The 144,179-nt window shown below is 38.5% G+C and overlaps 3 protein-coding genes across 4 annotated transcripts; 2 read left to right on the top strand and 1 right to left on the bottom strand.

Annotated features, from left to right (window-relative positions):
- Window positions 1–70,104: 70,104 nt before the first annotated feature.
- Window positions 70,105–93,869, bottom strand: LOC114461934 (kynurenine--oxoglutarate transaminase 3-like). 2 transcript variants are annotated; one of them, XM_028444438.1, is made up of 14 exons: window positions 93,814–93,869; window positions 89,860–89,953; window positions 89,641–89,702; window positions 87,135–87,279; window positions 83,534–83,683; window positions 83,374–83,460; window positions 82,293–82,415; window positions 82,088–82,208; window positions 81,179–81,255; window positions 80,891–80,980; window positions 73,096–73,282; window positions 72,887–72,972; window positions 72,434–72,520; window positions 70,105–70,328 (listed from the first exon to the last, which is right to left on the bottom strand). In XM_028444438.1, the coding sequence occupies exons 2-14, from the start codon at window positions 89,950–89,952 to the stop codon at window positions 70,257–70,259; spliced, it is 1,380 nt and encodes a 459-aa protein (XP_028300239.1). In that variant the 5' UTR covers window position 89,953; window positions 93,814–93,869; the 3' UTR covers window positions 70,105–70,256. The 2 variants fall into 2 exon arrangements, with proteins under 2 accessions (XP_028300239.1, XP_028300240.1); XM_028444439.1 differs by having other exon boundaries at window positions 93,732–93,820.
- Window positions 93,870–98,127: 4,258 nt separating this feature from the next.
- On the top strand, window positions 98,128–114,337 carry lrrc8c (leucine rich repeat containing 8 VRAC subunit C). The gene is made up of 3 exons (XM_028443767.1): window positions 98,128–98,263; window positions 104,115–104,257; window positions 111,872–114,337. The coding sequence occupies exons 2-3, from the start codon at window positions 104,120–104,122 to the stop codon at window positions 114,119–114,121; spliced, it is 2,388 nt and encodes a 795-aa protein (XP_028299568.1). The 5' UTR covers window positions 98,128–98,263; window positions 104,115–104,119; the 3' UTR covers window positions 114,122–114,337.
- A 5,809-nt stretch (window positions 114,338–120,146) lies between these two features.
- On the top strand, window positions 120,147–132,639 carry LOC114461571 (volume-regulated anion channel subunit LRRC8D-like). The gene is given in 10 exon segments (XM_028443766.1): window positions 120,147–120,417; window positions 120,455–120,563; window positions 129,952–129,975; window positions 129,978–130,276; window positions 130,279–130,654; window positions 130,657–130,695; window positions 130,698–131,333; window positions 131,336–131,878; window positions 131,881–132,332; window positions 132,334–132,639. Coding segments are annotated over 8 exon segments (2,538 nt in total). The 5' UTR covers window positions 120,147–120,417; window positions 120,455–120,563; window positions 129,952–129,953; the 3' UTR covers window positions 132,505–132,639.
- The last annotated feature ends 11,540 nt before the right edge of the window (window positions 132,640–144,179 follow it).

Genomic DNA, 144,179 nt, shown 5'->3' with positions numbered 1-144,179 from the left:
GACATAAAACACATTTCTGATTAGACTAAAGAAAAGAGAAGTAATCTCATTTTGTCTGACACCTCCATATAATGAATTTTCAGGGAAGTGGAGGATAATCCTTATTGGACAGATATGATCCGATCCCATGTCTGCAAGGCTGCTAAAAGCACAAAGATCTAAGCTGATTTTTTCGACGCACTCTCCACTTACTGCAGTTATTCATGTTTGGGGTGGTGGGGGGGGTGAGTGAAGAGGTAACGTAAAGGTAGAAGACACTAACAAGATCATGAAATATTAATGAGGAGATGAGATGTAGGACAAGCGAGGAAAATTGGCCCAAGATCAGTCTGGAAATAATACTATATACCAAAATTATAGCGTCATAAATGTTCGGGTTTAGTAGTGAGAATATCTGAATATCTCCAGTGTCCAAACTGGGAACCAGTCTCTACTGGTGTGAGTAAACTGGGTCAGGTTCTATTGGAGATAAGGAGGTAGAGAAATACACAGATGTATTGATTGATGGCCATGTACATGGTCACACACACACACACACACACACACACACACACACACACACACACACACACACACACACACACACACACACTTGGAACAATTGATATCTTATTATTGGTAAAGACTAGGGGTTTAACGAAATAGTTAACTTATGATGATATGACATATGATGTAGGGCTCACAATACAAAATACTCACGATACCATATTTTTTTTAAAAATGATAAAAAAATTCAAATGTGACAAATGTGTAACAAATATTTGACTGCAAAAGTGTGAGTCAGTGTGTGGGAGTGTTTCACTTCACAAATAAGGACTGAAAACGAATGTACCAATCTAACTGTTTTTATCTATACTAGTGCAGTGCCTGTAGGAAATACTGTATGTGTTGCTATAGAAAAGTGGGAGGTTAAGTAGCTTTTTAATGGATGGTTTACATGGGAGCTTTAATTCCTCTTTAATTCAGAATAAAAGTGAAATAATCTTTAGACTGACCTTGTAAACACTCAATTCCTAATGCAAATTTTATTCTGAATTAAACACACACACGCAATTATTTATTATTATTACTTATCTTAGTTACAAACGTTGCTCAGTGAGGACACCTGCTGGTCAATATTTACGGGGTGTTTTAAGATATTAGACACACTTTAGTCGTTTTTAAGTTATCATGACGACCTGTCAACATTGAGCTGTTCTGCAAAACTGTAGACCTTACTGTAGAGCTAGGACAGATGACATCATCACTGAGTCCATCTACTCAGGAGGTGGGGCATGGGGATGGGGCGTCCAAACAATTCCAACACTGCACACCCTTGAACCAAGCAGCAGCCATGTTGAAAGTCTCAGGTCAATCTGAGACTGATTCGCAGAGATATTTGAGCCACAGACACACAGAGATTTCTGGCTTCATAGACAGATTATTTCTCATTTCTGTAACATAAGTTTTTATAGTTGTATTATGGACCTGCCAAAAATGCAGTTTGAAACATTTGAACACAAACCCCTTTAGTCCTAACGTACTACTCATGCTAACGTACTACTCATGCTAACGTACTACTCATGCTAACGTATGACTCATGCTAACGTACTACTCATGCTAACGTATGACTCATCCTATCGTACTACTCATCCTAACGTACTACTCAGGCTAACGTACTACTCAGGCTAACGTACTACTCACGCTAACGTACTACTCACACTAACGTACTACTCACACTAACGTACTATTCACACTAACGTACGACTCATCCTAACGTACAACTCAAACTAACATACTATTCATACTAACGTACTACTCATCTTAACATACTACTCACACTAACGTACTGCTCACACTAACGTACTATTCACTCTAACGTACTACTCACTCTAACGTACTACTCACTCTAACGTACTACTCACTCGAACATACTACTCACGCTAACGTACTACTCAGGCTAACGTACTACTCAGGCTAACGTACTACTCAGGCTAACATACTACTCACATTAACGTACTATTCACACTAACGTACGACTCATCCTAACGTACAACTCAAACTAACATACTATTCATACTAACGTACTACTCATCTTAACATACTACTCACACTAACGTACTGCTCACACTAACGTACTATTCACTCTAACGTACTACTCACTCTAACGTACTACTCACTCGAACATACTACTCACGCTAACGTACTACTCACGCTAACGTACTACTCACGCTAACGTACTACTCAGGCTAACATACTACTCACATTAACGTACTACTCACACTAACGTACTACTCACACTAACGTACTACTCATACTAACGTACCACTCACTCTAACGTACCACTCACACTAACGTACTACTCATACTAACATACTATTCATACTAACGTACGACTCATCCTAACGTACTACTCACACTAACGTACTACTCATACTAACATACTATTCATACTAACGTACGACTCATCCTAACGTACTACTCACACTAACGTACTACTCATACTAACATACTATTCATACTAACGTACGACTCTTCCTAACGTACTACTCACACTAACGTACTACTCATACTAACATACTATTCATACTAACGTACCACTCATCCTAACGTACTACTCACACTAACGTACTACTCATACTAACATACTATTCATACTAACGAACGACTCATCCTAACGTACTACTCACACTAACGTACTACTGACACTAACGTTGTTAGAAAGGCTCCAGATGTTTTTAGTTATTAGGCTAAGTCATTGTTTCTTATTATTTGCATTTAATGTGTCCACCTTAAGAGCTGACGTTAATTCACCCGTTCTACCTTAACAGCATGAACACTGATCATTAGCAGCTGCAGTGGGGAGTAAACTCCGGTTAAGTTTAGTTTCTTCCTCTTTAAAGTCTATTGTGCAGTGTTCAAGTGTTGGTGTGCATCATTGTTGGATAACCACACACATACACCTGTTCAGAGCTGAAACAATGTGAGGAGCTGTACCCATGTTTCAAAGTAGTTGATCCCTGTGTTACTTCTGTGTGTTCTGCGACTTTTGAGCATTTTGAACCTGTGTCCCTTAGCGACCTGTCCGTTGTTGTGCATAAATTAAGAGCTTCTAACTGTCCGCTTGATTGTCTCCCTCCTAAACTGCTCAAAGATGTTTTGGGCACGATTGGGCCTCGTATGCTGGCGATTATAAATTCCTCGCTGACATCAGGCTGCGTTCCAAGTTCCTTTAAACATGCTGTTGTTCAGCCTCTGCTTAAGAAGCAAAACCTGGACTTTGAAGTCCTGGCAAACTACAGGCCAATTTCTAAATTGCCTTTTTTTTAATCAAAAATCTTGGAAAAACTGGTTTTTGCTCAAATACAAACTTATCTGGATGTAAATGGTATTTTAGGAAAATTTCAATCTGGCTTTAAGTTACGTCACATCACTGAGACTGCACTCTTAAGAGTTTTTAATTACCTTATTTTAACTGTTGATTCAGGCTGCTCTACTGTTTTGGTACTTTTAGATTTAACGGCAGCATTTGACACTGTCAACCATGAAATATTGCTTTCACGCCTCAAAAATCATATTGGAATTAAAGGTACTGCCTTAAGTTGGTTTAGATCGTACCTTGAAAATCGATCTTTTGCCGTCCACCTTGGTTCTTACGTTTCTGGAGTTGCCCCACTCAGCTGTGGCGTGCCGCAGGGCTCCATTTTGGGCCCCTTATTGTTTTCAATGTATATGTTGCCCATTGGGTCAATTTTCAGAAAATATAAAATTGACTTTCATTGTTTTGCAGACGACCTGCAAATTTATCTGCCTTTGAAGCCAGGCACAGACAATGCTCAAGTTTTGCTTGATTGTTTACAGGAAGTAAAGGACTGGATGGCTCAAAATTGCCTAAAGCTTAATGACCCCAAAACTGAAATTGTTGTATTTGGTAACTCGTGTGATGTCACTGCTCTGGGCCCTTTGAGTATCTATTTCCACGACTCTGCTAGTAATCTTGGGGTAGTTTTGGACAGTTCATTTAAGTTTGACAGACAAATAAGTTCAGTCGTCAAAAAAAGCTTTTTTCGGCTGCGTTTGCTCAGCAAAATCAAATCCTATTTGCCTCACGCCGACCTGGAGCGTGTCATTCATGCTTTTATTACGTGTCGCTTAGATTATTGTAACTCTCTGTACTGTGGGCTCGATCAAACTTCCATCCGGCGTCTGCAGTTGGTTCAAAACGCAGCGGCACGTTTGCTCACGGGAACTCCTGTGTTGTCCTCTCTGCACTGGCTTCCAGTCAGTTTTAGGATTCAGTTCAAGATACTGTTGATGGTTTTTAAATGTCTGAATGGGATGGCTCCATCCTACCTTTCGGAGCTTTTATTGATCCGTGATCCAGGTCGAACACTGAGATCCTCCAATCAAATGACTCTGGTGGTGCCAATAGCTAAGCGCAAAACCAGAGGGGACCGGGCTTTTGTCGTAGCGGCTCCGAGTCTCTGGAACAGCCTTCCTCTGAATGTCAAAATGGCCCAGTTCATTCATGTTTTTAAGTCATTGTTGAAACCCCATCTTTTTGCTTTAGCTTTCAACACAAGTTGAGCAGTTCCCATGGATTTTATTATTATTGTTTTATGCTGTATATTTTGTGACTGTTTTTACATTGTATTTTATAATGTTTGCTGTACAGCACTTTGGGCAGTTGTAGCTGTTTTGAAATGTGCTATATAAATAAACCTGACATTGACATTAAAGTTCGAAGAGGCAAAGTTGATAGCAGACTGCTACCTCAACTCCCTCACCCCATATAGAGACACAATCCTAGCCCTCAATGAGAAATTTGGTCAGCCACATCAAATAGCCCTAAAGAAAATAGCCAGTGTTCTAGATTCACCTGATGTTCGCCGTGGCGACACTGCAGCTTTCGAGCGGTTTGCCCTCCATGTACAGTCACTGGTTGGCCTCCTAAAGACTTTGGGCACTGAAGGGGAAGTGGAACTTTGCTGTGGGTCTCATGTAGTGAGACTGCTAAGTAAGCTACCCCCCGAGCAAAGAGCAGACTTTCGTCGATGCACTTTTAAGGAACGAGGTGCTGTTCCATCCCTGATCGATCTCCCCCAGTGGTTACAGTATGAATCCTGGTGTCAGGACTTTGATATGCAGACACCATCCAGAGGGCCGAAAGACCATCAGAGACAAAGGTCTGTGACTGTCCTACACAGTATAAAGGAGACCAAAGAAAACTATACCCCTGCGGGAGTCCCCAACGGGAAGAAGGGGAGAACCAAGCCTTACTGCCCTTTCTGTGAGACTAATGAACATTTCCTCAGCCAGTGTACCCAAGTTACAAAGCTGTCAAGAGAACAATTCACAGGGTGGATAAAGACCAATAAACGGTGCTGGCGCTGTGCGAAGCATCACCAAGCTGCCCAGTGTGACCTGAAAAAGCCCTGCAGCCTGTGCCAATGGAAACATTTACTGGTCCTACACAAAGTAAATGATAGAGCCTCAAGACCAACGCCCATTGAAGAAAAGTTGCTTGGTGAACTCAACCACCGAAATCCTTTATGTTGACCGACCACCAGAGGACAACCGGGTTTTACTGAAGGTTGTTAAAGTGCTTCTTCATAATGGAAATCGCACAATTTTCACCTACGCGGTCCTGAACGATGGGTCTGAGAGGACTATGCTCCTCTCAACAGCAGCTCAAGAGCTTGGCCTCCAAGGCACACATGAAGACCTGTCCCTGAGAACCATCCGGCAAAATGTCCAGATCCTCCGTGGCTCTACGGTGTCCTTCCACATCGCTCCAGCTGATTCACCAAAGACGAACTTCCTAGTTTCAAGGGCCTTCACATCAGCTCGTCTTGGATAGACCAGTCCTATCCAGTGGACCGACTCCAGAAGAAGTATGCCCACTTAGTCAACCTACCCATCCAGTCCTTCCAGAATGTCAGGCCCCTGGTTCTCATTGGTTCCGATCACGCACACTTGATCACCTCCACTGAGCCAATTAGACTGGGCCCTCCAGGTGGGCCGGCAGCTGTCCGGACCAGACTAGGTTGGACTCTCCAGGGCCCGGCAAGGTTAGTCCAGCAGCCATTACCCCCTCAGCAGTGTCTGGTGACATCTGTTTCCCCACAATCCTCAGAACTCTTCAAGCATGTTGAAAGGCTCTGGCAGCTCGATATTCTCCCATACAGGAACGAGAAAGACGTAACCAGGTCCAAGCAAGACCAGGCAGCTGTAGCCCTGCTAGAAGAAAAGACCACTCATGTAGAGGTATCGGAAGTCCTGCACTATGCTACCCCCCTCCTGCACAAGGGGGATATGCCTCTCCTTCATGCCCCCAAAGAAGCCGTCATGCCGAGTCTACGCAGTACGGAACAATGGCTGTTAAAGGATCCAGAGCAAGCCAAAGCCTACAGTGCAGAGATCCAGAAGTTAGTTATTGCGGGTTCTGTCACCAAGCTAAGCCCTGAAGAAGTCAACCAAAAGTGAGAAGAGTGGTACATTCCACACCACATGGTGAGTCACAACAACAACAACTGCATTGTCTTCAACTGTTCTTATCAACACAGAGGCCAAAACCTGAATGAATCACTGCTGCCTGGACCAACACTCGGAGCTTTACTTCTGGGAGTGCTATTGCGTTTCCGAAAATATGCCCTAAGCGCAGACAATCAAGTTTGCCTTCTCCCTGAAGACAGACCGCTCCTCCGGTTTGTGTGGCGTGACCTGACCAGAGACGATCCTCCAGCAGTGTTTGAGTGGCAGGTTTTACCATTTGGCACAACCTGCAGTCCATGCTGTGCCACATTTGCCTTGCAGCGCCATGTAGCCGACCATAGCCAGCCAGGAGACAACTCAATCTTCTCCATCGAGAGGTACTTTTATGTAGACAACCTCCTGCAGAGTCTGCCTATGCCTATAGATGCCAGACAGTTGGTCGACAGACTTCGCAAGCTCCGAGCATCCGGTGGGTTCAACCTACGCCAGTGGGCCAGCAACGTGCCAAGCGTCATTGAACATCTACCCAAGGAGGCCAGGTCTGACAGCTTTGGCTCGCCCGAGACAGAGTGGATTCCTCCGAATCAACCCTAGGACTCAGCTGGCACTGTCAATCAGACACCATAGGCTACAAACATCGGCCCATAGAGTACGGCGTTCCCATAATGAATATCTATCGAGTCGTAGCCAGTCAGTACGACCCTTTGGGGTTCATCCTACCCTACACCACCCGAGCCAAAATGCTGGTCAGATGCCTTTGGGAGAAGCAACAAAACTGGGATGATCCACTTCATCCCCGAGACCTCCTACAAGTCTGGAATGACTGGGTATGAGAACTACAGTTTCTGCCAGAAGTTACTCTGTCAAGACTATATGAGCCTGCTAACGTAGATCAATCCAGTTTCACCCATGATGTTCACATATTTACCGACGCGTCGGAGCAAGCTTATGGCTCGGTGGCGTACTTGAGAACAGTGGACAGTCAAGGTCAAGTTCACCTGTCTTTCCTCCTGGCCAGGTCCAGAGTTGTGCCCAAGAGACTCCTTTCCATGCCCCGACTAGAACTGTGTGGAGCGGTCACCGGAGCCCAACTGGCTAAGCTCCTTGAGAGAGAGCTAACACTGAAGATAAACCAAACTATCATGTGGACAGACTCCACCACGGTGTTGACATGGCTACAGTCAGAGTCTTGCCGCTTCAAGATCTTCGTCGGCACCAGAGTAGCAGAAATCCAGGAACTGACCAACCCATATGCCTGGCGTTACGTGGACTCAGCGAGGAATCCGGCTGATGACATCACCAGGGGCAAGAGCCTGCTAGACCTCATGAAGCCAAACAGGTCGAGTCAAGGGCCTCCATTCCTCCTTCAAACCCCAGAGAAATGGCCTTCCAAGCCCAACGTCGAACCAGCTGATGACGACTCTGAGTACAGGAAGTCTACTTTCTGTGGAGTCACTTCCACCACCTGGAAGGAGCTGCTAGAAGCTAGAGCACAGGAGTTCCATGGGGCGGCAGAGCAGACTGCCAACTGTTCCGCTGAAGATTATCGCCGAGCAGAGGTCCTCATATCAGAATCAGAATCAGAAGAGCTTTATTGACCAGGTACAGTTTAGAACAATACGAGGAATTTGACTTGGTAGTTGCAGTGACAGAAGACACATCAACACACCGGAGCAGCCATTTGCGGCGCCCACATATTTAGGTGAAAAAGGGATCAACAACAGGAGGAGAGGAGGGGTGAGGGGAAAGAAAAACTGCCAGTTTGAAACTGATTTCCCTAAACAGAGAAAGCAGTGTGAAACCAGGAAAAAAAAACGCCTCCGCAAACATAAATGTAAGCATGACACAGTCAAACAACTCGAGACAAGGCATGTGGGAAGGGTTGGGTGGGAGGTTGGCTGGGGGAGGGGGTCAGGTGGGAAGAACAGCAGGATTCCAGCCATTTGGGGACATGGGCGTGCTGCCAATGGGCGCTGCAACTACGCCTCCATGCAGCTGCGGATGGGAGGTGGGGAAAGATGGCCAACGAGGCATTTGAAGTTGAAGTCCTGTAGCTGCGTTACTGACAACCAGATGACGTGTGGAAAAGTTCAGCATCAACAGTTCCAGGTGGGAATGTAGGGAAGGAGCGGGGGGAGGGAGTGGGGGTAAGAGCCGCCGTCTGCAGAAACTTCCTGGTGATAAGAGTTGAGACGACCTTGGATTTAGCCTTGGCTGGCTGGGGAGCCGAAAGGGAGAGAGAGAGAGGGAGAGATAATTCAACAAGCCCATCATGAGAGCTTCCCCGATGAGCTGCGGCACCTGAAAGCAGGTAAACCTGTCTCATCCAGTAGCAGGTTGCTCACTTTGTCACCAGAGATGGACGAGAAAGAGGGTCTCATCCGTTTCGGCGGTAGACTCCGTTGTACTGTAGAGCTCGAGCAGACAGCAGTGCATCCAATTGTGCTAGATCCCGCCCACCCATTTACCAAGCTCCTAATTCAAGATTTTGACAGTCGATTGCACCATCCTGGACCGGAAAGGGTGTTTGCAGAGATCCGGCGCTTGTACTGGATTTTGAGGGGCCGCGAAGCAGTACGTCGTTTCCAACACAACTGCGCTGAATGTCGGCGATGGAAAGAGCAGACCTTCGTTCCCCAAAATGGCAGACCTGCCACCTACCCGCCTGTGTCGCTTCAAGCCAGCCTTCTACTCAACAGGGATGGACTGTTTCAGGCCATTCCTCGTCAAAGTGGGGAGACGCACGGAGAAGAGATGGGGAATTATATTTAAGTGCCTCACCACTAGAGGTGTCCACTTAGACATTCTAAACACCATTGACGCCGACTCATTCTTAATGGCCCTCAGACTATTCATTGCCCGCCGAGGGACCCCAGCCGAGCTATACTCCGACCAGGGAACAAATTTCCATGGTGAAGAAAGGGAGCTGCGGGAGACATTTGCTCCAATGTCCCCAGAACTGCAACAGCGACTCGCCAAACAAGCCATCAGTTTCCACTTTAACCCTCCAGCAGCACCTCACTTTGGAGGAGTCAGGGAACGGGAGATTCGCTCCGTGAAGACAGCCCTGTACACTATGGTGGGATCCCAGCCAGTCCCAGAGGAGGTACTACAAACTGTGCTACTTGAAGTGGAAGGGATCCTGAATTCCAAGCCTTTGGGGTACGTCTCATCTAATCTCGCTGACCTTGACCCTGTGACTCCCAATGTCTTGTTGATGGGGCGGCCGGATGGATCCCTACCCCAGATTGTGTATCCAGGGACCGAGCTTTTGAGCCGCCGTCGTTGGAGACACTCTCAAGTTTTGGCAGATCGCTTCTGGTCTAGCTTCCTGCGGAACTATCTGCCCAACTTGCAGATTCGTCAGAAATGGCAATCTTCACCAGCCGACCTTGTGAAGGACTCCATCGTGATGCTGGTGGATCCTCATCTTCCCCGGGCCCTGTGGCCAATTAGTCGTGTCACCAAAGTCCACCCTAGCACTGATGGTCACATCCGGTCAGCGGATGTGAGAATAGGTGATCGTGACTACACCAGACCAGTAGCAAGGCTTGTCGTCCTGCCGGCTGTCCTGACCAGAGAAGAGGAAGACAGCACTACCATCCATGCTGCCATTCAATGAGACACCAGTCACCTTTCTGTGGAGCGAATGCACACTTTTTACATTCGGGGGCAGCTGTTAGAAAGGCTCCAGATGTTTTAAGTTATTAGGCTAAGTCATTGTTTCACTTTAATGTGCTACTCACGCTAACGTACTACTCACTCTAACGTACTACTCACACTAACGTGCTACTCACTCTAACGTGCTACTCACTCTAACAAAGCTACTCACTCTAACGTGCTACTCACACTAACGTACTACTCACACTAACGTACTACTCATACTAACGTACTACTCACACTAACGTACTACTCACACTAACGTACTACTCACACTAACGTACTACTCACTCTAAAGTACTACTCACACTAACGTACTACTCACACTAACGTACTACTCACACTAACGTACTACTCACTCTAACGTACTACTCACTCTAAAGTACTACTCACACTAACGTACTACTCACTCTAACGTACTACTCACACTAACGTACTACTCACTCTAACGTACTACTCACTCTAACATACTACTCACACTAACGTGCTACTCACACTAACGTGCTACTCACTCTAACGTACTACTCACTCTAACGTACTACTCACTCTAAAGTACTACTCACACTAACGTACTACTCACACTAACGTACTACTCACACTAACGTACTACTCACTCTAACGTACTACTCACTCTAAAGTACTACTCACACTAACGTACTACTCACTCTAACGTACTACTCACACTAACGTACTATCACTCTAAAGTACTACTCACACTAACGTACTACTCATACTAACGTACTACTCACACTAACGTACTACTCACTCTAAAGTACTACTTACACTAACGTACTACTCATACTAACGTACTACTCACACTAACGTACTACTCACTCTAACGTACTACTCACTCTAAAGTACTACTCACACTAACGTACTACTCATACTAACGTACTACTCACACTAACGTACTACTCACTCTAACGTACTACTCACTCTAAAGTACTACTCACACTAACGTACTACTCACACTAACGTACTACTCACACTAACGTACTACTCACTCTAAAGTACTACTCACACTAACGTACTACTCATACTAACGTACTACTCACACTAACGTACTACTCACTCTAACGTACTACTCACTCTAAAGTACTACTCACTCTAAAGTACTACTCACACTAACGTACTACTCACTCTAACGTACTACTCACACTAACGTACTACTCACTCTAACGTACTACTCACTCTAACATACTACTCACACTAACGTGCTACTCACACTAACGTACTACTCACACTAACGTACTACTCACTCTAACGTACTACTCACTCTAACGTACTACTCACACTAACGTACTACTCACTCTAACGTACTACTCACTCTAACATACTACTCACACTAACGTGCTACTCACACTAACGTACTACTCACACTAACGTACTACTCACTCTAACGTACTACTCACTCTAACGTACTACTCACTCTAACGTGCTACTCACTCTAACGTACTACCCACTCTAACATACTACTCACTCTAACATACTACTCACTCTAACATACTACTCACTCTAACGTACTACTCACTCTAACGTACTACTCACTAACGTACTACTCACTAACGTACTACTCACTCTAACGTACTACTCACTTTAACGTACTACTCACTCTAACGTACTACTCACTCTAACTATGAATAGATTGAGTATGTGAAAAATACCAGGATGTTTATTATATGGGGACATTTTTTAAGTATGCACGGTGGGCACACTAGTCATAATCAACCGTCCCATGATGCATTGGGAGAAGAATGTAAAATGTCCTGGGACCAGCTTCAAACTAAAAATCAAACATCACCTTTTCAAAATAAAAGCATCTATTCTTGTCTTCCATTAATTTTTTTAAGACTTTTGTAAATAGGGCTCTTATTTTGGAAATTTGAAGTGCTCTGTGAGTAGTACCATGGAGGGTCAAAGAAAATGTATGACGTGTGAATGAAATGTGTCTACGTGAGTTTTATGGATCAAATGAGCACATGTTGATATTCTACTTGGTCACTTTCTCACTTCAAATGTTTTCAGAACTTTCAAAGTAAAGGTGGAGAATAAACAGAGATATTTAGCCTCAGTGTGAACAAGGTTTTTACTGTAGGTTCCAGATGCATCTTGGGAAACTTCATTTTTGGAAGATTATTTACTTTAAAACCTCTACATTAGGACCTGCAACAATCAACATGCAAAAACATAAAAAAAAAACATTTCTAAAACAAACATTGGTGGGACTGTAATTATTTGAGAGGAAGTTGTAGCAGAAGAAGAAGGCTGTGCAAAGCTGGTGCACATGAGAGAGCACACTGTCTCTGGGGGGGAGGGGGCGCAGACCATCTGCTTCTCTGCAGGTGACTGTCCCCTGATACAGGAAGGAGTTAAGCTGAGGCAGCAAAAGTGAGCGACAGTGTAAACGGCCCTGCTGAGATGCTACAGCCGGCAGAAAACTGCCATCATCTCACTGTTAGCCACTTCATTGCCAGAGCTACCTCCTGGAGGCCAGGGATGCTACTTTTTTTGGCCAGAGGAAGATCCTGTCAGGGACCCTTACTTGGGCTTTTACTGGCTTTTGGAGCCTCCAAGGTAAACACTGGTTGAGGTCCAGGCCAGCTTTTCTGGTTCCCTCAGTTTCCAGCCTAGTGTACCTGAGTCCCCTAGCTTCTAGCCTAGCATTTCTGTGTCCCCCAGCTTCCAGGCTAGGCTAACGTTGCCCCCAGTCCTGGCTCCCCACACCAGGCCGCCAACGGCAAACCTCCTGACTTTTGCTTCCTAGTCACGGGTTGGGGAACATTCTGCCTGGACCCTGTTCCAGGTCTCCGGCCACCCGCCCTGTAATGGTTTTTGGAGCATTTGGAACCCGGTCCTGCAGCGGGGGGTGGCGGGAGTGGGCGAGTGGGGCGGGGTTATGTTAGGTTCTGTTTAGTTTTGTTTGTGTTTAACCCTTGTGGTTCTCTCTTAGTTTTTCTGAGTGTGTTTGTTTATTTTCCAGTATGATCTCCTGTGCTTACTTGTCTTTGTGTTTCCAGGTATTCCTGCTCATGTCTCCACCTCCCAGTGATGTCAATGTGTTTGGTTATGACTGATTAGCTGCCTCATGTCTCCACCCAGGTGTGGCCCATTCCCAATCAGGCCTCCTTCACTATTTAGCTGAGTGCTTGAACACTGACTGATTGCTGGTTTGTCGTCCATGTGTCCTGCTGTGTTTTGCTCCCTGGTTTCCTCACGCTGCCCATTATGGTTTTTGTTATTAAATATGGACTATTATTACCAAGGCTATCCCTGCGCGCTGCCTTCATCTGTCTCTGCATTTGGGTCCACACCACCAAACCGTGACACTGCCTTTAAAATGTGTGTTATCACTCATTCATCCCATCATTATGATCTATAGTTGTTTTTTCACAGAGTTCTGAGCAAAATGTTGTAGCGGAACAAAGGGGGACTTGGATTCAGAAATAAGAGAAAGAAAAGAAGGGACTTAAGCCAAAAGGTTTGAGAACCAAACCTACAGAATGTACAAACTTCATTGTGGCATTTTCAACTTTTTTTTTTTTTTTTTTGAGCAAATAATCTTTGATTTGTTAATCTATCCATTTATCTGATACAAACTAACGGCTTTAACAAAGGTTCTATTTGTCAATCACATGACTCACCGACTCGTCTGTGATCCAAATAAAGCTACACGTCTACATACGTGTAATATTATGGGGCGTCGATTGTAAAGTTGTGCATACTAAAATAAACAGCAACTTTTTGTAACATTTAGCAACAAACCACATTTAGAAAAACTTGCGTGCATTTTTTTTATGTTACCTTTGACCAAATTTACATTTAAATATACATTTTAAGTCTAAATGTTAAATATTAAATGTTAAATGTTAAATGTTAAATGTAAATTGTAAATGTTAAATCTGATACTAATGTTAAATCCTGATACCAAGAATGAGTACTCATAAAAATATATTGCCAATGTTAAATCTAAATGTGAAATGTAAAATATAATTATTAAAGGTTAAATCTAAATCTCAATGTTAAATATAAACCTAAATGTCAAATCTAAATGATACATTTAAGTATAAATGTTAAATCTAATTATATAAGGTTAAATCTAAATTTTAAATACTGAATTTTAAATCTAAATATTAAATGTAAATTGTAAATATTAAATCAGATACCAATATTCAATGTTAAATCCTGGACCAGGACCAAATTTAAAAATATTTCACAGATTACCAGAAAAACATCAGCTTCAGGATATTATTGCAAAAGTGATATTACCAATGAGTCAACTTTTAATCAGAGATGTGCCGATACCGATACTGGTATCGATCCGATTCTGCACAAATATAGTTGTACTCGCCAAATTTCAACAGTACCAGAAACCGATTCCCATCCAACGGCTTTGAATGCTGTCATTTCTGGGGTTTTTTGGGAATGGTCGCCAGGTGCTGAAAATGTTTAGAAATGTCAGTTTTATAGCCAATTTTTAAAATATTTTTTAATCTAATATACAAACATTTGTTGTAACAAGCAGAGAATAAAATGAAATCCTCCAATAATAGTTTTTTGTTTTTGTGGTATAAGTATCGATATCGGCAGGTACACATACTCAAGTATCAGTTTGGTAAATGGTGATATCGGTGCATGCCTACTTTTAATTAATTGCATTGTTTAGTATAGTTGGCATTCTCCGACTGAGAGTTAAAGACACATTAAAGTGAGAAGCAGTCAGTAACACATTAGGAGCTAGCGCCTGCCAAAATGTGCACACTTCAGTGTTTCTGCAGGAGTTTCACTCGCTCTCTTATTAAATCTGAGCATTCTCACATCCAAATTAAAGAGGCCGTCCTGTTCTCACCTCCCTGCACTTGCCTCAAAGACACACCACAGCGACTTGAAAATGCTCAATTATTCAAATGTGATGCCTGAAGTAAAACAAAAGCACTCAACCAAAGCAAATTGAAAGATAGAATTCCAAGGAGGCGACACAATGAAGACGTTACTGTATCTTGGATCAAAGCAGTGAGGGTTGGTAGATAACCTTCACATTTAGATTTAGATATGCTGCTTGGACACACCGTGCAGAATTAGCCCAGAGGGATTAGTTTACCTTCGCAGCTCAGTATTTGTGGCTGATAAGAAGAGTTTTAGCAATTTGGCACAGTGTTTCAGCTAAAAGCAAGTTTATTAGTTTATTTACAATCTAGGACAAACCTGAGTTACTTTATCACACTGTGGAGTACATCTAAATGTAATAATTGGATCTTTATTATCTGGATTAAGGGTTAATTAAGCTCAGGGTCCATTACATTGAACCGACTCCTGGTTTCACTTCAGGAAGCTAAACCAGTCAGTTGTGGTCAAACTACCCTAAACAGCCAGATACCACAGCACAATGATAGCGTTCACCAATGTCTCTGTGATGTTATGACTACCGCTATCAGCAGCATACATAACACTAAGGGGTGGATTCACTAAAGGTTTAGGGGTAATAAAATGTGTGCAAACGTCACTCCATGCGCTAATAAAAGGTACAATAAGTTAAGGGCGTGTGAAAACACGCCCTTAACTTATTGAGCGCGTTTCCCTCTAATTAATATGTATAGTGGGCGGATCTCACAAGGGGAGCAAAAAAATGGGAGGAGGAAATCCAAATAAATTAATGCAGTGGGTGCAATGCAATTCATCAAATCTGGAACTGTTTGCGGTGATTGTTTTAGCACCAAAAAATAGTACGACTTACAAGAAGGTGCAGACACACACGCAGAGATCAGCTGCAGTAAATGTTGACACAAAACACAGATGGAAAAAAAGGCTCTAGTTAACCTTCCTAGTATAAGACAGTAATTTAAATAAAACAATAAATGTAATTTAAATAAAACAATAGTCAATATTAACAACCACTGAATAAGAAAATGCAGAGTAAGTGTGAGAAAAAATAAAGCTGAACGTGCACCGGAGAAATGACGCTCCGGAGTCCGGACGCATCGCTCCATGTTTTGACCATAAAACTCTGTTGTTGCGTTGATGTCAGGCAAGAATCAGCTGATCAGCATGCGTCATTTACGCAGCAATGGGACATTATTCACAAATGAGATTGTTGTGTGTGACTACTACGTCAGAGCAAAGTTACAGGACCTAGCGGAGCACCCAAAGTTAAATTTGGGGGGGGGATATAGATTTTAGGTTAGGTTTTAAAGTTGTTTTTATTTGTTTATTTTGTTTTCTACATTATTAAATATTTGTGCAGCAGACAGAAGTCCATCAGCCTCCAGTTGAACTTCTTCAAATGTCATTGTGTGTTTCTCTGCACTCACGTCCACATTGAATGAGCAAAACGTTCATTTAAATAGGCGGTCTCCACCACGCCTATACGTGTGCCTATAGTGGTGCAGTGTTAGTGAATTCCCCCACAGCAGGTGAACAAACAGCTCCACCAAATGAATTAGGGACGCACGAGGTTTACCAGCATTTATTTCAGATCTTAGTGAATCTGCCCCTGAGAACACTGAACAGCAGCAGATTCACTGCAGAGCACCAATGATGGTGAATAGTAATTCATTAGTGATTAGTGATATAATCCAGTTACTTTACTGATTACTTAATTTCCAAAGTACTTTATTCAATACAATTAAGTTACTTTTCAAAAATGTGATGGACAAAATATTCTATTCTTTTGTTATGTTCCACATTAAAAAATTTAATCAGATGAGTCTATTTTTAACACTATGCACATTGCATTAAGCAAAAATTAAATTAAATGCAACAGTTTCTGACTTGAAAAAAATTGTTGAACATTTAAACTTATTTAATGTACATTCCACCACATTTTAATAAAATAAAAAAAACTCTTCCTTCTATTAACTTATATTTCTGACTTTCTGATGTGGCAGCTTGACACCGTTTTTGCCCGGTATTTTTTTGACGACGCGTCGGAATGATTCAGAGTCTACGGTGGAAATTGGCAACACGTCCTCTACAATATAGCCAACGACGAGATTCGTCACGTTAGCAGCATCAACTCCTGTCACTCTTAAATCTGTTTTCACCTGTTGATCAGGAGACGAGCACTCAGAGTTTGGCTCAGTGAAAGTGGACATTGATCTGGGGCTAAATCAATCACTTGTGCTGTTTGCTAGGTGCTTGCACAGCGGACTCATGTTTTTGACAAATAATTGTAGTCTAATTATTGTTTCTTACTTTACTCATTAATTAGGAAAAGTAATCAGATTACAGTAACGTGTTACTGTCCATCACTGCTGAAAACACACGCTGAAAATTGGTTAACCTCTGAATCCCAGATCGGTTTGTTCGCCCCAAAACCCATTGACCAAATAAACCCTGTGTCCACATCTGACCAGCAACCCTAAAGCTTGACTCCATCTCCATTCATCAAAACCGCCACGACACTTGGGGGCTCGCCCGGGATCTAAATCCATCAGATAATGAGGTTTCCTTTATGGAAATCAGTACCTTTCCCGTTAAATGATTGATTGGATAAAAAAAAAAAGAGCTGGTTAAAATCTAAATTGGTGATGGTGGAATTGTGGGAACATTTAGATTTTTTTTTTTTTAAACAAAAGAGATGCAAAGCAATCAAGAATGAAGGGGTCCACATTTTTGATATGATTTGTCTTGTTGCCGGAACATAGTCTGTATTTTTTTACTTTTTTATTTTTTACTATAAATCTAAATGTAATTCAGGATTTTGTATTAAAATCCACACAAAATGAGTGATTCTGACTTTGGGCAGTGATTGCAGCATATGGAAGCAGCCTGCGGGACAGGTAAAGATGGTGCTCGGGGTGCGTCAAAACGAAGGGTGCATGAGGTGCCCCCAGTTAGCCTCCATAACCAGTGTGTTACGCTTTAAATTTAAATCCCAGGTTTTTTCCATCTGAAATATATTCTCAGGTTCAAGCAACATGACTTTTTTTCTTAGCTTGATTTATTTATCAAAGTTTGGTTTTCTTAAAAATAAAAATGCCGTGTTCATCCATTCTAGTTCTCTATTCTAAAATAAAACTTTAAATCAAGTCCTTAATCAATGGTATGTGTACGTGCTTCCCCCAAAAATCCTGTAGTTTTGTGCCACAGAAATCATTTTTATCACTTTGTGATGCTCCCAAGCTCAACTATTTAAAGCAGGGATTCTCAACCTTGAGGTCAAGACCAAATTTGGGGTATCGAAACACTGGGAGGAGGTCGCCCGATGCCTTCAAGAAATTAGAATTTTTTTTTTTTTAACAATTACAGTCCATTTATTTTGCTTTTTTTTACCTTTTTTTCTGTAACTACACCAACCTTGCCATATTTTAATCTATTTTATCACTTTGTTTTCCATATTTTTGCTCCTTTTAATGCATTTTTGCTACATTACTTCCTTTTCTGCACATATTTTCCACTTTGAATACATTTTCGGCACTTATAAATCCATTCCACCACTTTTCCACCTAATGTCACATATGTTGACCCATTATTGTCAATTTTTAATTTTTCATGTTTATTTTTGCCAATTTAACCACATTCACAATTTCTCATGCCCATTATTTGCCAGTTTAAACTAATTGTTCCTACTTTTTTCGAGTAAAGCCTCAAAAAAACATCAAAGTGCTCACAGAAGATGATTGTGTGTCTGTTGAATGGAATGGGAATACATAGAAATGCAAAATAAATGCATATTATCTTTTGTTGGAAACATCTGTGCGTCATTATGCAAACTTGGGCTAATTCTTTCAAATTCAATTTATTAAGGGCTATTGTTGGTTTCAGTGGCTGAGCTCTTATATCATGCATTTAGGAAATGAGGCAAATAGAAAAGAAATGGGAGCCAAATCAATTGCTCTTTTCATTTGGCCTTAATGATCGTATCTTTCTCTCCTCCACATTGAGTAGAAAGAACACAATTGGTTAGTTTACAACCATAACATGTGATTTTTCAAACATTTAAAGCATATTAATGTACCTGATCCCTGTAACATTCTCAAAAATGTAATGTGGATTCATAATCAAGGAGTTTCATTGTTTTTATGTCAGCTATTTTAACTTCCACGGTGAAAAGGGATTTAATATAGTTTAAAATCTGTGATGTAAAACCATAATGTATTTTTTAAGCTTTTAAAATCTGAAACATCAGCGTCACTTTTCTCTGTAAGATAATGTTGAGAATTTATAGAACAAGCTATTAGAGATAATACTGAAATATAGCAAAAAATAGAAGAACTTGCTAAAAGTTCAGTGGACTGACCTGAAACAACCAGTGTCGTCACCTTAGCAACATTGTTGCTATATTTAGTGACTTTTCAGACACCCCTAACAATTATTTCTTTAATTAAAGTGTCTCTTCCGTACCCCCCGTTTCGTCTACCAAAACTAAGCAAAAATCAACGCAAGAAACTAGCAGCTACGCAATAAAATCATCTAGCATTTTCCCGTGGCTAGCATTCTACAAACTTTCTGCAACTAAGGAGTTTGTAGAAGAGCAAAATAGTGGTAAAAATATTTTATCTAATTAGGGACTTTGTAAATAATTAATCTCAATTAATAGCTGAACAATATTTGACAGAAGATAAAGATGACAATATCAAAACTATAAAAATAACACAAAATACCAATCCTAAAGTTATAAAAATAACATAAAAGATAATCTTAAAATGATTAGTAAAAAGGTGGGTCTTGAGCCTGTTCTTAAAAATATGAACCTTCTCTGCAGCCCTGATAATGAAACCTTGACCTGTTCTCCAGAGCAGTGATTCTCAACTGGTGGGTCGGGACCCAAAAGTGGGTCACGGACCTGTACTGGGTGGGTCGCGGACAGCTGGTCAAAAATGAATGAATAAATACTCAATGTCTCTCATGTTGGACTTGTCTTTTATTTTGAAAGAAACTTTTCTTTTGATAGGCATGTTGTGAAATGCATGTTGCACAGGAAAATATATAGATTTAGTACATATGTGTGTGTTTTCAACAGCTATTTTTGAAAGCCTAAATTTGGTTCGTTGAATTCTAAAAAAAATTGGTTGCGATTTAAGGACAAATTAAATTTAATGGCAAAACTTGGGTCACAGGATGAGACCAGTTGAGAACCCCTGCTCTAGAGCCACCATCAGGACAAAGTTTCACATTAGAATTAATGTATCTTGAATAGTTTTCATCCAAATATTCAATATGTATGAACCCTATTGGTTGTGGTGATGATATGACATTTGACCTTTCCTGCAACGCCACCATCAGGTCAAACTATTAGTTTTAGAGGTAGTGGAATTTGGGATGTACATTCATGACTCACAGAATGAACTATATCAATTGATGTCGGTGACCCTCCCCCCTATAAACATATTTATTCACTTATCTCTATCTAATTTTTTGTAACATATTTGGGGTTACGGACTATACAGTCTTCTGTCTTAGACACAGTCACCTCTATGTCACTTTCACTGTGAAAGAGCTGTTACAAAAACCTAAGTGAAAGTAAACCAGAGTAAGAGAGGGACGGTGCTGATTACAATACACGCACAATGAGGATTTGGATAAAGGGCCGTTTAACACAGCTAAAATATCTTGGGGTCAAATGGACCCCAGAGGAACACCAAAGCATGCAATATGTGTTCAGCACGTTGAAAAAATACCATCATGATAATTTTATGCTTAATTGATTGTTTCCATCAAATTAGGAAAAGTTATGAAATATGAAGCAAATAAATACAACAAACTCAACTATTATCTTATCTGTAAAAGCAAGGAACGTCTGTGTGTTTGTGGAGCCAATATTTCCCTGACGCAGTATCTGATCGACCTGAAACTTTGTCAACGACTTGCGCATACCCCGAGTGTGTGCATCCTTAATTTTAGAGTAATTTCGTCATTCCAAAACCAATCTGAAATGACCAATCCATACTGTGGAACTCCTGTCAAACATTGTTTTAGAACACTGTTGATGTCATCAGAGTTCCAATCATAATGTATTAACTGATGATGTCATCAACAGTGATGTCATCGGTGTTCTAATCATAATGTTCCTACTGATGATGTCATCAACAGTGATGTCATCAGAGTTCCAATCATAATGTTCCTACTGATGATGTCATCAACAGTGATGTCATCGGTGTTGCAAGAATATTCAAACTGATGATGTCATCGACAATGACTTCATCATCAGTGTTCTATTCTATGCTAATGCTAAGCTAAGGAAGTGCAACGCTGTCTGTTTGTACACAATAACTTGAAAAGTTATGAGTGGATTTTGATGAAACAGCTGTTCATTTTCCCATCCACACTGTGGAACTCCTGTTAATGTCAATATGAATACATACCTCCGTTGGGCACTGTACTTGAATGATAAACATTGAATGGGGTCAAACTGACCCTAAGGATAATAGGAGGGATGGAAACAGTAACTAGTCCATCAGCAAAATAAATGCATAGGAACGTAAATGCCTTCATTACCAATATTTCTAGTACATGACTACATTCACAGCTAAATGTAATGAGGCTCTGTAATCTAAAGCCAATAATGGGAATGACACTCCTGAAAGCCTTCATAGCGGCGCTGCTTGACATTAGTTTGGCTATAACCAAAGCGACTCCTTTAATGGACTCGTTATAGATCAGAACCACTGCCTGAGGACGCGTGAATTAATCTTGTTGAGCAAAGCAGAATAAACTCTTATTCTCCCAGATTAACAGCTGGGATTTCAAATATGCTTTAAATGGGCTAATTAACAGAAGAGACGCTGATTCCAGCAAGAAGTGATTGGAAAGAAAGTTTTACCTCCCCTCCCGTCGGCGTGGTGGTGGTGGTGGGGGGGTTATTCTTCTGGGAGTGGGTCGTGGAGCGCCCTTCCCTTTCAGCCCCCCCTCACCCACCCACCCCTCCAAAAACTCTCCACGCCTCATCCTTCATGTGCGGCTGTTGGTCATGTCCCGTCACCAGCACAGTTACACCTGAACACTCTGCTGCTGCCAAACACCTGGCCCCGTCTCCCACTGTCCAAATGAAAAATAAGCATAATCTGCCTTTCTGAGTATCCAGCAAATGAGGGATTTCATGACAAATTGAGTGGGGGCTTATTATGCACAAAAAAAGGGAGAGCAGATCAGAGACAAGCATGGAGGCTAAAATAAAGAGAGTTATAGCTACGGAGTCGGAGAAAAGCAGAAAATACGGTAAAGAAATTCAGAACTGGTTGTTTAACGATGTTTCTGTTAACGTTTCGAATAAATTGTTTTTAAAATGTCAAATTATTGATAAAGTACTGATATACTGTATGCTACTCAATTACAAGTACAACCAAGTCGAACATAAAATATTCAAGTGCAGGTAAAAAGTAACTCAATTAAAATTAGTAAAGTTACTGATTTAGAAATACCAATAAAAGCAACTCAAGTACTTGTAATCCATTACTTTCACCTCTGTTGTATTATTTTTAGGCAATAATGAACCAAAAATCTGTCTTTTTATTCAATGTCATATTTGAGATGAACTCTTATTTATTCAGTGAAGCTATTTATCTGCACATCGACAACGTCCAGAAGCCCCGCCCCCTAGCGATATAGAGTGAAGTATATAAACATCAGACACGAGATTAACTGCCTCGATAGCGTGATGGATGTGTTTCTCAGAACTTAATTAGTGTGAAGTTCACATGGGATAAGTGGGCGTTCAATAAATGTCTGGCAGTTGAAAACAAGTGTCATTTGAAACACATTTGAAGCACACAAAAAACTGAGAGAAGCAAAGAGGGAATACAATGAGACAAGGTGATATAAAAGTGCCACTGGGTTGTTGTTCATACTTCCTCTATAGCAGCTCTACCTGATGATATATGGAGCTTTACTCAATAGTTGGCATAAACAGGGAGAAAAAGTGGGTTCAAAGTGTCAATATTGGCTCCAAAGCGGCAGAAATTGGGGGATGGGAGGTTGGGGTAATGTCATTTCTAAAGTAGGAACAATTAGTTTAAACTGTCAAATAATGGGCATGACAAATGGTGAATGTGGTTAAATTGGCAAAAAAAATAAGCATGAAGTATGGTGAAATAAGGTTAAACATATCGGGTCAACATGTGACAAAAGTGGTGGAAAGGGTTTTTAAGTGTTGAAAATGTCTTGAAAGTAGAAAAAATGTGCAGAAAAAGCATTGAAAATTGATGGAGAAATGTCAGAAATGACAGTAATGTAACAAAAACTATTTTCAACACTTTTTCTTGCCACATATTTGCTCCTTTTCATGGATTTTGGCTACAACCACCGTATTTCATGATTATTTTTGCCAATTTAACCCCATTTACCATTTGTCAAGTTTATTATTAGTTGCGCCATAGTTTATAGTCATCTTTTTTTTTAATACTTTTTTATTTAAATTTTATATTACATGGACAACAAGGAGAAAGAAAAACACACACAAAAAAATATATATATATAAATAAATATTTATTTAGTTTATAGTCATCTTAAAGATGTAAATCCCTGTTTTAATCAAAAATAAAATGGGTTAAAAGTGACCAAAAATGGTGGGAAATGTGAAAACCACAGAAATTGGTTAAAAGTTTCAAATTACAGTGGGCAAAAACAGACAGAAAAACTAATAAGAATGGTTCAAAGTGTCAATATTGGAATAATTATGGCATGATAATCGTGAATGTGGTTAAATTTGAAAAAAAAAAGAAATAAGCAGGAATATGATGAAAAGAGGTTAAAAGTGACAATAATGGTTCAACATATGTGACATTAGGTGGAAAAGCGTTGGAAAGGTGCTGAAAATATCTTCAAAGTGGAATAAATGTGCAGAAAAAGGAGTAATGTAGCAAAAATGCAATAAAAGGAGCAAAAAAATGGCAAGGAAATGTGATGAAAATATGTAAAATATGGCAAGTTTGGTGTAGTTGCAGAATAATTGTAAAAATCTGGTGACCCCCTCTCAGTGTCTCCTGACCCTAAGGTTGAGAACCCCTGCGTTAGACGATCACAATCCTTTGTTGCAGAGACTTAACAAATCAAACCCTTTGTTTGCACATTTTCAATTAAGCATTATTATAATAAATCAGACCCAAAGTGTGCAAAACTCCATCTTTCATGCTCTGTAATCATAAAGTCGTTGTTTTGCATGCAGAATACAAGGAACAATAAACATGAAACAGGTCTAATCCCAATTGATGCAACAAAAAGTTAATGAAACAAAGCAGCAACGCTGGGCTGAAGGAATGAACCCAAAGTGGAACAGATCAGAGGAGAGTGAATGTGAAATAAAAGAAGACAAACAAACATTGTGGGGGAAACTGGCTTCACTTGCAAAATGGGACGTTTAAAGAAATCGCTGACGTCTAAGAGGCAATTAAATTTGCATTGCATAAACTTTCATCTGAGGGTGTTTGTGAAGAACGCTTCTGCCACAGGAATAATTTAATATTTAATAAATTAAAATCAGTAGCTATTGCTAATTAGGATTTGCACATTTACAAATCAGCCCTGATAGCAAAACAAATTATGAAATATCGCGGTGCTCCTCGGATTACCAGGGGACACGCAGATGATGGACAAAGCAAATGGAGTATCGCTAACAACATCTCACTGCTAATTCAGTCACAGGGCTATCCATGGATGCTTAGCTTTAAAACATTGATAGACCACTCGGTAAAAGGGTTGTGTGTGCGAGAGCACACTGGGTGCAACACACGCTGATTGCTCATGGGTCATTAGCCTCTCATCCTCTGCTGTGGGGCTAGTTTGCTTTGAAAGAAAGCTTTTTGATTAAATGAAAGTGTTTACTCTGCTACTCCATTAGAGGAGGCCTATTGTTTTTATTAGGAGTGCAGTGGCAAAGCAGTGCGTAAACTTGTCGTGTTCTTTATTCGATTACTTCCTGATGTGATGGCTTTTGGTAAAAGCGCTGGAATTCTTGTAAGAAGACTTGACGTGCACTCAGAGGAAAAAAACATTTATCATACAATGACGGCAGAGGCCGGGGCTCATTCAGATTTAAGTAGTTGTCGAGTCGACGCCAGAGAAAATCTACATCAATAAGAGCACAATGAAGAAATGTGGCTAGTAAGCTAGCTCTAAACACAGAAACATGGGGGCCTATTGATCAAAATGTAGCAAACAACACATAATACAAGGCATTAACTCCTTTTGAATCCAATTAGGATTTTATTAAAGCTTGTGTGTCGTCTTTACAGTTACAGTATCTAAAAAATCACAATTAGAAAATGAAATTGATGCTCCTAATACCTTGTTTTTTTTTAAACTTTTGGTAAAATAGCAAACTTATTACGAACAGTGGTGTCTCAAGACCAAACCCACATTAGTAAGTCTGAATCAGCTGCTAAACCCAAGGAGTCAGTGCTTAACTCACTCAGTGCCACTGTCATTTGCATTTTTTCACGGGGATTACTAGAAAACACCCTGGCGGAGGTCTCTCATCAATATCTAAGCTGTAGGGTGTTGTAGTGACCAACTGTGTCCAGAAGATGGCAGCAGTGCACCTTTAGATGAGAGATTAGCCACTGATGCTACCCAGCAAAGGAGGAAGAAGCAGGAAAAGAAGTGAGATTATGGCGCTATGAAGTGATATTGTGATGTATCCAGCAGCTCACAGCACCACATACTAACACAGAACATGTGTGGACCTGAGTGGATCATTGATAATGTCGTGATCGTGAGATAAAACCATCAACTAACCGGGCCAAACGGGTCATCCCTGCGTGTCGGGGGGAGGGGGGTGTGGAGGTGGGTACAAAATACCCCCAGCCTGTGAGCCAGATAGCAAAATAATAGGTGACATGTAGGAAGTAGCAGCGCACCTTTGGATGTGAGATCATCCATGCTCAGCAGAGCTGAAACTGTGCTTCAAATTTCTGTGTTAAGGATTTAATGGGCGGGTCAGAAATCATGGCCGCGCTACGTAACAGAGCCCTCATTAGCATAAACCCCACCCTGCTGCTGAAGACACCAAACTTCTGCAGCCTCAAGCAGGCGTACTCCGGCCCCTAGCCGAAAACAAACCACATGTTGGGACTCAGGGGAATAAAACGTGGCTACTGGTGCCACATTTTCCATGAAATGAGCACTTTTATACACATCAATTTAGTTTTTCGGCTCTAGCGTGCACGGTTCTGACTCTACCCAACAGAGATGCACGTATTCGGACTCAGGTGGAGCAGACATTTCCACTGACACCTATCAACGCTGGAGACACTTTCACACTGCTCTCTCCCATAGATACAGTACACGAAGGCGGTGCCCTCCCTGCGCGCGGGCGTGGTTTTAGTGCCTCTAACTGACACACCCCCAGGGTTTCAGATTAGAGAAAAGTGTTTGTTTTTCCATGATTTTGAGACCTAATTTTATTAGGGATGAAACAATATTTGGTATTTTACCGTTCAATACGCCCTGTTTGGTTCAACGCACAACGGCAAACAACGGTATTTTCGGTACGTTTCCCCATCACAAAACATTGTGCAGCTGCGCAGTCTGTGTGATTCTCTCAGGAGCAAAGACGTGAGAGCAGAACATTGCTCAGGCTCAGTGCCATGTGCTGCTCACGCCGCCATCAGAGCCAATCAGAACATCTCTGAATTACAGTCAATGCTCCTCAGTGTTCAACGTTTGCATGCAGAGCGCTGATTGGCTCCTGGGAAACTTCCTCCGCTGTCAGAACATTGTGTTTGTGGCGCGGAGGAACCTGTTCACCTACATTCTGCTGCACGTGCGTACGACTCCTCACCAACCGTCCACGTTTCACCGGCATTCCTCCACCTTTTGACTGGAGATGTGCCGACAACAGTCCGCAGTCAGCCCGAGAGCTGGCGTGGATCCTGCTGCATGTGTGTCAGACTGCAGGAGTCTGTCTATTGAGCTGCATGTACAGGCTGGGGCATGGACGCTGTAAGCGTGCATTAGTGATGCACGGGCCAGGATTTTTCCAACCTGCGGGCCCCATACAGTATGTATGGAAAAATCTTACCCGCAACGCCCACCCTGAGCTGCTGCCTGTATTTTCAGAACCTGCCTCAACCAAACCCAACGGCGTCACACTTTACGTCGAACATAGAGTTCAGTTTGTGTAAAGGAAAAAGTTAATGCTGCATGATGTGAGCCTGAGCCAGCGCTGGCTCACAGCTGCATTCATGGACAGTCGTAAAATAGCAGATACATAAACTTTCACTTCAAAAAATGACCCACCCCAACCCGAAATAAGATTAATTGATAATTTCTTGTGTGTGTATGTTTGTTTATATGTGTGTCTGCCTATATGCATCTATGTATATATATATATATATATATATATATATATATATATATATATATTAGGGAAGAACGATTTTGGAAAATAATCTAAATGCAATTTTTTTCCCCTCAATATTGCGATCGCCGTAACCGTACCGTTACCGTGGCCCAAAAACTATATGGGAAAACTGTACCTTTGTATCTCTGAATTTTATGTACAGTAGTCCCTCGCTATAACACAGTTCACCTTTCGCGGTCTCTGTGTTTCGCGGATTTGTTTTACAGTGCAACTTTGCATGCATTTTTTTACAGCGTATGAACGCGCATTGTGTTCTGCATCCTCATTGGCTGCTGCGTTCACACCGGATGCATCACAAAATGTCCGTAGGTCCAGATTACATACAAAGTCAATGGATAGACGCGGCCCAGATGTGAAATCTTTCCTGTGCGGCGGTGCGGTGCGATCCGCCCGTCATTTGTTGACGATGACTTCAGGCCGTCAACATGGACACTGGTCTGTTCACCCATTCAACTATGGAGTAGAAGCTGTGTGTGACCACCTGGAGCTGTAGGACACGCCCTTTATAACCTTGACAGGACTAGGAAGGATTAGGCGTGGAGGAGAATCAGTGAGGAGGTGATACTAGCAAGTTATCTCTGTAGTACTGAGCTAGGTTAGCATTAGCCGCTAATCACACCGGCTTTTTCCACTGGTGGTTTATGTTTATGAGAGGAGAAAAAGGAGCGCAACTCCTCGGTTCAGCAGGCAGTTAAATTCACCTAGTTGGAAGTGTTGCTGGTGGGCGGGGCTTCACTTCAAACTCGCATATGAAGCGAATGGGGAAATTGTTTTATCCTGCGCACACTGAAGTGCTGTATGTTTGCAAGTTCTCTCACCGACAAAACCCACAATGTCGACGTCTGTCTGAGAAAAACGCATAAAGTGTGTGGGAAGGGGTTTTACAACCTTAAAACATGTATAATTTTGCCTATTGCAGGTTATTTTTAGAACGTAACTCCCGCAATAAACGAGGGACTACCTTTCATCTTTCAAATTTGGCTGAGTGGTCAATGACACATGTTTCTGTGGTGTGACAAACTCAAAACACACATTTATTCCTGCTTTACACGGACTTTAAAGAAGCACAGACAATCGCCCGTTAAGAGCATCTGTCTCTCACTCTGAGTTAGGGACGGATCTAGAAAAAATTCAATGGGGTGGCAAAAGGGGGGCAGGAATTTTTTAGACGTCGCAGATTCTAAAACACAGGACAAGATGTTAATACCCTTTTTGTGCGAGCACGTACAAAAGTTTATGAAAAAAGCTTGACCCGGGGAACAGAACACCCATCCCCCCACAGGGCAAGCAAGGGCCTAGGATGCATCATCAGTAGTGTTCCTCCGGATCATAGGGTGTTTCGGCCATTCACTATACACCCTCCCCAGAGTTGGCCAGCCACAGGGTGATCAGCCCATAGCTTGCATCCCAGGCCCACACATGGCATGGGCGCCCTGCCCCCCAGAGCCAAGCCTGAGCCAACCACATACCCCAACCCGCTATTTGGGGGCCCAAGAGGTATCGTTCCTCTTCAGCCAGAGCCACTGGCTGCTTCTCTCTGCTGACTCCGATGCAGCTTTGATGGCTGCGCGCTGGTTCTGGCCCCTGACTCCCTGGTCCCTGAGTAGTTTGGTGGTAGATGTTGCTACAAACCCTCTGCATCCAACCTCCACTGGGCGGACTTCTGTATTCCAGCCGCGATGTTGTGCTTCTGCTGCTAGTTCGGCATAGCGCAGGTGTTTTCGCTCATATGCCTCATCTATGGAATCCTCCCAGGGTACAGTGAGCTCGATGATGTAAACCTTCTTGATGGAACGGGACCAAAGCACCAGATCAGGCCTTAAGGTGGTGGTGGTGATCTCTGCAGGAAACGCCAATTGTTGGCCAATATCTACCAGCATTGCCCAGTCACGTGCTAAGCACAGCTGGCCTCTCTCTGATGATGCCGAGCTGCTCCTGGTTGCTTTCACCCCTTCACCGACAAAGGCAGTTGTCCATGTGGGGTTGGCTATTGGCAGTGGTAGGGAGTTGATGGCAGATCTTTTGCCCTCAAAGGCGGCCGCAAGGCTCTTTAGGACTTGGTTGTGGCGCCAAGTGTATCGTCCTTGGGTGAGACTGGCTTTACATCCTGTTAGAAAAATATAGCAGAAAATATAGCAGAAGTACATAAAGTATATTGAATTATAGGGCCGGGTATCGCCAGGTACCTCGCGATGCAATATATCACGATATTTTTTTGTTTATTTATTTTTTGCCCGCGATAATGATATTATCACGATAATCAATATATTGCAGGAAAATGAATCCACAATACATCACGATAACTGTCACTGAAGAAATTCAGAATTGATCAATTGCACTGAATCCATTTCACAGGAATTATAAAACATTGTCAATCACTTTCACTAATGACAGCTAAGTGTAAACAGCACAGTATAGGAAGTCTGAATACAGTTTTATGACATGAGCCTGTGCAATATTTACAGTTAAGATCTGCAACAGTGACTCTTCTTAACACACACTGACCACAACTAGTCACATGACCTTGTGTTATGTTTAAGTCTTTAAGGAAAGCCTGATACAAAATATGTCTTCACCAAAATATTGTTAATGTTTGTGCAAATTAACTTGAAATCATTAAAAACAAAATGAATGCAGAAAATACTAATTTCAGTGCTAATATTATCAACTTCTCTGTAAACATGGACACACATCAGTGCTGCTTAACAAACACAGAGATTATATCATCTTCATTTCTGTGAGATTCACTAAGTATCTAAACCATGTTTTCTTTGATAGACATTGATTTATAGACGCACAGAAGTGAATAGACATGAACCTCCTAGACCAGCAGTCTGTAACCTATACTGTTAAAGGAGACATTTTGTCTAATCTCAGCTGAAAAAAATACCTTCTCAATTAAAACAATAGTGTGTAAAATTCTATACAATTATGATTATACTGAATAATGTTACATAAACAACATTTTTTTGAGTTAATGTATTTGAAGGGCTACAAAAAATAACTTGAATTAGATAACACATGATCATGCGATCAACACATGCTAATTGCTAATTTATTGCAACATATCAAGCATACAGTACATATAAAGCCGACATGTTGGCAGTTACTGTAAATAAAACTTTTCACACACATAAAATCTCTATTTTCTTCCAGAATAGTGTTTTTGTTGCTTTAGTTTTATTACAACAGATTTATAAATTAAGGTTAGCCACAGGTGTAGGAAGGTTGGTGGTCTGTAGATGGAGGAATGTGCTGAGTCATTGCACAATATGATTTGTTTTTGGGTTAACAAGTTATATTTGAAGTTAATGTCATTAATCATCAATACCCACTGTAAGAAATAACATTTCTTTATTTTAATATATTTTTGAAAACGATAGGGAGCCATCACAAAAAGAGTCAAAGAGCCACATGAGGCTCCAGAGCCACAGGTTGCAGACCACTGGACCAGCCAATAGCTAAACACTGTTAATATTTACTGTAGTGGAGATTAACATCCACACAGAAAAACAGCTTCTGTCCATGAAAATAAACAGGATCATTATCACATCATCACATTCTGTAATATTTAACAAAGTCTAAGACTTGTGTGAGTGATTAAAAAGTGTCTGGTAGTTTTATTTAAATTACTACGGTGGAATATGTTATTAATTTTACAAAAATATGGCTTTAAATCAGTTGTTTTTACTGTAACAAACTGTAAGCAGATGGGAAAAAGTGTCACTGCCATGTTATTATTAATATTATTATGTTTGATGCCACACTGTTATATAACTATGTATAAAAACGTATTTTAAGGAGCATATGATGAATTTGTGTAAAACAAAAATAACCACACCGTTTATTTGTTGTTTTGATTTGGTTTTAAAACAGAAAAACCAAAAGAATGAAGGGAACATGGATTATGATGCTACATATACATATGCTCCCCAAACATGTGCACATTCAGCACACACTGGACACACACACGTCGGTGCACATACCTACACTATCCATGAACACACAAGCTGCGACACACTAAACACACTCAAACAGCAAAACCTGCACGTGCACAAACACTCACTGATGTCTGAAGGCAGTGGAACGTCACAGAGGGAGGAGAGAGAGAGTCCAGGGTCGTTACTCACTTTTGGAACGACTATTATTTGATACAAACACTGATACTTCTGCGTCTTCTTCGTTGGTGTTTTAGAACGTTGGCTGAGCAGTCAGGAAGCGGCAGAGGGGCATTACCGGCTGCCGTATAGTTCCGTGCTCATGTGTACAAACTATGGTGGCAGCAGGGGTGGCAAGGCTTTGTTCTGGGGTGGCATCTGCCACCCTATGCCACCCCGGTAGATCCGCCCCTGCTCTGAGTGACAGCTGTCACATCTGACGTGTTTCAGAACCAAGGACAGCGCTAAATTACAGCTAACTTAGCCACAAAAGACACTAAACTTTGAGAACACAAAAACACACAAATACAAAACATTTATAAACTTTTACACCCATAAGTTCATAAGTCCTCCAATGAATCAGCAGAAAATCAAATTATAACCTTTTATTTGTCCTAAACCACAAAAAACAGCCATAGTGAACTTTGTATCATCACAACTTTTTTCCATATTTCCAGTCGAGGCCTGACTTGTCTTTCATAAACCTAGAGCAGCAGATCATCTTAGCTTTGAACTGAGCCTCTGTCTTAATGTCTATATCAGAACTTTAACTTCTCTCTGTCCCTGAGTCCTCCTCATGTCCTGGATAGTTCTCCTCCTGTGTCCTGTCTGTTGGAGGCAGGTTCTCCTGTATTAGCATCATTGCTACAGGTGCTGCTACTAGCTACGCTAACTGCTGCTATGCTAACTGCTGCTACGCTAACTGCTGCTACTAGCTACGCTATCTGCTGCTACTAGCTACGCTAACTGCTGCTACTAGCTACGCTAACTGCTGCTACTAGTTACACTATCTGCTGCTACTAGCTACACTATCTGCTGCTACTACCTACGCTAACTGCTGCTACTAGCTACACTATCTGCTGCTACTAGCTACACTATCTGCTGCTACTAGCTACACTATCTGCTGCTACTAGCTACACTATCTGCTGCTACTACCTACGCTAACTGCTGCTACTAGCTACACTATCTGCTGCTACTAGCTACGCTAACTGCTACTACTAGCTACGCTAACTGCTACTACACTAACTGATGCTACTAGCTATGCTAACTGCTGCTACTAGCTACGCTAACTGCTGCTACTAGCTACGCTAACTGCTGCTACTAGCTATGCTAACTGCTGCTTCACTAACTGATGCTACTAGCTATGCTAACTGCTGCTACTAGCTACGCTAACTGCTGCTATGCTAACTGCTGCTGCTCTGCGATTTCCACAGAAACAACCTTGGACTTCTTTACCTCAGGCTTAGCTTCAAATGCCTTTTTTAACCATTTTTATTACATTCAGTTTTGTGCACAATGACATTTTCAGTTATTTCAACTCATTAAAAGATGCAGCTGTGAAAATATAATAATTCAAAATTTAATCAAAACATTTAAAAGAAAATGAGGTGCTGGAAAAAAAATAAATAAAAAATGAGGTGCTGGATTTTGCTCTGGCCCAAATTAAGCTTTGCAAAGTGAATATTACTATTATCATATCAAAAAGTACACAATATAGAAGGCATTCTGAGTCCTAAGTTATTTTTTGTCTTGTAAACATTAGAGGCTACAGTTAAGGATCAGGTCAGCAATTGTACCATTCCAAAATAAAGTGTATATCACCATAACAATCAGAATACTGTAGATTTATAACAAAAGTAAAGTGTGACCAATCAAACTATAACATCTTATCAATGTCTCCAAGATTTTAGGTTTCCCACTAGGGATCATCTTTATATTCTAAGATACATACATTTCATTACGTCTATAAATGTGTCAATAATCCACAGTGACATCACTAGTGTCGTTAACATTCTGTCTGTGATAGAAAAGACTTTTTTAGTCTGTTTAATGTAGCGTTTGTGCTCAGACACAAGCTGTGGGCTCCACCCTCCGTCTCCATGTGCCAACACGTCAATCAGACCTAATTGCCATCCTGGAGGAACAATATCAGGCTTAAGCTCTAACCACACAGATTCATTGCAACACCTAATCTGCTAATGAGCTCGGCATGGCTATTTTCAGCCTCGCCGCAGACATCATAGCCATTACTGAGTAGGCTTGGCGCGGCTCGCACTGACAGCAGAGGACAGTTGGTCTGTTGGAGGAGCTACAAAGCAGACCCCCCCCCCAACACACACATGCACTCAACATCCTGTTTGGGAAGGAAATGTGTTCGTCAAACACGTCATACTCTGATCATGATGTTCATATTAGCACAAACACACATTTTGTCCTTCACCAGCTTCGTGATGGAAAACCCTGTTGTTAAACACAAAGACAGAATTCTGTAATGGAAGTGAATATTTTTACAATCAACTCAAATTTACTGTGTGTAAAGCAGACGACGGTGGTAATTCTGTGCAGCCGCAAAAACAAAGAACTTGGATGGAATATATAGTCCGACATAATACGTAAAATATCTCCAAAAACAAAAGGACACAAAAAAATTCCAAAATACACAATATGTAAACAAAGACAGACACAACAACCACTTAAACAAACAAAAACTACTACAAAAACAAAAAAACATTATAAAATAGCTCCAAAGACACAAACTGTCAACAAAATTGAAACAAAAAGAAATGACAGAAAACAACAACAAAAGCACAAAATAACAGAAAATTTACATAAAAGTTCACATAATTACAACAAGAACAAAAACACACATAATGACAAAACCCTTTTCAGCCCGTATTAATGCTCAGATCAGTCATTATTCTAATGCTGACATGAATATTGATAATGAGGACCTCAGATTGGATACAAGAGAGCATAGGTGGGCAAACTACGGCCCACGGGCCACATTCGGCCCGTTGGTCTTTATAATCCGGCCCGTCGAAGCCAAAATAAACAATTAAAACACAAAATGAACCATCTTGCTCCGTCTTTTATCTCAACTCCAGTGGGAACCAAATGTTCTCCCGTTCTCCGTTTACGCCTGTCCTTTTCCAGGCACCCAGCCAATCAACACGCAGAACACATGTAAACAAAGACGAACATTGGCAGAGAAAGCGGCAGTAACAATGATGCCTTCACGGCCATGGGAAACCACAACACTTGTTGAATAAACTACATTGGGTCTCAGTCTGTTACAATATCATAATTATGACTGTATTCCTTTGACTTAGTCCTGTGATGCCTGACATCCTACTAGGTATGGACGGAAAATGTAAGATGAGGAAGAAAGCAGAGTTAGATCGGTGGCCGCCATAACACACCCACAAAGAAGAAGAAGAAGAAGAATCAGCAGAAGAACTTACTCACCGCGACCGTGGCTCAGGTGGTAGTGGGTCGTCTTCTGATCGAGAGGTTGGGGGTTCGATCCCAGTACCTGACTATGTGTCGAAGTGTCCTTGGGCAAGACACTGAACCCTAAGTTGCTCCCAGTGGTCGACAAGCACCTTGCATGTCAGTCCTGTCCCACTGGTGTGTGAATGTGAGAGTGATTGGGTGAATGAGCTGATATGTAAAGCGCTTTGAGACTGTTTCAGTGGTGATAAAGCGCTATATAAAATCAAGTCCATTTACCAAGTCCATTTACTCATGGTAGAAGCGGAAACTTGGATATCTGGCCTGACAAACAGTTCTTCCACGTCAGATAATCAAAGTAAGCTGTTTGTTGATGTTTTATTGTGGGATTTCGCAGTGTGTTGAATGTTCTTTTAATTTGTGATACATTTTAGGATTCCAAATGTGCCGAGTAAGGATCTTTATTGTCGATGAAGAAAGGGTTTTTACGAACATTGGCATGAAATTGAAAATGTCCACCTGTCATGTCTCCATTCTCCACCACACGTTGAGAAGCACTGCTCTACTAACAGACCTGTCTCTCCTTAAATCTACAAACATTTCTTTAGAATTGGGGCTAAATTTGGGTGAAAGTTGCAAATCTGTAATGCATATGGTTGATTTGTTATGAAATTTTATAAATTTGAACTTTAGACAAGAAGAAGAAGAATGTAAGTATGCATCGGGTGCTGGCCCCGCCCATCTGTCAATTTTTAAAAGTCCATGTGGCCCCTGAGCCAAAAAGTTTGCCCTGCCCTGCAATAGAGTATTTCAGAGTAAAAGTTTCCTTTACAGTTTTCCTAATTCTTAATATAATGTACATAATATACAAATATTTAAAGTGCCATAAAACACAGTGACTGCACAAAATGTATATGAATTATTTTGTTCTTTTAAAAGTACATTATTTTTAGGTGCTCAAGTCATGTGACTTGGTTCTTCTTCTGTTAAGCAATTCTTCTTCACAATGTAAATGGTGAAGCGACACTGCACCCAGCAGGTCATGTATGGTACTGCAGCAACAATGAAGCAGAAAGTTTTTATCATGAATTTACAACATGAATCTAAAAATGGTGATTTTTTAATGACACGATTCAACCTCACAGATAAATTAAACGTTACATGTTTTTTTTTTTTTTTTTTTTTTACAGTAGTTTTACTGTGTTTTGGACTAAAAGCTGGGATTCATTGGATTTTTAAATGTCTGAGGAAGATTTTGAGACACTTTTGATGGAATATATGGATTCAGTCAGACATGACATCACTTTAAAGGTGAGGAGTTTTTTTTTCCAAGTTTGACAAAACACTTGCCCGACTCTGGCCGCTCTAATTTGCACCTTTTACCAAATTTCTGTTGTTTTTGAAATCCCATTACATCACCTTTTCTACCTGGGCCGGCATTTCCAACAGGCAACACAGGCGGCTGCAGAGGGCGCCATCTGCTGAAGGGGTGCCAAATTGCACCCACCCCCAAAATAATAATAATAATAATAATAATAATAATAATAATAATTGAAAAAGGTATAATAAACTTAAAACTCACCCTTTAAACTCATTGTACATGTTTTCTCTTAATTAAATATTAATATAAAAAATCTGCAACTATTCCAGCTGATCTCCTGCTCATATTTATGCATATTTATATCTATTTTATTTTAATTCTTGTTCTAATCTATATAATCATATTGTGTTGTTTGCACATTGTGTTCTTTGGTTTTAATATGTTTGTTACTGACTACTAAAACCAAACAGAGAAGTAGAACTTTATTTGCACTGAAACTTTTATATATTTTTTAAACTTTTGATATCATGTTTTTGCATTGCTTCAGGATTTTTGCACCATTGTTGTTATTGTTCTCTCAGGACGTTTGCACTGTACTTCTTGGTGTTATATTGTTTTATTGTGTAATATTCTAATTTTTAAAATAGGTTGTATTTTTTTCCAATGGTTTGTTGTGTCGCAGAATTGCATCGTTTTGTCTTGATATTTAAAATAAATAATAATGTGTACACACTGTATAGACTTTTTTTTTTTTTAACTATGTATTTATTTATTTTTTATTAATGTATTTCTTGCATAGGGCACTGAATGACCTTGATTTGGTGTCCTCTGCATATTTACACGCCTTTAACTGGAAATGAAAACTATCTATCATAGTTGTGTCAGAGAAAATTGATGAGAAAACATCTGAGAAATACTGATCAAAGTGTGAGATATCAATAAAACGTATTGCTAACATTAGTTTATTGTCTTTACTTTGTAAAATGATGATTAATAGATACATAAGTCGTAAGGACGATGCAGGGAATGAGGCTAAAAAAGGTAAAGTGTGGGTTTGGAGTTGTTCTGTTCAGGAACGAGAAAAAAAAAAAAGCAACACAAACAATCCTTAATGGAACTGATACAAGAGGCTTTTTAATTATCTAACTCAATCAGCTCAGGAGCAGTGGATCGATGAATCCCCATTACAGCGTGGAGCTCTGAGTCCAGACAGCAGCAGTTTACATCAGTTCAAACAGCCAGGCCTGCTGCAGCTAAGTGACAGATTACAGGTTGTGGCTAATCTAATACAGCCACAGTACATCTTTAATTCAGACTGCAAGCTCCTCTCATTGTGAGCACGTCACTTAACTGATACAACCGCTCTGAAATATTTATTGTTCCCTGCAGAAGATGTGACTTCCACATTTTGGAGCTGACAAACCAATGTGTGTGTGACCTATAAAACAGGACGTGTGAGCAGGTGGATGATTGCTTGTTTGAAGCCTTTTAGGTCCTGATGTTTACTTTGGAAACTTTTCCAATCACCAGCTCTTTGATGACAAACTGTTGGTGTGTGCCCTGCTCCATCAGAATGTTGGGATAAACTCAGATTCATCTGAGAATAATCTTAGATATAGAAGGTGTTTGTATCAATGGTAGGACAAGTGTTGGGACCAGTGTTTGGAATAACAGCGTTTAAAATAACGGCGTTTAAAATTACTGTGTTCGGTAACAAAGTTTTTTTTTTTCAGTAACGGGGTAATCTAACTAATTACTGTATACGCCTTTAAAACACCATTACACCCAATTTCCACTGCGTTACGTCACCAGAGCTGATAGGTTTCCACTTTAGTCTATGTGTTAATTTTCACCGGGTCCGCTGTGCTGTGTGTCTGTTCCTTCCCAGATGTGGTAGTCCGGTGCCCTCCACCAGATATACACAGGACTTCTATTTCTGACGGACACCGGAGCACGACGCATCAATCAGCACAGAGCAAATAAAGCTAAACAGGAAATTAAGCACGTACTCTGCAATGAAATATCGGGTTACTTTTCAAAATAAAACACTTCAGATTATAGTTCAAGAAACTACATCACCAAAATGTCATAATGTGTAAAAACAAATTCACATCCACTATATTGATTCCTCTCATACTGTAACTCACTGTAAACTGCAGCAACTTTGATTTAGTTCATGTTTTACTGGTTTTACAGTTTTATCTCTTCTCTGTTGATAAAAAATGTGTCTATGACAAATCCAGAGTCCAACCTTGTTGTTCTCCTTCGTTAGGAACACTGACCTGTTTATCTGTTTATTGTTTATAACACATACATTTAACTGTGTTCTCGCACGATTATGTCTCATGACGTCATAGTCATCCAACCGGAGTGCACCGTGCCGCACTCAAAACGCAACCGGTGGGGATTATGAGATGTCGGACAGCGGGGAAAAACCGGATCGGTGCCGTGGCGCAGCGGAGATGTATCCAGTGGAAACCCCAGTCAACGTTAGTGAACGTTAAATACGGTGCGTTACGTGCATTGATTGAATAAACCGTTATCTGAAAACTTCATTCGCAGTTGTAGTGAGGAGGTGGGTTAAAAACCAGGTGAGTGATTGTGATTGGCTAAGGCGGCGTCATGTGTCATGGTAGCCAATCAGAGCCAGTGTTTTTACACACACACACACACACACACACACACACACACACACACACACACACACACACACACACACACACACACACACACAGAATATATAGCCTGATATAAAACACAACATATCTCTTAAAACACAGCAAAATGCAGAGGACACAAAAAATTCCAAAAATACACAATATGACAACAAAGACAGACACAAACAAAAACACAAAAAACAACACCACATTATAAAATTGCTCCAAAGACCCACAAACTGTCAACAAACAGAAAACAACAACAAAAATACAGAAAATGACAAAAGTTCACATAATTATAACAAAAACACACAAAAAAAAAACAAAACACAAAGACAAAACCTGTATTAATGCTCAGATCAGTCATTATTCTAATGCTGACATGAATGTTGATAATGAGGCCCTCAGATCAGCTGTAAAGCTTACACAGTGTATGCCGGGATTTTCCCAAATTCATTTGGAAAAAATACAATTCTTAATTTAATGAACATAATATACAAATATTTTAAGTGCAATAAAAAACAGTGACTACAAAATATAGATGAATTATTTTGTTGTTCTTTTAAAAATACGTTATTTTTTGGAGCTCGAGTCATGTGACTTGGTTCTTCTTCTGTTACGCAATTGTTCTTCACAATGTAAATGATGAAGCGACACTGCACCCAGCAGGTCATGTATTGTACTGCAGCAACAATGAAGCAGAAAGATTTTATAATGAATTTACAACAAGAATCTAAAAATGGATGGTGAGCGTGGAGCAGATGAAAAGTTGTCATTTTTAAGGTGACGATACAAACACTACTTTATATTAATTATGGTCAAAAACAAGAACGTACATGTGAAGTGTTCATTATATCCATGAGAGAAGACTTTGTCCACATCTGTTGTAAACAACTCTAATTCAATGAAGCACCTCACAACGACACACGCATCTAAAAAATCTGAATTCTTTGACATATAGCAACTTTTTTTTTTTTTACATATAGTTACTTTATTTGGTAATGAGTTACTTTTATTATTACGGTGGCTGGGAAGTGTCAGGTGAATGCATTTACAGAAACGAACACAAATGCAAACAGGTCACAACACGAATGCAAACCGGCCACAACGGAAGTGTTTCCGACGGACTGGTATTAGAGACGGACAGTCGGACGGGTATTATGATATGATAGCCTGATATGAAAATCAACTTTCACTTACTTTCATACGCGTTTCGATGTCTTCTTCTTGTTCTTAACTGTTCTGGTGGGTTAAAAACATCTGCCAGAAACGTGTTCGTCTGTAATACCGGTCCGTCGGAAACACTTCCGTTGTAGCCATTTTGCATTTGTGTTGTGACCTTTTTGCATTTGTGTTCATTTATTTAAATGCATTCACCTGACACTTCCCGGCCACCGGGTTTCCGCAACGGAAGTGTTTCTGACGGACCGGTACGGGGGGAATTGTGTCGTTTTTATTCCATTTTCGTTTTTATTCCATTTTCAGCTTTTAATATTTCAGGAACAACATTACATGATGATGTCACACAACGTCACTGCCTGTAAACATCTCATTGTTTTCTATTGGAATGAAACATTTAGCCTGATTTATAGATCATTTAACAGCTTTTTAGATCATTTAGCAGCTTTTTAGATCATTTAGTAACTTTTCAGATCATTTAGTAACTTTTTAGATCATTTAGTAACTTTTTAGATCATTTAGTAAATTTTTAGATCATTTAGCAGCTTTTTAGATCATTTAGTAACTTTTTAGATCATTTAGTAAATTTTTAGATCATTTAGTAACTTTTTAGATCATTTAGTAAATTTTTAGATCATTTAGCAGCTTTTTAGATCATTTAGTAACTTTTTCAGCCAAAATCACAACTTTTGCTGCTTGTGGTTGCTCTAAAAAACAAGAAAAATTAAAGATGTCGATATAAATCTCTTGTTTACAGAAAAAAGAAAAAATCTGTGACCGCAGGGGGCAACAGTTTCAACTTCACGGTTTCCTAGGAGACAATGAAGCAGAGAAGAAGAGCTTTCCTAAAACTCTCCCTTAAAGCAGGAGTTCCCAAACTTTTCAACTCTCTACCCCCAAAATAACGGTGACAGAGACTGGAGACCCCCACTATCTAAGGTGGTGACTGAAAACATTAAGGTTGGGATACACTGTGTGATTTTTTCAATGATTGTTCTCAGCTCCAGCTCAAACTGTGCGACTCATGTGCAGAGCCTGAATGTACGCAGCTCACGATTCATATTCTCACACTGTACGGACCGACACGCTGACATCATCTGACTGCTCACACTGTACGTTCATACACGACACATCGGGGTCTTTTTTTCCGTTAATGCAACGTTAAAATCAGAAGAAGAAGAAAAAGAACTCTGAAGCGTCACCATTAAAACAGGCGAAGAAGAAAACCCGGAAGTGGAGAGATACTTGCAAATCTCAGCCATAGCTCCCACCCCCTAACCCCGGGCGTACAGAGTGGGGATTCCCACCCCCTAACCCCGGGCGTACAGAGTGAGGATTCCCACCCCCTAACCCCGGGCGTACAGAGTGGGGATTCCCACCCCCTAACCCCGGGCGTACAGAGTGGGGATTCCCACCCCCAAACCCCGGGTGTACAGAGTGGGGATTCGGTTCCTAGCAACGGACAACAAACCAGTCCAGTGTCCGTGATACCCCACAAACACCAGCACATCACCGACGAGTGTGCCCGCGGCGAGCCCTGTCGTGGCCCTGGGATCAGGCCGTGAAATACGGTGCTTGACAGGGAGGCCGAGGGCCCTGTGGCCCCTCGTTATAAGGATTGAGAAGAGATGAACAACAATTGAACTTCATTATGTTTCTAAAAATCCCAAAAAATGAAAACATTAAGAGACAGAAACGAAAAAAAAGACAGTTTTGTTGATATTTTGTGCGGCCGGATGTTGTAGTTTTCATAGTACGTTACGTACATTGTTTTTTGAAACAATAAAAAAGTGTCTCTCAGAGAACAGGTCATGGTTGTCTGAAACACGTGCTCTTACTTTGAAAACAGCACTTTACGGTCGCTACATAATGAAAAATAAATAAATAGAAAATAGGTGTTTTTTTTGTCTTCTAACATTTCATGTTTTGTTGTTTTTTAGAAACAGAAAATGAAAATTAACCATTTTTAAAGTTTTGTTTTATCCCTTCTTGGCCCTGATAAAGAAAACTGTATTTCATCTTAAAATGTCATCTTTTTTTTATATCCTGTTCTGAATGGAAATGCAATGACCAAAACATACCATGACCCCCCTCCTCACCCAAAGAACCCCAAAAACCCCAGCTCCTGACATAATGTTGATAACTGTGTAAATAATTGTCTGTCTCACACTTTAAATAGTGTCTAGACTGTGTATAAACTCACAGAATCACAGGAAACTTGAATTTCAGCACAAACTGCTGAGTCACAACATGTCGATCATGTTTATATCGTACAAAACTCAATATTTTCAAAGGAAACTCACACGTTTGGATGAGCAGTTTCTAGAACAAACAGCTTTTTCAGGCAAACATCTGGAATATGAATGAAATAGTTTAAACCCAGTTTATGTCTTTGAGATAACAAAGTGTCATGATTTCCAGGGTTTTGTCTCTGTTGTTTCAAAGATGAATCCTATTCCTCTGCTGCCATCCACTGTGTTTGTTCTGCCTTGTGCCAATTGAGTATCTGATTGTGGTTATGAATTCAGGGGGATTAATTTCACTGCAACAATGCATCAATTGTTTCCAGTAAGAGAGGCGGTGTTGTTGCTCAGTAAACTGATCATACACAGTGTGTACTAATGCTTCTGTGGCAGAGCCCATTGATCTGCTGTCCCCTGCTCACTACTTTCCTAATGATATCTGAGATGCCACTGTTACAGAAACGGAGAGCAGCATTTCCCCGCGGCCCCTCCATAGCAATTTATTGTGGGAAGGTAATAATAAGTCTCTATCAGAGGAAAAAATGGAGTGGACGAGCCCGAGGCTGGATGTGGCTTCTCAGCCTGAAACCACAGCGGCTCACGGTGTCACTCTCACTCATTTTCAATCTGTCATCATTGACTGGAAGAGAGCAATTATAAACAGGACTCACGTTGTTTATGAACAGATCGGTTTAGTCTGTTAAAAACAGAAAAATAGTCTTAATGCTTGTGGTTCTAAAAGTGTGGGACGGGGGTTCAAACAGGAGGTTATAACATTTTTTAGGCTGGACTACCAGACTCAAAACGCCCTCATTTTGTTGTTCTTCTTCTTTTTCTTCTTCTTCTTCTTGTTGTGTACACCAGTTAAAATCACTGTTATTCATAAACAGATTGAGCTGAAATTTAGTAGCTATAATCTATGGATGTAAACGCATCGACGCTCAGAGCCCGATTTTCAAAATGGGGCCCCAAAAGAAAACAAAAAATAAAAGTTGATTTCTCACTTATTTGCAAGTCAAATATTATGACGGATGGTGGTACGTAATCATTGGCACATATCAATATATGAATGGGGCCCATTATCCCATACGTGTCACAGGGGTGCCAGGGGGCCCCCGGGGGCCCCCGGGGGCCCCCTTTTTTCAAATGACTACTCCTCCGTTTGATATGAATGAATATGATGAGACGCTCAAACCCTACTTCCCGTAATTTCCAAATTTTTGGGAACATAGTCATGTGATTTTCAACATAAATTACGATTAGGCCTCGCACAATTCTTTTAGGGGCCCGTGTGCCCAACCCCTTTTGGAGTTTTGGGCCCCATTTTTCAAATGACTACTCCATTAATGCTCGTTGAATCAGGCTGTAATTTGACATGGATAGTCTATGAGCGGATGTCTAGAGAAACCGAGTTATTTGACTGAATTCTCAGGAACGTGGTACGTACTATTCGGCGCGGAGACGTTCCGCGGGCCGGGCCGTGATTCATCCCAACTTGTTAGTACAGTAATGATTTTTGAAAATGAGAGCAGAAAAGTTAACATCCTGTTAATTTAAACTAAAGTGTTGGTTGAACTTTATTTAAATAAAATGTGAATACATTTGACATTAAATATTTTTTACTTGTTTGTTTATGTCCATCTTTCATTTATAAACGATTCCCTTACAACAAACTGTCCAGTAGCATTACTTTCACTTATCACGTTTCACTTTTGTCCGCTGAGCAGGAGATGGAAAACATACACTGGCCAATCAAAGCCAGCGGTCAACGCAAGGGGGGGGGGCTCCACCTCCAACTACAGGAAGCTCATTTTCCTGATGTAGTCTGTTTCATTAGCAAATGTCTGTGTGAATGTCCTCATGTTTATTGTTCCGTCCATCCACTTTTTTATTATAACTCCCCTAAAGCTCTTATTAATTAAAGTCTCGGCTACAGTCCAATGCTTGCTTCAGGCGGCCATCTTGGATTATTTCGTCACCAGCGCGTCATCGACAGGACGAGCATGCTCAGAACAACCAGAATGAACTTACAGCGGAATTAAATGTTTACAAGATCGTTTAATTGATTCATTTGGAAATACAATCAGAATAAACTAGTTCAGTTCAGTTTATTTGCCATTTGCAGTAAAACCACATTGGAAAAATATTGTGCAAGGAGCTGAAAGTGCAGTCAACATTTAAAAAGACAAACAATCAATCAATAAATCTAGCCACTTAATTCAGATTTAAGTTTCATTCGGAATAACCATTTTCATTCGGAATTAAGTGTTCACAAGGTCAGTTTAAAGAGGATTGACCTTGTATTCTGAATGAAAGGGGTATTAAAGCTCTCATGTAAACGTGTCTAGACTAGTTGAAAACCTTGTTAACCAGTGTATTTCCACTGCCTGTTTTTTTTGTGTGTTTTGTTTCTGGGTCCAGTCCCGAGGTGCAGCGTGTCAGTGGTACAGCCGTCAGCCACGGGATGGTAAACACACACTGAAACAAACCACAGTCAAGTTTCTGCCCATCGATCTTCAGTCATTAGCGATGAGCTCATGGCGCCACTCAATGACTCTCAGGGTAATATAAGCACGCAGCGCGGCTATTGATCCCCATACGTCCCGTTATGTGTCAAACACTCTTAGCAGATGGTGTCAAAAAGGAACTATTGAGAACCAAAGGGTTAGTTTGGTTACATCGATCAAGTCTGATACCTGAATATCCACATATCATTTATTATTTACAGTTTAGCAGCTCTGTGTTTCAATGGGCTGGGTTTGACTACTAGCATGGCCGTGGATCATTCCTTTGAAGAGTTTGCATGTTTTTCTACATCTCAGGTTCCTCCAACATGTCCAGAAACATCCACGCTAAATTAATTAGAAACGCTAAATTCCCATTTGAGTGAATAGGAATGTACGTATGAATTAACAACCATTCGGATCATTTTGACAGAAGTTTCTACGTTGAACACAACATACTCTGTAGAATCTCTTTGTAGCGTCACTAAAATGCAAAATTGAGCAGGAGAAAAGTGGATTTAATTACATTAAACATTTGCACTATTATAACTGAAATCAGGAATTATCATTTATGCCACTTTCAAACTGGATCCTCCAATGTTTTTACAAATCTGGCCTAAAATCTTTGAAATGAACATATTAGAAGATCTATGCTAGCTTTTATATTTTGAAAATGCTTAGCTTCAGTTTAGTTTTTGTTTTGTTTTTTGGTTTTTTTGTAAATTGGGGTATTAGTCCGGTCTAATACTTTAAATCGTCAGAACATAAAGAAAAGAAAAAATAACATTTTCTAAAATTCTACCGACAAAAAGTAAATAGTCCACAAGATATCAGCCTTAAAGGGATCATCCACTGATTTTACAAGTTTGGCCTAAAATCTTCTAAATGTCCTAATGAGTAAATCGAGACCTAATGAAACACAATATTATGCACTATATTCATTTAATTTCCTTTTAAAAATGGCACTACTTTACAGTTTTAGAGCATGTGTTTATCTTGAAATTGATGATGTCACACGGCCCCACTGTCGCTAAACATCCCATTGTTTTGTCTTGAAACATTCAGCCTGATTTTTAGATCATTTAGCAGCTTTTTCAATCAAAATGACAACGTGCGCTGCTTTTGTTTGCTCTAAATCACTTGGGTAAAACTCATGGCCCGGGGGCCAAATGCGGCCCTTCAAAACATCCAATTCGACCAACAGGAAAAAGTGAAAATGACAGAAAACATGAATTTTTGTGTAAATTATTAAATAAATCAGTAGAAAAAACTATATTTTTCAAAATAGGGGATGACGGTACCAATTCTGAGGTTTGGTAAATGAAGCAGAGAAGAAGAGCTCTCCTAAGGAACCTTTACTCTCCCTTAAACAGTGCACTGACACACTCTGGTGGCTTAAGTTAATGAGTAATCATGGACTGTTGGGTGGGAGTTTTTCAACTGATATGGACACATATACCATGTTTAAAAGTATAAAAAAAGCCATAAAGTGAGGAAAAAAAGATGCATCAAAAATCGCAATAATCGTTTAATAATCGAATAGTGAGATTCCCTAGATGGCACACCCCAACACTCATATGCAGAGTTTGCAGGGTTTTCATTATACAGTTTCCCAAATTATTAAAAAAAATACAATTCTTACTTTAATGTACATAATATACAAATATTTTAAGAGTTATAAAACACAGAGACTGTACAGAATATACAGTGCATACGGAAAGTATTCATCATGTTACAGCCTTATTCCTTATTCCTCAAAATTCTACACATAATACCCCATAATGACAACTTAAAAACGTTTGTTTTAGATTTTTTTGGTAAATTTAAAATAAAAAAACGAAGAAATCACTTGTACATAAGTATTCACAGCCATTGAGATCAAGCTCAAAATTGAGCTGAGGTGCATATTGTTTCCACTGATCATCCTTAAATGGAAGAAGTTTGGAACCACCAGGACTCTTCCTAGAGCTGGTCGTCACTCTAAACTGAGTGATCAGGGAAGAAGGGCTTTAGTGAGGGAGGTGACTAACAACCTGATGGTCACTCTGACAGAGCTCCAGGGTTCCTCTGTGGAGAGAGGAGAACCTTCCAGCAGGACGACCATCACTGCAGCACTTCACCAATCAGGCCTGTATGGTAGAGTGACCAGACGGAAGCCACTCCTTAGTAAAAGGCACATGGCAGCCTGTCTGGAGTTTACCAAAAGGCACCTGAAAGACTCTCAGACCATGAGAAACAAAATTATCTGGTCTGATGAGACAAAGATTGAACTCTTTGGCGTGAATGCCAAGCGTTATGTTTGGAGGACACCAGGCACCGCTCATCACCTGGACAATACCATCCCTACAGTGAAGCATGGTGGTGGCAGCATCATGCTGTGGGGATGTTTTTCAGCAGCAGGAACCAGTAGACTAGTCAAGATTGAGGGAAAAATAAATGCAGTAATGTATAGAAACATCCTAGAAGAAAACCTGGTCCAGAACGTTCTTGACCTCAGACTGGGGCGACGGTTTATCTTTCAACAGGACAACGACCCTAAGCACACAGCCAAGATATGGAAGGAGTGGCTTCAGGACAACTCTGTGAATGTCCTAGAGTGGCCCAGAGCCCAAACTTGAATCCCATTGAACATCTCTGGAGGATCTGAAAATGTCTGTGCACCGACGCTCCCCATCCAACCTGATGGAGTTCCAGAGGTTCTGTAAAGAGGAATGGGCCAAAGTGTCCACAGATAGATGTACCAAGCTTGTGGCTTCATATTCCTAAAGACTTGAGGCTGTAATTACTGCCAAAGGTACCACAACAAAGTACTGAGCAAAGGCTGTGAATACTTATGTACATATATTTTCATTCTTTACATTTAAAAAAAAAAATGTTTTTCATGCTGTCATTATGGGGTATTGTGTGTAGAATTTTGAGGAAAAAATTGAATCTCTTTTGGAATAAAGCTGTAACATGATGAAATGTGGGAAAAGCAAAGCGCTGTGAATACTTTCCGTATGAATTGTATATGAATTAATTTGTTGGAGATTGCGTAATGTATTTGTTGAAGTATAAGTTTTCAATGAAATGGTCCCGAAATTGTGAGACTTTAGGTTGGTTCTTCTTCTGTTGCTCAATTCTTCTTCACAATGTAAATGGTGAAGCGACACTGCCCACAGCAGGTCGTGTATGGTACTGCAGAAACAATGATTTGATCATGAATTTACATCATTAAACAACGCTTCGACACACATTTTTGTATCGTCAAGATTATCAATTATGTTACTAATCAATTTTGCATTATTGTATAAAAAAAAAACACATTGTGGTTAGCGCAAATCTAGTCTATAAATTTTAAGTCTAATTTTTCTTTTTTTTGTGCGTTGTTGTCCAACAAGTCACTTTATTATTATTGCATTTCCTCATTTAACACAGAGACACAAACAAACTCAGGGAAGCCCAGTCGGAGCCCTGAGCTAGTGGTGCAGAAGAGAGTTAGTGGTCGGGGGGGTGGGGGGTGGGGGGTGGATGCTTCTGGGCTGCCTCTCACTAATGGGTTTTAGTGTCATGTGTTTTTCACTCAACACTTGACACGTGGAGCCATTTCTCCTTCAATCATTCCATGTTTCCATCCATTACAGTGAGGTGTGTCAAAGGTCACTCAGTCACAATCAGAGTTGGTTTGAATCTCATACAAAAACACAAATGCAGCGTGTAATGTATTTGTGCGTTGTTGGTTTTTCAGCCTGTGGCCCTCCAAAATAAAGGCTCCAGAGAGCGGGGACCCTCACTGTAGCTGAAGGTGGTTGAACACAGACATGAACATTGAAGAACAGTCATGTGGAGACAGGACCATCTATAAGGGGGAATAAAGGGGAGAGATTTTTGGGGTCCATCCATAAAGTCAGTAAAATGATGGTCTATTGTTCTATGAATCTGTGATAACCACATTTATTTATTCATCTGAATAATATCCACTGTTATCCAGGAACGTTTATTATTATTATTATAGTCATCTTAAAGATGGAAATCATTGTTTTAATCACTAATAAAATGGGTTAAAATTGACCAAAAATGGTGGAAAAGGTGGTGAAATGGGATTTTAAAAACCACAGAAATTGTTTAAAAGAAAAAAATTCGAGTGGACAAAAATGAAGAGAAAAGTGGTGAAAATGGTTCAAAGTTTTTTTTATTTGTTCCAATATTAAAACTTAGAACCATTTTTACCACTTTTCTCTCCATTTTTGTCCACTCTATTTTTTTTTTTTTTAAAGTAGTTTAAAGGGGACATATCATGGTTTTAAATCCTTCCTTTTTACATATAAATCATACAGTTGTGGTCTATATAAAGCAGAACTGCAATGCTTGGGTCTGAATTCCTCATTATTATAGCTCCACCCCTTTTCTACCCCTTTTCTGATGTGCTTCTGAGAGTAACTTGTTTTGGTGCGGTCTCTTTAAATGCAAATGAGACACTCCATACCCCGCCCCCTCTTTAGGTGACACTCTGTTCAACTCCACCCTGCTCGGCCATTTTTGTAGTTTGATAGAAGAGATACGGCTATGTAGCGGAGCAGAAAAAGTTTATTCACATGTTATTTACAAAATGTCAACAACGTTAGACTTGTCCATCCAGCCTTACATGTTCCAGCCAGAGTCTGACCCAGTGGAGCGAGATGAAAATGAAGATGATGAACCTGCAGAACCCTAACAAGTGAGCTAACACAAGCACCGAGCTAAGGCTAGCGCCAAGCTAACGTCACGAAATGCATTTTAATACAGTCTTTTCACAAAAACGTCAAAATGAAATGACTAATGAAAACTTTAGACTTAAATTAAATCACGTAGGCCATATCATCAAGGATCTAAAACTAGCACACAGCGCTAACATATGAAGACGGTGCAACTGCTAATGCTAACAAAACAATGACAGGGACGTCTTATCATCACACTTTTTAGCGTTATTTACATCTTACCGAAGTGCTCTGTTCATCGTCTCCAAAGATAGAAGGAATTGAACCCTCAATCAGACAAAGTCTTTCTGTAAATCCTTCTTTATACTGGTGGAGGTTGATGAAGCAGTCATCATTGAAGTGCTGCGCGCTCACAAAAATGACCTTATCCACAGATGTGGTACATTTCTATAAAAAATAAAACTCAACCAGACACTTTGAAAAGGTTCTGATGCTGGGAGACGGTGTAATGAAGCGTGTGGGTTACTACATCCAACAACCCAACATTTTGACTTATCCTCTCGTAACTTCTGCATCCTGGAGCTTGGACTACAAAATAAAAGCGAGAAATAAAAATGGCGGATTGCTGGACCTGAAGGAAGTGTTGGACCTGGAGTTGATGTACTAATTTGGCAGTTCCGCTGCAAATACTGTGATGTAATAGTTCAAAAAACGTAATAGAGAATAGAAAAATCGAAACAGATTGAAAAATATGAGCAAAACAGAATATAAAGATATCTACGGAGCACCTGAAGAGACTAATTTGATTTTTTCTGCACTCTAAATTTACAACAAAATGCATTTAAGGGCTAAAAAAGTGGATTTAGCATGATATGTCCCCTTTAAACTGGCAAATATTAGGTATGACAAATGGTGAATGTGGTTAAATTGGCAAAATTAATCATGAAATTTGATGAAAATTAGGTTAAAAGTGACAATAATGGGTCAACATATGTGACATTAGGTGGAAAAGTGGTAAAAGGGTTTATTAGTGCTGAACATGTCTGGAAAGTGGAAAAAATGTGCAGAAAAGGCTTTGAAATGTGATGTAGAAGTGTCAGAAATGGGAGAAATGTAGCAAAAATACATTAAAAGGAGTAGAAATAAGGCAAGAAAAAGTGATGAAAATAGGTTAAATTATGGCAAATTTAGTGGAGTTGCAGAGAAATGGTAAAAACAAACAAAAATGGGCTCAAATTGTTAAAAAATAATATTCTTGAAGGCATCTGGTGACCCCCTACCAGTGTCTCGCCACCCCAAGTTTGAGAACCCCTGGTCTAACCAATGGTTGTTGATCTCTTTGTAAACCTGTTTAATGAAACCTTTTAAAAGGCTGGTGTAGCAGGGACCTATGGGGGTTGGGTTGCCATATTTAGGCCAATAAAATATATATTCTTTTCAAAAGAAAAGCACTTCTCCTTGTCCTCACCTGGCTCAATTTAAATGATTACTTCATCCTGGTAAAGTAGGACACTCCATGCCTCCCTGGTCCATTAGGCAATTAATTTTGGGAGTTAAAAGAGTGGTGCAGATTTGTTGCTGAGCAGTAAGTCGTGGCTGCAGCAGACGTGGAGCACTCAGTCCCTGGAAGTTGACTTGATGATTAAGTGCATTTGTGCTCCTGAGGAGAGATTATGTCTTGTGCCAGTGCCCGAGTCGCAGGAAGGAACTTGGCCGTGGTGGAGGTACATTGAGATAATGATGTACCTGTCCTCAGCAATAACGCTAATCATATCTCACCTCCAGGGTTTCGCTTTAAGGTCAGAATAAATTCGCTGCCATACATTAGGTCCTTGTATTGTTTTAATGAAGGTGCATGTGGGTTTCCTTGGTTCTAAAGATCGCTCTAACCTCAGTGTCCAGGCCTTCAAATCGTCCTTTCTGCTCGCTTACGTACAAAAGAACAACATTGAATTCTAGAGATAAAGATAAGTTCAGTACCAATAGATTCAATTTATTTTATGGATCCAGGTTCATCTGAGTCACTCACTAAATTGATCCAGCTCATTCAGACCCTATTGTTTGAGTCCTGATTGTTTTCCAGTGAGTATAACTACATCAAATATAGGCAACTGGTGGCCCAGGGGCCTAATTTGATGCGGCCCCCAAAGTAAACACACAAAATGATGGAAAAATATGCAAAATAACAGCAAAAACACACAAAATGTGTCCAAAAAAAAACCAAAGACGACTACAAATATACACAAAATAACTGTAAAATATACAAAATGACTTCAAACACACACAATAAGAGAAAATATACACATTACAACAGAATATACAAATACACAGAATGACTTATTATACAAAACAACAATAAAAATACACAAAATGTGTCCAAAAACTAACAAGATGACAACAAATGTACACAAAATAAAAGAGAAATGTACAAAATGACTTAAACACACACAATAACAGAAAAATTATTTCACGCACAAGGCATCACCAAAAAGGACAGAAAAATGCACAAAACAGCAAAAATACAGAAAAAGTATCCAAAAACAAACGAGACACCTACAAATATACACAAAATAACAGACATAATGTAAAAGGACTTAAAACACACAATAACAAAACATTTTGCAAAATAACAGAAAAATTGCACAAAATGTGTCCAAAAAGAAAACAGCACGACTACACGTTGACACAAAATAAAAGAAAAATGTACAAAACTACAACAAAATATATACACAACACAAAGCATCACCAAAAAGAATAACAAAAAAATCTTTAAAACAACATTAAAATATACAAAATGACCCCACACACACTACACACACAAATATATAGAAATGGATTTAAAACACACAAAGCATCACCAAAAAGAAAGACAGAAAATATTATGAAACAATAGTAAAAATACACAAAATGTCAGCAATAACACTTTATCCTAAAAATACACAACAACAAGAAAACATCTGAACTGTTTTAATTAGTTTACTCTTTCTTGGGATGTGAACATTTTTCATTATTTTTATTTTGGACCCCAACTTTGGATTATTTCACTACAGACGAATATTGAAAATCCTGTACATGAGGTCATTGTAGCTTGTCTCTGTGTCTGATTATCATAAAATCACATGGAATTACCCATTTTTTTGTTTTATGTTTTGCTTTTTTATCTATATTTACTAGATGTCATGATACTTTAGTTTAATACAAATCTTCCTGACAGATATAAATGTACACAAAATTAAAACAGTCACTAATTTAATGTTAAAGCATTGATTTTCATACTATAAATATAAAAATGTCTCCCTAAACTCGTGCTATTGTGACAAAAGTGAAAATGTTGATAGTGTTTATCACTGAGCAACATCTTTTTGAATGCAGGGTGTGTGTGTGTGTGTGTGTGTGTGTGTGTATGTGTGTGTGTGCAGTATGTGTGCGTACAGTGTGTGTTTGTGACGGTCTTTCTCACTGCAGCAATCACTAAGATATATTTACGTTTCTTCCTCCATTACCAGAGCTTTAAATAATAAGGGCAAAAATAAATAGCATCCATTAAAGTGATCACATTGTGCTAACTCAAATTGTGTTTATTATGCTAATGGTACATGAAATTAAGAAAAAGACCTGGATGCCAGTGGATTTAATTAATGGGCTTTGCAAAAAGGCATTAAGACATAATTCATTTCTGAGTAAGTAAGTCTCATTTGCAGTTCCATGGGTCCTTGTGCCGCTGATTGCCTGAGTTATTCTTGCAGATGTGCTGCTCACAGCATGTCCCTCCATTAGAAATGAACACCTCATTATATAAACTACCTAATTAAACATAATACCGCTCCGCATTGACTCATTAATGCGTAGCCTTCTTTTCTCTGAAGGAAAGAAGTGAGCAGAGAATGAGAGATAGAGGTGTAGTTCAGTAAATCACCATAGTGGGATCTACATTGTTTCCAATCATTCATGTCTTTGTTTGAGACTGAACAAAGAACCTGAAAATAAGGATGTTTCACAAAAAAAAAAATAGACAATGGAACGGCTTGAAGTAGCATTATCTCATTATCCTGGATGAGTTTATCCAGGTTATATCTAAAGTGGAATAGCATCCGTTACCATGGAGATTTAATTCCTAGCCAGTTGCAGTCCCTGTTTACATGACAACGTTTTGCTTTTGTTTCCAAAAAGTTGCACATTCACATGGCCAAGTTTTCGAAACAATCTCTGTTCACATGACAAAGTAAGACACTTTTTGATGAACATCCTCTACTGCAGTGGTTCCCAAACGGTGTGCCGCGGCCCACTGGTGTGCCGTGAAGCAAGTTCAGGTGTGCCGTAGGATTTTAAAACAACCATACTGTTGCAGCGATCTACCCGAGTGCTCCGAGCGCATATGTGCCGCTCCTAGCGCATGCCGGCGCACGCTCATACTGCTCCGTGTGCGCGCATGATTCTCTGCGGCGCACCTCAATATGTGAGTGCAATCGCACTGATGAGAAAGTCACCCTATAAACAACCTTTGGCTGTGCACAACAGAGCTGAGAACACCTGAAACGTGCACAGCACAATACACACGAGAAAAGGACTGAAACCAAAGGGCTCCTGGTGAGCTCATAATGACTGGACTGTTCAAATGTGAACTCATCGTTGTATAATTCATTTGCTGGGTTAATTTTGTTTGTATGGGAAGAGGAAAATAGTTTAAAATTTGCTTACAGAGGGGGTATCATGTTTTTTAGGCACATAGTGCCATTCTATAGCATACTCAAATAACTATGCTACCCACAATTGTTTGGAAAATGCAGCAAATGTTAAAATTTAAACTTAAAGGTGCAGTCCGCGACTTTCAGATCCCTCCCTCAGAGGAGCTAACAAGCTAATGTTAGCCAGATAGCAAATTCTATAACAGGCTCTGTTAAAAGCATATTACTGCAGTGCTTCTCTCTCTCTCTCTCTCTCTCTCTCTATGTGCACACAGTTCAGCAGCAGCAGCAGTAACAACACAGTGTCACTTACAGCAGTCCACACAGAGGCTGCTGCGTGCACATGAACAACACATGCACCACAGAGTTCTAGTGTAACAATTACAAATCAAACATAATGTAAGTAATTACCTTTCAAGAAGAAAAATCACCAATTCCATCTTCTACCCCTGTAAAAAAGATGGTGCTCTAGCTCCGGGAAAGGGGCGGGGACTGTGAGCGCAACAGCTGTCAGACAGTTCATCAAACACAATCCTGGCTCTGATTGGTTCTTTTTGCTCGGTCGTGGTGCATTCTGGCAATCTGCCAAAGGCTGCAGGAGCAGCAGGGGGCGGGGCTCAATTAGTCTGTTTTTTTCACAAAAACTACTAGTTTGATGTAAAGCTGTCCTTATATAAAGACAGCTTTAGCAAATATGTCAAAAAGTCACTTTTATAAGAGTTGCAGACTGCACCTTTAAAGAAATTGGCCTCTGTAGCAACACTTCATGATGCTTCAATTTTGCCTTTGTCTCTTTAAAATGGTAAATGGTAAATGGACTTGATTTTATATAGCGCTTTATCACCACTGAAGCAGTCTCAAAGCGCTTTACATATCAGCTCATTCACCCAATCACTCTCACATTCACACACCAGTGGGACAGGACTGACATGCAAGGCACTAGTCGACCACTGGGAGCAACTTAGGGTTCAGTGTCTTGCCCAAGGACACTTCGACACATAGTCAGGTACTGGGATCGAACCCCCAACCTCTCGATCATAAGACGACCCACTACCACCTGAGCCACGGTCACCCTCTTTAAGAAACTCTGTGCCTGTCTGACACGCCCATGAACACTCCCCCTTTCAAACACAGAATATCATAGACAGCGCTACGTCTACGGTTTAACTGATCAACTTACGGGTTACTAAAGGATGAGTTCACCCACAATGTTCGCTTATTCAAGAAGTTCACCGCATTATTTTTACCCCAGTAGGAAGCACAAATAAAAATATCTGTGTAGCGTGATTTTTACATGACCCCTCCCACAATTTGTTTCCTACCAGTTACGTCTTCATGTCGAGCACGATCAGAGTGTTTGTTTCTTCTCAGTTGGTCAAAAGGCCGAACGAACACACGGACAAACATTTTAAAGCCATGCTTTAGAGGAAGGTGCTCCTCCAATATGGTCCCTGAAGGAAACACTGGTGGATGTTTTTTAAGTTCCACTTCCAGGAAATGCTGTTGCCCCTTCAGGCCTGGAGTGTGCACTACACTTTAAAATGATTTGTGCCATGTTTGTGCTTCATTTCACAGGAGGCAACAGTGTTCCATTGGTCTACAGTTTCTAAACAATGGTAAATGTAATATAAAGCTAATGGTTGCTATAACAACAAGAGAAAACCCGTCTCTAAACCAAATAAAAACACAAAGTCAGAGTTATTAAGACGTTGGCTTCATAATATGGGTACGAAATACACACTGAAAACGTTTCTGTTCCGATTAAATTGGGTGGTATGTGAGGACCAATTGAAGCTGAGCTGCTATGAGAAGGATCTGTGGGCTAAGCTAATGGGCTAAGCTAATAGGCTAAGCTAATGATCACCAAGCCAAAGTTCTGACAGAATTCCTTCACATAAAGTGGTTAAATGCAGCTTGTAAACTTACTTGTTCAGATCACTACTACGTTTCTGATTACAGGGGGAACTATGGGGGGTGTCATGGCACTAACCACACCCCCACCACATTGTTTCCTCCTATTTCCTTGTGGTAAATGATGAACTCTGTCAGGAGAACTTACCTGTTGGTTCAGGTGCTGATCCTCAGAGGTAGTGGAGCATCATCCAATCAATGAACAGATGTCCTTTCACGCAGCTTTCATCACAGTTTCTAAACATTTGTTAATTTCCAACACCTAACTACTCAGCCATGGCTCGTTTCTAATGGTGATGCTGAGTGTGTTCAGGGAGGCTCATAAGAAGCAGGAAGTTGGTGAGAAAGATGATATTTAATCGTCTCCTAACATACAACCTTTATCACTGAGGGAGGAGTTACACACAGCTGCTGAAAAACTACACTTCACACAATGTAAACACACCTGTTACACCTCTACCTCCCACAATGCACCATTTATTTAAAGTGACAGGCCGTAACGATCAATGAATGGGCGTCATGTCCAGTACAAATTGGCGGCTCTCCATAGTTTATCCTAAAAGGATTTTTTTTTTAAAAAAAAAAGAAGGTGCACATATTTTGTTTATTTGTAATACATAACACATGTTTTTATGTACATTTTCACTACAGGTAAGGGTGTGCGATATGATGATACTAGATCGTTAAGGATTACAACATGACGACGATCTCCCAAATCACGGAGATCGTAGATCCGTCTGTAGTTCACATTTGAACCCTTGCGGTGCCGTGTCTGCATCATTTGTCTGTGGTCCATACACAGAGCATCCAATGGTCTTTTCTCTGCCAAATCACACCATTTGCTAGTCAGCATGTCAGACATTATTTAAGATTAATTAAACACTTAAACAAGGCAGAAGTAGGCCCCCCCTATTGTTGTTCACAGCTCCAGCTCAAACTGTGCGACTCAGGTACAGAGTCCGAATGTGTGCAGCTCACGATTTATGTTCTCACACTGTAAGGACTGACACTCTGACACGATCTGACTGCTCACACTGTACGTTCATATACGACACGTCAGGGTTTTGTTTCCGGAAATGCTACGTACAAATTAGAAGAAGAAGAAGAAGAAGAAGAAGAAGAACACTGAAGCGTCACCATTAAAACAGGCAAAGAAGAAAAACCCGTAAGTGGACAGACACTCGCAAATCTCAGGAAAAAGAGCTTTAAAAAAGAAAAGACGGTGATGTGATCGACCAGGAGCTGGCAGCCTATGGTGTTTGCGCATGTGCAGTGTAAGTCTCTTCCCGTTTATATGAATTCTAACAGCAACTCCAAGGACTATAAAATGCGACCGTTTAAGTCAATGCTATTATACGGTATACGCTTCAGCATATAAGTAGGTTTTGAGTTTAGCCTTCAAGGTTGAGAGAGTAGCAGCCTCCCGTACTGAGACTGGAAGCTGGTTCCAAAGGCGAGGGGCCTGGTAGCTTAAAAGCTGCATCCATCCACAGACACTATTTACTCTGATAATTTATCTCTGAGGTGTTTTGGACCAAATAAAATCACTTTGGTTTTATCCTGGTTAAGAAGGAGAAAGTTACGACTCATCCAGGATGTGATGTCATTAAGACAAGCCTGGAGTTTTAATAACTGATGAGTTTCATCTGATTTCATTGAGAGATAAAGCTGTGTATCATCTGCATAGAACTGGAAATTTATATTATGTTCTCTGATAATGTTACCTAGTGGAAGCATATATAATGTAAAGAGTATTGGTCCTAAAACTGAACCTTGTGGAACTCCATGATTAACTCTGGCAGAGGACAGATTATTAACATGAACAAAGTGAGTTCTGTCTGATAGGTAGGATTTAAACCAACCCAGCGCTGTTTCTTTAATCCCAGTCTCTGTAGCAGTAGATGATGATCCACTGTATCAAAGGCTGCACTGAGATCTAAGATCACCAGAACTGAGACCAACCCTCTGTCTGAGGCTAAGAGGAGATCATTGGTTACTTTTACTAAGGCAGTCTCTGTGCTGTGATTGGCTCTAAAGCCAGACTGAAAGCTCTCTATAAATTGTTCCTAAGTAGGTGATCACATAGTTGACCTGTGATGAATTTTTCTGGAATTTTGGAAACAAAAAGGAGATTGGATGTTGGTCTATAATTGGACAAGTCACTTGGATCAAGGGTTGTTTTTTTAAGGAGAGGTTTGATTACAGTAGTTTCAAAGGCCTGTGATACATAACATGTTACTAGAGATGTGTTAATATAGTTCACCATATTAGTGCTAATTAGTGGAAGAACATCTTTAAATAGTAGAGTTGAAATTTGATCTAAAAGACAGGTTGTTGGTTTAGAAGCACTAACTATTGAGCTCAGTTCAGATAAACCAATTGGAGTGAAACTATGTAAATAAAAGCTACATGTTGGGGATACCTCAGAAGCTGTTTTGTTTAAGAAATTGTTGAGCACTCCTGCAGGGGGGACATTAGCTTTGTTTCTAATTGTTAGAATTTTATCAGTAAAGAAGTTGATGAAGTCATCACTGCTCAGGTTGACAGGAATAGACGGTTCAACAGAGCTGTGACTTTTGGTGAGCCTGGCTACAGTGTTGAATAGAAACCGAGGATTATTTTTGTTTTCCTCTTTTAGAGGTGAGTAATAGGAAGTTCTAGCTTTACGAAGAGCTTTTTATAAGTTAACAAACTCTTTCTCTAGACAATATGAACTTCTACCATGTTTGAAGAGAGCCAGTTCCTTTCCAATTTCTGCGTTGCCTGTTTTAAAAGACGCAATTCAGATTTATACCAGGGAGCGACCTTTTTATGACATATTGTCTTCTTTTTAAGTGGAGCAACAGCATCCAGAGCTGTGTGCAGTGACAATATTGCACTGTTGACAAGATCATCTATTTTCTCTGTCGTTAGACCTTGATAGCTACTCTCTCTATCATATGGATCAGAGATAAGCAATGATGGAACTAAATATTTAAATCGAGCTACACCTTTTTCAGACAGTGATCTACTATAGTGTACTCTTCTCTCAGAATTTAAGCAGGCTGATATTTTGAATTCAAAGGATAACAGGAAGTGATCTGAAAGAATAGGATTTTGAGGATAAATTGTCAGGTGGTCAATATCTAAACCATATGTCAGAACAAGGTCCAGGGCATGATTAAGATAATGAGTTGATTGAATCTAATAGTGAGGTAAATAATGTATTTATGCTGTTGTTTTCATCATCAACATGAATGTTAAAATCACCTACTATGATAGCTTTATCAGTGCTCAGCATTCAGAGAGAAACTATAGACCAGGAGGACAATAAACTATCACCAGTAAAGTAGGTTTTTCAATCTTGTTTTGGGGATTACACATTTCAAGTGAGAGGCTTTCGAATGAATTTTGGTTATGTTTGGTTTTTGGGGTAAATGATAAGTTTGAGTGAAAAACTGCCTGGATGTGGAGTGATGGTTGTCACTCTGCGCTGAGCGACAGCTGGTATCAGTGTAGCCCCCCCTCTGTGTGAGCTCTCTGGCGGGGATGAGCTGGGAGGTTAACTTTTGGTTTCTGTTTCGAGTGGAAAGAGGATTTTACAAACTGCAGCTTTAAAAAGAGCAAAACCACAGCAAAAAAGGTTATATATTGTAATATGGCATAGTTTGGTGTAGTTGCAGAAAAAGAGTGAAAATAAGCAAAAATGGGCAAAAATTGTTAAAGAAAAAAATATTCTTAGTTTCTTTGAGGCATCTGGCGACCCCCTCCCAGTGTCTTGCGACCCCAGCTTGAGAACCACGAGCCCTGTACCAAGATGGCGGCCCTTTAGGCTTGTTGCTCCATAATCAGTTAATTGTTTCTTTCTATGGTTTGAAGGACTATTAAAGCTAAAGAGAACAGCAAACTGTCACTTTTCACTCCTGCGTCACCCTTTCCTCTCCTCTTCTTTTACCCTATCTCCATCTCTTTCCCCAGCACAGATTAATCAGAGCACAGATTAATCAGAGCACAGATTAATCAGAGCACGGGGGCCTTGATGAAATTTTATTGTTATTGTTCCCAAATTTAGCAACATATTTTATTGTCTTCATTATTCATTTACAGGGGGGACAGATTGGGGAAGGTAGGGCCGACTGTGTCAATTATGCAAATGTCGTTGCACACTTTTGTCGACGACTTCACTCACGTTGCCATTGTTTGGGGGAATTTAATTATTAAATATTATTATGCTTGTGCTTCCTTCCATTGATTTCCACAGCTTTTGTTTCAGTGCGTTCTGCTCTTCTTGTCCACAGTTTGAACAAATGTCGGGAAACAAACTGTTTAATGACTGTGGAGGAAGTTCAGCAGTCCTCCTTTGTAGGCCAGAAATATGATGGCAGGGCGGGGCTGAATACATTCAGTTCAATGGCTGGGAATCAAGTTTATTCCAAGCTGACATTCAATTATGAGGAGCCTAATGATATTTTAATCTCTTTTCTTTAATTCCCAGGAATTGGCTTTTCAAAGGCTTGGTCTGGCAGCAACACAGACGGAGAATACAGATCGCTATTAGATCCCAGCCATGATAGTGAAATTAAAGCTTTTATAGTTCACGCAGTAAGAAAAGGCAGCGTTTGCTCCCATTAGACATTTTAACCCGACAGCTTTCCTTTGGCTTTGTAAGATGGAAATTTAACTATTGAGTCATATTCAGGGAAGCCTTTGTACGTTCTGCTATTCGATTATTTCAGATTGACGGTTTAGATTGATTTAATTGTGATTAAATCAGGACGATTGAAGTCATGGCTACTGACAGATATAGGTTTTACTTGTGTTGTTCTTTACAAAATTGATCAAAATTAAATCTGTTATCATAAATATCACATTTAAAACTATCACAGAGGTGACGTGTTGGAGATAGGCAGGAACTCAACTCAATATCCTTTCCAACAAAGTAAAACAAGTCAGGAAAAAACTGCACCAACACGCTGTCAGGGAAGGGGGCGCTGTACACAAAAAGGGACCCAAACACAGAATGATCTAACTTAAAGGATCATAGGGCAGGATTGGAGACGTCTTAGAGACTGAAAGATGACAAACACAGTGGACGAAACTACTGTTTGGTTCCACAGACGTACGCAGAGGCATGTGCACAGGTCACAGTTGGAGTGCTGATTGGGAAAACCTCATTTTTTTCTCAAAGGACATTTACATTTGTTTTAGTGGTAAGCACTGATTTTATGAACAAACAAACGTTAATGTCAACATCAGATCAGCGCACGGGGAACAAAAGAAAGTTAAGGAAAAGTGGATAGGAAAGGAGATAGGAGGGAATACAGCACAAGACTTTTAGGAGTCTAGACAGAGACTAGACGTGTAAATGAGTGTGTAGTGCGTTCACATTAGATAGGATGAAAATATTGAGTAGGTGAGACATTTTTGAAGTGTGCACGGTGGGAACTCTAAAGTAGTAGTAGTCCCATTTTTAAAAAGCAATTAAATTCATATGGTGCAGATGTGTTTTGGCACATTTCAAGAATTTTAGGCCAAAACATTCAACAGAGTGAATATGGTGATTTGATGATTTGATTTGACACATCAACTCTATAGATGTGAACAGTAAAGCCTCCATCTGAATAACACTATGTATGACATCACTAACACACACACTCTATAGACTCGTACAGAGTCCCAGGAGAGACGAGCAGCTACAATGTATTAAGTTTACCACAATCATCCCTTCGTGTGATGTTTCTAATCAGTCTGTGCATTATTATTTATTATTATTGGCTCTGTCGTTTCTAATGGTTGTGTTTGCAGAGGCTGCACCAAGTAAAAAAGCACAAAAACACAAAGACATATTTGACATTCAGGATTTCTAATGAACACTTTCTCTTCATGCCTGTTTTCTATCTCTCTAATCTTTTTAGATAACTTTCATCATCATCTTTTGATGATTAAAAAATATAAAAACAGCTCTGTGGAGATTTATTATACCGCGCACATCGCTCCTGCTAATAACATTTACTCGTCAATCAGCTTGATTAGATTCATATTCTGGCTCTGATTCAGCTTTGCCTGCACAGGCAGTTATTTCTCCGTCATTTAAAAAGCAGCAAATGATGCAACAGAACAGGGAAAAATAAGGCACGTGGGCAGCAACAATTGGATGGATGTGTGTAAATATCCAACGACGACACTTTGTAACCTCTGCACAAAGGGTGGCCCCCGGAGCCCCAAATATTCATTTGCTTTTGAACCTCCTCTGTACAATTAATAAAAAATGTAGGTTGGAAAATAAATGGCAGACGCCAGAGCAAATTAATTATGTGTCCACCAACTGTTGGCCTGCATGCAGCGAGCAGCAGCCAGGCCCACGCCGCCATATGGCCTGTGTGGGAGCGGACATCACTCTGTGTGTGTGTGTGTGTGTGTGTGTGTGTGTGTGTACGTCCAAACATTCTCACAGTAAGACTATGTCACTTAAAGCCCACGGAAAAGGCTACAAAATTAGACTGAAAGTGAATCACCTTGAATTAAATGTAATGTTTATTTTAATCCATCAAAAAAAACCTTTTCACACAATAATCCCACTGCAATAGAGGAAGTTAAAGGCTACCTGTGTTTAAAGTATTACCAACAAACAAAAACATGTGCATCTTTTTAATAAATAAAAAAACACAAACCTCTTAAGCCACTTTTCACACAAAAACACATGTTTCTACATGACCTACATGGCTAATTTATGTTCAGATTGAAGTAGGACCCTATGAAATTTTGGAATTATATAATACTGAGTGACAATAAATCATGTTTTAAATACAGAAATATGTAGTCAGGCCCCCAAAAATTTGAGATTTACATCAAATATACAGCCAATTATCAGTAGGGAAGGCTATAAAAACTGAAATAACTGAACCAATGTATGGACATCAACTACATCAAGTTTAGTGATAATAATCATTCTGTGTTTTCAGTGTTATTTTGTGTTTTTTGTTGTTTGTCTGTTCTTTTTATTACTCAGTATGCATTTCTTTCTCTTATTTTGTGTGTTTTTGGTATTATTTAAAGTTCTCATATCATGCTATTTTTCACCATCTCCATTTGTTCTAAGAACCCCAAAAACATAATATTTAAGGTTTATTTTCCCAAACTCGCCTGTGTGTGTGTGTGTGTGTGCGTGCGTGTGTGTGTGTGTGTGTGTGTGTGTGTGTGTGTGTGTGTGTGTGTGTGTGTGTGTGTATGTGTGTGTGTGCGTGCGTGCGTGTGTGTGTGTGTGAACTTGGGTTTGTTGAGGCTCTCAGTTTAAAACACTGATAATTATTTACATATCATTTGCCATCATTGGCTGAACCAGAATTTAATGTGAATGGAATTAATGAAGTGTCCTACATACACACCTGTCACCATTTTAACACATGGACCAACCAACCTGGCAACCTAGAGACACCACTGATCTAAGACAGTGGTCCATTGTTCTATGAATCTGTGATAACCACATTTATTTATTCATCTGAATAATATCCACTGTTATCCAGTAACGTTTATTATTATTATAGTCATCTTAAAGATGGAAATCCTTGTTTTAATCACAAATAAAATGGGTTAAAAGTGATCAAAAATGGTGGAAAAGGTGGTGAAATGGGATTTAAAAAACCACAGAAATTGTTTAAAAGAAAAAAATTCGAGTGGACAAAAATGGACAGAAAAGTGGTGAAAATGGTTCAAAGTTTTTTTTATTTGTTCCAATATTAAAACTTAGAACCATTTTTACCACTTTTCTCTCCATTTTTGTCCACTCTAATTTTTTTTTTAAATAGTTTAAACTGGCAAATATTAGGCATGACAAATGGTGAATGTGGTTAAATTGGCAAAGTTAAAAGTGGCAATAATGGGTCACCATATGTGACATTAGGTGGAAAAGTGGTAAAAGGGTTTATTAGTGCTGAACATGTCTGGAAAGTGGAAAAAATGTGTAGAAAAGACATTGAAACTTGATGTAGAAGTGACAGAAATGAGAGTAATGTAGCAAAAATACATTAAAAGGAGCAAAAATATGGCAAGAAAAAGTATTGAAAATAGGTTAAAATATGGTAATTTGGTGGAGTTGCAGAAAAAAGGTAAAAATAAGCAAAAAAATGGTCTAAATAAAAACATTTTCTTTAAGGCATCTGGAGAACCCCTCCCACTGTCTTGCGACCCCAAATATGGTCCCGACCCCAAGGTTGAGAACCCCTGATCCGAGGTAACATCTGGTGTCATTCACACTAACCCAAATCCTCCTCCACCACAGGACGGTGACTTTTCAATGATCGACACCATCAACATAATTAACATAGACGATGACAGTATTAATGGTGACAGACGTTTAATCTGCTGACTGCACATTAAACGTGTCTGAACACAGCAGCCTGTGCAGTAGATAATCCATGTTTGTTCCCACACACACACCAAACATCTGTAATTCTATCACAACCTCCTCGTTCTGTCCTTTGACATAAAGTTTCTTTTCTTCATAAATCATTTTCTATATGACCAGAACTCACAGCAGGATTTAAAAACTGCAAAACAACAGGTTTGTTCCTATTTATTCCTCTTAAATACAAACTATTTAAACAATGCGACACATGTGGCTTCATTTCATTTTTAAACGTCTAAAATGTTGCATTTGTTTGAATTAAATGACAAAAAGGATAAAAACATGGACAGAATAAAGCAAACTGTCACATTCATTTATTATTGATCTGTTCAATAAACCTGAGATTTTAGCTACAGTTTGACCTTCGAGGACAGGGCTTCTCAACCTTGGGGCCAGGGTCTCATTTGGGGTCACGAGACACTGAAAGTTGGTCACCAGATGCCTCCAAGAAACTAAGAATATTTTCTGAACAATTTGAGCCCATTTTTGCTTATTTTTACAATTTTTCTGCAACTACACCAAACTCACCATATTTTAACCTATTTTTATCACATTTTTTCTACATTACTCCTATTTCTGACACTTCTACATCACATTTCAATGTCTTCAATCATGAATGTGGTTAAATTGACTTAAATAGCATGAAATATGGTGAAAAGAGGTTAAAAATGAGAATAATGGGTCAATATATGTGACAGTAAGTGGAAAAGTGGTGGATGAAAGTGCAGAAAAGTCATTAAATGTGATGTAGAAGTGACAGAAATGGGTGTAATGTAGAAAACATAAATTAAAAGGAGCAAAAATATGGCAAGAAAAAGTGATGAAATTAGGTTAAAATATGATGAGTTTGGTGTAGTTGCAGAAAAATTGTAAAAATATGTAAAAAATACCCTAAAATTTTTCAAAAGAAATTTCTTAGTGTTTTGAAGGCATCTGGCCACTCAGTCATTTTATATATTTTACTTACTTTGAATTTATTTGACCTCATTTTGTATGTTTTTTGTTGTTGTCGTTTTGTTTGTTTTTGTTGGTATTTTGTGTTTTTGGAGTCACATCATTTTGTATATTTTACTCACTTTGTAATTCTTTGGCATTTTTTTCCTCATTTTGTAAGTTTTTTTTTCTTATTTTCTGTGTTATTGGAGTCAATTTGTGTATTTACTTTTGGGGGTCACATATAATTAATTGAGATTTTTGGGGTCCATCCATAAAGTCAGTAAAATGATGGTCCATTGTTCTATGAATCTGTGATAACCACATTTATTTATTCATCTGAATAATATCCACTGTTATCCATGAACATTTATTATTATTATTATTACTATAGTCATCTTAAAGATGGAAATCATTGTTTTAATCACAAATAAAATGGGTTCAAAGTGAACAAAAATGGTGGAAATGTGGAAAAATGGGATTTTAAAAACCACAGAAATCGGTAAAAAGTTACAAATTAGAGTGGACAAAAACAGACAGACAAAGTGGTAAAAAAAGGGTTCAAAGTGTCAATATTAGAACAATTAGTTTAAACTGGCAAATAATGGGCAGGAAATATGGTGAATGGGGTTAAATTGGCCAAAAATAAGTCTGAAATATGGTGAAAAGAGGTTAAAAGTGACAATAATGGGTCAATATATGTGACATTAGGTGGAAAAGTGGTGGAAAGGGTTTATTAGTGCAGGAAAAATGTCTTGAAAATGGAGAAAATGTGCAGAAAAGTTATTGAAATATGATGTCGAAGTGTCAGAAATGAGAGTAATGTAGCAAAAATACATTAAAAGGAGTAAAAAAAATGGCAAGAAAAAGTGATGAAAATAGGTTAAAATATGGTGAGTTTAATATTAACTGTATTAATGGAGTCATTAAAAGAGTTTGATTTGAGTGTTAAAAGTTGTGACCTGGTGTTCATAAACATGTTTGCTGACATCTGCTGAGTTTCCTCATGTTTCACACATTCAATCACAGCTTTAACTTCATGACTTTCTAAACAGCAACACTAGCTACTAGCTAAGCTGCTAATCCAGCTAAACCTCACGGCCCTGAACGTGACACGGCGACATGTTTATAGATATATTTATTCAAAGGAAACTACTGTCAGACAGGTGTTCTTTTTTACTGTGACTGATTATTTATCAACGTCACCTCTCGTATCCATGGAATCACCAACTGAAACGTGTTCACCTACATCCACACAAACAGCACCGTTCCAGTAGCATGGGACGCTAACGAACATCTCTGAGGCTACAATTAAAAGCATTTCATCAGATAACGTGTCCCTGTCGCACTGGGAACAGCAGCGAGTCGCTGATGATACGGCAAATTTACAGATATCCACTTCAAGTAATAAATGATGTAAATTGTTATTTTTATGCAAAGATGCCTCGAATCAGGCCAAATAACCTGGTATTTATAGCACGTACAGTATATCTGTGGATGTGCTTGATAAAGCTTTGTAAAAGATAAGTGTGTGTCAGAACCAGTGTTGTGCTAGTTACTGAAAAAAAGTAACTAGTTACCATTACTAGTTACTTCATTCACAAAGTAACTCAGTTACTATTTTAATTACTTACACCAAAAAGTAATGCGTTACTAAAAAAAGTAACTTTTGAGTTACTTAGAATTAAAGAATGTATTATTTATTTTGGGTCATTTGTGTCCATACAGCTTCATATTAGTGCTGTAATAATATAATAATCCACTGTTGATCAACTGCTATAAAACAACCATAAATGATGTGCATATAAAGCACAAAACAGCTGCTCCAAAATTAACACAGTAATTTTTCAGCCTTAGCACAGTAATGTACAGTAAGCTGTGCATATTCCAGGTGCACATTCTGCTGTTGAAAATGCTTATGAAAATAAATGTGGAAAAACTAATTCACAGCATTTTTCTCAGCTACACAATGCTAAACATATCAGGCTAATGAGCTGCTGTTAGCAGTGACTCAGCAGCAGCGACAGGCTGCATATTTACAACAACATACCATGAAATAGTTTGGCTGACCTGTCCCAGTTCGTTAAAATCCAGCATTAGCTTAGCTTAGCTTCACTGATGCATCTTTTGGAGACAAAAATAATGTGCGTATTTCCACTCGCATTGACTCACCATGATTGGCGCACGTGGTGTAAACAGAAACACACTGACAATGCTTCTTCTTCTACTGTTTTACCGTGGTTGGCACGGCATCCCGCAAAAATATGTAGAGCCAATGTAAACAGGAAGTACACTGCTGCTAGCAAACTAACGGACAAACGCACAATATTGTAACGGTAACGGCGTTATTTCTTTAGAAAAATATTGCGTTGCAGTACTAGTTTCTGTTAAAAGTAAACACTGGTCAGAACTATAGTTTAACATAGTGTTCAAGTGAAATTAGGAATAGTTACAAATTATAAAACTCAATCTATCACTAAATTACCCCAAAACACTAGGAGAGAGTTGGCAAATTCCTTGAAATATTTTTTTAACAATTTAAACACAATTTTTGATTATTTTTACGCTTTTTCTGCAACTACATCAAAATTGCCATATTTTAATCTATTTTCATCACTTTTCCTTGCCATATTTTTACTCCTTGTAATGTATTTTTGTGACATTACTCCCATTTCTGACACTTCATTAAATTTCAATGACTTTTAACTAATTTCTGTGGTTTTTAAAATCCTATTTCACAACCTTTTCCACCATTTTTGGTCACTTTTAACCCATTTTATTTTCTGATTAAAACAAGGATTTCCATCTTTAAGATGACTATAAACTATGGAGTAAATAATGATAAACTTCCTGGATGACAGTAGATATTATTCAGATCATTGATCAGATACAGGCAGCTCGGGGGTCCACATGTGACCCCCAATGTAAATGCACAAATTGACTCCAACAACACACAAACTGACAACAAAAAAGTGCAAAACAAGGAAAAATCAAAACAAAATGCCAAACAAATACAAAGTGAGTAAAATATATAGAAAATTAAAACAAAAACAACAACATTAAACATAGAAAATGAGGAAAGAAATATACAAAATGCCAAAAAGAAAATACAAAGTGAATAAAATATCCAAAATTAGTCCAAAGATGTGATTCCAAACACACACAATATTACTGCATAAATGTACAAAAACCCTGATTGTTTTTGGATCAGCCTTTATTTTATATGCTGACATGGATAATGTGGCCCTTGGATCAACCTTCACCTTTTTGTGGCCCCTGCTGTAATAAAAGTTGGTCACATGGTCATAAATCATTTTATCTTTTTAATTTTTGCAAGAAAGTCAACTATTCTGTGAGAACCAATAGTTCTGGGAACCAATACAATTAAAGCTTTACTTTCCAAATAAGCTTTATTATAGTCCAGTTTATCAATGATTTCTGTTTTTCGTTGGTTTACTTACACAATTATATTTCTATAAATCAGTAAGATATTGATAATTATTTCAATACAGAAAACTACATTTAATACTTTCTATTTGTTGGTGGATTTTATTTTGTCTCCATTATTCTTCAGGGTTTCATAAAATAAAGGTTAATGGAAAAGTTCCAGTCTGGTGTACTTTGTCTCCCCCATGCGGCAAACAGCAGTATTTTATTATATATGAATCATTAAAATGAAGTATTTATTTATACATCTATAAATTATGTTCTGCTTCATAAAATATATTAGAAATCATACCCACACTGAGCTAAAAGTCTGTAATTATTTACAAAAAGCTTTGAAAAGACTTGTATGTATTTTAAACACTATTAAAAACTGGACACAGGCTTGTGAAATATTAAAGATAAATAGTGTGTATTCCTGACTTTATACCAGAATAATAAAAAACATATACTCTCAATTAATACAAAACATAGCTGCAACTTATGAACTGTAGAACAAAAACATTTCAGTTTTTACAGTTAATAAGTTATTAGTATTTGGTTCATAATAGTAAGAAAGCTAAAGGAAATCTGTGATAATTATAGAATATTACAAAAGCCATGTATGACATAAGAGAAAAATGGAAAAAGAATTAAACATTGACATTGAGGAAAAAACTAAATCTAAAGATGAGCTTTTTTCTGAACATTGGAGAGAATTTTCATGGAAGGTGAGCATGAAATACTTTATTACAGGGGTTCTCAACCTTTTCAGACCACGACGCCCAAAAATAGCAAAAATATGGCAAGAAAAAGTGATGAAAATATGGTAAGTTTGGTGTAGTTGCAGAAAAATGGTAAAAAATAAGAGACAATGGGCTTAAATTGTTCAGAAAAAGATTCTTAGTGTCTTTAAGGCATCTGGTGACCCCCTTCTAGTGTCTCATGACCCCAAATGGGGTCCCGACCTCAAGGTTGAGAAGTAGTGAATAGGTGGTAAATCAGTAATGAATTGGTGATGAATCATTGATGAATCGGTGATGAATTAGTAATGAATCAACGGTGAATCGGTGATGAATCGGTGGTAAATCAGTAATGAATTGGTGATGAATCGGTGGTGAATCAGTGATGAATTAGTAATAATCAATGTTGAATCGATGATTAATCAGTGATAAATCTGTGATGAATCGGTAATGAATCAATGGTGAATCGGTAATGAATCAATGGTGAATCTGTGATGAATCGGTGATGAATCAGTAATGAATTGGTGATGAATCAGTGATGAATCAGTAATGAATTGGTGATGAATCAGTGATGAATCAGTAATGAATTGGTGATGAATCGGTGATGAATCAGTGAAACACAGAAGCTATATTTTAGTTTCATGGTTTTATTGGAAACAAAAAGACACAAATGAAAGTCTCGATGTTTTCACTGCAAACACTGGTTTGTAAAACAGAGGAAAACATTCCGTCACTGATGACGAGGGAAGAATCTTCATCACTGGTTTGTTTCACTGGTTCTCATCAGTTACTGGTTGTGTTGGTCTGACACCAGTTCTTCAGGATGGCTCCAGCTGCATCCAGGGTGCTGTCTTGCTGTAGGTTAAAGAAAATCAAATGATACATCATGTGTTAGGGCAGTGTTTCTCAAATGGGGGTACGTGTACCCCTAGGGGTACACAATGGCACTACAGGAGGTACTAGAGAGGAAAATTAACTAAAGAAAGTATTAACAATTTTGGGTTTTATAATGTTCATTTTTAGTTAAAAATGTTATTAATACTAAATATTATTAACTCACAACAACAAAAACACACACTATAGAGAGAAAAAATACTTGCTATTACCAGCAACACACAACACAACAACAAAGACACAATAAATGAGAGAAAAATACAAAAGATCACAACAAAACACAGAAAAATAACAGAGAAACATACCAAACACGCACGCACGCACGCACGCACGCACACACACACACACACACACAGCGAGAACAATTTAAAGAATACCAACACACAAAAAACAACAAAAACAGACAAAATATAGAAAAATATACTTAACAATAAAAACATCAGACAAAAAAACAACAAAATGACACAAAAAATACAAAATGATGATATAAACTATGTTGATTTGAACATGAACTGAAAAGAGCCAGTGTTAGTAAAAAAAAACTACAGAAATAAATCTATTCAGGAGGAACTAAATTCTGTTTCATTCACTTATTTACAAAATGAGATTCTTTAAAATGTGTGTTATCTCTCATTCATTCATCGTTACGATCAATGTTGTTTTTTCACAGAATTCTGAATAAAATGTTCTCGTTGGATTCAAAAGTTAGAGAAAGGGGTTCTTGAAACAAAACAGTTTGAGATCCACTGTGTTAGGGGTCTGTTTACACACCTCTCACGTAAAGGCTGTGACTTCCTTAAAGGGACCACATCCTGAACGTGGTTTAAAAACTACTTTAAAGGGCTCATGTTAAGCTAAATAAACTTTTCTGTGCTTTAAACATGATAAAGTGTTATGACTTCACACACATGATCAAAGTGTTTTTTTCATTGATGAGCTCAGCTACGGAGTGGGTGGGAGGAGGGCGGGCCTTCCTCTGGCCCTACGTCACCGTGCGAGGAGGAGAGACGGACTCTCACTCTATAGCAGCTTTAATATCCATGTGTTTTACTGTAATGTGCAGTTTTTTGGCAGAAAACAATCACAACTATGTGTGGATAGCAAAAATAAATTTGCTTTGGTGATCACTGATCCCCTCGTAACAGAGCGAGACATGAAGGGAAGTCTTTGTCCTGTCTATAGACACGCCCACTCATGAATATGCATAAGTAGGCCTCAAATCAGCCTGTTTGTAGAGTTGCTCAGAAAGTGACTTTTCAGAGCCTAAAACTGTGAAAAACAGATGAATTTGGGAAAATAAACCTTTGGGGTTCTTAGAACAAATTGAGACCTTTAAGCAACTCAGAGCTACCCTGAAAAAACACATTTCAGCCTTAATGAAGGAAAAAGTGAAAAGTGGCACATGTTGATAATGAGCTGCTAGTGATTAATAAAAAGGTCTTTGTGGCATTTTGCTCCACTCTTCTTGTAAAACTGTATGGGAAAAAATAAATCAAGTTTAAGTCGCTTATCGCCATTTTGAGGAAAAATATAGAGATATGAATATTGGTCCATAACACTGAGGCCTAATGTAACCAAAGCAGTAACGTTTTATCTTGTAAAGGATATGATTGTCTAAACTGTGTGAAATGAGGCGTTCAAACACTGCTTAAAGTAGGATTTTATTAACATGAGTGTGTTACCTCATAAACAATTAAAAATAACTAGACTGATATACTGCCTTATGTAGCAAGTGTTGCTAATGCTAATGCTACACCACTTTAGTTAAACAAAGTAAAAAAACCGTGTGACTAAAATCACAATTGTCAGCCTTTAAGTTTGATGTTAATTGTACTTAGAACCAGTTTGATGAATAGCTTACATACATTTTTTAAATGATTGAAAAGTGATTTTTTATCCACATTTAGGGAGATGATTTTAAGTTGGTGAATTGGTTTGTTTTACTGGTAAATAATTTGAAAATAGTCTTTCTAGATTGACTATAGATTTTACAAAGAAAAAATGTGTGAAATGATTTTTTTTCTATATGTATTGCCCACCCCTATGATGTGTTATTATCTGCTCACCTTTATGAAGCAAAGACGAATGTATTTCTCAAAGTCCTTAGTGGACTGATCACTAACAAACGCTGTGACTGGAATGGCTGCAAGTTTCTGTGGAGAAGAAAATGATATTTAAACACGCACACGCACACACACACACACAGGTAAACCATCCCTAAATCCTTTAAATAGCTGCACGTATAGCCGTGAGTGAGACCGCCCGATTTAAATGAACATTTTGCTCGTTCAACATGGAGAGGAGCACAGAAGCACTAAATGACATTTGAAGAAGTGAAATTGGAGGCTGATAGACTTCTCATTCTGCTGCACAAACATTCAATAATGTAGAAAACTAAATAAACGAAGACATTTTTTTTTAAAACTTTAAAACCTAATGTTTGACATTTGCACACGTTTTAATACCACTAAACCTTTAGTGAATCCGCCCCTAAGTGTGACACTCAGCAGTTAATTCACCTTTTTTTTAATCATCCACTTCACAAACTTGTAGTCATAGGCTTCATCATCATCATCATCAGTTTTCATATCTGACAAGTCTTGATCTGTGAATGAAACAGAACCTCAATAGCGTCTCACATCTGCACTACTCACTGTGGCCACAGGGGGCGGCAGAGACAAGAGGGAAACATTCAGAATCAGAAATGTTTCTGATGAATGTGACTCACTGAGCGCTGACACGTCCACCAGCATAAAGTACCCTCCCTCTGGGATCACGGGGGTCATACCGGCCTCCTGCACGATGGCGGCCATGCGGTCCCTCTTTCCCTCCAGCTCCTCAGCCAATGAGGTGAAGTAGCATTCAGGCTGACCAATCAGCTCCATGTTCAGCATTAAACCCTGGGCCACAGCCTCCTGAGAGCAGACATGCAAACACCAACGGAATGATAAAGGTAACATCGTAGGGGGGTTCTGGGGGGATCCTCCCCTGGATATTTTTCTATTTTTATTTGAAAACACATAAATGAATCAATCTTGAACACTCCGAAGAGCACAATAGGGAAAAATACAATGTATTCACACCACTGAAGTTGTGGTTTGTGAAAAACAATTATAATACATGAAGAAATGTGATGTTAAAGGGATCCTCCACTGTTTTTACGAATGTGGCTTAAAACCTTTAACATTTCCTTATTAGAAGATCAACACTACCAGTCAAAAGTTTTACAACACCACACCTTTCTAGTTTTTCACTGAAAATGATTCAGTTTATTGTGTCATTGCATTCTGAAATCAAAGCATAGAACAAATAAGCAATTATAGTTAAAAAAAAAAAGAAATGATGCAATCCATGAACAATACTGTTCAGTTGGTGCTCATGAAGGCCTGGTACCACAGTGTGTTCCATCACTGCTTTATGCAGACAGAGGAGGTTAACAGTTGGAACACCTGTAGGAATGACCATCACCAGCTTTCAAGGCTGATTCAACCTTCACTGCTGCAGAACAGCTTCACATTTTTAACCCACTTCATGGTCCCTGAAAAAGGCCTATTTGTATCATTCTGAAATGTACATTATTTTTCAGTTTTGGGTAACCAAAGCTTTTTTTTTGACCCTCTGACTGTTGAGTTCTTACCTTTGTACCATTTCAAGCTATTCATTGGACTTAAACTGCAATAAATAACTGGAAAAATTAGGGTGTTCTAAAACTTTTGACCAGTAGTGTATGTCTAACAAAATGCATTATTTTGCACTATATTCATTCTATTAACTTTTTAAGTTTATAAGATTATTATACGTTTTAAGATCTGTGAGCCGCCATCTTGAAATGACGTGAGTCCATTGTTTTCTATAAAAGTGAAGCATTCAGCCTCCTTTTGGATCATTTAGCAGCTTTTTCAGTCAAAATGACAACTTATGCTACTTTGGGTTGCTCTAGAAAATCAGTAAAAGTTAAAAATGTCAATGTAAACCTCTTAAGTTTAGAGGTTAAACCAACTCTGTGATCCAAAAAAATCTGTGATCGAAGGGGGCGACAGTTCCAACTCTGCAGTTTCGTAGATGGCTTGAAGCAGAGAAGAATTTTAACCTAGGAATTTGAATGTGTAGTGTTGGTTGTCGGTGCCACCCCATGTAAGTTTTGGCTTCTCCTTTAGTGAGTCAATCAGGACTTTTGTGCTAGAGTTTGATAGGCCCTGGTTTGTTTTGATTGTTTCAGCCTGGTACACTGTCTGTTACAGATTTGGAGGATGGATTGGAGCCTGTGGAGATCACGCCAACTGCTAGCCCAAAAGAGGAAATAGACCCGCCAGCGACCCTGCCTAGGTTTGAACCATTTACGCCCTCGCCATCGAGATCCAGTGCCAAACTAAAGGTACGCCTGGCTCGGCTGCCGTTAGAGGCTCATGAGAAGGAAAACCTTCGCAAAGCTGAATATGACTTGAGACTCCAGGAACGTAAGATGGAAATTGAGGTGGAGAAGGAGGTAAAGTTAAAACAATTAGAGGTGGAGGTCTTGAAGTTTACTTGTACTCAGTCTCTGCCTGCCAGTGTGAAACCAACTCAAGTCTTTGATGTCACAAAACATATTCTGTTGGTACCAATGTTCAGAGAAATGTTGACTCATATTTTGAGCGATGTGCAACAGCTTTGAATTGGCCAGTGGACATGTGGCCACTTCAAAAATATATATTTTATCTTTTTATATATATATAAAATATTGGTTTATAACTCCTGTGAGGAAACAAAATGAATAATAAAGAAAATTAAAACATAATTTAACAAAAATGTATGTCAAAATAAAAGTGTAATTTAAACGCAGGTGTAAGCTAATTATTTCTGTCGTAAAAAGATGTATGAGAGCAGCATTAATGTCACTCAGGAATCAGTGGTTTACTTAATCTGATCAGGTTTATTGATTAAGTTTTGATCAGCTTGCACGCGTGCAATAAAAATCCATCATCAATGGATTGAAGATGAGTCGAGCTACCATGGCAACCACCCTGAAAATAGTGATTTATTCACCATAATGGGTGAAATAAGCCGGGGTTTGAGGAATATGAGCCTGTTCTAAAGGTGTGTTCAGTCTTCAGTGACTATAGTGGCTTAAATCATCCGTAATTAGTCACACTTTTTGGTCACTTCATCACTTTATCTCTTCAGTGACGTGACGAGTGATGAATAATATGAATAAAATGTGTCTGAGGAGACGTGGCAGCAGCATAGGATGTCTGCATAGAGAGTCCTCCTGTTACACTGGATATAAAGACAGTGACTGCCACTTGATATCGAATCAATTATATTGATTTTTAATGTAATATTGTCACCAGAGTCATCTCAACGTCCTAAAAAAATGTCATAAAAAAACACTGAACCCGCGACCCATTACTTCCAAGAGCAGCGTCACAATTCACTATGACATCATAACTTTGAAAATACGTGATCTACAGATTTAACTGTATAATAATATAAAATAACAATTGAGCCTTAAAAGTGGATTAATTTAAATAATCATCTCCTCCTTTATATTATCTACAGGTTTATATTCAGTGAACTTTACTACAGACGTCAGTAGATGTTTTAATGCAGATCAACCTCTCAGTGTTTTTCACTTAATGATCTACATCTACAATGTTATAAAGAAAACTACCGTTTGCAACACAACATTAGTAATGATGTGAACACGTCTGTGGTGTGTGATGTTACTAATGTGTTTCAGAGAAAAGTGTTAAGGTTCATTAAAGTGTTCAGAAACGGTGTTCAGGTGGGCGGAGCCAGGTAGAAACCCAGGGTTTCTTTGATAAAATCTGCCAGTGACCAGGTTTAGTTCACGAACAATGTTGCCATGGTAACATACTCAGAGAAGAACATACCTCACGTTTAGAATGAGATACTCAGTATTTCCCTCATTTGAGCCTGAACATACTCAGAGTTTGAACATAACCCGTTTTATGGAACACCACTCTGATGAAGCTGATTAAAGCTGACTCGTTGTTTTCATCGAGTGACGCACCACCACACAAGAAACAGCTTCACACACACATTAAAGTTATGTGGGAACTGGTGGCAATATTTAAAAAATGGTGTGATTAATTATGCTCTATAATTAATTAATCTATTTTTTAATTGCACCTAAAAAACGTCCTCAACTTGAGGTATTTTCATTTAATTTACATTATTGTGGCAAAAAGTGTATTATGTGAACTTTTTGATTTTAAACTGTGTTGTGAAGCACTTTGTGGCTTTTTGTCTGTGAAAGGTGCTAAAGAAATAATACTTTGAACAAAACTTTTTTTTTTTTTTTTTTACTTGTCTGCACATGCTGTCAAAGGTCAACACCACAGGAAGTGCAATCATTATGAGACAGCAATGCATATTTTGTTATTGGAATAAAATTCATTGATTTATTTTATTGCTTAATTGTGACCATCACTAGCCCTCCCTAAGGAAGGGTAAGAAATCTTTTATTATAGGGAGGATATAAAAAGGGAGAGCAGTGTTACACCTAAGTGGAGGGGGAGAGGGAAGAGGAGGGGAAAGGGAGCAGGGAAGAGAGACTCAAGGCAGGAAATAGAAAAGGTGGGGAAGAATAGACTGTTTTGGAGTGAGGGTGAGATGTGAGGTTGTAGAATAAATTGTGCTTATTATGTTGTGTAATCCAGCCAGTATAGTGACAAGTGTGAAGCATAGCTATAATGGTGGTGGCACCCCAGAGCATGCCAGATCGCCTTTCCTTGATGCCGCCCGTGCGATGCGCCCCAGACACCCCCCCCCCCCCCCAAAGGGCCCAGCCACACCGCAGAGCCCGGCTCACAGGGCGCCGCCCAAGCCGGGGCCGCACCCGCAAGTATGGGAGGGCGCGGCCCGTACCACCCTCCCCGGAAGACCCCCGCCATGACCGGCCCAGCCAGCCGGCCGGACCCGCCGGACCCAAAGGGCACCACCGCAGGACAGGGCACCACCGCAGGACAGGGAACCCCCAAGGGCGAGCCCCTGGGCCAGACCTCCGCAGGGGGCACCCACCCACCCCCCAGCCCACGAACAGGCCACAACCCAGCAAGACCGCGCAGCCCCAGACGGCACAAAGACAGCTGCCCAGGTCCCGCCGCCCACCGGACAGCGCAAGCCACGGGGCAATGCCCCCCCCCGCCGCAAGAGCGACCGGCGGCCGCCACTACAGGAGAGAGGGACCCCAATGGCACACAACCGATGCGGAGCAGCAGCCCCCAGCCAAAGGTGCAGAACCCACCCACCCGCCAGCCCGCAGATAGCAGGACAGACCTACCAAGTGGCCGATACCGACATCAACCCCCGGAACAGCTAGAGCCGCCCCCCAGCAAAGAGCACCACCCCGGAGCGCCAAGCAACCCCGCCCCAACCCCGGTGCAGACGCCGGCACCCCCCAGCGCGCCCACCCCCCACACCGGCGCGGCAAGCCGCCCCGGACCCACACGCCGCAAGGCACGCCCCCAAGGCAACCAGGAGACGAGACAAGCGCCAAGCCCCACCCGCAGGGAAGGGGCACCCCCACGCTCCACCAGGCCGGCACCGCCCGGAGAGACCCCGCAAAGGGAGCCCCCAGCAACACTCCTCCACTCCCCCCAGAGACCCACCGCCCCGCCACGCCCGACCGCACCCCCCGATCCCCACACGGTAGCCCAGCCATCAACAGAGGGGCCGGTACCCCACCCGACAGGCCCAGATGTGTGAATTTACCCACCACCCTGTTATGGTGCCTCTCCATTCCCCAATGGAGAGGCACTTCCCTATCCCCTGAGTGAATGTATGTGTTTAGTGAATGTATGAAGTGCTATTAAAAAAGGGTGGATGGAGGGGAGCAGTGCTCCCCATCCAGCCTATGTGTATATATGTGTATGTGATGCAATAGCTCCGGAGGGTGGAAGTGGTGGTCCCACCCTCCGGGGGGTGGTGTGTTGAGGTGTAATTAAAATAGGAGGGATTAGTAGGGCAGCCAGAGGTGGGAGTGCCGCCCCTGCGCCACTACTTAGTAGCGCAGGCGGCGGCCCCCTCCACCCCCAGCCCCACCATCCAGCCCCCCAAGGGCAACAAGTGGGTGGCCAGACCAGCTGGGAGTGAGTGATGTGAAGTGTCCATGTAAGAGGCCTGTCTGGTAGGAGCCCGGCCCGTCCGCACGGCGGGCCACCGGAGAGGGCAGACGGCGCAGACGGGCACACAGCACCGCGGGCCCCAGAGACGCGCCGAGCAGCACAACCGGAAACCCCCCGCGGCACCCCCCCGAACCGCGGCGGCCATACGGAGCACGGCGGGACCCCCCCCCCCAGGCGGAGCCAGGCACCAGCCACATCCCCCAGCAGTCCAGGAGGCGACCCCCGCCTAAGCAGGCGGCGACCGCGCAGGAGAGAGGCCAGCTCCCACACCAGGGCCAGCACAGGCCCGCACGACACCACGACATAGCACCCTCCACAGGTGGGCGGCCCCGGCCCCCCCGACGAGAGAGGACGCCACCAACCACCCAAGCAGGGCCACCCCGCTAGCCACGGACCGATAGGTAGGCGAACCCATGCTCTCCCAGCCAGGCACCGCAACCCCACATCAATGTCGCCAGCAGAGCCCCCCCCACCCACGGAGACCACCCCCAATCACCCCCGTGCCGACATGAGACACCCCCGACGCCAGCACAGCCCAGACGATAGCGGGCCCCAGCCACCAGCCCCACCCCGCCCAAGGCGGCGCGGCACCTCGCCAAACCGCAGCCCCGTCCCCGGGCAGATGGTGGGGGGGGGGCGCACCCCAAGACGCCGAACGCAGAGACCCACCCCCGGGGCACCCCCGCCCAGACACGGCACCCACGGGGCCCGGCGCTCCCAGCCAGCAGACCAACCACCCCGACGTGGATCCGCCAGGACAGGAGCCACCGGCCGCGCCCCCACACACACCCACCTAGCACGACCCAGGGGAGGCCCCAGCGTGGGCGAGGCCCCACAACTCACCCTTCCCTCTCCCCAAAGCTACACAAGTGAGCCCCCGAGGAAGAGGGGGAGAGGGCGGCCCGGCCCACCGCGCCAGCGCCACGCTCAGCGAAGGGGCGCCCCAGGGAACCAGGCCAAGGCGCCCTGACCGGCCGGCGGAGCAACCCACCGCACCACCCCGCCACCCAACAACCCAGGACGCAAGTGCCGCCCCCAAGAGCAGCCACACCCAGCGCCACCCTCATCCTGGACCCCCCGTCCCGAAGCCAAAGAACCCCACCACTCCAGGCCCCAGACGAGCAAACCCCCGAGCCACCCACCCAGCGCAGCAATGCCCGCCCCCCAAGCGAAGGCCACAGCCCCCCCACCAGCACCCCGGGCCGACAGGAGCCCCTCACGCCAAACCCAACGGGAGAGCTGGCGCTGAGCGAAGGCGGAGGAGGGGGGGAGGACGAGACAGGGGGACAGAGAGCAAGAGGAAAGAGTGGCAGAGAGACACGCAGGCCCCCGGCACCAAGGGCCACCCAGACATGCACGAAGGGGGCAGGAGAGCAACACCAAACCGCCCAGGGACCACGAGAGCACCCGAAAGGGACGCACGCCCCTCAAAACTTTGATATATAACAAAGTGGCTTCATAAAGTCATTTATTGTTTGTTTTTAACAGACTAGAACAGATGCAGGCGTAGACATTAACATTCCTCTGTATGTGAGAATATTCCCAAGGGCTACGTGTCATATTGATGTGTACTTTAGTCAATCTCCAAATAATAGAAAATACAAATGAAATCAAACATCAGGACTTATTTATTTTGGCTCTGAATCCTGTCATCTTGTTCAGTTGTGGCAACACGGCGTGCTCGGAGCATATAGCAGTTAGCACTGTCCGAGTGCCGGCGCTAGCTGTCTGTGTTAGCTGCTACTTGTTTAGCAGTGAGGTGCTAGCTGCTACAATCAGGTGGTAGAGAAGGCTGTAAATTGACAGCCCTAGTGTCATGAGGCCGCTTCCACATGTTGTTTAGCTCTGGAGCAGTAAGGGTGCAGGGTGGGGTGGGGGGGTGCACTGAATGAGCGGTCCCTGGAAATATTTCCCCAGACAAAGGTCCTTCGTTTCATTCACATGATGTCACTTTCTGCATTAAACAGTGGATTCCATTTTCATTGGTCGATTCAATGATTTGGTTACCGTGGTAGCTATAGGGCCCTATTTACCTGATTTATCTGTGGTATTCCAGTCTAGTAAAACTTGTCTAGTCTAGTCCTGTGACTTGTTCCGAGCAGGTCCCGCTCACATATTAGTCCGTCGTGGAGTGACATGTAGAAATGACATCAATGTGAGGATGGTGGATGTGTGTGGAATGATCTAGCGTGCAAAGAGCGGGAAACAGTCTATGACAACGACATCCACCCAAATCTACACGATTCCCATCAACGGCATATTTTGAGTTAAAAACGACAAATATTTTGTGATTTGGATGAATGTGAGAACAAACACAGGGATAAATAAACCCAGGAAGCTTTGAGTGAGTGAGTGAGTGAGTGACTGAGTGAGTGAGTGAGTGAGTGAGTTCACCTGTAGAGGAGTGGGACAGGTGTAGAGCGTGTTCTGCATGACGGTCTGAAGGTGTCGGATCAGGTGCTGGGGGCCAATGGACCAGCCCAGCTACAACACACACACACACACACACACACACACACACACACACACACACACACACACACACACACACACACACACACACACACACACACACACACACACACACACACACACACACACACACACACACACACACACACACACACTTATCAGTTCCATCTGGTGAACCAACACACACTGAATAATAAATGATGTTCTCACCTTCCAACCAGTAACGCTAAAGGTTTTCCCAGCACTGCCAATGGTGATGGTTCTCTCCCACATTCCAGGAAGAGTGGCTGAACAGGAAGAGGAAAAGGAGATGCACACTTTAGAACAAAGATGGACTTTTATCACAGCGGGGGCCACGTTATCAATATTAAAGTGTTTTGTTTTTCCCCCTCTTTTGTAAATCTGATTTATTATTATTGATAGATGTTAATAGAATATCCAATCTGAGCATTAACACAGGAAAGAATAAAGTTTTTTGTTTTTTTTTGTAATTTTTGAGTGTTTTTATCATTCATTTTGTCATTGTTTTGTGTTCTTAGTAATTTTTGTGTATTTTTGTTGTAGTTGTGTTTGTTGGGAATTATCTTTGTCTTGTTTCCTTCATTTTGTTTGTTTTCTGAGTCATTTCTGTGAATTTCTGCTGTCGTTTTGGACTTTTAGATTCATTTGTTTGTGATTTTTTTCTGTCGTTTTGTATATTTTTGTTGTTTTGTGTTTTTGGAACTATCTTCGTATTGATTCCTTCAGTTTATTTGTTCTACGAGTCTTTTTTGTGCATTTCTGCTATTGTTTTTGGATTCAGGAGTCATTTATGTGAATTTTCCGGTGTTTTGGGCTTTTTTTGTTGTTTTGTGTTTTTGGAATTATCTTCGTATTGCTTCCTTTATTTTGTCTGATCTACGAGACTTTTTTGTGTATTTTTGTTGTACTTTTGGGCTTTTGGAGTCGTTTGTGTTTTTTTTTTTTGCCTTTATGTATTTTTCTGTTTGTGTGTTTTAGACTCATTTTTATGTCCTTGGGGGCCACACAAAATTAGACCAAGAGCCGCATGTGGCCCCTGTGCCACCAGTTTTCCATACATGCTTTAGAACAAAGTCAACAGATTTTTTTCCAACGCACCAATCTTGACGTGCTGCTGCCCCCTATAGATGAGCCACTCATAGACCTCGTCACTGAAGCACAGCGTGTCGTGTTTAATGCACAGGTCTGCGATCATCTGGAGCTCGTCTCGGGTCAGAATCTGGAGGCAGATGAAGTTTGAAGCTGAGAGCACTTCCTGTTCTTTCTCAGAGACACACAGAGCAGTGTGTGTGTGTGTGCTCACCTTCCCAATGGGATTGTTGGGCGTGTTGATGATGATGGCCTTCGTCTTAGAGGTGAATTTACTGGAGAGCTCATCAGGGTCCAGATACCAGTCTGCACTGGTGATAGACTTTTTTCCAGATTTCTGCAAAGACAAACTTATAAAATCCTCTGTATGTTGAATGCTTGTGTACTTTACAGATGTTTCTTCTTCTAAACGTCTTTACTTATAAAACAAACATCTGCTCTGATGTTGTTGTACATACAGGAGCATCACTTTCCTGTTTAGTGATAGAGGCAATATTGATAAAAACATCTGAACCTAAATTTGTGTTTTTGCTCATTCTGATGAAATTCATTGAAATTTCATCATATACTTTACATTCCTAGAATCCTTACAACCTAAGCTAAAAGGTTATACATATTAATGAACCACAAACAGTAGTAAAAGTTGTAAATAAAATTGTTATAAATAGGAAAATACAAAAATCTGAAATTTATTTGCATTATATTTAGTAAATAAAAAACAAAAAACACATTGATCGAAAATATTTCTAAATGTCAGAAATAAAACAAAACATTGGTGAACACTCCAGTAGTGATTTGAACAATTTACTTTTTGAGATATGATCATTATTATGAACAGAGTGTAGATGAGCTTTGATCATAAAACTGAATATAGAAATCTGAACCAAATATTTATCAACAATCATACAGCTTCAACTATGAATATAGTTGAAGCTGTATGATTATATATATATATATATAGTATATACATTTTATCATTTATACATTGAATATTTTACACATTGGAAGAACAAAGCTGCTCATGAATGATTAATTTCTGAACACACACACACACACACATCACACACATTCACGTAACATCATACACTCAAACACACACACACATACATACTCACACACATGCACGCACATACGCACACAGACACACACGCACACACATGCACAGACACAAACATGCACAGACACAAACATGCGCGCACAGACATAAATTCATCTTCATAAAAAAGTGAGTGAATACTAGTTGTAAATACACTTGTTGTTGTTGTTGTTTTGTGTGCTGATCCGTGGCTACTCACGAGGCGTAGAGGAATAAACACAGGTTTGGCTCCTGCCATCCTCACCATGGGAACGTAACAATCAAAGAACGGTTCTATGATAATAACCTACAGAAACACATGATGAAACATGAATAAACGAGTAGTGTTTTAACGGAACGTAGAGCGTCATCACCATCACCTCGTCTCCTTCTTCTACCAGCCCCTGCATGGTGCTGAACAGGGATCCATACCCCCCCACCGTCACCAGGACCTCTTTGAAGGGATCGATGGGGCGTCCGTACACATGCCCGTAAACCTGAGAAAGGGCTTTGACCAAAGGTGGATGTCCCTTTGGAACATAGAGACACCAACTTATCAAAGGCTCCAGCTCGTATCACATGCTCTGTTTTTCATTCCTAATGTTGAAATCCATTTTTTTTTACAGATTTCTTAAACGGGATCCTTTATTGTTTTTACAAGTTTAGCCTAAAACCTTCTAAATCAGAGGTGGGCAACTTCTATCACAGCGGGGGCCAAATAAATGTGATTGTCTGATCCAAAGGCCACAATATCAACATTCATGTCAGCATTTAGAAGAATGACCAATCTGAGCATTAATACAGGAGGGAAACACACATTTAGGTTATTTTTAAATTCATTTTGTAATTTTCGCATCAATTTTGTGTTTTTAAAGTCAGTTTGTGTAAATTCATGTTTCTTTGACGTTTTTTTGTGTATGTTGTGTCAGGGACTAGGCAGGATCACCTTCCGCTGGTGGGAGGGTCACATGTTCTGGGCGGTCGTGTCAGCACCACACCTGTAGCCACTCTGCTAATCATAATGTTAGCTATATACTGTATATATATATATATATATATATATATCCTGTCTGTGTGCATTATTCTTGTTGGTCTGTTAGTCTTTCATGTCTGGTCTGTCCTAGTCGTCAGTCTAGTGTCAGCTCTGTAAGAGAATAACGACTTTGTCAAGAAACCCTGCCTCTGAGTCCTGGGTCCTGCCTGCAATCCGTGACATGTTGTGGTTTTTGTAGTCCTTTTGTGTGTTTAAATATTGTTTTTTTGTGTCTTTGTGTCATTTTGTGTGTTTTATGAATAATTTGCTGTATTGTATGTTTTTTAATCTTTTTGTGTTTTTGCTGTTACTTTTTGTTCAGTACTTTTCTCAGACCGAGGGCCACATGTGTTCTCAGTGTTCTTATTAACACATTACTATAGTGTTGTGTTCAAGACCGCACTATCCGAGACCAAGACTTGCCCGAGACCAGCATGCACCGAGACCAAGACAAGACCAAGACTTTCGGGAGCCGAGACCAAGACCAAGACCAAGACCATAAACATTTTTTTTTCAATTTAAAAAAATATATAAATAAATAAAATTATGGCAAGGTTCAACAGTTAAATAACATTCTCTCTTTAATTTTAGTTTATTTTAAATACATTTGATGGACAAAAAAGGTGCCTGCAAAAAATTAACTAAAATATTAAAACTGCTACTGATAAATTCACAATTATTCTACATATTTGAAAACAAGATTTTTATGTCAGCTGAATGTACAGCAAGTGTTTAAAAGTATTTCTGCCAAGAAATAATGATTCTTGATTCTGATTCTTTCAGTTGTTCAGGTTTAACAGGTCACAGAGTTCACAAGATATTTTTTTAGTTTGAAAAAACCTTTAAACAGGTTATTTTTATTAATTCACTTAGATGATATAGTTTAATTTGGTTACTGTAATGTAACTAGGATATTCAATTAACAAAGGTTTCCAACTGTAACTGTAAAAGTGAAACTTTCTGAAATAAAACTACAAACAAGTTGTCATCAGTGTAAAAAACATAGAGCTACAGGTAGATGTGAAACTAAATAAAACAAACTCAAACGCTGGAACAGTCATGTAACAAATTAATCAATAGTTCTTGTTGAGAATTATTATTATTATTCTGGAAACAGAAACTATAAAAATTAATTATATTGTGAACCTGTTTATATTGTGGGGAACATATTGTATACATACATGTAATTGGAGTCTAAAGACACAAAAAAACACCACTTTAAAAGATAATAGACTAATATAAGACCTCTTTACAGTTATTTGACTCATTCTGTGATGCGCGGCGTTGACGCGCTGGTGACGACATAATCCAAGATGGCGGCGGCCCGGACTACAGCCAATATTATGTAATAAAGCCTTAAAAGACATGGATATAATGAAAAGAGTGGATGGACAGATGCATAAACATGCAGACTTTCACACGGACACACAAGGACTTATTAAACACACACAGACTTATTAAACACACACGGACTTATTAAACACACACGGACCTCAGTAAACACGGTAAAAGGAACAGGCTTCACCGCTCGGCTGGCACTAGGACCCAGAAGCAGAGTAAGTGCGTCACCTATCCAGCCTTCACAGGCTGTAATATCATCAGTTTATCATTTTACCAGTTATTAGAGCTACTGTCTTTACCAGGGAGATAATATTTATTACTGGTGATTGTTTTCTGGAGTTTTACTGGGATTTTTACCGGTGATTAGTTCATTTCTCCCTTGCGCTCCGCGGTCCAAACTGACACCGTAGCCACACACACACACACACACACACACACACACACACACACACACACACACACACACACACACACACACACACACACACACACACACACACACACACACACACACACACACACACACACACACACACACACACACACACACACAGTCACATTAAGGAAGGTTGTGGTCATTATACGGGGTGGATTAAATAATGAATAAAGGATTGTTTTATCCCGTTCTTCTCCGTGTTATTATCACATTATAAAAAAGGTTAAAAATAGCAGGAATTAGTGCTGGTCTCGAACGGTCTTGACGGAAAATCCCGAGTCCGGGCAGCCTGAGTCCAAGACAAGACCGAGTCAAAATGCTTCAGAGACCGAGACAAGACCAAGACCTTTAGAATTTGGTCTCGAGACCGGTCTCGAGACCAAGACCGGTCTTGACCACCCCAACACTACATTACTATGCACAATTTTCATTTAATTGCCTTTTAAAAATGGGACGACTTTACAGTTTTAGAGCCTGTGTTCCTCCATCTTGAAATCATGTGATTGATGATGTCACACGGCCTCACTGCCTGTAAACATCCCATTGTTTTCTATTGGAGTGAAACATTCAGCATGATTTTTAGATCATTTAGTAGCTTTTTAGATCATTTTTACATAATTTAACAGCTTTTTAGATCATTTAGCACTTGTGCTGCTTTTGGTTGATCTAAAACAAACAGGAAAAGTTAAAGATGTGGATGTAAACCTATTTTGTTTATCGAAAGATAATGAACTGAAAAAGATATGTGACTGCTGTTTGGTAGTAGACAATGAAGCAGAGAAGAAGAGCTCTCCAAAGGGACCTTTACTTCTCCTTAAACAGTGCGCTGACACGCTCCAATGGCTGAAGTTAGAGAGTAAATCATGGACTGTTAAAGGACTTCTATTCTCTGGGTTTGTGTGTCTTCAACAGTCCATGATTTATCATCAGCGCATCAAGCACACTGTTTAAAATAATGTGCTTTGTTAGACATAAATCTTCTAATAAGTACATTTCAAAGATTTTAGGCCAAACTTATAAAAACAGTGGAGGATCCCTTTAAGGAAAACCACTGCAGTTAAACTGTTTAGGTCTGACAGACTTATAAAGACTTGTCAGTAATAACGTTGGTCAAATTTCAGGGTTTCCACATTTCACAGCAGTAACTTTGTGAGTGAAAAGGCAGACTTACGAATCCTCTGGTGTACTGGTTCATCCGGTCCACTGACACAGCTTTAGCCAAGGCTTCCTTCACATATGAGGGTGGGGGAATGTCTGGGAAGCCTTGGCCCAGGTTAACAACAGACGGGTCCGCTGCCAGTGAAGTAAACGCCACCCTGAAAAGAAACATGCACAGCAGAAGTCGTGAGGCAACAACACAACACGCACGGAATAAACGGACTTCATTTCTTCAATATGCCAATAATGTTATATTATTAATGTGTAGCAACTTCAGCAAATCAACGGCCATCAAACCTGAGTGTGCATTCAGCACAATTACTGCAGAAAAATTAACAATAGGCAACTTAATAACCAAATTAACCATATTTGTTATGATTTTGGGAAGTTTAAAAACCTGTAATGATTTCTGATTCAGAAACAAAAAAAACAGAAAAGCATAAAGAGTCATTCCATGCCACACAGTTCAGTCTTGAAAAATTCTGAAATGTTTATAAATTATGTAGTTATTCAATATTCACACTGTACAGTTTTTAGTTTGATCTGATGAATACTTTTTGAGATATGGACAGTTTAGTGAGGGGGGGGGGGGGGTCCTTATTTATCTTCCATTTTCATTTTCCAATATGTCAGGAACTCCATCACATAGGAAAGGTAAATATGGTATCGTAATAAGCTCCACCTACTCTCTCAGAATATAGAAAAAGATCTGCTATACATCCTATCTGGTGGACATGTCAGCTCCTCTAAATAGTCACAAAGTCAGTGTGTGTTTGGGTCTGGAACATGTTTGGGTACTCTCACTGTTCTTGAAGCCAAAATACAGCGCTTAGGGGCGTTTCCATCTTGCAAATTTGACATCATTTGGAGCCAAAGTCTGCGCAGTAGGGTTCGGTGGGAGGAGCCCTGGTAACACGCCCCGCCCAGTATATTGTAGAAATTAAAATTGCCTACATACATTTTTGTGATTGAAATTAGTTTATTATGTTTGCTTTCCATTTGTGCATATTTTGAGAATAATGACGAGTATAATTATGAACATTTCACTGAACTGCTTTATGATGCAGCATGTAAATACTGTTATAATGATGATAGATATAATTAATGTATTTTGAAGGAAAAACACCCCAAAAAAAAGAAAATGTAGAACATGTGAAATTTGTTCATAAAAAATATTGTTTTTTTAAAATAAATGTTTTTCTGATGAATCAGTTATTATATTTTTTATGTTACTAGTGAAAACCTAATAAACAATAAATGATTATAAGACACAGACGTTGCAAATCGGACCACCAATGACAATTTCATATGTTTCTACTGGGAAGTGTTAATTCAATTCAACTCAACTTTATTTGTATAAAACAATTTACAACAAAGTCATCTCAATGCGCTTATCAAAATATAAAATTCATAATAAGAAAGAAAAACCCAACAAGTTAGTAAAAAGGCAGCGTAGAGAGCTGCCTTTGGATGTAAATGGTTGTCATCTTGTCAACTGACTGCGCATGCTCAAACACAAAAACACGCTATGGAAACAGAGGCAGAGCAGCCGTGTGCATTTGGGAGGAGGTGTGGCCTCCTCCTGACTCATCCTCCTTACAGCGGAGTGAGACTGTGCAGCATCTTTGCCGTACCAGAAAATAGCGATGTTTAGTCATTTGGGCTATGAAAAGCACAAAATGTTGATATTTTCAAACTTATAGGTACTGTAGGCTGTCGGAAATGGAAAAATAAATAATTTATAATTATATTATAATTAAAACAATAATGAAATAGTATAATGAAAAGATGATCAGTGTGTGATCACATGATCAATGTGCGATCACATGATCAATGTTCAAACCAAAGAAACTTTTTTTTATTATCTTAACGTGTCCGTCCTTTATTTCCACTGCTCAGTAACAGATGATGTCACATCCTGTTGGTCTCAGCATTGGTTCCTATTGGCTTCTCATTCATCGTAAAAGCTGCAGCGCATGCTGTACTTCAATACTTTTACTTTTACCTCACGTCTCTAATCATTAAATCTGTGATCGATCTTGTGGGTCTTATGAAGACGTGCATTTAATCTAAACACTGTCAGCTGATTGGCTGAGCTTGTCACAGATGGCTTTAAACCAGGTTTAAACCGTAGGCCTGGCTCTACTAAGAATACTTTAATGAAATATCCCCCTGGTGTTCAAAGGTAACACATTTAACTTGTTTCCATAGCTTGATAAAAATAATATATATATATATATATATTTTTTTTTTTGGAATAACACTTTTTTATTATTGAAGGAACATTTGTTTTACTTTTGACTTTTACACTTAAGTACATTTAGTAGCTTTTATTTTTTTGCTTTTACACAAGTAAGGGAGCAACTTCACTACTTTTACTTTTACCAGAGTCATTTTTCTTCAAGTATCTTTACTTTTACTTGAGTACTGAAGACTAGCCCTTTTGCCACCTCTGCTTTCAGAGAACTCGTCTCTTTGTGTCTTTAAAACAAACAGATGTTTCCTCTGAGTTCTCCTACCACACATTCTTGTCCAGGCCCTGGATTCTTTTAGCGTGCGTGTGTCGTGACATCATGAGGCGCTGGAACAAAATAAGCAACGTTTACTTTAATACTTACGTTACAATGACAAAAGCCTCCTTTACTCTGCAACTCCACAGGCTGACACAGACACAAACAGCTGTCCAGGCTTAACTCTCATACAGATGTTTTTTAGTTGAAAGTGGGTTTTTTTTTTACCTGTGAAGTAGAGAAGCTTCTTCTTCTGCAGGTTATGGCAGCTGAACCACGTGTGAGCCAAGAGCAGCGAAGACACTGCAGAGCAAAGCTCATTCTGTGCAAGAAAAAGGCTAAAAATTAATATTTACTCAATGCTAATCATTCTCTGTTTGCACTGCTCACACTTCTCTGGATAAACTAGTTTTTCTTGTGAATATAGTAAAAAAAATAAACGACAACTAATTCCTCCAGCCACACAGATCTAGATGATACAGTTACACTAAACACATTGATTTATCTGAATAACAACCAGTTTACTATTATTTAGGCCATGGTATATAGTTAAATCTAGGCAAGACCTGCATTCGCCATATTTGGCAATTGAAAATTGAAAAACATGGCAACCTATATCTGGATTTGTTGACAAGTTTGTTCTTTTTACTACTGAAATTGAAAGTATCCTTGACCTTAAATATGACCTTGATCAAAGGTCAAGGACTCGAAAGGAAATGTTGTTCAATGGTACGTACCAGTCTGAGCACTGTATCTCAATTTGTGGCCAAATTTTAGTTTTAGTTTTTTTGTTTTTCTGGCTGAGCTTCGTCATCCTGAGAACGTTGAGATCTCACTTTGTTCACTTTTCTGAGGAGTTCTTGACTTTAAATATGACCTTGAGCAAAGGTCAAGGTCACACATGTTCAATGGTTCCAGTGACCAAGTTATAGGGAAAAAAAGGTTTTCTTTTATTTGTGATGTCATGAACTTTAAACCCTACCAATCTTTTTACTGGTAGGTCGTACAGCTTCGATCCAACAAAATAAAATACTCCACTTGAGATGAGCTTTTCATAAATGTAAGCATCAAACTTGTGCAATAAATATTTGTATAGAAATGTTTTTGACACTTGACGTGACCTTGACCTTGACTGCACATCCTTGACATAACCCCTATGAGATGACAAATACGTGTCATTAGTGTTGCATTAATAGCCTAGGAGGAGGAGTTCTAGGACAAAGGAGTTGCGGAAGAAAAACAAGAACAATAAGATGAGATTAATGTTCAATTTTCAATTGCCAAATACAATTATAAGTGCTGGAAATGTGTTGAACGTGGAAAAAAGTTTTCTCTTCCACGTATAATGATGTGACGCCTAAATATTCTATCCAACTGAATTTTTTAGCATATGTTTTTGTATACAAACATACCAAATATGAAGTAACTTAGTATATTAGCATTCACATTACATTGAAATGTTACTTACAAATTACTTCTGTAATTTATTCTGTTATTCAAAATGTCCAAATATCATGTGGTGTGACGGTCTGGCCATGACCGCTGTTTTATTAAAATGTTTAAAATGACTTTAAATCTATTCTAACGTATTTTTGCCCTATTTTAGTTCTATTATAGTCCTATATAAGACTTCAAAGTATTTCTACTTTTATTTACATCATATTATTCATGCAAACCTTGGCCGATGAACATTTTATAAATATCGTGTGGTGAAAATCCTTATACGTCAATGATCCAAATATCCAAGCAATAAGTGACAGATACCATTCGCTGTAAGGTCATGTTTTTTCTCAACAATTTGAGATTAAAAAAGACTGCCATCATGTGACATAAGCAGAGGGAAACTGTAAAAAAAAATGTGGCATTTCATTAAACAATGGCATTACATTTTATTGAACAAAAGTTATTGCACCTATTCCATGTAACTCATTAAAATGATTTTAAAATAACTATTCTGTCTAATATGCTTCAGCTTTGTTCAGCCAAATAAATCTATTTTCCCTTATTTCCTAGTTTCAATGCTTTTATTTTTATGTGACGTCAATATGTGTAGCATTTAATACTGTCACTACTTGAATAAAAACTGCCACAGAATAATAATTAAATTATTATTAATCAACAGTGAGCCCTTATGTCAGACATGAGCAACTGGCAGCCGGGGATGTGGCCCCAGTCTAATTTTTTGCGGCCTCCAAAGCAAATCCACAAAAATTGTAATTCAAGAAGTTTTAAGGAATATAAAGCCTAATGTAAAACACAAAATAATACCAAAACACACAAATCGACTGCAAAATGCACAAATTACACAAAAAACAGGGTTGCTACATTTTTTCCGCAATGATTTTTCAAAACTTTTCACTTTGAGATAACACTTAACATCTTTGGGGTTTCATATATTTCAAACATTGGAATAAAACAGGCTGTATTTATTGTATAACTTTTCCAGGAATTTCATGACCGTGGGGACTTTGAAAGAATTTCAAAAACACACAAAATGACTCATAAAACAGAAGATGACAACAAAAACAGACACAGCAACCACTTAAACAATCAAAATGACCACAAAAACACCAACACATTACAGAATAGCTCCAAAGACACGCAAACTGTCAACAAAATTACACAAAATGACAGGAAAATACAGAAAAGAACAAAAATACAGAAAGCGACCCCAAAAACACATAAATCGACAGCTCAAATGCACAAAATGACAAAAAAATACACAATGACACACATAATGACAAACGACCCCCACCCCGTACTGATGCCTAGATCAGTCTTTATTCTAAATGCTGATATGAATGGTTGATAATTTCACCATCAGATCAGATACAATCACATTTTTGTGGCCCTTACTGTGAAAGAGATGTCCATCCCTGTCTTATGTGATGGTCAGCTCAAAGCTGGAAACATGTTTATCACTGCACTCATCAGTGAGTTAGTGACGTACACGCTTTGAATTATTATTATTTTCAGTTTTCTGCTGATACTAGTGTTTATTCTGAACAGTGAACTATGTGATTTAGATAACATTAATTAGACATTATTTCAAACAACATGTTATTATTTATTCTTTGATTTCATGGACTCGATTGAAGTAAAAGCAGCTCTGTGATTGGTTTAAACGTCATTACCTCCGCAACCCACAGGCAGGTTAGCTCAGCTTTTTAAAGACTCTTTGTTTACTACTGCTACTACTTTGTTCAAGACCACTTACACTTTAAATTTGTGAAATTTAATTTATTAATGATTTTATTGTGATTTCAATTATATTTAATGTGGTAAGTAAAACAACTACACAACAAATACATGTTTTATGTCATTGTTTTAATTCCTAAAAAAGCAGTCCAAAATATATTTCAAAACAGAAAAATAAATAAGACTAATAGAAAAAAATATGGATAGATTAGTCGACTATAAAAAATAATTGTTAGTTGCAGCTCTATTCATAATGGCATATTTTATTGAACAGAAGTTATTGCACCTATTCCATGTAGCTCATTAAAATTGATTTTAAAATAGTTCACCTAAAGAAAGCTACATCAACTCTTTCCCTAGTTTCATTCTTTTTGTTTTTATGTGACGTCATTAATGTGTTGCATTCAATACTCTTGTTACTTAAATACAAACTGCCACATAATAATAATAATAATAATAATAATAATAATAATAATAATAATAATAATAAAGAATGGTGATCATTAATGATCAACAGTAAGTCTTTATGTGTAATTTATCCAATAGGAGGCGCCAATGTGCGGAAGGTTGTTACAAACAGTCAGCTACACCAAGGTGATACAAAGGGAGCTTCGTCCCGTATTAAAGTGTTAGATTTGGAGGACATAACTATAATAATAATACACCATGACAATACAACTGTGACAAATAAATCCTCATAATAACCCTACGTCATAGCGTGTGTTTATCTGAGTGCAACTAAACCATTAGCTTCATCTAAACAGCTCCAGCTTTAGCTTAGCATGATGCTAGCAACGCTACGGCAACATATGAAGGTCTAAAGTGTCCCCTCCGCCTTGTCTATCTTTGTAACAACCTGACAGACTCCATTGTTTTGTGTTTTTTTACAGACAGAAACGTACCATTCACTGAGCAACTTCATCCGCCGGCACAACTTACATTCATAGAATAACAATAATAATAATAATAAAAACATTAACTCACGTTGTAAACAGCCGGAACGAAGCTCACTTGTAGCCAATCAGAAAAGAGGAGACGCAAGGCCGTCATGTACGCAAGCGCGGTTGCCACATTCAGCAGATGAAATCCCGTCAAGGCACAAAACGGGTATTACGGGTATTAATTATTGCGGTATAAAACAAATTTTCTTTTTTTTTTTTGCACTAACTAAAAAAATCACGATATTATCAGTTATCATGTATTGTACACTGTGGGAGTGTTGGTCCAATCTGGCAGGAAAAACTGAAGACAATCCTGTGCTTTACTCTAATCAAACATTACAAAACACAAGTGTTCAGGGTTCAGTCAATAACACATGAATAACTTGTATCTGCTATTGTTTCCTTTGCTTATTTCAACTTTAAGACTGACAGTACAGAAGATTTGGTCACTAATTAAAAAAAAAAAAATCCTAAATACAATATTTGTTTTTATTATTTTCAGTTTCTAAGATTAAAGTCAGTACTCGGAGGTAAAAACGGTCAGAATTATGAAAATCAGAATTATGAGGGGGAAAAAAGTCAGAAATATGAGACAAAAAGTCAGAATGATGAGAATAAAGTCAGAATTTGGAGGAAAAAATGTCAGAATTCTGACTTTTTTCTCAGAACATTAATATTATTATTATTATTATTATTATTATTATTATTATTATAATAATAATAATAATAATAATAATAATAATAATAATAATAATAATAATAATACTAATAATACTAATAATAATAATAATAATAATAATAATAATAATAATAATAATAACAGAATAAAAAAAAATAAATACAATATAAAACAGAATAATACAAAAAAAGAAATATGCAGATTGGTAGAAATGGGTTTTGAGTTTTGATTTGAAAATGGGTATGGAAGGTGTGGGCGTTTCTGATGTCAGGTGGGAAAGTTGTCAGCTTTGGAAATGATGGATCTGGTGCCAATGAGGAGGAGTTCTGTATTATTGCAATTAAGTTGGAGGAAGTTGGAGGTGAACCAGTCTTTAATTTCTGAAAGGACGTGGGTGGGGGGTGGGGGGGATATAGCTGGGTGTCATCCATGAAGCAGTGGAATTGAATATCAAATTTCCAGAAGACACTGCCATGTGGAAGGAAATAGATAATATGTTGAAGCTAAAACAGGATTTCAAATTTTCTAAGTTTTTGATGTCATAAGCAAAATTGGGAAAGAAAATGCCCTCCCCTCCGCTGGTAGCTCCACCCATTGACTCCACCCCCAACCTGATGAAAACTTTTGCGAAAGTCCGCCATTGTTTTTTCTTGCGAGTGAAGGAGTGATGGCGACCGCTAAAACTAATTACAGAAGTTGCTCGATTATAGGTTAAAGACCAGCATGTGGTTTTGCTTTGAACTCCAGCTGCTGAAGATACAAGAAGGAAGTGGCTGGATTTCATTTTTAATGGCAATGTCCCCTCCGCAGCAACAGTATAGCGCCAGGTAGCAGACACATTCTTATCGCCACAGCTCGCCTTTGACGTGATCTGATGTGTTGGTGACACAATGCGACGCAGCGGTTGAACCAAACAAATGATTATCACATTAAATTCACTATTCCTGTAGTTAATAGAGATGAGGAGGAGAAGAAAGTGACTCAGCAGCTTAACACTGTGGTGTTTGAAGTAGCTGAATGACTCCGCTGCTGCTGCTGCTGCTGCTGCTGCTGCTGCTGTGATAAACACACAACCTGAAATGCTGAGTCAGACTCACAATCACAATAGCTGCTTAAATATCATTATAAATAATATAATATGTGTTTTACTGTGATGTACAGTTTGTTGGCTGAAAACAACAGTGTGTGGATAGCAAAATAAAACCACTTTGGTGATCACTGAAGAAAAGAAAAAAGAATATAATGGAAAAGTTTAATATATTTTGTCTCTTGTTTCCTGCTAGCTTTTGAAAATCGCCTACCCTACCTTCAAGGCTTACAAATAATAAATACCCAAAATTCAGTGTCTCACAAAATTAGAACATTACATAAGATCAATTTCAAAAAGTGATATTTTCAACAGAAATGTCAGGTTTAGTTTAGTATGTTCATGCACTCAATACTTGGTTGGGCCCAGGGCCGGCCTTCCGGCCTGGAAACCCAGGCGGCCACCTAGGACGCTATCTGCTGGATGGGCCCCGATTTGCACCCCCAATTTTTTTTTTTTTTTTTATTTATTTATTTTTATTTTTTATGATAATTTAAAAATGTATAATAAATGTGAAACACACCCTTTACAATCAGTGTACATGCTTTTCTTAATTGAATATTAATGTCAATAATCTAATATTCTTCTGCCCATGTTTATATTATTTTAATTTTTGTTCTATTCCATATAATTATATTGTGTTGTTTGCACATGGTGTTCTTTGGTTTTGAGATTTGTGTTACTGACTAGTAAAACCAAACAGGAAAGTAGAAATTTCCTTGCATTGAAACTTTTACATTTTTATTTTTTTTACTTTTGATTGCACTGTTTTGTACTGAGCCCCTAAAGGGACACAGACATTTATTTTCATTTGTTTTATGCTCACGTAAAGCTTTACGTAAGGGAGCATGTAATAGTTTGAAGTGTGCACGTAAAATGTTTTACGTGCACGCTTATAAACGTCAGTCATCAGGCTGCATGCAAAGAGGTAATCATGTTAGAGGATCTAGTAAAGCTTTATTTCAGCCTTACGTTAGGGTTAGAGTGAACAATTACCTTTATATGCTCACTAACGCAATACTGGTATCACGTGCTCGTGTGTAACTTTTACGTGAGCACTCAATAAAAAAAAAAAAAAAAAAGAGTTACCTGTGTCCCTTTAGGGGGTCCGTAGATTTGCTTGCTTTTGGATTTTGTGCCATTGTTGTTATTGTTCCTTTGAGACATTTGCACTATTGTTATTTTGTTTTATAGTGCATTATTCTAACTTTTAAAATAGGTTGTATTTTTTTCAATGGTTTGTTGTTTCACAGAATTGCATTGTTTTGTTTTGATATATAAAATAAATAAATTATGTGTACAAACTGTTTGTAAATCTGAAAAATTATTTTTATTAATTTCGAGGGGATGGGGGGATGGGGGGGGGTTAAAGTCCACTCTTGGCTAGCTAGGATACAGAATGATCTTTTTTACAAAAGATACAAAAATGTTCACATTTATTTATTTTTTCAAAAGTGGGTTTAAAAGTGAGGTAATAAAGGTTTGACTTTAAAACGCGTTCATTGGTATTAGCACTTCGAGATGAATTTTGTTGAATAATAAATCTGTTGAAGTTGAATAATAAAGTTGAACAACACAAAGTTACTCCTACAATTCATATTAACTGATCATGAACCACATGAAATGGGAGAAAAGCATATAAAACAATGACAAATGTACACAGAATGACAGAAAAGTACACAAAACCACAACAAAATACATCAAATGACTCCAAAATACACAAATTGACTCCCACAACATGCATTATGTGTACAAACTGTTTGTAAATCTGAAAAATTATTTTTATTAATTTCGAGGGGATGGGGGGATGGGGGATGGGGGGGGGTTAAAGTCCACTCTTGCCTAGCTAGGATACAGAATGACCTAAAGGCGGGCCTGGTTGGGCCTCATTTGGCATGAATTACTGCAGCAATGCAGCGTAGCATGGAGGTCATCAACCTGTGGCGCTGCTCAGGTTGCTTTGATAGTAATTTACAAAAGATACAAAAATGTTCACATTTATTTATTTTTTCAAAAGTGGGTTTAAAAGTGAGGTAATAAAGGATTGACTTTAAAACGCGTTCATTGGTATTAGCACTTCGAGATGAATTTTGTTGAATAATAAATCTGTTGAAGTTGAATAATAAAGTTGAACAACACAAAGTGTAATGCGTTTTTAAAACACAGATTTCACAATAGTTCAAACTAAAATGTAATTCAAAAGCTAAAATTATATCAGCATCACTAACGACAGGTGATTTTTACCCAATATAATATACTCAATAAAAATGTCATCAAATGTATCAAAAATATGACCATACATGACAAAATAGAAAAGTATACTCAATAAAAAGTAATATGTTTTGATAACATTACTTTTATTTGGGTATATTATATTTGGTAATATAATCATCACCTTAACTCTAATTAGACTAATGGAGGAAGAAGAAAAGTGCTGTTGGTGTTCACTTTGTTTATTGATAGAAAAAAGTTATTCATACCATTGAATATATTTCAGTAATATATCATGATGTATTATGATACCCCCCTGGTCCCCCCCCCCCGGTCCCCATCCCTACTTCACGCCCCTGCTGCTGCTGCTGCTGCTGACGGTCTGTGAGGCTCCAGGAAGGAAAGGAAGGAAAGAAAAGGAGGGTCAGACCATAGGTTGGACTCACAGCAGAACATGATGATCATCAGAGAGCAGGACAGCTGAAGAACATCTGGAACAACAACAACAACAATAAGGTAAAACACTGTTATTATCATTAGCTCATTATGATTATGATTAATAAAGGAAAACACGTGATCATCTGACTGTGAAATGAGGAACTAAAGTAAAGCATCACCTTTACTTTTCCTGCTCAGTCCGAGGCTGTTTAACAGGAACTGGTTTTATTTGATTTTCCTCTCAGTGTAAATAATAAATGTGACTATATTAGCACTTTATAGCTAGTAAAGAAAAAGTCTATCTACTCCTGCAATGCGGCTCTAGTGTGTGTGTGTGTGTGTGTGTGTGTAGTTTCCTGTCAGGAAAGGACAAGGATAAACTCAGCTCAGCTCATTCAATGGCTCTGACTCATCAGAGGCTGGGCAGGACTTTTCCTTTACATCATAGACAACTGCCGGCCCGGGGGCCACATGCGGCCGTCGGTCTAATTCTGTGCAGCCCCCAAAAGTAAACACACAAAATGACAGAAAAATACCCAATAACAACGCCAAAAACTCAAATAAACTGTAGAAAAGTCAAAAATACACAAACAGTTACTCCTACAACTCAAATTAACTGATCATGAACCACATGAAATGGGAGAAAAGCATATAAAACAATGACAAAAGTCCACAGAATGACAGAAAAGTACACAAAACCACAACAAAATACATAAAATGACTCCAAAATACACAAATTGACTCCCACAACATGCACAACACAACAACAAAAACACAAACAAATTACAAATAAATACAAAATGACAACAAAAATACACAAAAACACAGAAGATAACAAAATAAGAGAAAACATTTAAAATAAAATAAACAAAATTGCTCCAAAATGACATGATGATTACAGAAATAAATATACAAAATGATGACAAAAAGAGACAAACCCTTTGTTTTTTTCTTGTATGAATGTTCATTGGTCATTATTCTAAATGCTTACATTAATATAATAACTTGGCGCTCAGATCTGACACATTTTTGTGGACACGCTGTGATAAAACATCTCTGCTTTACATCATCACTACATTTTTTATGATGTTCTCTCTCCACCAGTGCCGACAAATTATTTACTAGTTTTCTACTGTAAACAAGTTGCAAACCGAAAAAAATCAACATTTGAATTATTTTATTGTCTCAATTTACTTGTTGTGTAAACAATTATCTTAAAAAACTTTAATTTAATTTTTGAGGTTTTTTTTATCAACTCTTCACTGACTAACTTCTATAAAATTTAGTGGTGGAACTTGATAAAAAATAAATAAAAAATCTAATTAATTAATTGAAAATGAGTGAGGATGCAGGAGGCTACTGCTAGGCTAATGCTAATACTAGGTTAATGTTATTGTTAGGCTAATGCTAATACTAGGTTAATGTTATTGTTAGGCTAATGCTAATACTAGGTTAATGTTATTGTTAGGCTAATGCTAATGCTAGGTTAATGTTATTGTTAGGCTAATGCTAATACTAGGTTAATGTTATTGTTAGGCTAATGCTAATACTAGGTTAATGTTATTGTTAGGCTAATGCTAATACTATGTTAATGTTATTGTTAGGCTAATGCTAATACTAGGTTAATGTTATTGTTAGGCTAATGCTAATACTAGGTTAGTGTTATTGTTAGGCTAATGCTAATACTATGTTAATGTTATTGTTAGGCTAATGCTAATACTAGGTTAATGTTATTGTTAGGCTAATGCTAATACTAGGTTAATGTTATTGTTAGGCTAATGCTAATGCTAGGTTAATGTTATTGTTAGGCTAATGCTAATACTAGGTTAATGTTATTGTTAGGCTAATGCTAATACTAGGTTAATGTTATTGTTAGGCTAATGCTAATACTATGTTAATGTTATTGTTAGGCTAATGCTAATACTAGGTTAATGTTATTGTTAGGCTAATGCTAATACTAGGTTAGTGTTATTGTTAGGCTAATGCTAATACTATGTTAATGTTATTGTTAGGCTAATGCTAATACTAGGTTAATGTTATTGTTAGGCTAATGCTAATACTAGGTTAGTGTTATTGTTAGGCTAATGCTAATATTAGGCTCATGTTATTGTTAGGTTAGATCAGTGGTTCCCACACTTTTCACAGTCCCGTACCATGTACCCCCTACTCCTGCACACTTAAAAAAAAACATTTCTTTGTTTTCTGTTTTTCACAAATTTGCAAAAATCTAAATAAAAACTATTTCACATTGTCATTATAGGGTAATTTGAGGAAAGAGATTAATTTAAAATGATTTGGAATAAGGCTGTAACATGACAAAATGTGGAAAAAGTGAAGCTTTTCAGATGCACCGTAGGCCAATGTGTAATTTGTGGCAATGCATGGAGGCTCCTGACTGCTGTTCTATTTACATTATACTTTCCAATATTGTCATGTTGTTTTTCATTTTATTCACGCACCTCCTATGACAATTTGCGTACCCCTGGGGGTACCCGTACCCCACTTTGGAAATCTAGTGGTTAGGTTAGTATTATTGCTAGGCTAATGTTAATTTTAGGCTAACGCTAATAGTAGGTTAGTGCTAATCCTGATTTATACTAATGATAGCTTATGCTAAAGCTAGCTAATGCTAGATAACGCTAAGCTAATGGTAATGCTAAGCTAATGCGGGCAATGCACCTGCATCTTTACTTGCATTTTTGTCAGGAAATGCAAATATTCTAGTTAGACATTGTACATATTTAATCTCAATTAATGGTCTGACAATTTTTGACATGAGAAGCAACATTTTTCCAATTTAAATGTATTTTGGTATATGACTGAAACAAAGAACACAATAAATGAGATTAAACTACATAACTCCATTTCTAACACTTCTACATCACATTTCACTTCCTTTTCTGCACATTTTTTTTTCCACTTTCAAGATGTTTTCAGCACTTATGAACACTTTCCACCATCTTCCACCTAATGTCACATATGTTGAACCATTATTGTAACTTTTAACCTCTTTCACCATATTTTATGCTTAATTTTTCACCACATTCACCATTTGTCAGTATAAACTAATTGTTCTAATATTGACAATTTGAACCTTTTTTATCGCTTTTTCTGTTTGTTTTTATCCACTTTAATTTGCAACTTTAACCCATTTCTGTGGTTTTTAAAATCCCATTTCACCAACTTTTCCACCATTTTTGGTCACTTTTAACACATTTTTATTAGTGATTAAAACCAGGATTTCCATCTTTAAGATGACTATAATAATAATAAACGTTCCTGGATAACAGTGGATATTATTCAGATGAATAAATAAATGTGGTTATCACAGATTCATAGAACAATGGACCATCATTTTACTGACTTTATGGATGGACCCCAAAACCCCCTTATAGATGGTCCTGTCTCCACATGACTGTTCTTCAATGTTCATGTCTGTGTTGGTACAGTGGGGGTCCCTGCTCTCTGAAATCTTTATTTTGGGGGATCGCAGGCTGAAAAGGTTGAGAACCAGTGCTCTAAAGTTTAAATATCAATATGATTAAATAAGAAAAAAAGATGCAGGAACCAAACTTGAGCAACAATAAACCTTCAGAATGTGATAGAGACGAAGCAGATGAAATCAAAGACAAATAATCCAAACACTGAGTGTACATGTTTTCTTTGTTACTGAGATGAGCTGGATGACATGTAATGATTGTTTCCAGCTACTGTATCTGCAGCAGTCGCTCTATGATGGAACACATTATTAAACATATGCTCCCAGGCCTTTAGAGTGTGAATGAGTGTAGCCAGCCGACCTGAAACTGGATACTTTGCCTTTGCAGCACTTTACAGAAGGTGACCAGGGAACGAGGGAATGCAGAACACTGCTGTCTTTCATGCTCTGCTCTAAAAGGCTTATGGCCGCCCTGTTTGTGCACTAACTTCAGCTACACACACAGTGTTTATGACCTTCCCTTTGCATGATAAACAAGAAGTCATATTAGAGTTACAGTCTTTGTTTTTTAACAAATGTTACAAATGGTTTCATCTATAGACTTTGGTGGGAATTTTATTCTTGACCCACTTTCAAAATGTGCATGTCACAAATTGGCAGACAGTTATTAACAATTAAATTTAATCTCCAACATCAAAATATTGAGACCATATCTCTTTAAAAGGACTTTAAACATTTGCAAAATCTGTCTTTTATGATATTTTCTGACAGCAAAGGGAAAACATTGGCTGAGTTGGAAATGTCACACTAACATACTATACACCAATGTTTCTCAAAGGGGGGTACGTGCACCCCTAGGGGTCGGCAATGGGACTACCGAGGGTACTTGAGAAAGAGAGTGGAAAATGAACAAATATAAACATTAAAAATATGTGGTTTTATAATGTTTGCTTTGAGTTAAAAAGGATTATAACATTAAATATTACCAGCAACACACAAAACAACAACAAAAACACACAAAATAAGAGAAAAATATAATGAATAGTAAAAAGAACAAACAACAAAATACACAAAATGACACCGAAAAACACACGTGAAGAAAGAAAAATATTCACTGTTACCAGCAACACACAAAACAACAACAAATACACACTAAATGGGAAAAAGCACACACACACACACACACACACACACACACACACACACACACACACACACACACACACAGAGAAATGTTGATTAGAAAATGAACTGAAAATACAAAGGTCAGTGTTGGTTCCACATCAGGACCAAGATGACTGGAAATGATATAGAAATAAATCAATTCAGGAGGAACTAAATATTGTTTCATTCACTTATTTACAGAATGACATTATTTAAAATGTGTGTTTGAACTCATTCACTCATCATTATGATCTATAGATGTTTTTTTCATAAAACTCTGAGTAAAATGTTGTAGTCGGACAAAAAGTATGAGAACCACTGCTTTACACGACATACTGTCTGCAGAGCGTTCCCACTGAAGTCTACTTCCAAGTTTCCCAGGATGCATCTGGAACCTACAGTAAAAGCCTTGTTCACACTGAGGCTAAATATCTCTGTTGATTCTCCACCTTTACTTTGAAAGTTCTGAAAACATTTGAAGCGAGAAAGTGACCAAGTAGAATATCAACATGTGATGATTTGATCCATAAAACTCACGTAGACACATTTCATTCACACATTTTCAGAAAGTCCATATTGTCCACCATTTACTATACTGACGTACCTTCCAGTGAACTTCAAAATAAGAGCCCTATTTACAAAAGAGTTTAAAAACGAATGGAAAACAAGAAGAGAAGCTTTAATTTTGAAAAGGAAATGTTTGATTTTTAGATTCTGAGTTTACATCGTACTGAGATCGATTAGGAGCATGCGTACTGCCGGAAAATTAATTTTTGCTAGTTCTGCTGTGAGTTTCATACTTCCACCGTGCTGAGATTGAAAATTCAATTTATGAATAATAAAACGTATTTCATAATAATATTACCTTATTTAACAATTTAATGGCCATATTCTATTATTGTCTGTTATTTATCAAAATGTTGTTTTTTTTATTTCATTATGACTCTTTTGGGCTTCCATACTTTAAGGATCACAACATGACTTATTTGAATAGAATAAAACAGTTTTTCTCATCAGATCCAAACATAATGCAAACTGTGATTAGATACTGGTTAAATAAGCGACTTGGTCGAAGGTGTTGCTTTATTGTTCGTAGCCACTGGTATGATTGATGAATTATTTAAAGCCAGACGACGTGTGGTCATCACCACAAGATAGAAATAAGAAACATTACAAATACTTCATAGTTTAACACTGTTAAATAACTCAGTCTGATCATAACCTTTAAGACACATGTTCATATGAATCTTTATATTTTGAGATAACAAAGGGATTTTAACACATTGTAGTAGGTGTCCTGAAGACTGAATTTATTTTTATTTACAGGCATTATGATCCCTGTGATGGAATTCCGTCAGTTCTCTGAACAACAGCCAGCGTTCAGGGTCCTAAAGCCGTGGTGGGACGTGTTCACAGACTATCTGTCAGTCATCATGCTGATGATCGGCGTGTTTGGATGTACTCTACAGGTCAGTAGTAATGTCTGTACAGTGATGAAAAACATTGGCTTTCAGGGTCACCTTTTCAACCACAGCAATGCTAAACATTAAAGTGGGAGTTTTTACCAACTTTTATTGGATTTGTCATTTAGATTACAGATTCTTTTAGTAGAGTCATTACAACAGTGTTGGTTCCAGTGACGTGCCGTGACCACTAGGGTTGGGTAGGCACATTGCAAATCGAGACCATCAATGACATTTTCATATGTTTCTGCTGTCAAGTGTTAATTCAATTCAAATGAATTTTATTTGTATAAAGCAATTTACAACAAAGTCATCTCAATGCGCTTATCAAAATATAAAATTCATAACAAGAAAAAAAAAAAACCCAATTAGAGCCAAATGAACAAGTATTTATCATCTAACAAAATCAACATCATAAACACCATTAAAGAAACATAAACAATTATTTAATATAGCCTCCATACTCTCCAACAACATATATCTGTTGTTTGTGTTGGAAACACAGAAACATGGAGAAAATTACAACAACAACAACTCAGAACATCCTCAGTGAGGATCATCCACAAAGTCAATCCTTCCTTTTGTACCAGACTGTGCAGCTGTTCCAGGAAATAGCGCTGTTTAGTAATTTGGGCTATGAAACGCACAAAATGCTGACACTTTCAAACTTATAGGTACTGTAGACTATTGGAAATGGAAAAATAAATAATTTACAATTATATTATAATTAAAACAAACAATCAAAATATCAATTCACCCTTGGGTAGGCACTGTCTACCTTGCCTACCCTGACTGCACGTCACTGTTTGGTTCTCATAAGGTTATATAATGGATTGAGTTCGTTACTGTAAATATACACAAAGCCTCATCAACTAAAGAAGAATAAAACATTTCATAGGATAATGGAGTATAACTAACTCTACTTTCTATATTAGGACTCACAAACACACATTCCTGGCTTTTACAACGCGCCCTGTGTGCTGTAACAGAAACATTCACCCATGGAAACATTTAATAGACTCAGCTTTTTCAAAACCTGTGAGCTGGTCCATGACTTCTCTATGCTAACTAGTGGTGGCTAAAGTAGCCAAGATTTGTACTCAACTATGAGTACCGTTAATTTAGATGAACATGACTCAAGTAAAACTAAAAAGTAGTTCTACACATAGTTACTCAAGTAAGAGTATGTAAGTATTCAGTCAAAAAACACCACTCAAGTACTAGTCTATAAGGTGAAAATGGATTGAATGTGAGGCCAGTGATATACTTTCTAATGTTTCTTCCATTGATTCAACAACATAATTCATGTATAATAATCGCTTTATTTCTGTGTGTGTGTGGTCATGTGACTGCCTGGCTCTGTTTGATGGGTGAAATACAGTCCAACGTGTGCCAGAGGCAGACGTCTCTGACAAAACCAAAACAAATCAGTCGTGCAAGCAGTGATAGATGTAAAAATAAAAGTAGCGAGTTTAATGTAACTCAGTGTTACTCAAATAAATGTAACAGAGTAAATGTAGCTCTTTTCCATGTTATAAGATTAGGAGGAAAAACTGTCAAATGTACCTAAAAGCAGTGGTTCTCAACCTTTTCAGCCCACGACCCCCAAAATAAAGGTCCCAGAGAGCAGGGACCCCCACTGTAGCTGAAGGTGGTTGAACACAGACATGAACATTGAAGAACAGTCATGTGGAGACAGGACCATCTATAAGGGGGAATAAAGGGGAGAGATTTTTGGGGTCCATCCATAAAGTCAGTAAAATGATGGTCCATTGTTCTATGAATCTGTGATAACCACATTTATTTATTCATCTGAATAATATCCACTGTTATCCAGGAATGTTTATTATTATTATAGTCATCGTATAGATGGAAATCCTGGTTTTAATCACAAATAAAATGTGTTCAAAGTGACCAAAAATGGTGGAAAAGGTGGTGAAATGGGATTTTAAAAACCACTGAAATAGATAAAAAGTTTTGAATTAGAGTGGATAAAAACAGAAAAAGTGCTAAAAAGGGTTCAAAGTGTCAATATTGGAAAAATTAGTTTAAACTGGATAATATTAGGCATGACAAATGACGAATGAGTTTAAATTGATAAAAATAATCATGAAATATGGTAAAAAGAGGTTAAAAGTGACAGTAATGGGTCAACGTGTGACATTAGGTGGAAAAGTGGTGGAAAGGGTTTATTAGTGCTGAACATGTCTTGAAGGTGGAAAAAATGTGCAGAACAGTCATTGAAACGTGATGTAGAAGTGTCAGAAATGGGAGAAATGTAGCAAAAATACATTAAAAGGAGCAAAAATATGGCAAGGAAATGTGATATATATATAATATCCAGGAAGTGGAGTTGCATAAGGACCAATACAAACTGAAAGCTCATATGAACACTTTTCAGATCATACAATATAGCAGCTGAGATTCAGACGCTTGTCTCTCCATGTCTTCCATCCCTAATGGTTTTAAGTGCACATTTCCCGTTATTAGTTCGTCAGAGTGAGCAGCTGCTTTTGGTTATTTACCAGAAAAGTTCCAAAGGCATTTGCTGTTTACACGTAAAGGTTCATGGCTGACACGCTCACGTAATCAAAGAATAACACACAGCAGACAAGTTACACAACAGAGGAATGTGGTAAAGGTGATACAAACAAATGAAAGATGCTAGTTTTTACATGGAGTCTTTGTATAAAGCTGTCCACTATCATGCTTTGTAACACATGGGGTCACAAAGCTACACTATTTAACAACTACACAAGGTTTTGTCTTCAAAGCTGTTGGAAAAGGTTCAACGTTAGTTAGATTAGGGAGTTCCATTTCCTCTGTGTTATCTTAGAGTCCTCCTGTAAAACAGACGTTCTTAACCTTTTCAGTCCCAAACCTCCAAAATAAAGGTTCCAGAGAGCGGGGACCCCCACTGTAGCTGAAGGTGGTTGAACACAGACATTAACATTGAAGATGTGGAGACAGGACCATCTATAAGGGGGAATAAAGGGGAGAGATTTTTGGGGTCCATCCATAAAGTCAGTAAAATGATGGTCCATTGTTCTATGAATCTGTGATAACCACATTTATTTATTCATCTGAATAATATCCACTGTTATCCAGTTACGTTTATTATTATTATTATTATAGTCATCTTACAGATGGAAATCCTGGTTTTAATCACAAATAAAATGGGTTAAAAGTGACCAAAAATGGTGGAAAAGGTGGTGAAATGGGATTTTAAAAAACATAGAAATTGGTTAAAAGTTGCAAATTAGAGTGGATAAAAACAGACAGAAAAAGTGGTAAAAAAGGATCAAATTGTCAATATTGGAACAATTAGTTTAAACTGGAAAATATTAGGCATGACAAATGGTGAAAGGGGTTAAATTGAAATATGGTGAAAAGAGGTTAAAAATGACAATAATGGGTCAAGATATGCAACATTAGGTGGAAAAAGTGGTGGAAACTAAGAGTGTAACTAGTCCCAAAGTTTTCTCGTGGTTGTCATGGTTGTCAGAATTTTATTTTCCTGTTTCTTCAGACAATTTTGCCTTTACACCATGAAAAACTATAGCAGAAAACAATATAACAAATCATAAGAAACACAAATCAACATTAAACATCCACACACAACAAAACATCTTCACATACCGTGTGCACCTTCAGTGCAAACATTTAGGAGAGGTTAGATGTTCATCAGTCCATTCTTTTTTCTCATACTGCTGTGTGTCCATGGCTCAGCAAACTCTTCGAATATATATGTATATATATATATATATAACCACCTGAGGTCAGTAGCACAACAGTCAAATTAAAAATAGTGGATTTAATAACTTAAATTACCAATAAGTATATTCATTTCTAATACAAAGAAAAGGAATGTACTTCCTGTGACAGCCACAAAGGCTTTATAAGTGCTGAAAATGTCTTCAAAGTAGAAAAAAAGTGTAGAAAAGGCATTGAAATTAGATGGAGAAGTGTCAGAAATGGGAGTAATGTAGCAAAAATGCATTAAAAAAAAGTGATTAAAATAGGTTAAATGGGCTCAAATTATTAAGAAAATATTCTTAGCTTCTTGAAGGTATCTGACGACCCCATCCCAGTGTCTCACAGCCCCAAATGGGGTCCTGAGCCCAAGGTTTAGAGCCCCTACTGTAGACAAATGCATAGTCATGTTATTACTTCTTTCTACTGTGATTTTTTTATGACGTTTTTATTCATAAATGTATACATTTCTGATGTATTGATGGCAAAGTGTCAGAAATGGGAATAATGTAGCAAAAATGCATTAAAAGGAGCAAAAATAAGGCAAGAAAAAGTGATGAAAATAGGTTAAAATATGGCAAGTTTGGTGTCGTTGCAGAACAAGTTCTGATGAACTACGGCCCATCCTGCGGAATAGCACGTACCACGTTCCCGAGAATTCAGTCAAATGACTCGGTTCTGCCGAGTAAAAAAAAGGTCTCCAAGAAGCTCTAGACATCCACTCATAGACTATTCATGTCAAATTACAGCCTGATTCAACGAGCAATAACGCAGCCCCCTGGCGCCCCCGTGTCACATACAAAGTAATGAGCCTCCCTCATATATTGGTATGTGTCAATGATTTGGTAGCACCAACGGTCGCAATATTTCACTCACAAACAGATGAGAAAGTGACTTTAATGGAAATTGCCCCTAATAAAATTGAGCAAGGCAAAATCGTAATCTACGTTGAATTACCTTTGAAATAATATATCACACGACTATGTTCCCATACATTTGGAAATGACCAGAAATGGGGGGTTTAAAAAAAAGGTCTCCCAGCATCTCATCATATTCATTCATAGAGTATTCATACCAAACTGCATTCCAATCTAATGAGAAATAACGGGAGTAGTCATTTAAAAAATGGGGCCCCCTGGCGCCCCCGTGACACATACGGGATAATGGGCCCCATTTAGTGATTGGCATGTGTCAATGATTTGTTACCACCAACCGTCGTACTATTTGAATTGTAAATAAATGAGAAATCCACTTTTGTTTTTTTTTTCTTTTGGGCCCCAAATCAAAAATCAGGCTCCGAGCGTCGATGCGTACACATCCATAGATTATAGCTACCACATGTCAGACCGATCCGTTCATGAATAACAGAGGAGTAGTGATTTTATCTAGTGTACACAACAACAACAACAACAACAACAACATGAGGGCATTTTGAGTTCGGTAGCTCCGCCTAAAAAAAGTGTAAGACAAAGCAAAAATGGGCTCAAATTGTTCTTGAAGGCCTCTGGCGACCCCCTCCCAGTGTCTCACAACCTCAAATGGAATCCTGACCCCAAGGTTGAGAACCCCTGGTTAAGATGGGTCCTTTTTATTCTGTCCACTCTGAACATGTGTAGGCGTATGTCAGGATATTCTTGTTTCTTATCATAAACCAAAACACAAATGTTCATTAGAGCATGTTTGTGTGTACATGTGTTTGTGTGAGACTGACTATCGACCTGTACAAAGTGTTTCCTTTTTAACACTTATCGTCTCCATTGTTATAGTCCATTAACATTGATCTGGATAAGAGAAGGTAGAAGATGGATAACATCGTTTAAATAGATCAAATAAAGTAGGACTAAATACAAAGAGCTGGGAATTGATTAAAAAAATTAAATAATTAATCGCAAATCTGAAATAAAATGTGCGCGATTAATCACAATTAATTGCAATCAAAAAATGCCAGCAATTAATCACAGTTTATTGCAATGTCAGCTTCTAATAAACATGCAAAATTGTAGAAAAAAAGGTTTATTTTAATAAAAAAATAGCATAGAAAGTGTCTAACTCTGAGGTGTAACAAAAAATAACTTAATACGTCTTTAAAAGACAAAGCTTATAACAAATACATATCTTTTGATTCAAAACAGTGTTTGTGCAACATTGTACTATTCTATAATGTAAACGATGAACAGAAAATTAGAACCTCAGCTGTAAAGCTGGTATAATTAGCTTATTTAAAACTGTGTTTGAAATGCAATGATGTAACGTAAACAATGTACAGTCATTTTTCACAGCAGCAGTAGAACATTAGCATACCTGTCAAGTATCCGGGAAACTCCCATTTTTTACCCTTCATTCTTTCTGGTCAGACTTTATTTGATAAAATTATCTAGATTTATATCATATATCACTATTTTGAGAAAATAAATTGAGATATGAGTTTTGGTTCATATCACCAGCCCTAGTAGGAATGTTCACAGCATCTTAATATTAATAAAGGTCGACCTACCAGATTATAATCATATAACTGTATTTAGTAAGCGGTTGACAAGTGGCTACTTTAGAACTCTTGTACACCTGTATTAAAATATAAGGGATACTGGAGCTTGGATGGGCGGGTGGGACGGCTCGTAGTGGGTGCCAGAAAATTTCCCTTATTTTCAAATCCAAAACTTGACAGGTATGCTTTAGTAACAAAAGTACATTAGTTTCAATGGTTCCTATCAGTAAATTAATGCAATAACTGGAATTTTCTGGCCGTTCAAAACCCTCTGCAAACAAAATAACCATCTTTCTTCTGGGGTTTGTTGTACAACGTGTCGATTTTGGAAAAAATGTTTTTTCTGGCAGGACGTTTACACGTGGTGTCCCTCGATGCAGTTTGAAGTACCTGACACAATCCCACATCTTCAACAATATTTGTAGAATGGCAATGTGTAGCTATCCAACAAGCAATTGCATTGGTTAACTTGTCATTAATCTGTCGGCCTCTCGCACCAAACCTCTCCTCGAGTTGTTTGTCGTAGTCCGTCGGGTCTGCCTGACGCCGCCGTCGCTGAACCCAGATGCTTCACTCGTAGATGGTACATTTAGGAAGAACTATTGCAGTGGTAATTAAATTCCCCTTTGCATTGCACACATACAGTAACTTTTGTCTTGTCCACACCCCCTTCTGGTCATACTGTAAAGCTAAACTGTCCATTTAGAAGTGTGTGTTTTGAGTGTTCCATTGCTAGCTCAGGCTGTAGCAGCATTAGCTACAGGAAACGGAAGTGTGTCTTCTTCTGTGAAAAAATGGTGCATTGGGTGTCTATGGCACATTACTGTCTATGCTCTATATGGAGTTTATCATTGTACTGCGTCTAGGCACGCAAATTAATAAAGTGGTCAAATTAATCGATGCGTCAATTAATTTTAAAGCTTTAATAGGAAAAAATTTACACAAATTGTTAACGCCATAATTAAAACCTATATTTTTATTGATTATGAAGCATAACAAGGTAACCAATAGATAGGAAATAGATTAGATGATAGATATTTGTTTTTAGTGTATTTTACAGCTAATTTAGGACCCGTTATCATAAGAGATGCTAACAGAAAGCTAACACAAGAGGAAGGTGTCATTTTATTCGGCTGTTTATTCAAGGTTCAGTAATTGTGATTAATTGAATTTTAACTTTAGTAATTGAGAATGTAACTGTAATTATTTTTCAGTGGAAAAACAGTAATTGTAATTTTAATTTTAATTGGAAAAAATGCCTGTCATTGTAATCATAATTTGGTAGTAATTGAACATGGATAATTGAAGACGTAATTGTAATTGAAAAATGTGATTGACTCCAACCCTGAACGTTGCTGAAGCTGATGTTTGATTTGTTTCAGGTGATGCAAGACAAAATCATCTGCCTTCCTCAGAGAACACTGTCACACCAAAGCAACACCAGTGAAGTGGACTTAAATGTACTCTTACACATGAAATCCAATTCCTCTGCCGCGCCGAGGGAAATGACAGGCCTTAAAACAGATCTGGATCTTCAACAGTACAGCTTCATCAATCAGATGTGTTATGAAAAGGCTCTTCATTGGTATGCCAAGTACTTTCCCTATTTGGTTCTCATACACACTCTGGTTTTTATGGTGTGCAGCAACTTTTGGTTCAAATTTCCCGGCTCCAGCTCCAAAATTGAGCACTTTATCTCGATGCTTGGAAAATGCTTCGACTCTCCGTGGACTACACGAGCACTCTCTGAAGTATCCGGAGAAAACCCAGAGGAAAAAGAACAGAAGAAAAGCTGCACCAATGGATCAAATACCGCTATGTCACCTGGGGAAGGCAGTTTGGAGAAATCCCAGTCCCTTCGATCTATTCCAGAGAAAATTGTAGTCGACAAACCATCAGCGAGTGTTCTGGACAAAAAAGAAGGAGAGCAAGCTAAAGCTCTTTTTGAGAAGGTGAAGAAGTTCCGGTTGCACGTTGAAGAGGGTGATATCCTCTACCTGATGTATGTTCGTCAGACTGTTTTCAAAGTGATCAAATTTCTCCTGATTATTGCTTATAACAGCTCTCTGGTCAACAAAGTACGGAATCGCATACGCTGCGAGGTTGAAATCCAGGATATGACGGGCTACAAAGTCTTTGAATGTAACCACACCATGGCTCATCTATTTTCTAAGCTGTCCTACTGTTACTTGTGCTTGGTGGCGCTCTACGGGCTAACAAGTCTGTACACCTCCTACTGGCTTTTCTATCGCTCACTGAAGGAATACTCCTTTGAGTACGTGCGGCAGGAAACAGGAATCGACGACATCCCTGATGTTAAGAACGACTTTGCCTTCATGCTGCACATGATCGATCAGTACGATCCCTTGTACTCGAAGCGTTTTGCTGTTTTCCTTTCCGAGGTTAGCGAGAACAAACTCAAGCAGCTCAACCTCAACCATGAATGGACCGCAGAGAAACTGCGTCAGAGACTGCAGATTAACGCTAACAACAGGCTGGAGCTTCAGCTGTTCATGCTCCCGGGTTTACCGGACACCGTCTTTGAGCTGTCGGAGCTTCAGTCGTTGAAGCTGGAGATCATCAACAACGCCACCATTCCTGCCCCCATTTCTCAGCTGGAGAACCTTCAGGAACTGTCTCTTTACCAATGCTGTTTAAAGCTGCACACAACCGCTACCTCCTTCCTGAAAGAAAACCTGAAGGTGCTTCGTGTGAAATTTGACGATTACAGGGAACTTCCAAACTGGATGTATGGCCTACGCAACTTGGAGGAGCTCTATCTCACCGGGTCACTCAGCCCTGATGCCTCGAAGAACATAGCTCTCGAGTCTTTGAGAGAAATGAAGTGTCTGAAAACTCTGTCCCTCAAGACCAATTTGACCAAAGTTCCCCAGGCAATTGTGGATGTTTCGAGCCATCTGCAGCGCCTGTACTTACAAAACGACGGCACAAAGCTGGTGATGCTCAACAACTTAAAAAAGATGACAAATCTGATTGAGCTGGAGCTTGTGCGTTGTGACCTGGAGCGTATTCCGCATGCCATCTTTAGCCTCACGACTCTACAGGAGCTTGACCTGAAAGAAAACAACCTTCGCTCCATTGAGGAGATTGTCAGTTTCCAACATCTTCGAAAGCTTACGTGCCTCAAACTGTGGTACAACAGCATCATGTATATCCCGGAGCATATCAAAAAGCTCGGCAGCCTGGAGCGCCTCTACTTCAGCAACAACAAGATCGAGATATTACCCTCACATCTGTTTCTGTGCAACAAGCTGCGTTACCTGGACCTCTCCAACAACGACATCCGCTTCATACCGCCTGAAATTGGAGTCCTTCAGAGCCTGCAGTACTTCTCTGTGACTTATAACAAAATTGAAAACCTACCAGATGAGCTTTTCTTTTGCAAAAAGCTCAAAACCTTAAAGCTGGGCAAGAATTCGCTGTCCTTGCTCTCACCAAAAGTTTCATATCTTGCTTCGCTGACCTACCTGGACCTCAAAGGAAACCACTTTGAGTTTCTGCCTCAGGAACTGGGTTGCTGTCGCACGTTGAAGCGCAGTGGCCTTATTGTGGAGGAGACTCTGTTTGAAACTCTGCCCTCAGGTGTAAGGGACCAGATGAAGGCGGAGTGAGGTGCCTTTATGCAGCCATAGTGCCTGTTGTTTTTACCTGCTGCTAATCATGAGCATTTTTATACAAAATCAGAATATAAGACACAGAGGAAAGCTACAATAGCCTCATATGAAGGCTTTTTTATTATTCACGAGTTATGAAACAACACAAAGTTGGGGTCCAAAATAGAAATGAAGAAGTTGTATAAAGAAAAATTACCAGTAACAAGTTTTTTACATAAGGCTGACATTATGCTGTCAGTATCTGTCATTAGCATGATTAAAGTGTCATGAAGGCTGTCATTAAGTGTCGTTCGCAACATTATGACACCTTTGGAGCTATATTGGCATTTTTTTGTGTTAGGTGGAGGGATGTAGTTGGGTTATGTAGGTTTAGGGTTAAGTTTAGGGTTAGGGGTTAGGGTAATGAAGGGTTAGGGTAGCAAGCAAAGCTTTATTACAGCCTTCATGACACCTTAATCATGCTAATGACAGATACTGACAGCGTAATGTCAGCCTTTAGCCTTATAGATAAAATTTCAACTAAAATGTTACCAAATAGTTTTTTTCTTACATTCTCTCATGCAGTTATGGGCCAATGAAAATAGTAAAAAAAAATATATGTTCATATTTCCAGAGTGTGTGACCCAAGAACAAATGCATATATGTGACTAATCATTAGTGATGTGAACAGTCTATGTTCATAGCTCTAAGCTGGTCACATTACAGGGAGCTGAGACATATGCTAAGCAGTTTACTGAAGACCCAAACATGTTCCAGACCCAAACACACACTGACTTTGTGACTATTTAGAGGAGCTGACATGTCCACCAGATAGGATGTAGAGCATTATATATTCTGAGAGAGTAGGTGGAGCTTATTAATATACCATATTTACCTTTTCTATGTGATGGAGTTACAGACATATTGGAAGATGAAGATGGAAGAACAATAGGGACACACACCTTCTCACTAAATTGTCCATATCTCAAAAAGTATTCATCAGATCAAACAAAATATGCAGTGTGAATATTGAATAATCACAAAACAATTGGTAAAAATTTCACAGTTTTTGCGGCATTTGTTGAAATGACATAAAATGATCTTAAAGAGTTACTGTAAGTCAAATTTTTAGAAAGATAATGCTGTTATTTTTATTTTTGTCAGAAACTATGATAGACTTGCTAATATTATTCATGTACACGTGTGACATCTATACAACTGTCGTACCAACTCATTCCCTAATTGTTTTTATGCTAAGCTAGCTGTCTGCTAGCTCTAACCTTGTATACAGGTTTGAGAGTGATAAAAATAAACAATCACGTTTTCCAACATGCCAAACAACTATCTAGTATCGTCCAACGCTTGGTTATGGGGCGCCGATTGTAAAGTTGTGCAACGCTAAAATAAACAGCAACTTTTTGCAACATTTAGCAATAAATCACATTTAAAAATGTATGTGAATTTTTTAATGTTACTTTTAACCAGATTTACAGCAATAATTGTGAATTTTGTGATGTTTTTTCTCCTAAAAATATAATGTCAATGTTAAAAATAAATCTAAATATTAAATATAAATGTTACACTGAAATGTAAATGTTAAATTTAAATCTAAATGATACATTTTAAAGCTAAATGTTAAATCTAAAAGTTAAATTGAAATTGAAATGTTAAATTGAAATTGAAATGTTAAATTGAAATTGAAATGTTAAATTGAAATTGAAATGTTAAATTGAAATGTTAAATTGAAATATAAGTATAAATGCTAAATGTGAAATACACAGTACATCTAAATGTTGAATTTAAAACTAAATGTCACATATGAATCTGAATGTTAAATATGAATGTTACATTGAAATATGAATGTTGAATTTAAATCTAAATGCTAAATGTAAAATATAAATGTTACATTGGAATCGTAATGTTAAATTTAAATCTAAATGCAAAATGTTAAATCTAAATGCTAAATGTTAAATCTAATTAAATTTAAATTTCTAAATCTAAAGGTTCTAAATGCACAAATATTTTCATGTAAAAAAGCCTCTGTTTATTTTCGCATTTATTCGGCGCCTTATACTAGATTTCCAGTTTTCAATATTACCCAAAACCAATATATAAACATAGTCCCTTCCCCTCCAACCTATCCATGGTATCAGTACCTTAACGCTACTTGTGATGCACCGCTGAATGTATTCCACATAAAACATAACTTTTCCAAAACAAGAAAAATGAATTCAGCTTCAGTTATGGAACTTTAAGGTCGGTGGCATTTGCTGTATCAAAAATATCTTATTCTTAAAAGATTCAAATTCCACATGAACTAATGGTAATAAAATAAATAAATATATATGCACACCATACATTTATAATAGTTTACCCACATAAAAAGGGCTGTACACATTGTAGACATTTGGCATTTTATGGTGCAATAAACATGTATAAACTACATAATAATGTTTGTACAATCAGTGTATTTTAAGATCTTTTTTTTCACTGTATCTTTTATCTTCTTTAATAAATTGTGTTTTTATGGAATTTTCCAGGTTGGAATTTGTAATTAAAGTTCAAAACTGTTTAGGAGAATAGAAGCGTTGTAGAATTAATGTTGCAACACATTGAGATTTAGTCATTTGAAAGTCCATGAGTTTAGTAAGAAAGTCTCATCTATTCACACCATCTATTAGCATCTATTAGCAACTATTAGCAACTAAAAGCAACTATTAGCAACTATTAGCAACTAAAAGCAACTATTAGCAACTTTGGGCAAAGATCATTGTAACAAACCTCCAACGATAAACTGTGCTGATGTTTTTTCTATGTTTTCAATGTTTTGAAGACCAATTCATGTCATTCTTTTCTCATGAAATACTTTAAGAGCCACAAAGACGGTAAAGATGCCAAAAAGCTAAACAATAAAGATAACTGAACTAGTGTTAGGACTCCATTAAAAAGAATTGTCCAATTAATTCAAGACTTTGTCATTAAAACTAGGGTAGGTGATTTTCTCCAGATATACTTTTTAAGTTTTTGATTGAAATTGTCTTTATGTCCTGACAGAAATTAAGATCTTATGCGCTCTGAAAAATGAACAAAGAAAATCCATCATCTGTAGCAGTTGTAAATCTGTAATAACTTCGACCAATAGGAAAAAACGAACCGTTTTTTTTTTAACCAATCACGTCTCCTTGTCTCCCTGCTCGTACTCGACCCCTCTCTTGCACGAGCTCACGCTGAAAGTGTGTCACCGCTGACAGAGTTAAAACAGAGTTTTTAGTCACGTTTTTTAACATATATAATGGTAAAGTTTATTGTTTATTTACTGCTGAATTAGACATGAGACAATGATGTTTCCAGACAATACAAGTGATGATCTGAGGTCTGCTGCTGAAGCAGCTGTGAGCGTAGGGAGGGGCGATGGGGGTAAAGGCGGAGCCATCGGGGAAGCTACATTCAAAATCATGCTGGCTTTGGAAAATCGCCTACCCTACCTTTAATTAATCTCGATTATTCAAAATTAATCACATAATATTTGACACGAGATCACGAGAAGCAAAGTTTTTTTTTTCCAGTTTAAATGTATTTTGGTAAAAGACTGAATCAATGAAAACAATAAATGAGCATAAACAACTAAATAGTGTTTATTATTATCAGTGAGTGCTGCTTTCATTTAAACTAAAATTGCAGGTTATCCTGTTTCTTGTGTCGTGTTCTGTGCATTTACGATGGAGCATTGTAGTCAGTAAAAAAAAAAAACAGTTTTCCAAATTAATATTTTTTTAATCCGTATTCTGAATTAATTTTTTTTTTAAATCCGTTTTCCGAAAGAATATTTTTTTTAATATCCCTTTTCCAAATTAATATATTTTTTTAAATCCGTTTTCCGAAATAATTTTTTACTTTAGTTCAAGAGGACACAGTCGTAGTAAAGCATAGCTTAGAGTCCTGGTTGAATTCATCAGCAACAACTACACAACTACGGCAACTTCACGGATACCGGTGGGTAATAATATTATTAATGTTGCATTGGATTTTATTTGGTGCTTTTCACAGACACTCAAAGCTCTTTACATTGATGTGCATCATTCTTTCACTCCACACACAGTGGTGGTAAGCTACTATTGTAGCCACAGTTAGAATATGTGCTACACAGGGCTACATAGTGTGTATGTGAGCAAATGATGGTGAACAGCTACAGGATGATAACCAGTGTTTATTACACACATACTGTGAGGACGTTTTGTGCCCAGAGACGTAATTATTCATTTAGTTTAAATAGTGTTTACATACATATTATTTACAGTTAAAAAGCTTTGTTCACTAAATTCCTGTAAACAATTGTTCTAATGCAGTGGTTCCCAAACTTTTCACAGTCCGTACCCCTTCAAACATTTAACCTGAGGCCATGTACCCCCTACTCCTGCACACTTTAATGTAATGCAGAGTTTTTTAACCTTGGGGTCGTGACCCCATGTTGGGTCACCTGAATTTAAAATGGAGTCCCCTGAAATGTATAATAATTTATGATTAAAAAAAAAAAAAAAAAAAACTGATGAAAATGTATTTTTAAAATGTTTTAATTATTATTTTTCAAATCATAAAACCACACACAAAATAAACTTAAATAACTGCATTATATGCTTTCACTTTCACAAATTTAATCAACATAAAATAAAACGCAGTATAAAAATATCTGAGCTGGTACATCTTGTCACATTGTGTCCTAATCCTCACAACAACAAACATTATCAAAAGATAATACTAGAAATAAAAGAAAATGAAATGTGAGGCTTTATTGTTTGTTCATTTCAGATGTGATTGATCCACTGAAGCAGAGGATGAATGTTGTAACCATCACTGCTGTGATACACATGGACCAAAGTTTCCTCTCAGCCTGTTGTTCATAGAAATAAAACACTTTCTCATCTGCTTTGCTTCACTTCATTTGGGGCCAACATTGTTGAATTGATTGATCACCATATTTGACTCTACACAGATATACAGTATGTATGAATAACGTGCTTCATTAGAGAAAATAAGACACGAAAGCATTAGGAAATTAGTTTTTTTCCTCTTTTTTAATGTCATATCTTTATGTAGGTCAAACATTGTTTTGTGTTGTACATGTGAGTGACATATATAACATTCTTCCATGCTGTGGTTGTTGGGGTTCATGTTTGTACAGACTGGTAAAGAGGGCTGATCTGTGGTGGACACAGACTGTGGAGAAGACTCCATCCATCCTGGAGAAGACAAAGCCTCCACTGCACTGGACCATGATCACACAGAACAGCTGTTTAGTCTCTGAGCTGCTCCACAAACACTCAGGAAGTATTTTTTTATCTCCCTGGACATAAAACTACAAGTGATCAATGTGTGACATTCACTATTCACTGTACAGTCTTATCTTAGTGCTGTATGTAACATTACTTTGAGGGTCAGTAACTATCAAGGCTGCATCTGTAGGGACGAGGAAACGCTGAAAAACTCTAATAGAATCATTTTCAAGTCCATGTACATCCAACGTATGAATGTAGTGTGTGAGTGAGTGTTAGTGGTGGTCACTATGGCAACCTCACTTCTGTCAGTCTGCCCCAGGGCAGCTGTGGCTACAAGAGTAGCTTACCACCACTGTGTGGAGTGAAAGAATGATGCACACAGAGCTTTGAGTGTCTCCGACCACCACCAACACTCACTCACACACTACATTTAGGCAATAATTAATAATAATAGAATTATTTCATCTCAGAATTCTGAGATTAAAGACTCAAATACTGAGATTAAATCCAAATATAATTAAAATTTTGCGATTAAAGTTCTGAGAAAAAAAAAAAAAAAGGTCCGAATTCTGAGGAAAAGTTGATTGACACTGACTTCAATCACATAATTTTGACTTTTAACTCTGACATTACTCTGAGAACATTAATAAAAAAATATTTCCATTGATTCCTCTTCCGTAAATATGTGAATGTTTACTTTAATAACAAAGCGATTCTACGTATTTGTTTGGTGGTGCACTTTATGGTCGGTGCCTTATCATCACATTGATGTAAATCACATTAAACTCGTTCTGTGACATTTTTTTATTCGTGTGAACATCTGGAAAACATCAGGCTTTTTACTGCAAACATCTGCTATCGGTACCGAGCGGACTGTTGTCGGTAAAAGCCTGAACAACGACGCCCAATGCCGGGAGCGTAGGGTAGGGAGCATAGCCCCCTGCTGGAGCCGCTGTGAGGGTCACTGCAGGCGGGTGGACCGGACTATCAGAGCCGGGGAGGAGAGGAGGGTTCCTGGGTCCTGTCAGAGCCGAAGAGAGGGTTCCTGGGTCCTGTCAGAGCCGGGGAGGAGAGGAGGGTTCCTGGTTCCTATATTTCATCGGAACAATGGACAGATTTATACCGGTAACGGGACATAAAATGCGGTGTTAAATCCTTTGACATCCATCGAACAGATCACAGATAAGGTGAGAATCTGAGCTTTTATTTTTTACTGTCGACAAAGGCTTAATTTACTGCTTTAGCACATGTTTTAGTTTATATACCGACTGTATCTGTATTAATGATGTTTTTATAAATTAAAGGAAGTGGGATTTATGTGCTGCGTTTAAAGCCCCTCGGATTTTAGTCGAGCTTTCCCTGTTGGTTGGAGCCGGTCTGAGCCTGCTCTGTATCACACACACACACACACACACACACACACACACACACACACACACACTAAAGCACGGGTGTCAAACTCAAGGCCCGGGGGCCAAATCCGGCCCTTTGGAGCATCCATTTTGTCCCACAGGAGAAAGTCAAAATGACAAAACATGAATGATTGTGTAAATAAAAGTCAACAATATTATCTAGGGCTGCACAAATAATAAAATTTTATTGTGTATTTACTCAGTTAGCTTTTGGTACATTTTAAATTATTGGGCTATTTTTTTTCTTCTTCATATAATTGTTATTTAAAGCCTACTTTTGCACTGTAAACTGTTTGTTTAAAAGTAATGTTAAAAAACAAAACAAAAAAAAAAAAAAAGATTTCTTTTCCAAACATGATAAATAATTGTGATTATAATCAGGAATACACAAGTGCTCACTGTTAACCTGGTGCTTATTCTGCACAATGACAGTCATTTTTAATGTTAAACTGTTGGGAAAAAACAACAACATCTCCAAAATCCTTTAATTTTTCTCAAATTACGATATAATATTTCACCTAATTAAACAGAAATTAGTCACAAAATCTAGGAAATGTAAAGTGTAGACCCTGTTGGGACTGGTATCTGTCACTTATTGCTTGGATATTGTCAGTTTCTTTCATATTTTGTTTTTAATGTATATGTAGAAGTGTAAACTATGACATAATAATGTTTAAATTAATTGTTTTCCAGGATAAAATCTGTGGCCCACTTGAGATCAAACTGCTCCGTATTCGGCCCCTGAACTAAAATGAGTTTAACACCCCTGCATTAACGTTTTCAGCTACGGTGAGACAAATCTATGATAATATATCTGTAGGTAATCAACATTTTAAGTTGTTGTTTTCTCGTAAACATAATGATTGTTTGATACAAACATACAGTAAACACACGTAGGACCCTATTTGGGGTCAGGAGACACTGGGAGGGGGTCGCCACATGCCTTCAAGAAACTAAGAATATTTTTTTTAATTTAAACCCATTTTTTCTTATTTCTTTTTTACCTTTTTCCTACAACTTCACCAGACTTTCCATATTTTAATATATTTTGACTTTCTCTCACCATATTTTTTCTTCTTTTAATGTATTTTTGCTTCATTTCTCCCATTTCTGACACTTCTACATCACATTTCAATACCTTTTCTGCACATTGTTTTCCACATTCCAGACATGTTCATCACTTATAAACCCTTTCCACCACTTTTACACCTAATGTCACATATGTTGACCCATTAGTGTCACTTTTAAACTCTTTTCACCATATTTCATGATTATTTTTGACAATTTGACCATATTCATGATTTGTCATGCCCATTATTTGCCAGTTTAAACTAATTTTAACCATTTTTTAGAGTGTTTTCGTCCACTCTAATTTGCAACATTGAACCAATTTCTCTTGGTTTTTAAAAAACAATTTCACCACCTTTTCCACCATTTTTGTCACTTTTAACACATTTTATTTCTGATTAAAGCAAGAATTCACATCTGTAAGATGACTATATACTATGGAGCAAATAATACTAAACTTCCTGAATAATTAATCAATATCACAATTGTTCAGGCACAAGTCGGAGACCCTATTTGTGTCTAAACACATGTTGAGAACCTGTGCAACATACAATCTGTGAGAAACAAAACATACAATAAATGTATGCTGAATTGTTTTAAATGTTTTGAATTTATACAGTTTTAAATTGAAAAAATATACAGTATATATATATATATATATATATATATATATTTATATATAGGTGGCTACATATATGAAAACAAACTCCTAACCCTGAAAAAAATCTAACAAAATGTTTCTCAGCTGTGTTTTGTAGTATTAGGTGTTCTTAAAAACATACTAAAAGTTTACCAAAGTTTGACTAGAAAGGTGTAATTTTCAAGATGGACACGAAGCCCTTAACATATCCTAACTCCTTCATTATTTGACCTAGCTAAGTAATCTTGGTGTCTAACCCCATGTTTTCTGGGTCTGAATCACTGACATGATTACATACTGTACTTATGGAATACATGATTTTCTGAGATTACTGTAAGGTTTTATCTTTGTTTGGGGTGAACCAGTGATGTAAACGATTTAGCTTATGTAACGTAACTACTAGAGCAGGCAGTCACACAGTTCTACTGCAAGAAATCTACCAAAACGGTCCTGGATTCCATCCCACTAACTGTGCATTATGTCCTTGACGGTGGATCCCTGGTTCACCGCTTGGCATGAAAAAAGGGTGACAGTTACCCCCAGTTTCCTTTGGATGTGGCTCCGCTGCGTTACGTTTCCGTCACGCCTCCAGAGCTGATACGTTCTTACTTTAGTCTACGTGTTAGCTTCCATCGGGTCCGGTGCGATGCGTGTCCGTTCCGTCCCAGCTGTGACAGTCTGGAGCCCTCCAGCAGAGATAGGCAGGACTTCTATTTCTGGCAGATGCCGGAGCACGACGCAATGACTCATCACAGAGCAAATACAGTGAAACAGGAAGTTAAGCACATACTAAACGTTAAAACATCTGGTTACTCTTCAAAATAAAACACTTCAGATCATATTTCATAATATTATCTCTTCTCTGTTGGCTGTAGCTAAAAAATGTGGCTAGGAAAACAACAACAAAAGGTAAACTTTATATTTTAATACCTTAAAACATGTCACAAACAAAAAAGCTGTGAAACTAAATAATATAATATATACATATATGTCTGAAAAGTCTTAATGTGTTTCCCTGTCACCCCTTTATCATTATTTTACTTCCACATAAATGCCCGTCTGTATCTGAACTTGTTTGTGAATATTGCTGCAAATTAAAAATCACACTTCCTTTAACTGCGTTCTAGCGTTCTAACTCATCAGTCTTGTGACGTCAACCGGACTGCACCGCGGAGCTGCATTAAACTCATCTTAAATCACCACAAACACCTTCTAAAACAACACATATCATCACTGACGCCTAAACACAGAGCCTACAGTGCCCGTTTAACTTTGCTGTGCCTATAAAGCTTTGCCTGTTTTTCGTGTAGCGCAGCAGCGCTCCGTGAAAACGTGATCAGCTTTAATCATCTTCTCCTGCTCAGTGTTTGAACTGTTGTGTGTGGTTAACTAACAATAACTCAGTCCATGTTGTCCTTTAGTTCTTTTTATTCCAGCCTTTTCTTCGTGTCTCATAGCTACACATTCACAGTCAGCTAGCTACCTCAAGTACAACCGTTTCAGTGGGAACTTCTGGTTTACAAAATAAAAGTCTGTTGGCACAACGTTATTAGAATGTTACATTCTAACATCTCATCAGAGCTACAGAAGATCATTTAAATTAGGTTAATTTAAACTAAGTTCATCAAAACTTAATCATCAAACCTGATCAGATTCAGTAAATCATTGATCCCTGAGAGGAAATCAGGTGACATTAATGCTGTTCTCATACATATTTATATGACATAATTAAAAAGGAGCAGTCAGAATAATACGTCACTACAAATTATATCTATCTTTTAATTGTATCTTACTTTATTTTTTACATACATTTTTGTTAAATTATGAGTTTTTGTTTATTTATTAGTATTTATTTTGTTTCCTCACAGGAGTTAAAAACTAATAATTTCTTTAAAAAATGATAAATATTTCTAAAAAATGGAATTTAAAAAATTAAAGTGGAAAAAAATGAATTTGGGAAAAAATAAAACGGAATATGGAAAAAAATAAAACAGATTTTATAGGGCCCTAAAGGTCCGTCCATCAAAGACAATACGCATCAGAGACGTGGTGAAAACAATCACCCTATTGTTCACTTCAATGCAAAGACTGAGTTTGTGAGAAGAAAGGATGATTTCCTCTACAGATCTTGCAACAAACAAGGACTTATCAATCTTATGACCGAGGAGCTGGAGAAGAAGGGCTGCACTGTTATCAGTGCATCAGGTGATGCAGACGTGGACTTTGTCAAAGCTGCAGTCAGTGCCTCAGAACATCAGCCCACACCCTTAATATGGGAGGGTACAGACTTACTCATTCTTCTCCTCTACTGTGCTGGGACGAACAATAGAGACCTCTATTTTTGTTCAGACAAGTCCAAAGTTACTAAAGTGTACAACATCAGTGAGATGAAACAAGTCCTGGGTAGTGACTTCACAGCATTCCAGAAACTTGTTTCAGGTGAATCAAACATCCAGTCCTGTGCAAATGTGTTTCTGCTCCCACATCAGACAATGAGGGTTAGAGGACCATGGGACCAAGGCAATGGCAGTGTGGTTTGGTGGAAAGAGCAACAATTCTATTGCCTCTTTAAGCTACAACCTTTTTAGCAAGACAATTGTTACCACCAAATAATTGGTTACTCCAGAACGTCTGCCTCCAACTGAGTCCTCAACCAAATACCACTGCCAAAGAGTTTACCTCCAGAGCATGGTGTGGATTGGAAAGGAAGGTGACATGAACTCAGTGGATTGGGGATGGAAACTGGTGGACAACCGGTTCCTGCCAGTTATGACCAGTAAGACTGCTATAATTGTTCAACTGCCTGTGGAACACCACGGTTACAGGGCATATGGACTACCACGCATGTCTGCTTGTAGACCATGTCAAGTTGGGAACTGTGAGAATCACTATAAACAACCTCTATGGGAGGAAGAGTGATGAATAATGGTAAATCTAGTGAAGGTCACAGTGCAAAACAGTATTAAAAAATTAAACCAAAATAAAAGGAAACAACTGAAGAAAATAGAAAAAGACATGTATAAGAAAAGTATTAAAAAATAAAAAACAAACCCAAAACCCCAAAATGCCTTTTTTAATATACATGTGGCAGCCCTGATTGGACTAATGTTATAGTACCACCCAGTTCTAATGAATGTGTTCTTTATTTGAATCACACGAATGGTTATGAACCACAGAAACCACCAACATGAGGCAAAACAATATGAGAAAGGAGAAATATGCAATCACTTAAGGAACATTTTCACATTAATAGACCTTTAACCAGTTGCTTTAAAGGGACGTATGCAAAATTTTAACCTTTTAAAACAGTTCCCTGTGGTCTAAATGACATCTGTGCTGGTGTTTGGTCAAAACATAACATGAATTAAGCAACAGAAGAAGTTTAATAACCTGTAAAAACGAGTTCAGTAAGAGCGCTCTGTTTTAGGGGGTGTGTCCCTGGATTTACATATACCTCCCCCTTTCCTGCCCTGTCTGCCGTGGGGTGGCACAGACTAAAGGTGCGTTCACACCAAACGCGACTGAAGTGACTAAATTACATTCAAAATCAATGTAAATGACACGACTTCCAGAGCTCCTGCGCGACCTTGTCGCTCAAAGTTGAAGAATTTTAACTTTTCAAGCGACTTCTCCCCCGTCGGGTAGGGATGGACGATATAGACTAAAAACAATATCCCAATAATTTCTGGTATTTATCACGATAACGATAAACATCACGATAAATAAAAACTAAATAAATAAAACAATTCCCAACTTAAAGTGTAAATAGGTTCCTTACAAAAACAAATACATTTGAATACATCAACACTAGACACATTATAAAAAGGCTACAATAGCTCATATTTTATGGAACATATTAGTGCATTTGGGTCACTCTATTAGTGTTATTGTATGTAATTATTTATTTAATTCCTCACTTAAAATGTAAGTATTTTCTAAAAAAAATACATGAAAAGCAAAAATAACTCCATTAGTGTTTTTACTGTTGTTGATTCTAGTTTCATTTATTTTATGAGTTACATAAAGTTATGATTAATAAATAACTCTATGATTTCCTATAATTAAACCAGATCAAGCTGATGATTTAATCATTCAGTATATTTAGTGTAATAATCTCAATAGTTACATTAGTCTAATGGGACCAGCTTTGTCTGTGAACACGTGAAATAAAATTAAAAAATAATGAATAGTGACATTAATATTTATGTTAACATTTATTTCACACAACGTGTGACATGTTTATCTTTTATTCTTCTATAATAAAGTGTTAAATCTGACCATAAACAAATGGATGGTTCTCTGTGGTTTTAATATGTGTTCTTTTTATTTGGTTTATTCCTTATATGGAGTGGTTAGCATTAGCTCTTAGCCAGGGCTGCCAAGTTTCAGAAAATAACAAGAGTGAGACTTTAGTGACATGATACGTTCCGTTGAAAAAAAAGTGTCCTTTTTTATACGCCTTTGATCAGTTTTAACGTTGATTTCTACCTAAAGACTGATGTCATCACCTCCATACCAGGCTCTCCCTGCACTGTGGCCTCCTAATGCTAGTTTTAATTACAGACATGCAAACACCAACGCATGAAAAAGGCAACAACAAAACCCATCGTAGGAGGGTCTGGGGGGATCCTTCCCCCAGATGATTTTTTTGATTTTACCACAAATGAAGCAATCTGGAACACTCTAAATAGTACAATAAGCCTAAAAACATTTATTTCCACCACTTAAGTTCTGGTTTGTGAAAACTTAACAATGCACATATAAAAGTACCTGTGAAATATTATTAAAAATATTGCATTTCACAAATTGGGACGGATAAATAGTGACATTATTATTATGCTAACATTTATTTCACACAACGTGTGACAAGTTAGTTTTTATTCTTCCATACAAGAGTTAAATCTGACCATAAACAAATCTATGACTCTCTGTGGTTTTATGACAGTAAGACATGTTCTTTTTACTCGGTCTATTCCTTATATGGAGTGGTTAGCATTAGCTCTTAGCCCAGTCTGTGTATTGGTGGGATAGCTTAGCATAGTTAGCTTTAGTTGAGTTTCCAGTTCATAATTGTTGCTACAGGTTCATCTCTGTCCCCGTGTTTGTGGAACTTTGTTGGATGGTTGTCTGGTTTTAACCAAGTAGCGGCTCATGATGTATTGCAGCACGGCACTTTCAGGTAGTGGAGACGAGCATCGCCATCTGTGGGTGTTTGAGGGCTGAGGGGGGCGGTGGCAGCGCACACACAATGGCGGAGCTGCCGTGAACAGCGCTCTGCTCCAGAGAATAATAAGTTGACAACAAACAGAAGCAGTTTTGGTCCGTGAAACAAGGTTTTTAGAGGCGTTCTTGGCTAAATTGAAAGACAAATGGCCCGTGGCCCTCGCTAATTGACGACATGGGCATTTATCGTTTCTTTCGTGGGATTACATATTCCTAACTTTGAGAATATTTTTGATGATATATCGTGAGCGACGATATATCGCATCGTCGGGCCCGTCCATCACTGTCTGTAGAGCCGAGGCAGCAGCTCCTCCCTCCCGCTACAATGAGGCGGCTGCAGCAGGAGGCTTCCTCAGTTTACTGGAGCAGAATTAAAGTGGTTAACTTCTTGAATAAGCCTACATTCCGCATGAACTCAGTCTTCAGTAACTCCGCAAGTTGATCATTTAAACCTTAAAAGCGGCGCTGTCTATGATAAGTGAGGGAGAAGATCAGCCCTCTCTCTCTCCTGTCACCTGGTTACACACACACACACACACACACACACACACACACACACACACACACACACACACACACACACACACACACACACACACACTGTTCACTGGAGCGATGGAGTGACCCAAAGAGCACCAATATGTTCAAGCGACCCATCACGGGCGACTGAAGTGACTACTGTCGCTACAGTCGCGTCCGGTGTAAAAAACAATGGCGGTTTTTGCAAAAGTTTTAATCGGGTTGGGGGTGTAGTCCATGGGTGGAGTTACCAGCGGAGGGGAGGGTATTTTCTTTCCCGATTTAACTTGTGATGTCACTAATTTAGAACATTTGAAACGGAGCAATTTCTCTGGGTTGTCAGACTTACACAGACCACAAACAAACGCCTGGATGGTTTTATTTTACATTTTTTTGTGCCGGTGGACTCTCAGGTTACCTCATATGTGATCAAAAAAAATGCAAAAGTGTTTTTTCCATAATATGTCCCCTTTAATATATAATTACTTGTAATCACCTATCTATCATGTAAACATGCTAATTAGAATATTACATGGCCAAAACATGTATGAGGCACCAATGTTCCTGGTGTAGGAGGAATAGAAAGGAGTAATAGTGATTGTAAGACCTGACGACCACCGTTTTGAAAATAAGGCCTTTCTTGGAGTCACACTTTAGTAAACTTTTGGTATGTTTTTAAGTACATCTGATACTACAGTAAACCTTTTGTTAGATTTTTTTTCTGGGTCAAACCATATTTACAGCTGACTAATATATAAAAAGCTGAAAACTATTGTGTTATGTCATCTCACTTATGAATGACTTAAATTATTGACCAATTTTACATGCTTATGCATTTTCAGCCCCTGTGACAGATTTCCATATCTTTAGAAAAACAACACTTAACAAAATGTTCCTTTCCTTTAAAAATCACACAATCATCCAAATGCAAATGTACATGTTTACAGTAAACTCATGCAGTGTTTGTGCTGGACTTAAAGCCACACGTCAGGCGATTTACAATCAAAATGTAAATGAATGGTGACATTCCTAGTCGCAGCAATAATTGCCGTTCTTTAGATTATTTTTAGGGCAATTATTTAGGCAGTGTAATAATAGTGAATTTAATTTAATTAAGTCATTAAACTGTTATTTGACATGACTACTGAATTTGCTAAAGAGGCGATGGACAATTGTGTCAAACTCAAGGCCCGGGGACCGAAACCGGCCCTTTAGAGCATCCAAGTCGGCCTACAGGAGAGAAAACATTTCTCATTTTGTAAATTACCCCAAAAACATCAGTTGTGAGTTTAACCATGCTTATATCACGTGATTGCCATCATTTTCTTTAATCACAAATTGTTGAAATTTTTAAACTTGGAATTTTTTTCACAAACAATTCCACAAAATTCCCATAAAAGTGTAAGTTTTTAAATCATCCACACACATTCTACACACATGCGATCAAAACTGTTTAAACACCTGATTTTCTATCTTCTTGTGTGGGGTCTGTGACAGATTAAAAAAAAAAAAACCTCCTAAGATTTACAAAATTTTACTTGATCTTACTTACTGTCACTTAACGCAATGGGCAATACAAAAAAGCCCTCAATCTGTAAATGTACGTCACGTGAACCATTTCCTGGATCATTTAAGGCCTTAAATACTTTCTATAGTCACACATACAGTATATTATTTAAAGACAAACATGTTATGTTGCTTTGTCTGTTGCAGGAATGTTTACCCTCACTGAAGTCGCCTCCTTAATGACATCCAACCGACGTACCGAATCCTGAAGCCATGGTGGGACGTCTTCATGGATTATCTTGGTATCATCATGCTAATGTTAGCCATCTTTTCTGGAACCATGCAGTTAACCAGGGACCAGGTCGTCTGTCTTCCCATTCTGGACCCTTCTCTGGACGGTGGTGGAGGCTTTTTGGGCCCCCAACCTCCAGAGCCCACTGACAGTTTGTGGAACAAAGAGAGCGCCGTCGGGGAGCAAGCCGCTCCTCTGATGGCTCGGCGGCCTCCTGAAAACATCGCCCCTACTATTCCACTTCACACAGTCCCCTGTTATCGGGCAGCCCCAGCCGACGGGTGTCAGAACCAAGTTTAGACTTCCAGCAGTATGTTTTCGTGAACCAGATGTGCTACCACGTCGCTCTTCCTTGGTATTCCAAATACTTCCCGTACCTCGCACTTATTCACACAATTGTGTTGATGGTCAGTAGCAACTTTTGGTTCAAATATCCCAAAACCAGCTCAAAAATAGAACATTTTGTTTCCATACTAGGAAAATGTTTCGAATCACCCTGGACCACGAAAGCCTTGTCCGAAACCGCGTGCGAGGACTCTGAGGAGAACAAGCAGCGATTGGCCGGTGCCTCCTCACTCCATAAACATCTGTCCATGAGCAGCGAGGAGGGGAGCCCAACCAGTCCGCGCCCATGCTCACCAAGTCCGGCGTCACTTTTTCTGTGAAAAGCTGGTCAGTGAAGTTCCGTCCATGACTATACTGGACAAAAAAGATGGCGAACAGGCCAAGGCGCTCTTTGAGAAAGTTCGAAAGTTTCGCGCCCACATTGAAGACAGCGATTTGATTTACAGACTCTACGCGATCCAGACAGTCATCAAAACCGTGAAGTTTATACTAATCCTGTGCTACACCATGACGTTTGTCGCCTCCATAGATTTTGATCACGTGTGTGAACCTGATATAAAGCATTTGACCGGTTACGCCAAATTCCAATGCACCCATAACATGGCCTTTATGTTAAAGAAACTTCTGGTCAGCTACATCGCACTTATCTGTGTTTATGGCGTTATTTGTATTTACACATTGTTTTGGCTTTTTCGCCGCCCTCTTAAGGAATACTCCTTTGAGAAAGTCAGAGAGGAAAGCAGCTTCAGTGACATTCCCGATGTAAAGAACGACTTTGCATTCCTGCTTCACATGGTTGATCAATACGACCAGCTCTACTCGAAGCGTTTCGGGGTTTTCCTTTCCGAAGTCAGCGAGAACAAACTTCGAGAGATCAGCCTCAACCACGAGTGGACCTTTGAAAAGCTGCGGCAGCATGTAACGCGTAATCCTCAAGACAAGCTGGAGCTTCATCTTTCATGCTTTCTGGCGTTCCCGATGCCGTTTTCGATCTCACTGATTTGGAAATCTTAAAACTTGAACTGATCCCAGAAGCCAGGATCACAGCTAAGATCTCACAGATGATAAACCTCCAGGAGCTGCACTTTTACCATTGTCCTGCCAAGGTGGAGCAGACTGCTTTTATTTTTCTCCGTGACCACCTCCGGTGTCTTCATGTTAAGTTCACAGACGTTGCTGAGATTCCGAGTTGGGTTTACCTACTGAAGAACTTAAGGGAACTCTACCTGGTTGGTAACCTGAACTCTGAAAACAACAAATGTATTGCTCTTGAGTCTTTACGAGATCTCAGACATCTAAAGGTTCTTCATCTCAAAAGCAACCTCACCAAGATCCCGACAAACATAACAGACCTGTCGCCTCATCTGCTCAAACTAGTCATCCACAACGACGGCACCAAGCTTTTAGTGCTGAACAGTTTGAAGAAGATGATGAACCTTGCCGATCTGGAGCTTCATAACTGCGAGCTGGAGAGAATCCCTCACGCCATCTTTAGTCTCACAACCTCCAGGAACTCGATCTGAAGTCCAACAACATTCGTACCATCGAGGAGATCATCAGCTTCCAGCACCTGAAAAGACTGATATGCCTCAAGCTTTGGTACAATAAGATCATCAACATCCCTCTGTCTATCAGCCACGTGAAGAACCTGGAGTCACTCTACCTCTCCCACAACAAACTGGAGTCTCTACCCTCACCGCTTTTCACCCTTCTCAAACTGAGGTACCTCGACGTGAGCCACAACTCAATAGCGGTGATACCTCTGGAGGTGGGCTTCCTGCAGAACCTCCAACATTTTGCCATCGTCGGCAACAAAGTGGAGGTTCTTCCCAGCAACTTTTAAGTGCACCAAACTAAGGACGTGTGTCTCAGTCACAACTGCATCTCCTCCGTTCCTGAGAAAATCGGCCAACTCTCACAGCTCACACATCTGGAACTGAAGGGGAACTGTTCTGGATCGTCTCCCGGCTCAGCTCGGCCAGTGTGGCCTCCTGCGCCGGAGCTGCCTGATGGTGGAAGATCACCTCTACGACTCGCTACCCATCGACGTCAAAGAGAGCATCAGTCAGGAAGCTAGTGGAGCTTTTACCAACGGGTGCAAGTGTCTCACTGACGGACGATAGTTACACTTGTTACAGCAAGTTCATTTTGTCTTCTTTTTGAAATAATATGTTAAGGTTTCATTTATTTACAACTTTTTTCAGGAAATTTAATTTGATCTCCTGACATGTTTCGACTGTCAACTGCCAGTCTTCTGCATAGGCATCTGCTGATTGCTTTGATGTGTCCTGATGAATTCTTTCTGGGCGTGGCCAACTTGACAGTTTTATCAGGCTGGCCACGCCCCCTGTCCACCAATGGTCTCTGGAAAATTAAGTAATATACAGCAGGGTTTTTGCCAGCACCCCGACGTTGTAATTTTGATCCCCCGCGCTGTGGTGCCACCCCCTACGGTGTGTTTTAACCAGCACAATGTTATGGACACTAGGGGGCGTGTCCATAACAGTCCCAATGTTACTGCGGGTTCCACATGATACCTAATTTAAATTTGAAAAGTGCGTCTTTGAATCAATATTATTTCATGTCTATATAGTGTCCTGTGAGTATTATAGTTGCACGAAACCCACGGTACCCTGTGGTGCCAATTGTAATGGTTCCTACTATACTAGAAATTCTACACGACGGTACTACCGTAGATTACGATACTACCGGTGCCAGTTTCCGCTACATAGCGGTTGCCTCTACTCTCCTCACGGCTCTCTCACTGCACAGTCTAAACTCACTGCACGCTATTCACTTGAAAACATACCAACATGGCAACCAAACTACACAGATGCTGAATGATTGGCTGTTTGCCTGTTACTGGTGACGTCCAGAGATATGATAGGCTGTTTCCGCACGCTGGGTCCGCCCGTCTGTTAGCTGATTGGCTGTTCGTGTGTTCTTTCTGCCGGCATGAAGGAACTGAGGACAGCTCCGTTTCGACAAAAAACTCACTTCAAAACAAAAAACAAGCTAAAGTTCTGTCTCGCCTGGACGAGTGCATGGCTTACAGTCACAAACACAAGAACAACACATGGCAGAAGCACCGGGCCTGAGCGGCGAGTCTGCAAAGTTAGATTCTGCATTCAGTTTTCCATCAAGAGTGCGATTGCAATAATAAACACATAAAATGTTAGGTTGATCAATATTATAAAAAAAAAAAATCAATGAAACTCATCAACATAATGCTTATACCACATGAGGGGAGTCAAATGTTTTCAGAATCTTTCAATTTCCATCAAATTATTCCACAAAATTTACTCAAAAAGGTTGTCACGAAATCAAGGAAATTTAAAGTAAAGCTTCTGCCATGGACTGATACAATATCTTTAAATGATATATTATTTATACATAGAGGTGCAAACTAAAGTAAATTCATGTTTTCATCACGCTGTGGCTTTAACACAAGATACTATTAAGGACATAAATATGTTCTCATGTTATTAATGTTTTTATACGATCTCAAAAATGCAATAATAATCGATGAGTTGATGATTATTTTTGGCTGTTATATAAGTTGGAATATTTTGGTTTATCACTTCCTGATTTAACGCCCTGAATTCCACTCATTCATAAATATGTTAAAGATCTAACAACACAAATACAAACTCTGAACAAAGGTCTTTATTTATTATTTCTACAGAAATTTAATTTAATTTTAATTTAATTGAATTTAACAATAATAGCGTTGTTAAAAATATTACCTGTAACCTTTAGTTTCATGGTGAACGCTGACCTTATAACATCCTATAACAATTAGATTCAACTTTTTTTTTTTTTTTGGACATTGCATTTTGTTATTATTGTATTTATTTATTTATTTATTTTTAAGGAAGGCCCATAGATGAATAGATGTGCTGTCGATACTGCGAGTCAGCATAAATGGTTTATTTAGTTTACTTTATTTTTATACAAAGAAATCACAACAGGAAATAATTGTAGAGAATATTTCCAACTCATCGTGGATTATAAATTGATTCTTTAACGTGTGTCTTTGTGTTTAAATAAAGAATTGATATATATATATATGCATTAAAAAAATACATTTACAGAGATGCTTATGATATCATTCTTAATGTGTCATATTGTATAAAAGCACTTTACCCATGTGACACCTGTTTGTTTTGTGTGTTTTGCGTCACACATAAATGTGTCATACTAGTATGTTTTTGTGTTGTATTGTAATCATAAACACTTCTAAAACCACGTCAACAATACTAGCGTAACTTGTTCTAACTTGTGTTTACTTTAGATGAAATAACATAAACCAGGGTTGGAAAAGTCAATTACAATTGAAATAATGTAATTGATAATGAATTACATTTTCAATGCAATTGTAATTGAGGTCAGATACATTTTTTATACCCACACAGAAACAAATCAAGCACCTCCAATTATTAAACCCAACCATCATTCATAGTCATAGCGGAAATCATAGACATTATATTTACACAGAACAGTTTGTGATATAATCCCCGACATGCAACACACCTCAACGTGCGCCGCTTGCAGCTTTAATTGACTTTGTAATTGTAATTGACATAAAAATTCTATAAAAACATAATTGAATTAAACGCAAACCTGGTGAACCATGTTACAGTTCTATGTATTACACATATAATAATTATTAAAATATGTTTCATATCAACTTTTCCCACTACCTGTCTGTTCTCTGGAAGATTATTTTACCATTTAAAAAATCAATTAAATCTATGTGTATCGTGACAGAAAAAAGGCTCAGACCAATAATATTAATACAAATATTTATATTGATTAGGAAACATGGTAATCAATAGATGAAAAACTAATTAGATGATAGATAATATTTATTAGTGTATTTTACAGCTGATTAAAGACATGGGTCAAACTGACCCGTTAGCATTAGAGATGCTAACAGAAAGCTAACACAAGAGGAAAGTTACATTTTATTACGTTATTTATTAAAAGATCAGTAATTGTGATTAATGGAATGTAAACTTTATTAATGATTATAAATGACTTTCAGTGAAAAACAGTAATTGCAATTGTAATTGTAATTGGAAAAAATGCCAGTTGTGATTGAACATGATTAATTGAAAATGTAATTGTAATGGAAACATGTAATTGACCCCAACCCTGACATTTACCAGTACTTCATTGTACTGTAAATCAATACAATTCACATGAATTTACTTCACTTAAATATATACCTTCAAATATATTTATAATGGGAAAACAATGAACTAGGAAATATCGCTTCAGATAGTTTTTTTATTTACAGTGTTTGTTTTTTTTTTGTATTCCAGAGTACTGAGGGCTCAATGGATTTGTATCAGATTGATAGATTATTCGTTACGTATTATTTGATAGTTATTGTAATAAGTAACTATTTAGCTACCATAACATATCAGCACCATGTTGGTGGTGTAAGGTGATCTTGAATATTTGAAACACAAATTACCATGTGCTTCTATTAAAAAAAAAGTATTGGTGCAGTGCCACTGTAAATGAAGTTTGTCCTCTTTAGGACACCATACATTGTGTTCAAATATAGTCTGATCTTCAACAATAAGTTCTGTTGATAAAGTTTTCTATGACTTGAACTTGTTTGTTCTTTGCAGTTCTGTAGCTGTCTAACGTAACATTTATCTTTATTTTACATTAAATGTACCTGAATAAACCTGGTCACTGGCAGGTTTTATCAAAACTCCGCCCACCTGAACACTGTGTCTGAACACTTTAATGAACCTTAACACTTTTCTCTGAAACACAATGACATCACACACTACAGACGTTACTAATGTGTTGCTTTACGCTTTTTTAAATGTATTTATTTTTTGTGCAAACGGCAGTTTTTTTTTCTAACATTGTGGCTACAGAGCATTTAGTGAAAGTCACTGGTGCAGTGAATTTTTCTAAGCAATGGTTTGTGGGTTTAGTTTAGTCGTCGTCTGTTTTCAGAGTAAATCTGTGTATTTGTTGTCCTTTTGTGTATTTGAGGAGTGAAGGATGGAGAAGAGACGACAGTAGTTATGTTTTAAAAGTAAGTCTATCTGAATAAAAAGTCAAAATCCAAAGTACAAATGAAAACAAAGGCCCACGACTAAAGAGTACGACCCGACTATAGGTGCAACGATATATCGTGATATGAGATAATGCAATATTAAAACCCTACAAAACATATCGTCTAACGTCATGAAAAATGTGTAATGCACACGTGTAAGTTCACGCACATGAATAAGAATACTATATATAAGAACGTCATGATGACGACATGATTTGGTTTAAAATGTTCACTAAACATTTTTTTTGATGTGAATAAAGTGAAACATTCTCCAAACAAAATGTAAAAAACACTTTATTCTTTAATATAATACCCGTTTAAATATAAGCTATCTTTACTTGTTTTTCTATAAACGTAATTCAGAACCTTAAAGTTCAAAGACATGATCTATATTCTTTGTGTAGTGCTGCCCTCTAGTGGACATTTAATGTAAACGTAATACAGCCCAATAATGATTCGGTCTAATTTTGTACAGTTCTTAAAGTAAATAACAGAAAAACTGACAAAAAAAAATAATAATAATAATAATAAAATAAAATAAAAATAAATGCACAAAACATTAAAAAAAGAAGAAAAAAAACCATATAGAAAATTATTTGAAAGTATTTTAAAAAACATACAAATTTGCAGAAAAACTAACTAATGGATGACAAAAATACACAATTACACACACACACACACACAAACAAAAAAACAAAAAAAACCTGAAAATGGTTTTAAAAACTGAAATTTACAAAAATGCACTGATGGACAACAGTAATAAACAAAACAAAAACAATCACACACAAATAACATAAAATGTAGAGAACACCAAGAAATTACACGCGATGACAAAAAACAACACAAAATGACCGAAAAATGCAAAAAACACATACAGTAGAGCACAAAACATGTTTTTTGTTTGTATTTAAAACTTTTTAAGTTTAAAAGAAAGTTAAATCATTTGTTACATTTCTACACACAATCATCATTTGTGATTATAATTACATATATTTACCCACATGTTTTAGAGTTAATAAAGAGTGTCATTTTATTTCAAATAGAATTGTACATTTTGACAAACATTTTATTTTATACAGATATTTTTGTGGAAAATAAATTAAAAACTATCTGTAGTGAAATTGCATATAACAAAAAAGGATTTAATGTATTACCAATAAAAATAAATATGTGCAAAATTATATATATATATACATATACTGTATATACTGTTAAAATAATTTCTTTAGAAGGATTGTAAACCTTGGGGCATAAACTATGGAGAGCTGCCATTTTGGTCAGGATATGACACACAGCTGTTGATTGTTACGGCCTGTCACTTTAAATAAATGTTGCATTGTGGGAGGTTGAGGTAAACAGGTGTGTTTACATTGTGTGAAGTGTAGTTTTTCAGCAGCCGTGTGTAACTCCTCCCTCAGTGATAAAGGTTGTATGTTAGGAGACGATTAAATATCATCTTTCTCACCAACTTCCTGCTTCTTATGAGCCTCCCTGAACACACTCAGGTTCATAATTAGCAGAAACGAGCCATGGCTGAGTAGTTAGGTGTTGGAAATGAACAAATATGTTTAGAAACTGTGATGAAAGCTGCGTGAAGGACATCTGTCCTTGATTGGATGCTCCACTACTCTGAGGATCAGCACCTGAACCAACAGGTAAGTTCTCCTGACAGAGTTCATCATTTACCACAAGGAATAGGAGGAAACAATGTGGTGGGGGTGTGGTTAGTGCCATGACACCCCCCATAGTTCCCCCTGTAATCAGAAACGTAGTGATCTGAACAAGTAAGTTTACAAGCTGCATTCAACCACTTTACGTGAAGAAATTCTGTCGGAACTTCAGCTTGGTTCCCATTAGCTTAGCCCGTTAGCTTAGCAAATTAGCTTAGCCCATTAGCTTAGCCCACAGATCCCTCTCATAGCAGCTCAGATTAAAAGCGGTCCTCACATACCACCCAATGTGGTGTGAACGTAAACGTGTTAAGTGTGTATCCTGTACTGATATTATGGAGCCAACGTCTGGATAACTCTGGCTTAGTGTTGTTAATGTTGTGATAGCAACCATTAGCTTTACACTCCACCGTTGTTTAGAAAATGTTTTATGTTTTTATAAAAGGTTCATATATTTTGTTTATTGGTAATACATTAAAACACATTATTTGTCATAACATTTTCACTACAGGTACACTTTAAGTTCCAGATGTGTTAGATTTGGTTTTCTTCCTTTTTAAGTTTCAACATGAGATGTTTACTGTATGCAAGGGAACCGTACCAAGATTTATTACCAACAATAAACGTGGGGGGGGGGGGGGGGAAAGTAACGTGTAACTTTTACTTTGAATACTATTTAATTGAGCTACTTTTAACTTGTTCTTGATTATTTATGTACAATTTACAATTTCAATCAAATAACAGTATTTGAGTAGGATATATCAGTACTCTTTACACCTCTTTATAAATCATTCACGAGCTCCAGATATTTGTTAGTGAATGCTTTGCAGAGAAGTTCATTAATTGTTATTAGCAGGTCTCAACGTTTGGATTTTTAATAGTTTAACCCACTTGGGAAACCATGAGTTTGAAAACCCTGAAGTCCAAACCTTAAAGTCATTGTTGTGTTCCTCAAACCATTCCTGAGTTGACAATCCTGCTAAAAACTAGTTTAAACTGGCAAATAATGTGCAGGATAAGATAAATGTGTGAATGAATGATGATTGAAAGTGTGAAAGTGGTTTTAAATTCGCAAAAATGATCATAAAATATGGTGAAAAGAAGTTAAAAGTGACAATAATGGGTCAAAATTTGTGACATTAGGTGGAAAAGTGGTGGAAAATGTTTATAACATGTCTGGAAAGTGGAAAAAATGTGTAGAAAAGACACTGAAATGTGAAGTGTGAGAAATGGGAGTAATGTAGCAAAAATACATTAAAATGAGCGAAAAAGTGATGAAAATAGATTAAAATATGGTGAGTTTTGTGTAGTTGCAGAAAAATGGTAAAAATAAGCAAAAATTGGCTAACTTTTTTCCAAGAACATTCTTAGTTTCTTTAAGGCATCTGGTGACCCCAAAGGTTGAGACCCCAAGGTTGAGAACCCCTGAGGTAGAGGATGTTTGTAAGTTAAGCTCAGAACCATTGCAGTAGAGCTGCTTTTTGTGTTGTTTGTCATTTTGTTTATTTTACTCCCATTTTTTGTCTTATTTTTTAATTAGTAGTTGTTTGTTTGTTTTTGGAGTTTGTGTTTTGTTGGAATTTTGTAATTTGTTTTCAATTATTTTTGTGTATATTTGTTGTCATGTGTACTTTTTTGTTGTTTTGTACATTTTTCAGTTTTTTTTCAGTATAATGGTTGTCATTTTGTGTATTTTTCATCTGGCGACCCCACTTTCAGTGTCTCGCTACCCCAAATGGGGTCCCGACACTAACGTTGAGAACCCCTGTTTACACCTAATATACTGTGTACATACTTATGTAAGGGAACTTAGACAATGAGTGATAAGAGTTCTATGAATTATTATTAATATAACATGTATATTCCAAGAGGTGCCACTTCATGTAAAATTTGAGATCCAGAGAGAACGTCAGATGAGTCTGTGGTCCTTCTCTTGTGACGAACAGGTTGTTGAAGAAAGACCAGGTTCTAGGCCTTGGAGTGTGTTCGTCTCTGGACCTGGTCCTGGGCTTATTCAGCCTTTAGCTGGTTTTCCACGTTTCGGCCCAGCAGCAGCAGGTTTCCTGGTTCTGGCCTGGGTTAGGCTGGACGGTTCTGTTCCTAGTTCAGCGTTTGCAGGCTCTGTTCTTGTGCTTCAGTGGCTCAGCTGATGCAGGCTTGGTTCTTAGTTCAGCTCAACAGTTGGAACAGGAGGTTTTTCTCTTCTGGAGCGTGCAAGTTCTAGTGAAAATCTACTAAACAAAATACTGTGATGTCACAAAGAAAATAAAGGTGACATAAGAATAAATATCTCAGCAGCCATCAACAAAATACAATGATTTGAATTTTGCGCTTTGGTTTATCACGGTTTAAGCATTCCTATTGGTCAATGTGTTTTCAGGAGCCAATCAGATTGCTTTAGTTGGATCATGGGTTGTTGGTTTTTAATGTGTGTGTGTTTTTATGAGTTTGAATGGAAACTTTTTGAAAAGAGAAATGTGTAAATAATTGAGAACACAGTTAGATTCAAACCTTCAAAGCACAATATAAGCATAGATCATATTTATCTGGACAGTTTGATGCTAGACATGATATAATTAGTCAGTTTGTGAAGGGGAGAAAGAAGGGAGGGGTTAAGGAAGGTAGGAGTGGTATTATCTACACTTAAGTAGAAGTAAAATTACTAATTTATAAACAAAACAGAACAAACACCCATAACAGCTACTAAATATAATGTCAGTACTTGTAATCTGTTACTTTCACCTCTGAGATTCTGATAAAGTCAGGGCTGCTGTTAAAGTCCTTCCTGGCAGAGAGTAACTACTGTATCTTTCTACTGTAGAAGTATTCCGAGCAGAGCAATGTGAAAGTATTCCACGCCTTTGTACATTCTGGTATCATATCATGTGTTTCCAAAGTACGGCGCAGGGCCGGCCTTGCTGCTAGGCAACCCAGGCGGCCGCCAAGGGTGGCATCTGCTGGAGGAGCGCCAAATTGCACCCTCCCCACAAAGAACATTTATAAAAAATAATAATTTAAAAAGGTATAATACATGTAAAACACATCCTTTAAAATCACTGTACATGTTTTTTCCTTCATTGAATATTAATATTAAGTCCAGACGTGTGAAGTTTTAAACAACATTGGAGATGTTAGTTAGTGTTTATGTGTAATCTTCTGCCTATAGTTGTGCTTATTTATTGATTTATTTTGTTCTATTCTATATAATTATATTGTAATGTTTGCACTTTGTGTTCTTTGGTTTTAATATTTGTGTTACTAACTAGTAAAACCAAACAGGAAAGTAGAAATGTCCTTGAGCTGAAACTTTTATCTTATTTTTCAACTTTTGATTGCATTGCTTTTGGATTTGGTGTTATATTGTATTATATTGTATTATTCTATTTTTTACAATAGGATGTTTTTTTTTTTTTTTTTTTTCCAATACTTTGTTTTGTCTTGATATTTAAAATAGATAATAATGTGAACATAAAGTCCACTCTTGCCTAGGGCAGTGGTTGTTAAACTTTTCTGGCTCTAGTTCCTCTTTCTCTTGTTTCTGTACAGTACTCCCTTTAGTCCGACTGCAACATTAGAAACTATTTAAAAACCACTATAGAGCATAATGATGGAATGAATAGGTGATAACTAAGAATGTGCGATATATCGTTGTTCATGATAAATCATCAAACACATTCTCAACGGTAAGAATATGTCATCCCACGATATAAATGATAAATTCCCATGCCGGACATTAGCGAGGGCCATTTGTCCCTCAATTTAGCCAAGGATGTCAATAAAAACCTTGTTCCAGGGAACAAGACTGGTTTGTTGTCAACAAACGGAACGCTGTTCACGGCAGCGGAGCCTCCACGATGGGCACCACCGTCACTCCCGCCCCTCAGCCCTCACACACACACAGACAGACAACGGAGATCGTCATGGCTACCTGAAGCTGCCGTGCTGCGATACATCATGAACCACTACTCGGTTAAAACCAGACAATCATCCAACAACCAATCCTAGTTCCTCCGTCAGATCCACCCAAAGTTCCTCAAACACGGGGACAGAGAAGAACCTGTAGCAACGATTATGAACTGGAAACTCAGCTAAAGCTAACTATGCTAAGCTAACCCACTGACACACAGACTGGGTTAAGACAGAGCTGCTAAGCCTCACCCTTTGAGTGTGACAGTCACTGAATTTGACCCATTCTCACACCACACGCTACACTTGACTTTTCTCACGCTTATATTTCCTCTATTTTTTTTTCTCACAATAATAAACTTTGGTTCTCGCGGTTTGCCGTAGTTCTCGTAACTCTGATTGACTGACTGAGATAACCAATCCCAGTCGTTCTTACTGCGCAGTCTACGCTCACTGCATGCTACTACTTGAAAACAAACCAACATGGCAACCAAACGACACAGCTGCTGAATGATCAGTGTGTGTCTGTCACTAGTGACGTCCAGGGCTAGGATAGGCTGGTTCCACCCATCTGTGAGCTGATTGGCTGTTCGTGTGTTTCTGTGGCTGAACCACAGACATGAATACGTACTGAACGAAGACGGCTACAATTCTATAGAATAAACAAATGAAAGTTGTGTCTCACCCAGACGTACACACCATCACAAACACTAGACAACACACTCACCGTGGATGAAGCACCAGACCAGAGCGGCGAGTCAGTGACATCACTAATTTAGCTCAAAGAAACGAACTCCAAAAGTCACATTTGGAAGTATTTTGGCTTTAAACACGGTAAAGAGGAGCTTCCATCAAGCTCTAGGAGCCAAAGGAGGAAACACATAAAACACACATTTATATCTGATACCAGGTTAATACGCCCTGTTCTCATTGGCTAATATTAGTTAAAGGATGTCACAGTATAAAACAACTACACAATGAATACAAATATAGTTTTCACAGGGAATCACTTCCTGTTTATGGTATTTTATCCTCTATGGTTTATTATGTTGGAGAAGAAACATGATTGTCAAATAGATTTTTTTAAAAGACAGTGGATTTGTTAACCTCAGTTAATTATTTATATAGTTAAATGTGCAAAGGAAACTGAATGATTATTTCATTTCAATCATATAAATTCTAACTTTTCTTTGCTTTTTATTGCTTATATGTTTTTGTACATGTATTCTTATTATGCACCAAACAACACTATAAGTAATGAATAAGTATTTATAACTTGTACAAATATATTGGCAACTTCTATCATAGTGGGGCCACACGTTTGTTTGATCAGAGGGTCACATGATCAACATTCATGTCAGCATTAGAATATCAATCAATCAATCAATCAATCAATCTTTTATTTGTATAGCGCCAAATCATAACCAATGGTATCTCAAGACACTTTACAGTGGAGCAGTCTTAAGGACGGACTCTTCATTTTATGGATACACACATATGCATATATACGTATATACACATACATATGTATCCCACACCCAACATGAATTCATCATGGTGGCAAGGAAAACCTTCTGTTAAGCAGCAGGAACCTTGTGTGGATCCTGTGGATAATGAGTGATCTGAGCATTAATACAGGAAACAACAGTTTTTATCTGTCATTCTGTGTATATTTGTTGTCTTACTCGTTCTCAGACATTTTGTGCATTGCTGTAGTCTTTTTGTGTATTTTTCCTGTAAAATATATGTTTATTTACAGTCATATTGTGTATTTGTGCTGCCATTTTGCATTTTCTGAGTAATTTTTGTGTATTTCTATTTTTTTGTGTACTTTGGCTGTAATTTTCTGTAATGTTGTATATTTTTCTGAGTAATTTTGTGTATTACTGTTGCTTTTTGCTCATTTTTGTAGTAGTTTTGAGTTTTTTTGGAATATTTTGTGTTTTTAATTAAGCGATGGAGTGAAGTTTGGGAATGTCACAATAGAAATAACTAACTTTAAATTCAGAAAATGGCAATCTTTTTTTTAATATATTGTACTTAATATTTAGCAAATTTTAGGTACTTTTATATGTGCATTGTCAAGTTTTCACAAACCAGAACTTAAGTGGTGGAAATAAATGTTTTTAGGCTTATT

The sequence above is a fragment of the Gouania willdenowi genome, chromosome 4 (assembly GCF_900634775.1).
Source record: "Gouania willdenowi chromosome 4, fGouWil2.1, whole genome shotgun sequence".
NCBI classification, from domain to species: domain Eukaryota; kingdom Metazoa; phylum Chordata; class Actinopteri; order Blenniiformes; family Gobiesocidae; genus Gouania; species Gouania willdenowi.
This window is presented reverse-complemented; position numbering and strand designations above follow the sequence as displayed.

Bases quoted from the DNA above. Each gene is read 5' to 3' on its own strand.
- lrrc8c (XM_028443767.1), top strand. From the start codon at position 104,120: ATGATCCCTGTGATGGAATTCCGTCAGTTCTCTGAACAACAGCCAGCG. The intron at 104,258-111,871 runs GTCAGTAGTAAT...GATTTGTTTCAG, and splicing joins TGTTTGGATGTACTCTACAG to GTGATGCAAGACAAAATCAT.
- LOC114461934 (XM_028444438.1), bottom strand. From the start codon at position 89,952: ATGAGCTTTGCTCTGCAGTGTCTTCGCTGCTCTTGGCTCACACGTGGT. The intron at 83,684-87,134 runs GTAAGTCTGCCT...TATGTTCCAAAG, and splicing joins ACCAGTACACCAGAGGATTC to GGACATCCACCTTTGGTCAA. The intron at 73,283-80,890 runs GTGAACTCACTC...GTCTGCTCTCAG, and splicing joins CCTGTCCCACTCCTCTACAG to GAGGCTGTGGCCCAGGGTTT.